The following is a 144179-nucleotide window of genomic DNA, read 5'->3' as shown; positions in this document are numbered from 1 at the left end:
CACTCTACAAAAACGAGCTGTTAGAATAATTACCAACAGTTCAAGGCTAGCACCTTCAAAGCAATTATTTAAACAGCTGAATATTCTACCCCTACCGTGCCTCTTTATACAGAAAAGTATAATTAATGTAAGAAGAAATATTAACAATTTCCAATCCAACTCGGATCTACATACTTACAACACAAGAAAGTGCAATGACATTCATATAAAAAGAATTAACAAGGCTTTGGCGCAGAAACAAACAAACATACAAGGAAGCAGTTTGTATAACAAACTACCGGTAAAGATAAAAGAAATAAAAAAATTGTCTTCATTTCAAGAAGCAGTATTCAAATTTTTAATGACCAACTGCTATTATAGTGTAAAAGAATACCTGGAATAGCTTCATACTAAACAATTATATTTATGTACTCTATGCCAATAGTAATTTTTATGTGACTGTTGCTGTGATCTAAATAAATAATATGTACAAAAGTGCTTTAATTATATGTGTTATATCTAAATATCAACTGTGTATTCTATGTAAAAAGTCTTTCTCATACATCAATGTAAAAAATCAAAGTTGTACGTGCTATTTCAATGTGGTCTGATGTTATGTAGTCTACTATGCACATCTGTATTTTGTATAGTATTGTTCGCCCTATACGAAATCCATGCAATGTACTTTGTCTCTGGATGAATAAACTACTACTACTACTACTACTTTCAGGAGTGCTAGTTCTGCAAGGTTCGCAGGAGAGGTTCTGTAAAGTTTGGAAGATAGGAGATGAGATACTGGCAGAAGTAAAGCTGTGAGTACCAGGCGTGAGTCGTGCTTCGGTGGCTCAGATGGTAGAGCACTTGCCCGCGTAAGGCAAAGGTCCCGAGTTCGAGTCTCGGTCGGGCACACAGTTTTAATCTGCCAGGAAGTTTCAATTCTAGATTCCTTCAGACAGGTCAGTAGCTTGTGCCATCCAAGAATTTTTTTTAATATGTAGGTCAGCACATGTATGTTATCCCCTTATCTGTGTCCTGTGCTCTCAAAATACATGTAATTTCATGTATCACTCCGTGTTTAAAGAAACTGTGAATGTTGGTGAAAAAAAATGGGAACATTTAGCTTTATGTAATGATATGCTGTACAACAGCAAACAACCAGTCTTGCAAACTCTGTTAATTACACAGAATTCAAAAAGAGCTCCCACAGGTAGCATAATACCAAGAACTCTTAATAATAAAACACTGTTTTTTCCGACTTGGAAACTGTCAGTCTAAGCAAAACAAAGAATGACGCACTTAGCAAACAATACCAACATTTCTCTTAGCTTACAACTGCATCACATTGTCTCTAACAGTCAGAAACACACACACACACACACACACACACACACACACACACACACACACGTCCGCAAAAGCTCTTAAAATGCAAAAATGCACAAAAACTCCTAAATTACAAAGACAAAAAAACTGCATCCGGGACATACAAAAGAAAGAGTCCTTGTAACTTTAATAATAAGATGGGGAAAACTGTAATTAACTAAGACATCTATGATCTGAACATTTGTTATGTCTAGACATACTGAACACAACTGCCTTAATATACTATTGCTGGTGGTCATCTTAACAATTTTGAAACTGAGATAATTCCATTCAATTGTGGATCGATTTTTGAGTAGTTATTGTAATTCCAGATGTTTCTTATTGTTAATGACTGATTCTCAAAATGTATAGTGTTAAACTTCTGGTATATTTCCAGTATTATTCATACTATACCATGACTCCCAAGTTTCAATGTTTTTTAATGATTTATGTTTATGTAAGTTGAGGGAATGTGTGAAGGATAAGCTAGGTTAAATAGAATCTACACCATGGTAACTAAATAACTCATTTAATGACATAATTTCACTCCTTAAGTACAGCTAATTTACAACCCATTCACGCTTCATGCAGAACAGTGTTTCTTTTCTGAATGAGCTGATGCTCCTGCTATTTAGCTTAAATGGTAAAAGCATCACAGCAGGAGGCCAAAGGTCAGATGCTGGAGCAGCAAGCCTATAAGAGGTAAAATTATTAAACCTCCCAAATGCCATAGGCCAGTTGGTCCGACAATGTAGCATGATGGCGTCACTGGACACCCCTGGGTCATACATTTCTCTACACTGATAAAGCCCACATTGTGGTCTATCTATGCTCGTGTCACAAATCTGTGTAAGTAACATTCATCTATGTTACCCACTATGTGTGCACAGCTGTTGATTCCCCCACTCAGTTACCATGTGGCACTGACTCACCAGGTGTGAGGCAACAATCACATGGTCAGGGCCACGCAGCTAAGGAAACATAGACTTGGGTAGGATAGGGGGTGGGGGGTCAGGATAGGTGAAGGTAGATGGATAGATATAGATGGAAGTACTTTGGAACCAACAACCCTTTTAAAACCATTAAAGTGGGATAGCTTGGATACAGTGATCCTTGATTGGAAAGCCACTGAACGATACATTTACAAAACATTTATTAACATCATTTAGGGAACATAGATTGGTACTTATTGTATTCAACAGGATTACTTGTACCACGATTTCAAATCATGACTTGTTTTACTAAAAAGCCAGTTAACATTATTGATTGACAGCACTTTAAAAAGCTTTGAAGATTCTCATCAAAACTAGCAAGATTTATTTAATTACTTTGAGGCACCAGCCATGCATATTTTAAAAAACAGAGTAATAACAACAGACAATGTCATCTTGACCTAAAGTCAATGGGTACAGCTTCAGATCTGCAAAGTGGTCACCTGCTGTGTTATCTTAACCTGACACAAAACCAAAACCAACAGCCATTATTCCACACAACTGTATAATAAATATGCACTACAATTGTCATACAGCACCAAGCAGTAGCCCCTTTAAAATTTATTATTTGAGAAAATCTGTGGGCTACAAAACATGGGCACCAGCCCCTTCAGCAAAGCATAGGAAATTTAAAGACAATTTGCTTATGACAAATAAATTTTTTACACAAAAGCTGCATGGACATGGACAGTAGTCCTTGGGAATTAATGACCTAAAATTTAAATCTGAAATTTAGCAAGTTTTCCAAAATGACCTGGGATCCAACCCTTTAAAAATATAACATACATGACTGAAACTGAACCAAGACAAATTACAACACACATTTTAAAATACTAACTATAAATGACAATTTGGGCACTAGCCCTCCTTGAAATTTTCGATAAAGCAGCCCAAATATATGGGACAATGTGGCTATTCAAATTCTGGCACCAACCAGTTTGACCTACAGCATTGATAGGCTGATTTTTCTTAAGCTCTATTAGGTAAATAATAAGAGTAAAGATAATTTCAGTTGGAAATCTACAATCACCTTGAACAACATGACTAATGTTTCTTCCTTTTAAAATTTAACCAATTAAGTTTGAGCTGTATGTACTTGTCATCCAAGAGAATAACCCACAACTTTACTCTTGGAAATAATGAAACAAGAATATGTGATCACTTACCTTACCTTTAGCTGACAGCCACTTTTTCAGCACTCGGGAATCAAAATTATACTACCCATTCCATTGCAGATGGTTTACCAGCGCGTTTTGCTGTTGGCATATAAACTCGTCTTCAATAAACACAAGTCATCAGCTGATAATGCTAACCAAACACTAGACTCAGGACATTTAATTGGTTACATATAAACCTTCCTGCTTCTACAACAGATAACAGAAATAAACATTAATCCACACTGGAGCATGAAAGATAGCTCCTGCCACACTTCTCAAAGAAGAAGCAAACAAAATTTCCAACATGTGGTTAATGTGGTGGATTGAAGCAGAAGACAGTAATAATTCAAACACTCATGGTGCACTGCCAGCTGACATCAGCACCTCACTGGCCACTTTTGCTGCTCTCTGGTACATCAAAACAACCGCTGAAAATCAACTGTTGAGATGAGTCCTCATCCACTGCACGTGATTCCCTCAAACGTCCTTACAGGGAACCTCTCCTGCTGATGCCCCACAGCTCACTGTTCAAGTGCACTGGGAGAGGGCTTTTTCTATGCACAGAGTGAGTACAACCTCCGACTTTGGCCACATCAGTACAAATACCTGGCCAATTGACAGGTCCAATTGATACACATGTATCACACTCTGTACAGGTTCATCACAATGTAATGGCAGTAATCAACTCAAAAAGTGTTCAAATGCATTTAGAAAATAGAATTTCTTTTTAGCTTTCAATTTTCAATTTTTTTATATTTTTTTCGTATGATTATGACTAATGAAAGTGATAATCAAATACTGAGTGCTATTGAAGTATATTGTTTCAACAGTGGAACTGTAAATTTTTGTGATAGAATGGCTGATGAAATAGTGCTTGCTTTTAGTCTGCTACTAAATTCTCATTGGCATAGAGAGATATTTTGGACAGAACAAATTAAAATGATTTAAGCTGAGTGGCATGACAATAGACTGTAATTCTCAACTTTGGTTGTAAAGAACAAAAAACTTTAATCCAGCTGCACCATTGACTTCCAAGAGTAACTTGAAAAAATGAACTAAAAGGACTTGTGACAGTTGATACTATGAACAGTAAGAGAAGGGAAGTGTAAGTTGTAGTGGTAAGCACTTACTTGTTTGTAGTGTATGCACTTATTTGTTTGTAATAGCAAGCACTTACTTCTGAGACTCGGCTCATATGATTGTGCTACGACATAGTCTGACAACATCAGGTGTGACAGGTCGAGGAGTCATCCTGTGTGCTGTCATTGGGAACATCTGTATGCCCTCATTCAGCACTGGGTCAGGGGCTCTTTGCTGCTGTTCTGCTCATGCTAAGGCACTGTCTAATAATGCCTCGTTAGGAGAGCACCCTCTGGGCTACAGCTGCTGTGGTGCTGCAGGGATCATGCATGTAACAATAATAGCGAAAAAATGTAATGAAGCATATATGCATAATAATGATAATAATAATAACAATAGTAATAATAATTAGAGATGGATTGATGTAATACATGCAGTCTTCTTCTTCCCACCTGACCACTGTTGCTGATGTTGATGCTGTTGCTGCTACAGCTGCTGCCACTGCTGGATGCATTTCATGCTGGACAGCAAATGATTATACAGGGTGATTCAAAAAGAATAACACAACTTTAGGAATTTCAAACTCTGCAAAGACAAAAGGCAGAGCTAAGCACTATCTGTCGGCGAATTAAGGGAGCTATAAAGTTTCATTTAGTTGTACATTTGTTCGCTTGAGGCGCTGTTGACTAGGCGTCAGCGTCAGTTGATGCTAAGATGGCGACCGCTCAACAGAAAGCTTTTTGTGTTATTGAGTACGGTAGAAGTGAATCGACGACAGTTGTTCAGTGTGCATTTCGAACGAAGTATGGTGTTGAACCTCCTGATAGGTGGTGTATTAAACGTTGGTATAAACAGTTTACAGAGAATGGGTGTTTCTGCAAAGGGAAAAGTTCTAGAGTGATGAAAATGTAGCACGCATCCAGCAAGCATTTGTTCGCAGCCCAGGAAAATCGACTCGCAGAGCTAGCAGAGAGCTGCAAATTCCACAATCAACTGTATGGAGAGTCCTACGAAAAAGGTTAGTTATGAAACCTTATCGTCTGAAATTGGTTCAAGCACTGTCTGCAGCTGATAAGATTAAAAGAATCGATTTCTGTGATTTTATCCTTGCTCAAATGGAAACAGATGAATCTTTCGTTTCAAAGATTGTGTTTAGTGATGAAGCAACTTTCCACACTAACGGGAAAGTCAACCGTCACAATGTCTGTATATGAGGCACTGAGGATCCGCGTGAAACAACTCAGTATGAACGTGACTCGCCTAAAGTGAACGTTTTCTGTGCCATTTCAGCCAATTAAGTTTTTGGTCCCTTTTTCTTCGAAGGTGCTACTGTAACTGGACTACAGTATCTGGAGACGTTAGAGAATTGGCTGTTCCCTCGGCTCGAACAAGAAGCACAACAATTCATATTTCAGCAGGATGGAGCACCACCACATTGGCACTTATCTGTCCGTAACTACCTGAACATCAACTACCCGAGGCAATGGATCAGCCCCCAGGCAGCCCGTGACAGAGCACTTCATCCCTGGCCTCCAAGAAGCCCTGATCTTACCCCCTGCGATTTTTTCTTATGGGGCTATGTTAAGAATATGGTGTTTCGGCCACCTCTCCCAGCCACCATTGATGATTTGAAACAAGAAATAACAGCAGCTATCCAAACTGTTACGCCTGATATGCTATGGAGAGTGTGGAATGAGTTGGAGTATTGGGTTGATATTGCTCGAGTGTCTGGAGGGGGCCATATTGAATATCTCTGAACTTGTTTTTGAGTGAAAAGAAACCTTTTTAAATACTCTTTGTAATGATGTATAACAGAAGGTTATGTTTCTTTCATTAAATACACATTTTTTAAAGTTGTGGTATTCTTTTTGAATCACCCTGTATTCTTGCAATCAACATATTACAAAGATACGGAGTCTGCTTGCGTTCTACTGGCCATGCATTAGAGGGAGCATGGGGACAGGGATGCTCATGATTGGATGATGATGTCATGATCTTTGGAACATCGTGGCATATGTGTGAACTACAACAGAGTCTGAAACTTCCTGGCAGATTAAAATTGTGTGCCCGACCAAGACTCCAACTCAGGACCTTTGCCTTTCGCGGGCAAGTGCTCTACCAACTGAGCTACCAAAGCACGACTCACGCTCGGTACTCACAGCTTTACTTCTGCCAGTACCTTGTTTCCTACCTTCCAAACTTTACAGAACCTCTCCTGCGAACAATGCAGAACTAGCACTCCTGAAAGAAAGGATATTGCGGAGACATGGCTTAGCCACAGCCTGAGGGATGTTTCCAGAATGAGATTTTCACTCTGCAGCGGAGTGTGCACTGATATGAAACTTCCTGGCAGATTAAAACTGTGTGCCCGACCGAGACTCGAACTCGGGACCTTTGTCCTTTGCGGGCAAGTGCTCTACCAACTGAGCTACCAAAGCACGACTCACGCCCGGTACTCACAGCTTTACTTCTGCCAGTACCTCGTCTCCTACCTTCCAAACTTTGCAGAAGCTCTCCTGCGAAACTTGCAGAACTAGCACTCCTGAAAGAAAGGATATTGCGGAGACATGGCTTAGCCACAGCCTGGGGGATGTTTCCAGAATGAGATTTTCACTCTGCAGCGGAGTGTGCACTGATATGAAACTTCCTGGCAGATTAAAACTGTGTGCCCGACCGAGACTCGAACTCGGGACCTTTGTCCTTTGCGGGCAAGTGCTCTACCAACTGAGCTACCAAAGCACGACTCACGCCCGGTACTCACAGCTTTACTTCTGCCAGTACCTTGTCTCCTACCTTCCAAACTTTACAGAAGCTCTCCTGCGAACTAGCACTCCTGAAAGAAAGGATATTGTGGAGACATGGCTTAGCCACAGCCTGTGAGTACCGGGCGTGAGTCGTGCTTCGATAGCTCAGTTGGTAGCGCACTTGCCTGCGAAAGGCAAAGGTCCCGAGTTCGAATCTCGGTCGGGCACACAGTTTTAATCTGCCAGGAAGTTTCATATCAGCGCACACTCCGCTGCAGAGTGAAAATCTCATTCTACAACAGAGTCTGTTTAGGGCTACCACAGTCACTGCAGTCACATCGGCCCTAAGCCCACTGAATATTTGCTCTCACTTAATAAAGTCTGGTTTCCTATAAAATAAAACAAAATCTTTCAAATTTAAAATGTTAACAGACTCTATTACTGTTGAGAATATCTTCAGTATTGATTCTACTTCTTCTTAAATCAGGCAGCTTTGATTGTTGGGGACAATCTTATAACAACAGGAACAACATAAAGGGCAAGAGGAATGGCAGTCAAGCTCGTATCATCGAAGAAAATTCTAGGGCTAATTGTATCCCTTTCTGTGCTCATAGTCTATAATTGCACTACACTTTTTGGTGTAGTTCAAAGATTGTTCACATTATTTTCTGACTGTTTGAAGTGCTGAGAAGCACTCAATAATCATGTAAAGCTGGCTCTGAAGTCACTGTGTGATGCAAAATGGAAGGCTAGGATTGAAAGTGTTTGGGTTGTAAAATCTGAGCTTTATCTCATAAGACTTATAGTAAAGATTTTAAAGAACACATGCAGAAATGATCCAATGTGTTTCAGTGGGGCATCTAGCCTGTTGAAGTAAATCTCAGAATTTAAGTCTTCCTTGTGTGCTGTGATATGGCATAGTGTCCCTCGCTCTGTCAACAGAGTCAGTAAAGCAGTTCAGCAAGAAGGTATGCAGTTAAACACTACAGTAAAATCAATAAAATCAAGACTTAGTCTTATTAAAGGACATAGAACCAACGGTTCTGAAAAAGCTAAAAAATAAGCAGAGGAATTGGTTGCATCTTTAGGAAATATTACTGAGTTAACATAATTCAGATCTGCAACTATTACAAGGCAGTTTTCTTATGGAAGTAAGAATGAACCCAATCCAGAGGAAGACAGACACTTCAGGGTACACTTTTGCTATGTTGTGGCAGACACTTGTATTATGTCTTTGAAGGAAAGGTTCCAGTTGTTCAGGAGCTGCTGTGACATGTTCATATTTTTGACATTAAGAACTTTGCAACAAAGAAATACAATCTCAGCAGAGGATGTAGGAATCTTGCAGAAGCTTTGAGAGGCCCTAAATGTATTCAGGAGACATAAATTTGCAGGATCTTCCAAACGAATTGGAACTTTTGTCCCCTATGCTCCACAAACTGTGAACACATGTTTAGAAGTAGTTCAGCACATCCCCGAAATGAGCTTTCAAGACCTTTAGCAAATGTAATAATTGCATTAACATTGTTTTTGTGGCCGTCCGTATCTGTAGCTTCTGCAGTGCGTAGCCTTTCCAAGCTAAAGATAATTGAAAACTATCTCATGTCTTCAATGAACAATGAGCAGCTAAGGATCTTACCATGTTAACAGGGGAAATACAAATGGCACATTTGCTCGATATGGAGAAATCAGGAAAGATTGTCACTCTCAAAAAGCAAGAAGAGTGAAGATTTAGGTGTTTTTAAAATAATGTTTTTGTTATTTAATAGGCTTTTACCCATTTTATTTATCATTAGACAGATGAACATGATCATCAGTCATAAAGCATCATGGGAACAAATTTTAAGAATTCATATAAATACAGTTTATTTCTATGAAAGCTCTCACTGGCTGCTTGTCTTGAATGTAAAAACAGATCAACATTTAATGTAATCTGGAAACCCTGCATTGAGCCAGCTAGTATCGCTTCCTAAAAACTAAAAATTATGGTGAAATGCTCAGTCATTACAGCCACTGAAATATCTGTAGTAATCTGTGATTCTCCCAGTTTATATGGAATACTGTCAGGAAGCAATTTAATACATTTTGAAACTGCCATATACTTGCTTGCTCTTAAATTTGTAAGTTAAAGAAAAACATTATATCATGCATTGTGATTCCAGACATACTTTGAGAGGATTATTTTGGAAGTGACATTGTGACAGTGAATTTCTACTTTGTACCATAATGTGATGCAGAGAGGTTTTTCCAAATGTGACAATTATTTTGACAGTTGTAAGGGTGGCCTTTCTGAAATATTCAGAAAAATATTTAGCAATTCACTATAACAGACTTAACTAAAATGATTTCAGAATTGGTCCAGTACTATTGCGAATCGCAGAAATGCCTAATAGATTTTCATATTCCTGTTTCTCCAATTCTTTGGTGTTGGTTTTAGGTGCACATTCGTTTATTTTGTGTTTATTAGTATATTTTTGGTGCATATTTTCCTTGTTTCAGCGTAAATTTTGGATATTTTTGTGCATATTTCAATGCACAAGTGCTAACATTTAACAGGGCAAAGCCAACTGGTAACCTAGTCGGGGCAACAACTCTGTCTATTTACATAAAAAAAAAAAAAAAAAAAAAAAGAGAACAGAGCTGTTGTGATATCTACACTATTCCACATTCTTACAACTTGAGGCTAACACATCATCATCATGAACTAAAGGCTATATCTTCTTTGATGTTATTAAAATACATTGCACTTGGGCTGCCTCAGGGTTTTTTCAATAAAACTTTTCTTTCAAATATATTCTTTAGGAAATGGTTGTCTCTCATTATGTGCCCTATCATTTTTGATTTTGTTCTTCCTTTATAACACATTACACTCCATATAAAAAATAAATGAATGTGTTTTTACCATGAAGTACTAGCTTACCCTTGACTTTGCATGGGCCTACCATGCAAAGTAGTGGATGAGCTAAAACATGATACACTCCTTGCCCATTTGTACATAGATTCAAAGAATCCTCAATCTGTGAATTTCATTGAAATTGTTTGAGTCAATCAGACAAAGTTTAAACAAAATTAGATTCCAGAAAAAGAGTAGGCCCCAAAACTCAACTTCACAGAGGACCCAAAAAGTCCTTAAACCAGCCCTAAACTACAGTCGGCTCTCACACCCATGAAAGCATGACTGCAGCAACTATGCTTGCCGTGCATTAGAGCAGAAGTGCATAAGACAACATGCAGGCAAATTGCACACCATTGGCTGCCAAACAGGGTCTCTTGGGATGGGGTGGGAGTGCTTCATGAAGACAAACTGCATGCCATTGGATATTGGAGGTTGGGGGCATGGATGGGCCTCCTATCCCCTCCCTTCACACATCCTTATCCTTGGCCTTGGTTTGCAATATGGCCTTGGAGATAACAAAGTGCTGATGCTGCTGTTAGCGAAATATAACATGACAAATTGTCTCAGCTGTAATATGACACCACAGATAAAAAATGCTGACAGGTGGTGCATCAGCATTATCGGCTCATATACCCACTGTCCTACTACTGATGTCAGCCCATCAGCTTCAGTTTCTACTGTCAACAAGCCAGAGGAAATAGAGTCATTAGCAGTTAATGTTAATCACAGCTTTGATTTAGGTGAATACATAAACTATTCAATGTCATACTACATCAAATATCAGTTACTATCAAACTTATGTGCTCTAAATTCGCCTCACAATTTCAAAAAGGATATTAATGACAAAAAAAAAACCAACTAAAAAAGGCCTATTCAAAAAACTTTGCTTAGAAAGTACTCGGCTAGCATACTCCCTCAAGTTGAAGGGCAGACTTTGTAAGTTTTGTACTGTTTTCAAGCCAGTTTTAAAAAGAACAATATTTATTGCTTTGTGATAAAGGATCACCAAGATCACAAATACTTCCATGAAGAGGCTTGAGATCGTGAAAGAAGTAGCTGGCTTCTCAAATGTATAAGTAAGGCCAAAAGCTTCAAACAGTTAGACAGTGGGACAATGGCAGATACAGACAAACCTCAAGGTGGGGGCTAAAGATAAAATGAGCTACCTTTACTTTTATCATAATAAAAAACAATCAAGTAACATGCAAAGTTTAAGAAAGTTTTATTTAAACTGATTATACATACATAGAGGTCAATGCCACCTTATGATATAAAAAAGTTCCAATTGTAGTTTCTCTTCCTTAAATGATGAATTATACACACCTATTCTTCCTGGCAAGTTGTTCTTCCTGCAAGTTGGTTAATTACAACATCAATAGGACAGCAAATGTCAGGGTGAGTATTTCCAACATACTAAGCACAACACTGACTGAAGTCCGTGGTAATAGACAGTAATCGCAGTTGCTCACTTTTTATCACTTCCAAGTTAGTGCGATGATTGTAGCTTTCAAACTGACTCCCTGGCAGCGACTCTGCTTTCATTATATATGTGGCTCGGTTGTTTTGAGTACATCTTCTGCCAGAATGGTGGCTTCCAGACTTTTATGGAGTGTGGACAAGTACCCACTGTGAAAGCAACAAGCCAGTATGTACCTTACGACGTATAATATAAGGGTGAGTTTCCAATTATGACATCAACTGGAAATTTATGTATGTGGAACTTTTATTGGCAATTCCGTTCCTTTCAAGTGCATTCGATAGGGGGCCTATATAGTAATAATGCGTTTTTAGGAACCTTCTCGAAAGTCACTATTAGCGGCGATATACGCATCAATAATTTCCCACACCTAACTCATATTACGAATTAGGTATGGGAAACTATTGTTACGTTATTAGTAAAAATGTTGTTATGAGTCCCTAAACAATATTTTTACTGAGAAATTACTATGAATTACTATCATTAATTCTTCACAATCAACTGATCACTCTCACTTTTGACTAATCTTCGCACTTGCTACAACTATAACTTTTTACTTATTCATTCTTCAGTCTTAATATTGCTGCTTCTGAATATAAACTAGCTTTCTATTCGGCGAATAGTCCATATTTATAACGCTATGTATCGAAGGTTCTCTGTACAAGAAACCAGTAGACTATTTGCGACTTTTCTCAAAATAATTCCAGACAGAATAACGTATCGAGATCACTAGAATGGCTATGACTTTTCTCATAAGTATGTGTTAGCTATCTATGTGCCAGCCAGAAATGTATAAAATATGATGACATGGATGTGCATGCTACATAGGAAAGTACAACTACTCGATAACTCGATTCAGTCGAGTCGACTGATGAAAGAAATGAACGAATAGCGTGCGGGTTGATTGACGGGGGCAGTGTGGTTGGCAATGTGAGAGGCCATACTAGGGAGATGGGGGGGGGGGGGGGGGGGAGGGGGCATGCACTCCGCGTGCCCCACCCCCATATGTATCTGCTACTGCAGTGGGATCACAGAGCTTGTAAACACCAACAGAAAAAAACTGAAATCAATTCTTGCTACTTTGTTTTATGGCACTCATAATACATCCATTAGAGAAAAGAATTCGAAAGAAGGAAATTTTCAAGATATACTCTTATTTAAGTGTGGGTGACGAAGTGTTGGTTGGTTCATTTACAAAATCATAGTGGAAAAGCAAAATATAGATCACTCGAAGTTCAGACAATTTAGTAAGAATGTGTGGTTCTGTGTTACAATGATGTTGTTGATGAGATAAAAGGTTCACCAGAATTTTCATTATTGGCTGGTGAAATTGTGAACATTAGTAGCAAATAATAACTCTCAGGGGAGTATGATTTGTAGATAAGTAATTAAATTTTATTGTGAAAGAAGAATTTTTAGGGTTTTCAGAGCTAACTATAGTGAATGCTGAGAGAATTACTTCATGTATTTTAAAATTTATTGAAAATTAGTGCTTGATGTTACAATTAGTGTACACCTGTGCAGACGGCAGTGGATGGCAGTTTTGGTGTAGTGAACGTACAACACACTACATCTTTTGTTCTTATAATATTGTTTCATTTTCAAAAGATGTTTTTCTGTGTGTAAAACTAGTTGGAAACCTTTATTTCATATTTCATGCTACTTGATAGTCCTGTATTCTGAAAACCCATTATAATTTGTTTCTCAAATTAATTGATTACTCATACATAACAAAAATGCAATTATTATTTGATGTAAACTGTTATACATACATGTCATATGTGAACAAGTATTGATATGGATAATATACTATGATCTGTCGAAGTAAGACTTTTTGTGTCTTTCGTTACATGTATTCGCAATTACCAATAAGGACAACCGTCAGCTGTAAAACGGAATGACGACAATGAAAATTTGTGCCAGACTGGGACCTGAACCTGGATTTCCCATTTATCGCGAGTGGTTGCCTTACCATTTGGCTATCTGTGCATGACTCATGGCCAGACACAAACTTCCTTATGTCATCAGCCATGTGTCTACAACCTGGACTTGTACATCCTTTACATATATTTCCATGCAGGTCAGATGTTGTACTTGAAAGTCACTTGCCCAGTGTCACCTGTTAAATATGATATTCCAGTGCCTGTGTTATTTGTCCAAATTATGATGCAGTGTTCCTTCAGATATGCATGTGTCTGGTCCAGCAGAAATTTTCATTGTCGTCATTCCATTCTGCAGCTGGTGGTTGTCGTATTTGCAATTGTGCATGCATGTCCAAAGGCACTTTGTATAGTAATCAGAGTAACACAGGCATTAGAATATCGTATTTTGTGTCTTTGGTTCATGTTACTCTTTTCTGGGAGTATTAGTTGTCAGCTGTGTTGATGATCAGACATGGGGTGGCAAGACTGTAACTTGCCTCCATAGTACCCACATGAAATACATTGTTAGTGTATGAAAAAATGTGCAAAATTGTTCTTTGCTTATTCAGAAGTCAGAGAATATGTACAATTGTGATTTCATTTGAAGGATTTTTCATTCAGACCTGATTACATTATTGTGTTACTGACAAATTTGTTGAATGTTAAGACTTACACCAAAATGCCATGTCCAAGAAGAAGATTAATGTATTGTTCTTAAACATTTTCAAGATCCAGGCAGCCTCTTGGTGAAATCATACACCCTTTTATTTCAGGACACTGAGCTAAAACATACACAATAATTACTACTACTACTACCGCCACTACCAACACAGTAATGAACAGTAAGAAGAGTATTATTTTTAACAACAAGCAGCAGTAACAAAATAGTTCTGCAATTCCTTTTAATCTATGCTATGTCTTGTGTAGGCAGACAGAATTGTGGCCATTCTTTTTTACTATAGTTATTCAACAATGTTTTAATTATACAGCAGGACAGGCTGGCACTAGGATATGGTGGAGGTTAGTGTTTAACATCCCGTCGACAACGAGGTCATTAGAGACGGAGCGCAAGCTCGGGTTAGGGAAGGATTGGGAAGAAAATCAGCCGTGCCCTTTCAAAGGAACCATCCTGGCATTTGCCTGAAACGATTTAGGGAAATCACGGAAAACCTACATCAGGATGGCCGGAGACGGGATTGAACCGTCGTCCTCCCGAATGCGAGACTAGAATATGAATAAGTTGATTTGCTTGGGCTTTGATGACTATTCGACAATGGCAGGCCTTAAACCTTGAGTGCAGGCTAAGATTATAGAAAAGTATCCTTCAGCTGTTTATTTCCATTGTGCATCACACAGATTAAACTTACTTGTCAATGGCTTTATCAGTTTCCAGGAGATTTGTAACACTGTCGGAACAATAAATGAAGTTATTAGGCTGTTTAGGGAAAGTGTATTGTGTAGGAAAGCAAAACCTAACACTTCAGTGTTCTCTAAAACTTGGTGGTCACATAAATATACATCAATCAGGCTATTCACCCCCCTCCCGGAATGTGGAGTAGAGAGTTTTTATTATTTACAGAATTCCCACACAGTTCTGTAAGTGATTTGCCATGATTCTGCTATACTTCATCTATAAAGTGTAGTACTTGCGGCACAACATGTCTCGAAACTGACAAGTTCATTTATATAAAAAATGGTGATTTTAGAGTTGTGCCTCCCACATAAATTTCTGCAGACATCCACGGACCCACGGCAGTGTGTCCCTTGTGTTGTCCATGAGACTCTCATTCATCATTACAGTATTAGTTTGGACCTCCCACACCTTCCCAAATCCTCCTAAAGGCTTTCCATGTATGGACTGGTTTAGTAGAAAGGTGAAAGAAAATCATGAACTGTTGCCATGATCTCTATTTGCTGCCCCTAATATATGATGGCTTTTAGACCTCGCCATCCAAAAGGCTTCAAGGTTCTCATTAAATGGCCTCTGCAAGGCTGTGGATCTGTGCCTAACTGCAGAGTGACATTTGTCATTCCACCTACGCACAAGCAGTCTTTATCATTGTCTGATAACTTCAGCACAAGTGGTCTTTGCCATTGTCTGATAACTTCAGCACAGATGAATCAGTGGCATTCTCACTGTGGATCCCTTTGGTGATATGATCCACCCAATACGGGGTGGGGGGAGTTTTGTTCGCAAAATCAGTCCTGTAACACGTGAGCTGTGTGAACCTGGGTGCAGTAATCTTGGTACACAGTATCGCTATTGGGGAAGAAATATTTTACCATGTAATACACCATCATTTGATGGTATATATCTGCATTTCTTCCTTGCATACAACTTACACTTTGGTTTTCATCCCATTATAGCTAAAAAGCAGGAATATGTGAATAGGCAGACACATAGTAAAAAACTGATATTTTTTACCGTGTATCTTACTGTTTGCATATTCGTGTTGTTTCATTGTACTCAATAATGGCAAGAAAGCCAGAATCTTGACTGTATACAAAAAATACAGAAATATAGTCAAAAGGCAGTCTATTCTTTCAAAAAAATACTGTCTGACTCTGGATCAGCAACACTGAAAACTTTTTATTGTACTGTGGGATGGACCTCATCACCTACAATGGTCACATAATCCTTGGAAGCAGTGCGACATTGCAGAGTAACCATGGGGCTTGGAATACTGTGATAAGGATGCACAAATCATCAGACCACTGCCTCCCTCCCCGCCCTCCCGATGTTTCACTCAAGGGAGTAAACTAGTCCACAAGTTGGAAACATGGTGAAACAAGATTCATCCAACTTTCTTCCATTGCCCCATAATCCAGGTTGTATGGCTTGAGCACCACATTTTTCTTGTTAAGGGCATTTACATTTTTCTTGTTAAGGGCATTTGCCTCAGTGATGAGTGGTTTTGCAGTTCCAGCTTGCCATGCAATCTCCTGCTTACAGAGGTCCCTTCAAGTTATTTTGCTGCTGACTAGGTTCATAATTGCAAAGTTCAGTTCTGCAGTAACTTCTGCTTATGCCACTATCTTATTTTTCCATCACGCTCGCTCAACACACACTTATGTCAGTGTTGTGACTTAGTGGGTGATATTTTGGCTTTCTTCTCCATATGCAATGTAAATCTTCGATAAAGTGTCTCTTAAAACACCAAACACTTCAGCTAACTTGGTTACGGAAGCACCTTGAAATGCCCTACTTAACTTGCAAGACAGGACAGATAGTTAGATAGTGGAAAGGGACCAAAATAAGGGGCTGTCAGTTACACTCAAACAAACAACTTTATTATTTGATCAAACATTACAAGATTCCAAACAAAAAAAAAAAAAAAAAAAAATTAAACACCCAGCTTTAATCTTTGGGACTTAATTACCAGCTGAAAGCCACTTTAATTTAAAAACGGCTGAAAGCCAATAACTTAAAACACAAGCATCATCAGAAATTTAAAACGCAAGCCTTATCTTAAAACAGTTCTTTAGTTAAGATGAAGTAACAAGTTAAATTCAAATTGACTGAAGGCCTAACACTTAAAACTCCATAAATTTAATTTTTTTTAAATACCAAAGGCCTTACGTGAAACCGTACTTTAATTTACGCTGAAAGCTTAGAGCAAACAACTCAAATTCAATTGGCTGAAGGCCCAAGACTTAAAAATTCAACATTTAAATTTTTTAAATGCCAAAGGCCTTACACGACACAGTTCTTTGGACTAGACTGAAGGCCTTAAAAGCAAAACAACTCAAAAAAGCTATAAGCCATACAAGTACAAACAACAAGAAGAAATTAAAAAAGTAGGGCAGTACACACAATGCCTCTCAAATGTTCGAGGGTGAGCCTGTAATTCAAATACTAATGCTCACTTAGGTGAGACAGGAAGTTGGGCCAACAATTCACGATCTGACGGCAACCCAACCGACTGACAGTCAGTGGACCCACCGACAACATAAACTTCCACTTCACTCGATCAGGGCACAACACGGTGTACAACGGAACAGCGTAGAAGATATTGGTGCCCACAACCAATCATACATGGAGCTGTCAAACTACACACCGTGCCACGCAGCAACAACATGAGGAGGAAACTAACTGCCTGAAATTTATGTCAACGGCCAGGGCAGGTAACCGGAACGTTAATGGGCACAAGGCAGAGGATTCCACTGGTGCACTTCAATTCATATAACCAAATACAGTGAAACTAGAATTTTCCAACCTAAAAACCATGTCGTTGCTCGCGGGAATGTCCCAACAGCCGACAACAAACTTCAAATGACACAAAGTGAACAGTCTTGACTTGCTGGTAGGTTAAATCAAAACTCAACATTCGTGTCCAGGGTTGGTGAGCCATGGACCTCATAACAATGGGAACAGTGCTACAAACTCCCGACACGACGTAGAGACCGCCAGTGGGCCCCGGCCAAATTATCCCCTGCTGAGAATTCCTCGCTGCTCCATGCCAACCGATCAACTCAGAGCCAGTACGCCAACAACCTTTAAATAACTTGTCAGTCAAACCACATAAACTACACACAGTTTCATGAACACTTGCACAAAGAACTAGACAATTCTACGCACTCAAATCATGTGTGTTGGTAATCATCGTCAAATGATGGCTATCTGCACCTTCCTGGTGCTGCATGCCCCACTGGTGCAACAATGTGACTGCGACAACTGACCAACTGCCACACATCAGCATGGAGACAGCACTAAAGCAACTGTGCAGTGAACATCACAGGCTACACAAAATTTCACAAACACTTGGACGAAGAACGCGACCAATACTAACAGCAGTGACAGTGCAATCACCGGAATGAACCAAGAGTTGAGACACACACTGCCAACCCATAAGCGATTGGCGAACAAATACACATCGTGCAGGAAGATGACCAACCAACCATCAACCAAACCATCTCCAGCCATGTGTGTCGGCAACAGTCGGGCGAGTCATGGCTATCCAAGCCTCACTGCTGCTCCAACCCGTCTGAACTTCTGCCGTGTCCCATTTGTCCGACTACCAGGTCCGAACTCCACTGCTGGCGCGTTGCAACTGACTTCATTGCTTGGTCTGAACTGCACTGCTGGCATGTTACAATCCATTGGATGGCACACGATGACCAGGAAGTACTAGCAGTCCAGCATAGATAATACACCAGGGCCTATATCGATAAGTGCTGCTGCTGCCGCACACAGGCAGGCAAGGCAGCAACTCAGTGACACCAGTAATTGAAAATTAAGATAACGAGGTGGCAGTATGGTAAAAACAGGGTGTTGAATAACAGATGGCATGAACACGAGCCACGCAAGGCTCAAACCTGTCATATGAACACCAACAATTTTCTCACAAATGAGTTCCTTAGCTTCAACATAATGCATTCACAACCCCACAGAAAACTATTCTGACCACGACTGACAGTTCCAGTGTACTGAGGACATTGCCATTCATGGTCAACTACAAAAGCATGATCTGCATCTTTGGCTAGCATATGCATTTATGTTCAAACATGCATTTCTCATGGTGTTTCCATATTTTTGTCCAACCCCTGCATTTTCTGTCAGCAACAGCTTGACTACAGGAGCATGTGGTGGTGGATGAGCACCATAACGATATTATATGGTGTGCATAGAATTCTCCGCAAAAGAGAGAAGTCATTGAAGGAGCTGTGTGATGAGGTTGCTTAAAGGCTCTAGGGCTGTGTTAGGTGGAAAGTAACGAGAGCATATGGTCATCCTGTGTGGCATGTGCACCACTGCAGCAACTGCTTGGAAGCTGGAGTGTTAGGGGAGAATCGCAGAGAGGTACACATCATCTTCAAAGATGAGTGACTCCTCCTTATGTCTCCCCCTACTAAGGTCATCCTTTCTGTGCAGGCTACAACCTCCTAGCACTGGGAAGACGGATAATTTAAAATGTGTTTTCTGTTAACACAAGCAAAAAAGTCTGCCCTGTTCTAAAAGTGTCATTTCCTCCACATGTACTCTGTATCAGGTTACATTCCACTGTAAAATGGAAGCCATTTTAATGTTGAGGTATTATTTTCTCCCTCCCTCTCCCTATCTGTCAGGCTGCGGATGCTGTGTCCAGAGGGTGATTGGTGAAAGAGCTCCTTTGTTCCCTCTGGCAGATTTCTATGCCCATATCGCCTGTATTTCCATTCTATATATCACATAAGACTAGTGCAGTGCAGTTTGATGGCATTAGGTTGTTTCCTTCTGCTTTCAACTGCTTCACCACGGCTCTTTCCGTCTTTGGAGATGGTGGTGATTTCAGTGGGGACACACTACTGACATTCAGTCCAGATACCTGTAGGGTTGTATTTGTGGCTTGTGGAGTAAGGTTAGTGAGCAACACACTCAACTATTTTTGTGGTGTCTCCACCACTGCAAGAGCAATTGCATGTGGAGATATTTGTGGCACCTTCAGTTGACAGAGTCCATCTTTGAGAGCCTGTTAATTAGTCGTTTTTAGAAATTGAAGCCACAGTCTCGTTGTGTCCAATTGTTAGCTGTCTGCCTGCTGGTCACCCCTCATATAGAGTTACAAAAAAAAAAAAAAAAAAAAAAAAAAACAACCCCTAACAGGTTCATGCTCATCTACCCTGCTCCTTCATCACTCAGTTGTACCAACACAATTAATTAAAACTTGGGATATTGTCTTTTTGGTCAAAATATTAATTGGTTTCATTTACTGGCACATGAGTAAATCCTGCAAACCATTAATTCTTACTGCACAGGAGTTTTTAGTATGTGTAATAGTTTAAGCTTGGGTATATTTGTTCAACAATGTAACTGTTTGTCAACTAAAACTCAAAAAATTGAAATTTCTTTTCAGAAAATATTGGGAGGGGGAAAAATGACACATCCTCCCACCAGTGGCACTCATAACTGAAGCAGACGATGACACAAAGCTTCACAGTTCATGAACAGCATGTATCTTTTTGGCTTCTAATAGGCGATTCTTCTTGTTACTTATCTTGGATCTACCCCACTAGTGTCTTGGCACTCACCTTTAAGGTCCTGTACATCAATATGTATTAAGTTCCCGTGTGACACAACAGCCTTCCTCTAATTAACACTTTCGCTGCTGCATCGGTGCAGGAGCGCAACTCTCCAGTGCGGCCTGGCAACGTGCGAGTGCGGGCCGGTAACACTCTGAAACGGCAGGTACTGCTCGGAGCCGACACTCCTAAGCACACCTGAGCTACAGGCTGACGTCAGGACCTTGTAAGATCTGTAGCATCATGTTCTATACTGACTTAATGGTGACAACTTAGAAGCATTACTTCAAATAAGCTTTGACTGTATTGTGGTCATGTTTTAAAGTTTGTTTGCTGTCTGACACCTATAGGGGTCACAGGCTTCATTCCAATGTTTGTGATTTGTTGATAATGTAACAAAAAATACAATTCAAACAAGCAACAAGTCCATCGCATTCAGGAAAAATTTGGATTCCAAAACGCAAATTCTTATGAGGAAAAAAAAAAAAAAGGAAACTGGATTCATTTGAAATTATATTTACTTCAAATGCGCATTTTTAAGATTGAGGTCGTCAATTTAGTAGCGGAACTGTCACGAAACAGATTCTAAAGCTGTGCTTCCACGCTATCATCACTCAGCAATTCTTCTGCACCCTCTAAACGACAATCTCTGTGGTATGCCTTGTCCTCACTACACACAAAATCACTGTCATTTAGTACACTAACTATTCCTCTGTCAATTTAACACTTTTCCTGCTCCTTTTCACATTGGAAGGACCAGGTGTCAGTTCATTAGTCGTCATTACGAACAATATACGTTTTATAACTGACCACACAAAACAAAAGTTTACACCCTTTGATGCTAGCTTAGACGCTGCAACTACACAGTGAACGCGGTCACTTATAAGCGTCAGCTGCACTGGCTCATGGCTTGTGTGTTAAGTGTGTTACACATTCAGTCACAGATGGGTATTATCAAAGAGTAATTCAAAGCCATATTGACCACTGTTTAGTCCAGTTGATAAGATGCTCCAGTTTCTTCCAGTAGTGCGCCAGTCTTCAAGCACTTGATAGATTTTAGTGTGAATACTGGAAACACATTCTATGGCACATTATTATTATTATTATTATTTCTTTCCTTGCTCAGACGTTATTGCTGGTCAAAAATGGAAAGTGACGTGGACCTCGATCAAGCGTGACTTCCTTTTAACTGTACGGTATGTGTTACATTGCATTTAGGAACTTTCGGGTAATTGAACATGTATCAATAATTACAGATTTCTGTAGTTGTATATATAAGTTTGGATGTAGCTGTATTGCATTGATGTACTGGTGGATATTTTGCGGTATGACTCCTGTAGTTGATAGTATAATTGGTATAATGTCAACTTTATCCTGATGCCACATATCCTTGACTTCCTCAGCCAGTTGGATGTATTTTTCAATTTTTTCTCCTGTTTTCTTTTGTACAATTGTTGTATTGGGTATGGATATTTCGATTAGTTGTGTTAATTTCTTCTTTTTATTGGTGAGTATGATGTAAGGTTCGTTATGTGGTGTTGTTTTATCTGTTATAATGGTTCTGTTCCAGTATAATTTGTATTCATCATTCTCCAGTGCATTTTGTGGTGCATACTTGTATGTGGGAACATGTTGTTTTATAAGTTTATGTTGTAAGGCAAGCTGTTGATGTATTATTTTTGCTACATTGTCATGTCTTCTGGGGTATTCTGTATTTGCTAGTATTGTACATCCACTTGTGATGTGATCTAGTGTTTCTATTTGTTGTTTGCAAAGTCTGCATTTATCTGTTGTGGTATTGGGATCTTTAATAATATGCTTGCTGTAATATCTGGTGTTTATTGTTTGATCCTGTATTGCAATCATGAATCCTTCCGTCTCACTGTATATATTGCCTTTTCTTAACCATGTGTTGGATGCGTCTTGATCGATGTGTGGCTGTGTTAGATGACACGGCTGCTTGCCATGTAGTGTTTTCTTTTTCCAATTTACTTTCTTCATATCTGTTGATGTTATGTGATCTAAAGGGTTGTAGAAGTGGTTATGAAATTGCAGTGGTGTAGCCGATGTATTTATATGAGTGATTGCTTTGTGTATTTTGCTAGTTTCTGGTCGTTCTAGAAAGAATTTTCTTAAATTGCCTACCTGTCCATAATGTAGGTTTTTTATGTCGATAAATCCCCTTCCTCCTTCCTTTCTGCTTAATGTGAATCTTTCTGTTGCTGAATGTATGTGATGTATTCTGTATTTGTGGCATTGTGATCGTGTAAGCGTATTGAGTGCTTCTAGGTCTGTGTTACTTCATTTCACTACTCCAAATGAGTAGGTCAATATAGGTTTAGCATAAGTATTTATAGCTTTTGTTTTGTTTCTTGCTGTCAATTCTGTTTTCAGTATTTTTGTTAGTCTTTGTCTACATTTTTCTTTTAGTTCTTCTTTAATATATGTATTATCTATTCCTATTTTTTGTCTGTATCCTAAATATTTATAGGCATCTGTTTTTTCCATCGCTTCTATGCAGTCGCTGTGGTTATCCAATATGTAATCTTCTTGTTTAGTGTGTTTTCCCTTGACTGTGCTATTTTTCTTACATTTGTCTGTTCCAAAAGCCATATTTATATCATTGCTGAATACTTCTGTTATCTTTAGTAATTGGTTGAGTTGTTGATTTGTTGCTGCCAGTAGTTTTAGATCATCCATGTATAGCAAATGTGTGATTTTGTGTGAGTATGTTCCAGTAATATTGTATCCATCATTTATATTGAAAACAAAGATTCCAAGACTTACCGAGCGGGTAAGCGCCGGTAGATAGGCACAATAAATAAAACAAACAAACACACACACAGAATTTCGAGCTTTCGCAACTGACGGTTGCTTCTTCAGGAAAGAGGGAAGGAGAGGGAAAGACGAAAGGATGTGGGTTTTAAGGGAGCGGGTAAGGAGTCATTCCAATCCCGGGAGCGGAAAGACTTCCCTTAGGGGGAAAAAAGGATAGGTGTACACTCGCACACACACACATATCCATCCGCACATACACAGACACAAGCAGACATTTGTAAAGGCAGAGAGTTCGGGCAGAGATGTCAGTCGATGCGGAAGTACTGAGGCAAAGAAGTTGTTGAAAGACAGGTGAGGTATGAGCGGCGGCAACTTGAAATTAGCGGAGGTTGAGGCCTGGCGGATATCGAGAAGAGAGGATATACTGAAGACTCCTAATGATCCAACTCCCCAAAACACTATCCAAATTGAACCCTGCCTGGAACAGTTCCGTCCTCCATCACAGCGGGACCCACCTCCTCTTCCTCAAAATCACCCTCTCCAAACCTTCCAGGAATTTCTCACTTCCAGCCTTGCCTCTAAATCTTTCTTGAAAAACCTTAATCCTACTCCCAACATCACCACAGCCGAAGCCCAGGCTATCTGTGATCTGAAAGCTGACCGATCCATCATCATTCTTCCGGCTGACAAGGGTTCCACGACCGTGGTACTTGATCGTCGGGAGTATGTGCCTGAGGGACTGCGTCAGCTTTCAGACAACTCTACATACAAAGTTTGCCAAGGTAATCCCATTCCTGATGTCCAGGCGGAGCTTCAAGGAATCCTCAGAACCTTAGGCCCCCTACAAAACCTTTCACCTGACTCCATCAAACTCCTGACCCCACCGACACCTCGCACTCCTACCTTCTACCTACTTCCTAAAATTCACAGACCCAAACATCCCGGCCGCCCCATTGTAGCTGGTTACCAAGCCCCCACAGAACGTATCTCTGCCTACGTAGATCAACACCTTCAACCCATTACATGCAGTCTCCCATCCTTCATCAAAGACATCAACCACTTTCTTGAACGCCTGGAATCCTTACCCAGTCTGTTACCCCCGGAAACCATCCTTGTAACCATTGATGCCACTTCCCTATACACAAATATCCCGCACGTCCAGGGCCTTGCTGCAATGGAGCACTTCCTTTCACGCCGATCACCTGCCACCCTACCTAAAACCTCTTTCCTCGTCACCTTAGCCAGCTTCATCCTGACCCACAACTTCTTCACTTTTGAAGGCCAGACATACCAACAATTAAAGGGAACAGTCATGGGTACCAGGATGGCCCCCTCGTATGCCAACCTATTTATGGGTCACTTAGAGGAAGCCTTCTTGGTTACCCAAGCCTGCCAACCCAAATTTTGGTACAGATTTATTGACGACATCTTCATGATCTGGACTCACAGTGAAGAACAATTCCTGAATTTCCTCTCCAACCTCAACTCCTTGGTTCCATCAGATTCACCTGGTCCTACTCCAAATCCCATGCCACTTTCCTTGGCGTTGACCTCCATCTGTCCAATGGCCAGCTTCACACATCTGTCCACATCAAACCCACCAACAAGCAACAGTACCTCCATTACGACAGCTGCCACCCATTCCATATCAAACAGTACCTTCCCTACAGCCTAGGCCTTCGTGGCAAACGAATCTGCTCCAATCCTGAATCCCTGAACCATTACACCAACAACCTGAAAACAGCTTTCGCATCCGCAACTACCCTCCCTACCTGGTACAGAAGCAAATAACCAGAGCCACTTCCTCATCCCCTCAAACCCAGAACCTCTCACAGAAGAGCCCTAAAAGTGCCCCACTTGTGACAGGATACTTCCCGGGACTGGATCAGACTCTGAATGTGGCTCTCCAGCAGGGATACGACTTCCTAAAATCCTGCCCCAAAATGAGATCAATCCTTCATGAAATCCTCCTCACTCCACCAAGAGTTTCTTTCCGCCGTCCACATAACCTTCGTAACCTCTTGGTTCATCTCATACCTCACCTATCTTTCAACAACTTCTTTGCCTCGGTACTTCCGCCTCGACTGACATCTCTGCCCGAACTCTTTGCCTTTACAAATGTCTAGTGTGTGTGTGTGTGTGTGTGTGTGTGTGTGTGTGTGTGTGTGTGTGTGTGTGTACACCTGTCCTTTCCCCCCCCCCCCCCCCCCCCCTAAGGTAAGTCTTTCCGCTCCCGGGATTCGAATGACTCCTTACCCTCTCCCTTAAAACCCACATCCTTTCATCTTTCCCTCTCCTTCCCTCTTTCCTGAAGAAGCAACCGTCGGTTGCAAAAGCTAGAAATTCTGTGTGTTTTTTACTTATTGTGCCTATCTACCGGCGCTTTCCCGCTTGGTAAGTCTTGGAATCTTTGTTTTTAACATATTTTTCCCATGTGGAAGTTTCTTTCTATTTTATTTGTATCCATAATTTGTATTATTTAACATGTTGGATAGTGGGTTCAGAGCAAGGCAGAACCAGAAAGGACTTAATGAGTCTCCTTGGTATATTCCACGCTTAATCTGTATTGGCTGTGATGTGATATTAGAGGTATTTGAATTTGTTTGGATATTAAGTGTGGTTTTCCAATTTTTCATTACTATGTTTAGGGTCTACTTTGTATATTTCCAATATTTATAGTAACCATGAGTGGGGTACACTATCAAAAGCTTTTCGGTAATCAATGTATGCGTAGTGTAGCGACCTTTGTTTAGTTTTAGCTTGATATGTTACCTCTGCATCTACACTCCTGGAAATGGAAAAAAGAACACATTGACACCGGTGTGTCAGATCCACCATACTTGCTCCGGACACTGCGAGAGGGCTGTACAAGCAATGATCACACGCACGCCACAGCGGACACACCAGGAACCGCGGTGTTGGCCGTCGAATGGCGCTAGCTGCGCAGCATTTGTGCACCGCCGCCGTCAGTGTCAACCAGTTTGCCGTGGCATACGGAGCTCCATCGCAGTCTTTAACACTGGTAGCATGCCGCGACTGCGTGGACGTGAACCGTATGTGCAGTTGACGGACTTTGAGCGAGGGCATATAGTGGGTATGCGGGAGGCCGGGTGGACGTACCGCCGAATTGCTCAACACGTGGGGTGTGAGGTCTCCACAATACATCGATGTTGTCGCCAGTGGTCGGCGGAAGGTGCACGTGCCCGTCGACCTGGGACCGGACCGCAGCGACGCACGGATGCACGCCAAGACCGTAGGATCCTACGCAGTGCCGTAGGGAACCGCACCGCCACTTACCAGCAAATTAGGGACACTGTTGCTCCTGGGGTATTGGCGAGGACCATTCGCAACCGTCTCCATGAAGCTGGGCTACGGTCCCGCACACCGTTAGGCCATCTTCCGCTCACGTCCCAACATCGTGCAGCCCGCCTCCAGTGGTGTCGCGACAGGCGTGAATAGAGGGACGAATTGAGACGTGTCGTCTTCAGCGATGAGAGTCGCTTCTGCCTTGGTGCCAATGATGGTCGTATGCGTGTTTGGCGCCGTGCAGGTGAGCGCCACAATCAGGACTGCATACGACCGAGGCACACAGGGCCAAAACCCGGCATCATGGGGTGGGGAGCGATCTCCTACACTGGCCGTACACCTCTGGTGATCGTCGAGGGGACACTGAATAGTGCACGGTACATCCAAACCGTCATCGAACCCATCGTTCTACCATTCCTAGACCGGAAGGGAACTTGCTGTTCGAACAGGACAATGCACGTCCGCATGTATCCCATGCCACCCAACGTGCTCTAGAAGGTGTAAGTCAACTACCCTGGCCAGCAAAATCTCCGGATCTGTCCCCCATTGAGCATGTTTGGGACTGGATGAAGCGTCGTCTCACGCGGTCTGCACGTCCAGCACGAACGCTGGTCCAACTGAGGCGCCAGGTGGAAATGGCATGGCAAGCCGTTCCACAGGACTACATCCAGCATCTCTACGATCGTCTCCATGGGAGAATAGCAGCCTGCATTGCTGCGAAAGGTGGATATACACTGTACTAGTGCCGACATTGTGCATGCTCTGTTGCCTGTGTCTATGTGCCTGTGGTTCTGTCAGTGTGATCATGTGATGTATCTGACCCCAGGAATGTGTCAATAAAGTTTCCCCTTCCTGGGACAATGAATTCACGGTGTTCTTATTTCAATTTCCAGGAGTGTATTATCAGTTGCTCTTTACATCCTCGTGCTCCTTTGCAACAGCCTTTTTGTTCTTCATTTATAATTTTGTTTTGTGTTTTGTGTGTCATCAATTTCTGTGTAATGACTGAAGTTAATATTTTGTATATTGTTCGTAGACATGTTATGGGGCGGTATTTAGCTGGGTTTGCTGTGTCTACTTGACCTTTAGGTTTCATATAAGTTATTCCATGTGTAAGTGTATCAGGGAATGTGTATGGGTCTGCAATGTAACTGTTAAATAATTTAGGTAGATGTGAATGTGTTGAGATGAACTTCTTTAGCCAGAAATGTGCTATTTTATCTTTTCCAGGGGCTTTCCAATTGTGAGTAGAATTAATTGCTTTGGTGACTTCATGTTGCAAAATTATCACTTCAGGCATTTGTGGTATCATCTTTTATGTGTCTGTTTCTGCTTCTATCCACCGTGCATGCCTGTTATATTGTACCAGGTTTGACGATATGTTGCTCCAGAAGTGTTCCATGTCTGTTATGTTTGGTGGATTGTCTATTTTAATGTGTGTGTTATCTATTGTCTGGTAAAATTTCTTTTGGTTTGTGTTGAATGTTTGGTTTTGTTTCCTTCTATTTTCACTTTTTTTGTATCTTCTAAGTCGTTTGGCCAATGCTTGTAATTTCTGCTTCTTTTCATCTAATTGCTCTATCGCTTCTTGTTGTGAGATTTTACCTAACCTTTTACGTTTTTTTTCTGACATTTGATGTCTTATAAATTGTGTTAGCTGTCCAATGTCTTTTCTCATTTTTTCCTATTCTGATCTGTAGCCTGTGTTGCCATGCTGGTTTTGTGGGTTTCTTCTGTGTGTTGGTTGGTTCTGATCTCTGCCTAGTGTGTATATTTAGTGTAGTGAGTGCTCCTATATAAACCAGTAGTTGTAACTCTTCCATAGTTGTGTTTTCATTTATTTTGTTGTGTATGATTGTGTTGATAGTTTTTATTGTTGTTTAGACTTGTGGGTTATTTGGCAGTCTATGCAAAAATGGTCTAATGTCTGTATTTGTGTCTTTGTATTCTATATATGTCAGCTGAAATTTTTCTTCTATATCTAACATGTGTGTCACTTCGTATTCTATTTGTACTTGTTCTGGTGGCAGTCTTAAGATTTCGTTTTCCTCTGATTGTTTAATTGATGCGTGTTGTTCTTTGTTTGTTTGCTCTGGGATGTGAGAGTCCATTACTGTATTTTCTTCTTCTTCTGATTGCACATTATTTTGTTCCAGTATTTGTTGTACTTGTTGTTTGATGTTTTCTAATTCAGACTGGGGTATCCTGTTATTTTTGATTATTACACGGATCTGATCAGCTAGTCATTGTCCTGCTAAGAATTTTAATTCTGGGTATCTGCTAATAAATTTGTGTATACTTGTGATCTGTATCCAGTTGCGTTGGTTCCTAGGTTTGTTGCTTGGTAAGTACAGAACATGAGGTGTTGATTAATTTCATCTGACCATCTCATCCTCTTTCTGTTTTCCTTCTAGGACGGTTGCAGGAAGCATATCCTGCAAAACACCTTTATTTGGATTTAAATCATTTTCCAGTTGGCTGGCAGTGTCGTTACCATATTGGGCGGGCATAGGGTTCAAGCGTCGTCCCCGACCATGACAGTGCTTGTCCAAGGCTTCTTTAGTTGTGTCCTGAACCAACTAATCACACTACAAGGGGGTTTAGCCCCATTAGTGGTTTGTTCTTTTCGTCGCCTTTTACAACTGGCAGAACATACCGTAGGCCTATTCTTTTCCCGGGTCTTCACAGGGATTACTATTTATTAATTATTATTATTATTATTATTATTATTATTATTATTATTACTATTATTATTATTATTATTCTTTTTATTACTTGTCTTTGAGTAGCCTGTTCATCACTAGCTCCTTGTGAAAGTTAGCATTAATTAAATTCCTGGTATTTGCTGTCCATCAAAGTGTTCTTAATTTCACCAAAGTGTGAAAAAATGTGTGTCCGAACTATAGTTGTTCGTGTTTGGTACCAGATGATAAGCTGCTGTAATGTAATTAAAGGTCACAGATCTATATGTAAATGAATAAAGAATGTTCAGCTACTTAACACTCAGTGAGATATGTACTTGGGCTTATGCTGAGTGTTTGAAGAGAGCACAGCAAAGCAGACATAAGATCAGCAGAATTTTAATGTTAACAGTGAATATGTATTACAAACAAAAGACAGAAGGGATTTACACTGTATCTTTAAACACAAAAAGGCAATAAAAGAATAATCATATTTATTGTATTTTAAACATGCTTCCTTACATATGCAAAAATATCTAATAGTACAAAAATAATAAAAATGATGACAAGAACAGGTAGCCGGATTTAGTACTGTACATTTATATTACATCTAAAACAGTTCAGTCTTCATTATAAGTTGTACACATCTCTTAACAAGAATGAAACACAAGACAAAAAACAGTAGCTCATATAAACTTAGTACAATACCTCCAAAAGTAATGAAGTCAAAGATAAATGTGAAAGCTGGTGTATCAGTTGTAGCACAATCTCTTTAATTTCACTTGACTGCTCTTTTACATTAGCTTCAAACATTGTTGGCAAAAGAGGACTCTTGACCAAGTTGAAAGAATTATAAACCATTTTTGTTATAATAAAGAATAAGACAAAACTGAATCAGACAGGTGAAAATACAGTTTACAATTGACTTGACAGACTTTGCCTTTCACCTGGTTCAGTCATATATGGTGCTGAGAGACAATTAGCAAAGATAATACTTTGTACATTTTGTAAAGTAACACTTAAAATTAATTATCTGATTAAAATGGCACAAAAAATTAAAAATTTTGAACCTTCTCTGTAATTCTTGTGTATGAAAATGATAACTGAATAAATTCCTCTTAATTACTCTTCAGTTTCCTTTTTTCTTCAATCTTCCTCATATCCTTGCAGTTATAGTTTCTCAATTAAAATTGAAGAGGCTCCACCACCTCCATTACATATTGACGCAACTCCTTTTTGACCAGGCTTCAGTGCATGAACTAGATGTAACGTTATGCGAGCTCCAGACATGCTGGAATGTAAGATTAAAATGCAAAATTAAACACTGTGTAGTATGTTTTACAGTGAGTTGATTAATTTCTGTATGTTCCAGTGCAATCTAAAAGTAATTATGTGCTACAATAATTTCCATAATTTCCATGTATTTTCAGAACTACCGACAGTCACAGCTGGGGCACAAGCCTTTAACATTTCATAAACAAGGAAGAAGAGTCAAACTGGCTCATTAAACATTGTTTGAAAAATTTTCAGTACTGATGCAAGACCTCATTATTAACACTCTACGATCCAGCAACACCACAATCATGTCTTGCGTGAAATAGCGGTCGACAGCTGGCAACACCACAGCGGTGTGCGTAATATCACTCAGTGGCTGGCGACACTACAGTGGTGTCATGAGCAGAGTGCACAGTGGCCAGCAACAGCATTTTAGTATCTTTTTTATTCTGTTGGTGTTTTGTTTAGGTAACAATAGGTTACACAACTCAACAAGTTTTTTGCTTTTATAAGTACTTGTGCACTTTCATCATGGCAGATGAGAGAGATGATACGATGAATGCGCGGAGAAAAACTGGGAGGTTGCCACTACATCACTTACATCTCATCATGATCTGGTTGACAGACTTTCCCGTCACATAAAGCTACATCAACTAATAGGCTATGTATTTCCAAAATGAATAAACAAAAATGAAGGAACTGCCATGTACGTTCCAAAAACAAAAGAAAGAACAACAAACTTAATGTGCAAGTCCTGTGGAGTTGTGCTACATCTTGGAGACTGTTTTTCTGCATATCACATGAAAGAGAAATGCTAAGTACCAAAGAAAATGAAAATAAACAAATATATGAAACAAAGAAATTTTGCATTTATTTATGTATGTATATCTTCAAAATTTCATGTAAGTAGGAGAACAGCATTGAGAACTTATAAGAACTAATGATAATATTGGAAAAACTTAACAATTTGTAATCTCCCAATAACGTCAAGAAAGGCTGGTGACAATCCAAGTAATCCGAATTAGCGCTGCCAGTGCCAAGTGAATTAATTTGTATGAGACGTGCGGATGGCAAAGTGTTAATTTTCTGCCATAGAAATAATTGTCGCATTGCCTCTGATAGTGACTAATTGTGTTGCATACATGCAATGAATAGACTGCTTGTTACTTTGGGGGTCATTCTGTGTCAAATAACTAAGTCTGCACTATTCTCCTCTCCCCTCCCCCTCCCATTTTCGAACAAATTTAAATCTGTAAAGAATGTATCTAATGGACCTGAATGAATTTTAGCCAAGTTTCAGCTCCATCTGTCACATGTTGAGAGTACTAGAGCTATTTTAAATTCTTCTAAAATTGAAGTATACAATATAATTCTCAACTTTGCAAGTCATTGTTCCTTACATACAGAGCTAGGATCATCCAAATTAGCATCCTGACAACGTTTTGTGCAGAAATTAGAAATAATCTAAATTAAAATTAGAAAACAATTCTATGGCAATAAAGTTGTGCTGTGAGAAATTTTCCACAAATTGTAACACGTAATGCGCAGTGAGTAAAGAGCACTGGAGATGTGATCATTTGTCAGTGTGTTGTCTGTGGACCAGTCAAAAATTTAATGAATTGTGAGCTTTCTTACAATTGTATTCGCTATGTTATCAGTCTCCAAACTTACCAAACATACCAAATGTACAATATTTAGCTTATACTAGACACCGTATCTTAAAATTGACACCTCTGATTTTATAATCATTTACACCACTGAAAAGTTTATCAGAAACACTGTGGCAAAGCAGTATGCGTTGACGATTAGGATAGCTGTAAGATTTGTCTCAGTGGTTCTGGTGCCCTATTGAATGAGTCCCCATGCTGGGACATGTTACCACCTGTTGTCTTTTATCACTTGTGGTTGCAGGCTGATCCATGCACTTAAACTTTACAGATTGCTTTAATTACTCATTGACCTATGAATTAATGAAGTTATTTACAGTACAAAATTGTTAAGGCTTTTGTGGGTGCTTGTTAACAAACTGCACATTGGCTTCTACCTCGGGTTCTTTAGCCAACGTTTGTCGGATGATTTTTCTGATGTTTCGTAAGCATGAGTGGCTGACATTGTCACAGCTTCAGCTTCCAGTCAGCCGAAGAACTCGAGACAGAAGCCAACAGGCAGTTTGTCATTTACAACACATCAATCAGGATGAAATTTCATACAACCTTTCAAAATGACAATAGTTAACTGTAAAACCAATTTCAGTATCTTACTTAAATTAATATTGGAAATATAATGTAATTGGATAGATAAAAAATTACTCACCAAGTGGTGGCAGGAGAAGGGATAAGGAGGACAGACTGATTGTTGTGAAATACAACATTTGAAAACCTGAGAGGTTAAAGGTGGAAGATAGGGTAATACGTAACACAGAGATTATTGCCAAAACATTGTGCATGAGTTAATAAGAGCGAAAAAGCTAAGTGCATTGTATATGTGAGAGGCGGAAGGGGGTGGGAGGGGAGGGGGGGGGGGGGCAGTGAAAAATAATAGACAGTTTAGAAAATGAAAAATGTAGAAAACTAAAAGGGAGAACAGTTACTGTGAAGAAATGCTGATTCTGAAGAAACTAATGCAAATTAAGGTCAGGTGGATCTCAGCATTTCTTCACAGTAACTATTCTTTTCTTAACTCCTTTTTAGTTTTCTACACCTTTCATTTTATGAACTGTCTATTTTTCAGCCCCCTCCCCCTCCCCTGCCTCTGTCATATACAATGCTCTTAGCTTTTCGCAATTATTAACTCGTGCATGTTGTTTTGGCAGTAATTTCAGTCTTCCACCTTTAGGCTACCAGGTTTTCAAATGCTGTCCCCGACAATCAATGCATACCCTCCAGCAAGCCTCCCCTGACCTGGGATTGTGGACAACTTTTCCAAACTCTACCCCTTTTCCTAAACCATGCGAGTCTTATCTTCAGCCCTCTTCCTTCTACCAGAATAAGGAGCCACTGTCTCCAAAAGCTTGCAAACTTTAATACATTTTACATGTTTGTTCTCCTGCCACCACTTGGTAAATAGATTTTTATCAATACAATTACATTTTCAATAACTGATTATTTTCATTAAAATAATTTTGGATATATTAAAATTACCTGAAAACATAAATTTTATACCTTCCTATTGAAAACAACAAATGGACATCTTAATATATATTGGATGACTTGAAAACACTTTGTAGCTAAATAGTTTATTAAACTGTATTATGTCTAGAACAGTAAATTTCAGTTTCCAAACAGTAATTACTATTTTCAGTTGTATGACAACTACTTTCATTTGTTACACTGACAAAATAAGTGAGGATGTGAATGCAGCACCCCACTATGACTGGGAGGTGGTTTGTCTTCATCATCATCATTAAATCCCCACTATGGTTGGAGGAAGGCAACAGTAAACCACCTCCATTAGGACCTTGCCTATACAGCGGTGCGGATCTTCCACATCATTCCCTACACTCTGTCAAGAAGCATGGGACTTCATTTCCATTCCCTTAATTCTGAATGAGAGAGTGAATCATATAGATCAGTGCGTCATCTACAAGGTAAAATGTGTTGAAAGAAGCCAGTTAGGGATTGCAGAAGCAAAATCTTTACTTGCATTCTGAAGACTAGTGAAGAGTTTATTTTCAGATTGATTTATTTTCAGGAAATATTTTGTTTGGAAACTGATTGAAGTAAATTTGGAGTTGGAGATTGGTTGAAGAGGGAAATAACCACTTTGTCTGTGATAAACTGTGATGCTGATTGGTTACAGTATGTTCCAGCCAGTCATGGCAGAGAATGTGTACACTCATTCTGGAGGGGAAGAGGTTTGCACTCATTCATCTTGAGATCTCTTAATTCAGCTGTAGCAGGGAGCAGAATTACGTTTAGCTGTTAGTCTTAATTCAAAACTTCACATTACTGGTGAAATGTGCAGAACGGGCAAGCATACTATAAATGGTAACCACTTTCAAAGCATTTACTGACTGTTAAAAGTTGCAGTTCTTTAGACAGCAGGCCACAAGTTCTGTACTTATGCTGGGGTTTGTACTGAGAGAATATGTGAATGTGATCATGCCACCTGTAAGCAAATATGTGTTTCTACATCAAGAACTTTGTATCACAGTGGACAAGGCAGCAGCTGGTGTATTGTGTAAATGAGAAAATATGCCACACCCAACAGCAAAGTCACTTGTGGGTGTAAATCTTTATTCCAGGTTCCAAAGCCATAACATGAGCATCTTATAGTTCCTAAGCCACACTTGTGACTGTTTCTAGTTTCCAAACCATATTTCTTTATAATTCAGTTCAGTGTTCAGAATTTGTTGCTGATATTTTTAACATTTGCTGTTGGCAAATCCTAGTTTCACTTTGTGAGTTGGAATTACTGAGATTATCTACTCTTTAATCCACAAACATCCCTTCTTAGAAGGCCACAGGAAGGATTGAGCAGCTCCATAAGCATGCACAAAGTTGGTTAGTGCATCTCTGCCTTCATTTGGAAATACACTGATATTTCTAATCCACCATATTCCCTTGTATACACAAGCAACATACTGATCAGACTGGGATTCAGCAGTGTCAACATACCTGTATGTCATTTGTACACTGGCCTTCATTGCTCACAAAGGAAAAAAGGATCCTCTGTCATTTGGTACACTGCTAATCAGAAACCCTGTCTCATCAGTTGGCAAAAGAAAGTGGAGATTCCTTGTACCAGAAACAGCAGATCCATTTTCACATTACTTTTCCCAATGATGATCTGTTTTTTCACTATTTTTTTACAAATAAATTCAGTGCCAGGCAAATATTCTGTGCAATTTGAATAAATCACTCAGCATTAAAATTTGGTTTTCTACTAGCTTTTGAAGAAGGCTAGCTCTTACTGCTAACTATTAACTGTGCCTCCAATCTCATCATATAGTGCTTCGCTATATATTGTAAAAAAACATCTATTATGCACTGATGTTAAAAATCCCTTTGATGATAGCAAAGATAAAGAAACTTCTCAAAAATGTTTGTATATAGCAGCAGAACCATCACTAAAATAGCAAATGTGCTTTATTCTGAGACGATGCATTTAATTTTATATACCCGAGTAAACAACTGAATGTCAAACTTGAATTTCAACAAATGTCTGATAGTAAAAAAGTATTGTAATATATGTTCAATAGGAAATTATCAAGCAAATTTGAAATGTTGCTGAAAATAATATTACAACCACAACTACAGACAGCAATAATGGTTTAAATCGAAGTTGACATATGTGCATCTACAACATGAAGACATGTTCTGCTTAAGGCAATAAATTTGAAATAAGCTTATATTCTAAAATAATCACAGAAGGAAAGGGAGAAAGGTGGAAGGGGTATATAGAGAATCTATGTAAGAGAGGTGTACTTGAGGGCAATATTATGGAAATGGAAGAGGACATAGATGAAGATGAGAAGGGAGATATGATACTGCGTGAAGAATTTAACAAAGCACTGAAAGACTGAAGTCGAAACAAGACACTGGGAAGAGGCAACATTCCCTTAGAGTTACTTATAGACTTTGGAGAGCCAGCCATGAGAAAACTCATCTGATGAGCAAGATGTATGAGACAGGTGAAATACCCTTAGACTTCTAGAAGAATATAATAATACCAATTCCAAAGAAAATATGTGCTGAAGGTGTGAAAATTACTGAACTATCAGTTTAGTAAGTCACAGTTCTCCTTTACAGAAGAAGAATGGAAAAACTGATAGAAGATCAGTTTGGATTCCGGAGAAATGCAGGAACATGCAAGGCAATACCGAACCTAAAACCTCTAACAGAAGATAGGATAAGGAAAGGCAAACCTACATTTACGGCATTTGTGGACTCAGAGAAAGCTTTTGACAATGTTGACTGGAATATTCTCTTTCAAAATCTAAAGGTGGCAGGGCTAAAATACAGGGACTGAAAGACTATTTACAATTTGTACAGAAACCAGATGGCAGTTACAAGAGTCGAGAGGCACAAAAGGGAAGCAATAGTTGAGGAGGGAGGGAGGGAGACAGGCTTGTAACGTTTCCCTGATGTTATTCAATCTGTATACTGAGCAAGCAGTAAAGGAAACAAAAGAAAAATTAGGAGTAGGCATTAAAGTCCATGGAGAAGAAATGAAAAAACTGAGGTTTGCCAATGACATTGTAATTCTGTCAGAGACAGCAAAGAACTTGAAAGAGAAGTTGAACAGAATGGACAGTGTCCTCAAAATGAGGATAATGGAATGTAGTCAAATTAAATCAGGTGATACTGAGGGAATTAGATTAGGAAATGAGACACTTTAAGTAGTAGATGTGTTTTCTATTTGAGGAGCAAAGTAACTGATGATGGGCGAAGTAGAGAGGATACAAAATGTAAACTGGTTATGGCAAAAAAAGCATTTCTGAAGAACAAAAATTTGTTAACATTCAAGTATAGATGTAAGTCATTTCTGAAAGTATTTGTATGGAGTGTAGCCACAAATGGAAGTGAAACATGGATAATAAACAGTGCAGACAAGAAGGGAATGGAAGCTTTTGAAATTTGGTGCTACAGAAGAATACTAAGGAATGGATGGGTAGATCACATAACTATTGAGGAGGTACTGAATAGAATTGGAGACAAGAGAAATTTGTGGCACAACCTGACTAAAAGAAGGGATCAGCTGGCAGGACAAATTCTGAAGCATCAAGAGATCAACAATTTAGTACTGGAGGGAAGCTTGGGGAGTAAAAATCATAGGAGGAGACCAAGAGATGAATACATTAAGCAGATTCAGAAGGATAAAGGTTGCAGTAGTTTCTCGGAGATGATGAGGCTTCCACAGGATATAGTAGTATGGAGAGCTGCATCAAACCAGTCTTTGGACTGATGAGAACAACAACAACAACAACAACAACAACATTAAAATTTAAAAAAAATCAAGCAGCATATTATTTTACAATTCTCTGCTAATTAGAATGAGATTTTCACTCTGCAGCAGAGTGTGCACAGGTGTGAAAGTTCCTGGCAGATTCAAACTGTATACTGGACTGAGACTCGAACTCGGGACCTTTGCCTTTTGCGGGCAAGTGCTCTACCATCTGAGCTACCCCAGCATGACTCAGTTTCTGTGCTAATTAATTTTATCGGTGTGACCAAAGAGACGCACACCACAACTGTATCATATTGTAAGCAATCACTGATTATGTAGTAATTGATACTTTTTAATATGTAATTATCCGAATAATTAATGAGAGAGGGTGCAGATCTGCTTTGCTAATTTCCCAGTGAAGTATTCTAACTGTATTTTCAGCAATAAAGAAGTAGTTTTCAGCAAAATCCATCAATATAACCGGCTTAACCACTTGCAAATTCTTAGTTTGATGCTTAGTAATGTAGTGATGACTATACTCTGAAGAAAGTGTTTGAACTCGGTTGTTCCAACTCACTGCAATTATGTCCACAAATTATTGTAATTTTCTTAATTATTACATTAATCTGATACACCTTCCACTTTGCATTGCCTTTTTCACTCATGGAGCATTTGGTTGAAATCAGTGGCGACATTCCAGCAACAGTTAACACCATCAGTAATATTGGTCCCATCAATGTCACCTGCAGGATTTTCTTTGAGGAGAAATCTTTTCTAGATGACAGGCAGTCTTCTAGATCTGATTTAGGTTCAGACAGACATAAAAAGTAACTGAAAATAGACATTTTCTTTGTATGATTCTTTTTGCCAAAATGGTTAAAACTTGATCTTTGTAATAATTCATATTTGTCTAAGAGCAATGCTTCATGGTGAATGCAAATATGTGCAAGCTCCATCCAAGTATAAACTACTTTAACAATTAAGCAGCTGCTTTCCTAAAAGCCTTTCACAGTTTTTAGATCTTTACAAACTTGCTACACGGCTAAATATCACGTACATTTTCAAAACTGCAAAGATTTAACTGATCATCTTACATATCCACAGCTGACATAACTAAGACAAGTGGCTACATTACAATGCTGGACAGTAACCTCACTTGGAATGTTGAACGTTTTTAGAATAATTCAGTGTAATAATTTTCGAAACTCACTCAATAAAGGAAACAGGGAACAGAAATATTTGGCCACTAAATTAGCAAATACTATTTAATTAAACATACTGATAAAGTCCCAAAATGTAAGCAATTTTTTCACATTTTAACTGAAATAACACAAAAATGAAAATAGGTGTTTCTGGTACACTGAAATGCACTCTTTTCAGTGATGTAAACAATTATACAATCAGACTTGGCAATTTTATGATATGTGGTATCAAAAACTTGGCACAATTGGTGTTTTTTGTAGCTTCGGAAGCTGATAACATGGTGAATGCAATTGTAATAAACTTCATATTTCACTAAATTACTGACAGGAACACAGCAATGCACTGACAAATGATCATGTTTTCAATGCCCTTTGCTCATTATCTATTCCTTGTTAAAATATGTGGAACATTTTTCACAACAAAATTTTTCGGCAGGTTTGGAGAGATATTGTGCCATGGGGAGTGCTTTCTGATCTTTATTTATCAACACTTATGGAAAAGATAGAATGAAAGATTCTTGCACATTACGCTTTTGATCAAGCCTTCATCAGAAAAGAAAACCACATACAGACATCCACACCAGTAAGCACATCTCACCCACACATCACCACCATCTCTGGCTGCTCAGGCTAGACCTATCTGAGAATCTTGTATCTTTTAGTATAATTCAATACAACAATGCAAGCAGGGCAGCCAGAGGTAGCAGTCGCGTGTGTGTGGTGCACCTGCATCTGTATTTTTCTTTTATGATGAAGACTTTGCCTGAAAGCTTAATGTGTAACAATCTTTTCATTGTCTCATCTTTATGGCGAGCAGCTATTTATCCTTTTGCATAATTGTTGATATTCCAACCAGATTTTCCATTGTTTGATTTTCATTTATTTTATTTATGTGTTTTGAACAAGAAGTTGTGTCGGGATGGTGAGTGGGAGGATTCTTCTATTATGTCACAAAAAGTCGCTTTCAAAACTTCAGGATTGTAGATTGTATTTTATTGGTCCTGTTGTCTACATAGCAGCTTATGCATAAGACATTGGACAAGTCAAGTTATAAATATACAGGCTGAAAGTAATTTCAAGGCATACATATGTAAGCTTACAATAATACACTTTACATGTAAGTAAGTATTTATATAACACATTTCATAAATTTAAATATTCTTCAATGGAGTAAAAGCAGTGATGCTGTAAATATGACTTTAGAGATTTTCCAAATGTATTGACCTCAGTGATAGCTTTTATGTTTTCAGGAAGTTTGTTATAAAGCTTAACTCCCATGTGAAAAGTACCTTTTTGGCACAGTGCTCTGCTGATTTGAGTCATATGTAAGTTTCTGTTTTGTCTGGTAAAGTGCTCATGTATATCACAGTTTTTTTGTAGTCTCCGGTCCTTGCCTATTACATTTAATTTAAACAACAAAAGGGTTTCCATAATGTATACACATGGTAATGGGGGAATACCAGATTTCTTAAACAGGGGTTTACAAGAGTCTCTAGGCTTGCACCCAAACAAGATTCTAATGGCCCTCTTTTGTAGTTTAAAAGTGCTATTAGCTGTTTTAGAGTTTCCCCAGAAGGTGACCCCATATCTAAGACGAGAATGAAAGTACGCATGATATGTATTCAATACTGTTTTCTTACTACAGCATGATTTTAATGAACAAAGAAGATAACATGTTTTGCTCAGTTCAGCATTGAGATATTCAATATGCTTATTCCATCTGATGTTACTCTGCAGCCAAAGTCCTAAGAATTTGGTTTCAGTACTGTTACCAATTAGCTCATCATTGATAGAAACTGATGGGATAAACATGTCCTTGTTAGGAACATTGTGGAATTTTAGAGCAACGGTTTTCTTACTGTTTATTACAAGCCGATTACTCTGTGCCCAGTTACTAAGTTGTTTCGTGACCGTGTTTACTGTCTGCTGTAACTGTTCATCGTCGCCTCCTTTTAGTAGAATCGTGGTGTCATCTGCAAATATGATGGTTTTGTGTGCATCAATATTTAAGCTTAGATCATTTATGTACAGAAGAAACAGAAGGGGTCCCAATACGGATCCTTGGGGTACACCACATTTTATTTGTTTATAGTCAGATAAGTGATTAGATACAGTTTTTAGTTCGATATTTGTGTGCTTGACGCACACTGTCTGCATACGATTTGTCAGGAAGGAACTGATCCACTTGTTGGACAGACCTCGAATACCATATCTTTCTAGCTTTGATATCAGAATTTTATGGTCCACCATGTCAAAAGCTTTTGACAAGTCAATAAAGACTCCTATTGTTTCCTGTTTTTTGTCCATCGGGTTTAGAATGGAACTGATGCACTCATTGATAGCAGTTGTTGTTGACCTCTTATTTCTGAATCCATGTTGTTCATTACATAGGATGCTGTTTTTATTAATAAATTTCATAAGTTTCTCATACATCACTTTTTCCAGTACTTTAGAGATGCAGGAGGAAATTGTGATGGGTCTGTAGTTATTTACATTGTCTTTATTCCCTTTTTTTTTATATACAGGAATAACTTTTGATGTTTTCAACACATCAGGGAAAGTGCCTGCCTGAAGTGAGCAGTTGCATAAATGTGTGAGTACTTCAATCAGGTTTGATGTGCTCTTCTTTAACATTGTTGCAGGTATACCATCAATACCTGCCGATTTGGAATATTTTAGTCCTTTTATTGCTGTAGCTACTTCATCTTGTGAAACAGAACTGATGTACATTGATCCTCTACATGCACTTATTTTATATTCATTTGCCTGGGTGCTCTTAAAGTTTGACTGTAACATATTTTCAGCAACACCTGTGAAAAAGTTGTTAAATGTGTTGGCTACTTCTAAGGGGTTTGTTACTTTTTTATTTTTATGTGATAGTGTTATATTTTTCCAAGGTTGTCTGTATTCTCCGCATTCTTTTTTTATAACACTCCACATAGCCTTTGATTTATTAGCTGAATTATAAATGATTTCATCATTATGCATTATTTTTGCTGCTTTTATTACATTTCTTAATATTTTGGAGTATTTTTTATAGTATGCGCGTACTACAGGTGAAGAATTTTTTGAGTTGCATATTTCATTAAGTAGTCTTTTCTTCTGGCATGAAACTCTTATTCCCTTTGTGATCCAGCTGTTTTCTACAGTTTCCCCGTATGGTTAATGTTTTCAGTGGGAACGCAAGTTCAAAGAAATGGGTTAATACATCAATGAAAGTGTTGAACTTTTCATTTATATCGTTCATTTTGTACACTCCTAGCCATTTTTCTTTCTGTAATAAGTTGTTGAAGTAGTTCACATTATGCTGATTATAACTTCGATAAGCTGTTCTGAAAGACATGTTGTTAATAATACTGTCTTGTACTTTTATGCTTAATATTTGAGCAAGATGATCACTAAAACCTGCATTGAAAATTCTTAGTGAGGTGTTGTGTAAACTCTTCTTGACTAGAAACTGATCAAGAGCTGTTTGGCAAGTTTCTGATACTCGGGTAGCTGCTTTTACTTCAGCCTTTAAATTGTAGGACGTTGCAAGGTTCAAAATGGTCTCCCTATTTTCACTATTCGTGAGGAAGTCAATATTGAAGTCCCCACAGATTATCAATTCATAATCCATTTTATTTACTTTATTTAGTAGTGACTCCATTTTGTTTAAGAAAAGTTCAAAATTCCCGGACAGTGATCGGTAAACTGTAGCAATAACCAGGTTGAACTGAGTAATTTTTATAGCTGCAATTTCATAATCCTTTTCGACATTTGCCCTAGTTAAGTCAGGTAGCGTAATAAAATCTACATTATCCTTTGTGTAAATTGCTACCCCACCCTGCTTGCTGTTTTTCCTGCAGTAGTAAGTAGCCAAGACAAATTTGTTTATTTTCGTATGCTGGATAATTCTGGGTTAAGCCAGTGCTCAGAAATGCATAACACTGAGATATCATTAAGTTCGTGTGTTAATAGAACGTTAATTTCATCGATCTTATTACGCAGGGATTGCACATTATGGTGATAAATTTTTAGTTCGGGCGTATTCACGGTTTGGTAATTGGGAATCATATTTACAGCATCACATACCTCTAGTTTAAATTAGGAAAGTCAGCAGTGTTGCATTTTCGTTCTTCTTTCTTGTTTATTTTGTTTTCCTCACTTTTGGAAGGATGTTTAGGAACCTGATAAATTGTTCTATCCCTTACAAGTCTTTCTTTAATTATTTCACTAACACGATCACAAACAAATCTTTTCCCTTCATAGTTCAAATGCATTCCATGCTTCGTGTGCAGATTTTGATGCAGCTTGCTCATATCCAGTACATCGCACTTAGTGTGTTGAGAACACAATTTCCTTATTTTAATGTTTGTTTTCCGAATTTCTTTGTTTACACACGAACTATAAATCAGATCATGCCTATGAGGAAGTGTGGCAACTACTGCGTTTCTGCATTTATTAGCTTGTAAAAAATTCTGTAGCGTTTTCACGCAAACCTCTGCTTCATTTTTTGCCACATCGTTTGAACCCATTATACAGACGATAAAGTCATTTTCTTGCATTAATTTCATCTGAGAGTTAATGTCTGCAACATTCTTACATCCCGCTCCCGGTTTCACTACACTAGTCACTGCTATGTCGCGATTTTTCTCACGGAGCATGCTGGATAGATTCCTGCCATGACTGTCTGTTAGTAATAGTACATTACTCTTTTTCCCTGATGATCTGTGTTTGTTGTTGACATTATTTGAAAAAACGCTATTCATTTTCAGTTCACAGACTTTTTCAAGTTCACGATCATTTGGAGAGTCGTTATCACAGTCACTGGTTTTCAAAACATGATATTTGTTTTTTTCTGAAAATGTGACAGTTTTAGCAAACTTTGTTGTTCTTTTTGTAGTTGGAACACTATTTTTGTACGGCACTTTTACCCACTCGGACGATATATTACTTTTGTCTTGCATCACTCAGTATTGGCTTCGATCGCAGATCCCGATTTTCTTTCTTCAGTGAGTCAACATCGCTTCTTAAGGAACTGACTATGAATTGTAAGCTAGCAATTCGTTCTTTTAGCATTGTTATTTCAGTGTTACAATTCTTACAAACTCCCTTTTTAACAGCATAACTATAACTATTTCTCAAGTTAGATTCACACACTTCTACACTGGCTGTGCATGTTTCTGGTTCGGGTTAGTGGAAGAAACTGGCCCTTGCTGAGACAGCTCTAGTACTTTTCACCAAGTTACAGAGGTGCGGAGCTGTAAAAAGCTTTTCTAAGATATTTCAATGATCAATTATTTTAATATATCCTTACTTAGTACTAGACAACTATGAGTGGAATACAAATTATTAGATGAGTACAGATAACCACTCACTGGATAGTGGACGCACAGAGTTGTGGTTAGGCACATAGACATTGGAGACACAGTGTTGAGTACTGTAGCCCAGCATGAATGGTTGTGTTGGGTGAATAGGGAGACGAGAGAAAGGTAGTAAAAAATGAAATGGAGGGACAAAGGTTAAGAGAATTTGTGACGGCAAGAGAAGGGGGAAGAGTTGCTTAGGGACCATGTAAGTACATCCTGTACTGACAGAGGTAGTGACATGTTTCACATGGTGCTATAGAGGAAAGAGGGTGGGGGATAGGCAGGTATGAACAGGAGAGAGAGGCTACTGAATGTACTGTGCATATGAGGGTTCCCAGACTCATGGAAATAAAGATCTACACTCCTGGAAATGGAAAAAAGAATACATTGACACCGGTGTGTCAGACCCACCATACTTGCTCCGGACACTGCGAGAGGGCTGTACAAGCAATGATCACATGCACGCCACAGCGGACACACCAGGAACCGCGGTGTTGGCCGTCAAATGGCGCTAGCTGCGCAGCATTTGTGCACCGCTGCCGTCAGTGTCAGCCAGTTTGCCGTGGCATACGGAGCTCCATCGCAGTCTTTAACACTGGTAGCATGCCGCGACTGCGTGGACGTGAACCGTATGTGCAGTTGACGGACTTTGAGCGAGGGCGTATAGTGGGCATGCGGAAGGCCGGGTGGACGTACCGCCGAATTGCTCAACACGTGGGGCGTGAGGTCTCCACAGTACATCGATGTTGTCGCCAGTGGTCGGCGGAAGGTGCACATGCCCGTCGACCTGGGACCGGACCGCAGCGACGCACGGATGCACGGCAAGACCGTAGGATCCTATGCAGTGCTGTAGGGGACCGCACCGCCACTTCCCAGCAAATTAGGGACACTGTTGCTCCTGGGGTATCGGCGAGGACCATTCGCAACCGTCTCCATGAAGCTGGGCTACGGTCCCGCACACCGTTAGGCCGTCTTCCGCTCACGCCCCAACATCGTGCAGCCCGCCTCCAGTGGTATCGTGACAGGCATGAATGGAGGGACGAATGGAGACGTGTCGTCTTCAGCGATGAGAGTCGCTTCTGCCTTGGTGCCAATTATGGTCGTATGCGTGTTTGGCGCCGTGCAGGTGAGCGCCACAATCAGGACTGCATACGACCGAGGCACACAGGGCCAACACTCGGCATCATGGGGTGGGGAGCGATCTCCTACACTGGCCGTACACCTCTGGTGATCGTCGAGGGGACACTGAATAGTGCACGGTACATCCAAACCGTCATCGAACCCATCGTTCTACCATTCCTAGACCGGCAAGCGAACTTTCTGTTCCAACAGGACAATGCACGTCCGCATGTATCCCGTGCCACCCAACGTGCTCTAGAAGGTGTAAGTCAACTACCCTAGCCAGCAAGATCTCCGGATCTGTCCCCCATTGAGCATGTTTGGGACTGGATGAAGCGTCGTCTCACGCGGTCTGCACGTCCAGCACGAACGCTGGTCCAACTGAGGCGCCAGGTGGAAATGGCATGGCAAGCCGTTCCACAGGACTACATCCAGCATCTCTACGATCATCTCCATGGGAGAATAGCAGCCTGCATTGCTGCAAAAGGTGGATATACACTGTACTAGTGCCGACATTGTGCATGCTCTGTTGCCTGTGTCTATGTGCCTGTGGTTCTGTCAGTGTGATCATGTGATGTATCTGACCCCAGGAATGTGTCAATAAAGTTTCCCCTTCCTGGGACAATGAATTCACAGTGTTCTTATTTCAATTTCCATGAGTGTATATCGAACTTCAGTGAAAGGAGTACAACAACTAAATAGTGAAAAACAGAAAATAAAGAGTGCCTGAGGATCCCTCTCTCTCACACACAAACCTAGTCATACAGAAAGTGATTATCATTGCAGAGCCATCTTTTAACTGCCTCTACTCACTCTGCAAGTTACTCCTACTATGTAATCCAGATTTCTTGCATCTTACCTCCCAGATCAGAGACTTCACACTCCACTAAATGCCACCCAGTTACTGCCTCCCAACTCCTACTTCAGAATGCAAATATCCATCAAGACCATTCCAACCAATGAAGGGGACAGGGGGCGAGGGCACCCATCACCCACTAATACCCCTCATAGCACCAGGACTTGGCCTCACTTATTTTACCTTCCACATTTCATAAAACCTCTCCCAACCAACATCTTACAGAACACAGAATCCAAGCAAACAACCACCACCATTATTAATCTGCCCACAAAGAACCTTAAACTTATAACGGTTACAATGTCAGTTGAAAACTTCATGGGTGCCATGGGCCATGGGGAAGGAAAGAAACTACACCATTTGTTATTTGCTGATGACATTAGCATCGTTGACAATTGCCAGGCGATTTAAATAACATGCTAATCACAAAATAAAGTTACCATGTTAAGAACAAAACTTATGACATGAAGCTTTGAATAATAATGAATTAAATTACACAACACTTTTTATACAAACAGTAGATCACCAAATGCTACCTTTAAATGGCTGTTAGCAACTAAATTGATAACTGAATAACAAATATCTTCAAGTGCACCAATTTTTGTGCCAGTTTTACTTTCATCAGCATGTATTTCCCAGACATGTAATGAGGTGAGCTTTGGCAGATGCCGTAATGCAGGCCACTTATGCCCATACGCTAACCTAGCATCTCACCATGGCACCATCCACCTGCTGGTCAGTGCATGGACAATTTACATAACCAGATTTGTTTTGCCACATGTCACACATGACTTTTGCAGCTGCTAAACCACAACAAACTCGGTCTGGCATAGATATATACTGATTGTCTGGTAGACTGGGGATACATGGAAGGAGCAAGACACTAAGTGGTGAATTGTCATAGTGTTGGTCCCTGATATTGGGTCACTGCTCTGTTGTCATCCGAACATTACTGCCTGCCAAGAGGTCTAGTCACTGCCCGATGGTTCAAGTGTCAAAATGAGGTCCTCCTAGCCACCAAGCCGCTAGGGTGCTCACCAGCACCAGATGCCACCAGCCAGGCGCGATAGTCCAGGGTTAGCTTCCCGGACACCGGACACACTTACTCGCCACAACCCGCGAAGCTAAGTTAAGCGCAACAGTGGCCAAGGATCCGTGGGTCGAGGCCCACCTTCCAGTGCTGTAGAAATTACTGGGTTTAATGAAGGGATTATACACCTTCCATGTAGTTCTGACTCATTCTGACCCACCATCCTGCACCAGAGCATACACAGACCCTCCACATATGAGAAGGTAATCTTAATTATTGTCTTAGTCAAATTCTTGCTTACAGGTTTCAAAACTGGACATGCACGAACTGAATGAAACTGAAAAAAAGATCAGAGTGACACAGAGGACAGACACAAGAAGTATATTAAATGTAAGATGGAAAGATAAACTTAACATTAAGGGTAACAAATAATGAGTAAAGTCTACAGCTAGAAACGAAAAAGCAAAGGGCAGAGCATATCATAAATCAAATGTGATTCATCACATATTTCTGTGTTGTGTCACTTATTCATCAAACCGTCTAAAAAAAATCTGTGCTCTGTTGCAGCTCATATGTCTTTTGTTGCAGCCATTTGTAACAAGTTGATTATTCAAACAATGGAAACTCCAGGTTGGAATACCAACACACACACACACACACACACACACACACACGCACACACACACACAAGCATGCACACATGACCACTAACACCTGCAGCTCCAACTGGAATGCAACTGTCACGTGAACAGCAATCTGGAATGTGATGGTGAAGGAGAAGGAGAAGGGGGATGGGGAGGGACAGCAGGGTATGGTTGGGGAAGAGAAGAGCACTGTCTGGAAGCCTGGCACAACTGCCAGGTGCAGGGTTGGGTGGAATGGGTGAGGGGGGGGGGGGGGGGGGGGGGGGAAGGGGGGGGGCAGGGTGGCAGCAAAGGAAAGGAACAGGAAGGGGAAGGATAAGCAGGTACATTGGCAAAGGGTGAGGGGGACAAGAAAAGGGAGGTGATGCAGCAGTGTGAGTGGAAACTGTTGGGTGGTGGGTCTGGGAACAGTAGTTTACCATAGGCTGAGGCTAGGATAATTCCAGGAGCAGAGAATGTGTGCAAGAATAACTTCTATCTGCACAGTTTAGAAAAGCTAGTGGTAGAGGGCTGAGTCAAGATGGCCCGGGTTGTGAAGCAGTCACTAAAGTCAAGCATGTTACAGTCATTTGTAAGTTGTGCCACACTGTGCTCTATTTTGCTTTTCGCCACATTTTGGAGGGGCCATTTAACCTAGTGGACAGCTGGTTGGTGATCATACCAATATAAAAAGCTGTGAAATTGTTGCAACAGAGATGGTATATGACATGGCTGCTTTCACAGGTGGCCCGGCCTTTGATGTGGTAAGATAAGTCTGTGACTGCAATAGGAAGTGCTGGATGGATGGATTGGGCAGGTCTTGCACTTTGGTCTTCTACAGGCATATGATCCCTGTGGCCAGGGGTTGGGATTGGGAGTGGCATAGGGATGGACTAGGATGTTATGGAGGTTGAATGGGCAATGCAACATCTTTGGTAGAATATCTTTCATTTCAGGGTACAATGATAGAAAGCCATGACAAAAGACATGGTTCAGTTATTACAGTCCAAGGTGATACTAGGTGATGGTGGGGGCACACTCTTGTAGCTGGCGCTTGAGGTTGGTGGGAGAATTGGGGGTGTGTGGGGATAGCACAGAAAAACTATCTGTAGACTAGGTTCAGAGTATAGTGCCAATCTGTGAAGGTCTCAGTGAGGCTTTCAGCATAAAGGGAAAGGGAGTACTGGTCACTGCAGATACACTATCCCCAGGCTGTATGAGCGGTATGTGGGTGTGGAAGGAATAGCAGTTGTCAAAATACAGGTACTATTGGTGGTTGATGCGTTTAATGTGGGCGGAGATGAGGATGGAGCCATCAGAAAGGAGGATGTTGGCTTCCAGGAAGGTAACATGTTTGGTTAAGGAGCGTCAGGTAAAGTGGAAGGGAGAGAAAGTGTTGAGGTTGTGAAGGAATGGTGATAGGGTGTGTTGGCTCTGAGTCCAGATCATGAAGATATCATCAATGAACCTGAACCACATCAGGAGTTTGGGAAGCTAGGAATGTTTCCTATAGTTAGCTCACAAACAAAGTGGCATAGTAGGATGTCAGCTAGGTGCCCATGACTGTGCTGCAGATGTGTTTATATATCTTCCCATCAAAGAAGAAGTAGCTGTGGGATAGGATAAATTTAGTTTTGTGTATGAGGAATGAGGTAGTGGATTTGGAGTCTGAAGGATGTTGTGGAAGGTTGTGTTCAATAGTGGCTAGACCATGGGCATGAGGGATGTTGGTGTATAAGTAAATTGCATCAAGAGTGACCAACAGAGAACAAGGAAGTAAAGGGTTAGGATTTATGGAGAGTCGGTGAAGGACGTGGTCGGTATCTTTGACATAGGAGATTAGATTATGGGCAACTGGTTGGAGGTGTCTGTTAATGAGGCTTGAAATCCTTTTAGCAGGGAGCACAATAACCATTTCAGTGGGGCATCCAAGGTTGTTAGGTCTGCCAGTTTTGGGCAGCATGCAGAAGGTGGATGTGCACGGATAAGGCTTTAAGCAGGGATTGGAGGTTATGTTGGATTTCAGGGATGGGATCATTGTGGCAGAGCTTATGGGTGAATGAGTCAGACAATTATCAGAGAATTGGGTCTGGCTCTCCCACAGCTACCAGTAGTTCTAATGGAATGTTGTCTACTCCCGGGGCCTTGTTTCGACTTGCGTCTTTCAGTGCTCTGTCAAATTCTTCAAGCAGTATCATATTTCCCATTTCATCCTTATCTACATCATTTCATCTTTATCTACATCCTCTTACATTTCCATAATATTTCCCTCAAGTACATTGCTTTTGTATAGACCCTCTATATACTCCTTCCACCTTTCCGCTTTCCCTATTTTGCTTAGATCTGGTTTTCCATCTGAGCTCTTGATATTCATAGAAGTGGTTTTCATTTCTCCAATGGTTTCTTTAATTTTCCTGTAATCAGTATCTATCTTACTCCTAGTGATGTATGCCTCTACATCCTTACATTTGACCTCTAACCACCCCTACTAAGCCATTTTACCCTTGCTGTCAATCTCACTTTTGAGGGATTTGTATTCCTTTTTACCTGTTTCATTTACTGCATTTTTATATTTTTTCCTTTCATCAATTAAATTCAAAATCTCTTTTGTTACCCAAGGATTTCTACTAGCCTTTGTCTTTTATCTACTTGATCCTCCGCTGCCTTCACTATTTGATCTCTCAAAGCTACCCACAGTTCTTTCACTGTATTTCTTTCCCCCGTTCTTGTTAATTGTTGCACAATGCTCTCTCTGAAACTCTCCACGACTTCTGGTTCTTTCAGTTTATCCAGGTCCCATCTCCTTAAATTCCCACCTTTTTGCAGTTTCTTGAGTTTTAATCTACAGTTCATGATGAACACATATTAGTCAGAGTCCACATCTGCCCCTAGAAATGTCTTACAATTTAAAATCTGGTTCCTACATCATTGTCTTTTCATTATATAAAATCTATCTGAAACCTTTCAGTGTCTCCAGGTCTCTTCCATGTATATAATCTTCTTTAATGATTCTTAAATCAAGTGTTAACTATGATTAAGCTATGCTCTGTGCAAAATTCTACTAGGGAGATTCCTCTTTCATTCCTTACCCCCACTCCATATTCACCTACTACTTTTCCTTCTCTTCCTTTTCCTACTATCGAATTCCAGTCCCCCGTGACTATTAAAAATTTTGTCTCCATTTCACTATCTGAATAATTTCTTTTATCTCATCACATATTTCTTCAACCTCTTTGTCATTTGTGGAGCTAGTTGGCAGATAAACTTGTTCTACTGTGGTAGGTGTGAGCTTGATATCTATCTTGGCTACAATAGTGCATTCACTATACTGTTCATAGTAGCTCACACATGCTTCTATTTTTTTATTCATTATTAAACCTACTCCTGCATTACCCCTTTTTGATTTTGTATTTGTGACCGTACATTCACTTCACCAGAAGTCTTGTTCCTCCTGCCATCGAACTTCACTTATTCCCACTATATCTAACTTTAATCTATCCATTTCCCTTTTTAATTTTTCTAACCTACCTACCCACTTAAGGGATCTGACATTCCTCGCTTTGATCCATAGAACGCCAGTTTTCTTTGTCCTGATAATGAAGTATTCCTGAGTAGTCCCTGCCTGGAGATCAGAATGGGGGAATATTTTACCTCTGGAATATTTTACACAAGAGGACACTTATCACCATTTAACCACACAGTAAGGCAGCACGCCCTCGGGAAAAATTATGGTTCTAGTTTCCCTTGCTTTCAGCTGTTCACAGTACCAGCGCAGCAAGGCCGTTTTGGTTAATGTTACAAGGCCAGATCTGTCTATCATCCAGACTGTTGCCCCTGCATGTCCGAAAGAACAGATACCATCAGTGACCATGCAGCTCATTAGAATGAAATTACAATGAAATGAACACCCTTAACTGCTTACAGGTGTTGACGTACGTCAACGGGGACAGATGAAAATGTGTGCACCGACTGGGACTCGAACCCAGGATCTCCTGCTTACATGGCAGACGCTCTATCCATCTGAGCCACCGAGGACACAGAGGATAGCGCGACTGCAGGGATTTCTCTCTGGCACGCCTCCCGTGAAACCCATATTGGCAACGTATTGCTTCGCACTACATCTGTAGTGCCCTCGCCCATCATACTCATTACTTGCGGCGCGTTGCATGTCCGAAAGAACAGATACCATCTTAGTATATATATAGTTAAGGCTCACCGGCCACTTGACCATCTTCTGCCTGAACTCTTAGGGGAATTGGCAACGTGCTCCGAGCAGCTGTAAGTCCTCTTTGTTGGATTGAAGGCCACAAATGTTCCATTGGAGGAGAGTCATGACAAGGAAAAAATGAAGGGGTGTCACCTCAGCAGGTCCAAAGTGCCAGCCTTGGGAAATTCACTGCTACAGGGCACAGAGGCAGGGGGATCCTGCTCCATGAGTACTACAGAGATGTCGGCATTTCCATTCTGTCAGTCTGCGAAGTGCAGGGCAGAAAAATGGTTGGGGGTGCGCACGGGCAAGAAAGAGGTCAGTTTGGGGGAGGGTATCACATGGTGACACAGTTGAAGCGGATCTCTGAGTCAGTGAAGGAGAAGACCGTTTCACTCTGTTTGACATCTTGGAGATTTTCTAGTTGGCAGAGAAAGACTCAGATTCTTGTTGGCTGGAGGGACGTAGGAAGTCTTCATGGGAGTATTCCTTCTGTCCTTTCCGGCCTGCTGTTTGTGTAGCAGGTGACTTTGCCTCATGAGGCGAAAGTTTGGTGGCTTGTTGCACAGCTGGGAGGAGGCGGCAGGAGTTCTACCATAACACTGGGTGATTTCAGAACTGCAGTGCTAAATCTGAGGTTGTGTGTCCACATGGCCATGTCCTTTGTGGAGCGAGATGTCGCAAGAACAGTACTGTAGGTGTCAGATGTTAGAACGCAGGGTTTCCGACTATCCAACAACTTGCAAGTGACCAAATAGGCACTATTTCCTCCACCCAGATCTCCTGGACAGCCTGCTAATCAAGATACATGGGTCATTCATGGGACGAGGCAGCATGGGCACCATTACAGTTAACACAGTGGGGAAAAGGAGGCAGAAAATTGCCCTCATGAGGATCCCTACTACAGGTTACACATTTGGTCGGGTATCAACAGGACTCTCGAGTGTAGTTGAAATGATGACACTGGTAGCAGTGCATCGAGTGTTGACTTCATAGCCTGCATTGATCTTTGACAAAAGAATCACTCTATCAAAAGTGAGGAAAAGAGCGCATGTGGGCACTAAGGATTCATCTACTTTTTTCATCAGCCAATGGACTGCATTGACGCCCTGATTAGAGAGGTATGTTTGGATTTGTGCCTCAGTCAGACCATTAAGCAACCTAGTGTAAATAACACCACGGGAAGAATTCAGCATTTGATGGACCTTGACATGAAAAGGACATCCATGGAGGACCGGAGCTGCAACCAGTTGTTGTGCTTGAGAGTCAGAAGTAGTCTTCAAATGCAAAGTGCCATTTTGTAAATGAGAGCAGGATTTCAGAAAGATAGTTATTGAATCAACACCTTTCTGAATAATAAACGGATTTACCACAGCATAGGCCAGACCATCTTCAGTATGTGAAACCATGAGGAACGGTGGTGCAGTAGGGAGGGTCTTTGAATCATTAGCCTCATTATTTTATGTCTGATAGACACTGACAGTGAAAAAGATGATTGCGAGAAAATCCCCCATGGTTGCCAATGTCTCCGATAGTGCACTTCTTCCAACTGCCCCCCCCCCCCCCCAAAATCAGAAGGGGGCGCACCTGCCTTAGGTGATCGCTCACACCTCATGTCACACCTCCCGAACACCTGACAGAGGGACCAATTGGCAATTTAGGACAGCAGCAACTCAGGCAATCAACCCTCCCTGGGCCTACCTTTACCAGGGGATATGTATGAACCCTACCTTTCAACCTGGGACTGGGAATTACCCATTACCCAGTCATCTGTTATGCATCAAGTGTGTGGGCTGGCCTTCAGAAGTGCACAGGGAGAAAGAATAAAAAGAGGAACCTCAAACACCGAAGCAGAACCTCAAACACTGAACCAGAGGAAATATAAGAGAAAAGGAATCAAAAACCAAATAAGACAGAAAGAAAGAAGGAAGGAACGAAAGACAGTGGAGATACTGTTCTGATATCGGCAACTGAATATGCAGAACACATTTGCAACAACATCCCAGACATGTTCCCCAAGGGAAAGGAAAAAAATAGCAAGAGGATAGACACACAGCATGAAAGTGAAAAGATGTTGCAAAGGCTGGGGTCCCATGGTAGCCAAGCATGAACCTATCAAAGGGCAGTGAGCCCCATGAGGAGGGGGAGGGGGGGGGGGGGGCAGGTTGCCATGTTGTCCCTGCATGCCCCACCAGACTGCATCCCCCCCCCCCCCCCCAACGCCCTGCTTTCCCTCTGCCTTCCCCACCCACTCCAGATTGCTATTCACTTGACAGCAGTAACATTCCAGTCAGAGCTGCAGTGGTAGCAGTCATGGGTGCATGAGGTGTGTTTGCTCTTGTGTGTGTGTGTGTGTGTGTGTGTAGGATTTGGCCGAAAGCTATAATGTGTAATTGACTGTTCATCATCACGAGTATTATGAGCAAATGATGTTTATTTATTACATTGAGCTGAGTAAAATACTGCAAATAATTTACAGTACTGGAAATTTAAACAACAGGTTTTCAGAGAGCAGGAACAGTTTCTGTAATGAAAACATTAGTACCACAAAGACGTCCGAGGTACAAACTTCAAGACAGTACACAATGTGTTACTTCTTCACATAATCATTATCTATGCAGAATACAGAACAACAACTATTAATGTCACTTGTGAAAAAAACAGATTAACACATACCCTATAGGATGACCTAAGCTCACTGCTCCACCATGTACATTGACCTTACTTGGATCAAGGTCTAGTATCTTGATGTTAGCTAGGACAACAACACTGAATGCCTCATTTATTTCCCAAAGGGCAATGTCATCTTTTTTCACACCACTGGTCTCCAGCAACTGAAATGGAAACATCTTTTTTAACCAACCATAAGTAAATTCATTAATGTATTACAGTGTGCTCGACATTGAATATGTAACAATCATAAAGCAGAAAATAATTCCTTCATTTATTTCTTCACTACTGTGAAGGAAGATCTTACAGAAACAGAATGAGTAAAAAAATACATCATCAACAAAACCAACTGTAAGAAATGTATAGTCTCTATCATATATATTCTTGTAACTTTAATCTAAACTACAAAAACATTAATTAATTGTGAGCAATGTGGAAAAGTACCTTTGGGATAGCAAAAGCAGGTGCAATTGGAAAATCTATAGGTTCTGTTGCTGCATCCTTAAAAGCAACCACTCTTGCTAGTGGTTTACAGCCAAATTTTTTCAGAGCAGATTCTGTCATGAGGACACATGCTGCTGCTCCGTCATTTAGTGTAGATGCATTTCCAGCAGTTACTGTGCCATTCTCTTTCTGAAAAGTAAAAAATAATAAAATAAATACCAAAATATTTATACCTCCCATACACAGCTATTATTCATATCACAAGTGAAATATGTCTTTTACATTCCATCCACCCTGATACTGAAATATTACTGTGGTAACCATCATCATCATCATCATCATCATCATCATCATCATCATTTAAGACTGATTATGCCTTTCAGCATTCAGTCTGGAGCATAGCCCCCTTATAAAATTCCTCCGTGACCCCCTATTCAGTGCTAACATTGGTGCCTCTTCTGATGTTAAACCTATTACTTCAAAACCATTCTTAACCGAATCCAGGTACCTTCTCCTTGGTCTGCCCCGACTCCTCCTACCCTCTACTGCTGAACCCATTAGTCTCTTGGGTAACCTTGCTTCTCCCATGCGTGTAACATGACCCCACCATCTAAGCCTGTTCATCCTGACTGCTACATCTATACAGTTCATTCCTAGTTTTTCTTTGATTTCCTGATTGTTCCCATCTACTAGTGCCTGCAATCATCCTAGCTACTTTCATATCCATAACCTCAACCTTGTTGATAAGGTAACCTGAATCCACCCACCTTTCGCTCCCATACAACAAAGTTGGCCGAAAGATTGAACGGTGCACAGATAACTTAGTCTTGGTACTGACTTCCTTCCTGCAGAAGAGAGTAGATCGTAGCTGAGCGCTCACTGCATTAGCTTTGCTACATCTCGCTTCCAGTTCTTTCACTATGTTGCCATCCTGTGAGAATATGCATCCTAAGTACTTGAAACTGTCCACCTGTTCTAACTTTGTTCCTCCTATTAGGCACTCAATCCATTTAATTTCTTTCCCACTGACATTACTTTCGTTTTGGAGATGCTAATCTTCATACCATAGTCCTTACATTTCTGATCTAGCTCTGAAATATTACTTTGCAAACTTTCAATCGAATCTGCCATCATAACTAAGTCATCCGCATATGCAAGACTGCTTATTTTGTGTTCACATATCTTGATCTCACCCAGCCAGTCTATTGTTTTCAACATATGATCCATAAATAATATGAACAACAGTGGAGACAGGTTGCAGCCTTGTATTACCCCTGAAACTACTCTGAACCATGAACCCAATTTACCATCAACTCTACCTGCTGCCTGACTATCCATGTAAAGACCTTTAATTGCTTGCAAAAGTTTGCCTCCTATTCCATAATCTCGTAGAACAGACAATAACTTTCTCCTAGGAACCAGGTCATATGCCTTTTCTAGATCTATAAAGCATAGATACAGTTCCCTGTTCCACTCATAACACTTCTCCATTATTTGCCGTAAGCTAAAGATCTGGTCCTGACAACCTCTAAGAGGCCTAAACCCACACTGATTTTCATCCAATTGGTCCTCAACTAATACTCGCACTTTCCTTTCAACAATTCCTGAGAAGATTTTACCCACAACGTTGATTAAAGAGATACCTCTGTAGTTGTTACAATCTTTTCTGTTTCCACGTTTAAAGATTGGTGTGATTGCTGCTTTTGTCCAGTCTGATGGAACCTGTCCCGACTCCCAGGCCATTTCAATTATCCTGTGTAGCCATTTAAGACCCAACGTTCCACTGTACTTGATGAGTTCCGACTTAATTTCATCCACTCCAGCTGCTTTATTGCACTGCAATCTATTGATCATTTTCTTCACTTCCTCAAATGTGATTTTATTTCCATCCTCATTCCTATCCCATTCTACCTCGAAATCTGAAACATTGCTGATCGTATTTTCACCTACATTGAGCAACTCTTCAAAATATTCCCTCCATCTGCCCAAGGCATCCACAGGATTCAACAGCAGTTTTCCTGACCTGTCCAAAATACTTGTCATTTCCTTCTTACCTCCCTTTCGAAGACTGCTAATTACACTCCAGAATGGTTTTCCAGCAGCTTGACCCATAGTCTCCAACCTGTTTCCAAAGTCTTCCCAAGATTTCTTCTTGGATGCTGCAATTATCTGTTTGGCTTTGTTTCTTTCTTCAACATAACTTTCTCTGTCAACCTGAGTTCTAGTATGTAGCCATTTTTGATACGCCTTCTTTTTCCTTTTACAGGCTGCCTTGACTGTGTCATTCCACCAAGCTGTTTGCTTCATCCTACTTTTACACACTACTGTTCCAAGACATTCTTTAGCCACTTCTAGTACTGTGTCCCTGTACCTTGTCCATTCCTTTTCCAATGACTCTAATTGACTACATTCAACTAACTGGTACCTTTCTGAGATCACTTATGTACTTGAGCCTGATTTCCTTATCCTGAAGTTTCTCCACTCTTATCCTCCTACATATGGACCTGACCACCTGCACTTTTGGCCTCACAATCCCAATTTCACTGCAGATTAAATAATGACCAGTGTCATCAAAGAATCCCCTGAATACACGTGTGTCCCTCACAGCCTTCCTGAATTCCTGATCTGTTATTATATAGTCAATGACAGATCTGGTTCCCCTGCCTTCCCAAGTATACTGGTGAATGTTCTTATGTTTAAAAAAGGAATTTGTGATTACTAAGCCCATACTGGCACAGAAATCCAAGAGTTGTTTCCCGTTCCTGTTGGCCTCCATATCCTCTCCAAATTTACCCATAACCTTTTCATACCCTTCTGTTCAATTTCCAATCCTGGAGTTAAAATCACCCATGAGCAGAACACTGTCCTTGTCCTTTACTCTAACAACTACATCACTGAGTACCTCATAAAAACTATCCATCTTATCTTGATCTGTCCCTTCACAATGCGAATATACTGACACAATCCTAATTTTCTTGCTAGACACTGTCAAATCTATCCACATCAATTGTTCGTTTACATACCTTACTGCAACTACGCTGGGTTCCATTTCTTTCCTGATGTAAATCCCTACTCCCCATTGTCTATTCCTGCTTTGACTCCTGACAGGTAGACCTTGTATTCTCCCACTTCCTCTTCTTTCTCACCCCTTACCCGAATGTCACTAACAGCTAAAACGTCCAGCCCCACCTTACTTGCAGCCTCTGCCAGCTCTACCTTCTTCCCAGGGTAGCCTCCATTGATATTAATAGCTCCCCATCTCATTACCATTTGTTTGCCAAGTCGTATCTTAGGAGTTCCTGGATTGTCAGTTAGAGGTAGGACTCCGTCACCTCCAAAGGTCCAAGGCATTTTGCTCTGATTGTTGCCAGCATCATATTTAAAGTATCAGGGAAGCAGGTTCTAGCCTTACTTGCCCCGAGTCCCATTGAGTTTTACCCCTAACGGTTGACGGACTAACCGGTGGATTTAGTAGTCTTTGCCGTATGACCACAAAGGTGACCACGACTCAGAATATGTACGAGATGCCCAGCCTTATTCCAAAGTAACTGGTATCCCGACTGTCGGGACCACTTACTTGGCCACTCATACGTTGCCCGTGGTTCATGAACTAGGACATGACTACAGGAACCCACACCATGAACCACACTGTGGTAACCAGTTAAAGTCAAATCTGAATCAAGACATGTCAAAATCATCCAATTTAGCTTTTGTCACAATGTATATTCCCCACATATAATATAATGGATACAACCACATACTTTTCTTGAATATAATCAGAAAACACACCAGCATAAAAAAGACTTTTAAAAAATATTCAGCATATTCCAGCTCACACAAACTAGACCTTAACTCAACTGATAATATCCACTACATTAATTAATAGTTGTAATAATTCAAACGCTCACAAGCTTTCACAATAAAGAAGAAAAACAAAATAATTAATGTCCACAAACAGGGTGCCGCCTTGTCCGATTGTAATGCCATCTGACATATTTATACAAAGCAGTTACAAACCACTACATTTAAATTAGTATGATGCACAAGGACATTTTAATAAGGAGAAGAGTCCATGATGTCAGTCAGCCATCCAGAGGTCCTTATAAAAGACATATTGAAATCAGAAGGTCAACAATATGAATTTATGTTGGATATCTTTAGCAGAGTTAACTGACATGCATATGTGGTGGTTTATGACCATGAAGCAGTCATTTTTAGTGCTGATGGTAGAAGAAATTTTAACCACAATTGTTTGGATGGCAAGGGGAGGAGAGGTGATGGTGTGAAATTCAAGACTACCAGATTTGGTACCAGTGTCATGGATTCAGTTTCAAACATAGCTGCATTGTCTTAGAAATCATGAAGTGAGAGCACCTGACACTTTAAATAGTGATTCACCTGTTGGATAACGACATTACACCTGACAGTCCCCTTCATGCTATTCAAGAGGAGCTGTTATATGCTAGCATTGGGACTCAACCTTTTCCTGCTATCATAAAAAATAGAAAGAAACTTCCACACGGTCAAAAATATATTAAAAACAATGAATTCAAGACTTACCAAGCTGGAAAGCGCCGGTAGACAGGCACAATGAAATACACACAAACACACACACAAAATTACTATCTTTCGCAACCGGCGGTTGCTTCGTCAGGAAAGAGGGAAGGAAAAGGAAAGATGAAAGGATGTGGGTTTTAAGGGAGAGGGTAAGGAGTCATACCAATCCCGGGAGCGGAAAGACTTAACTTAAGGGGAAAAAAGGATAGGTACATACTCGCACAGGCACGCACGCACGCACACACACACACACACACACACATCCATCCATACATATATGTATGCTTCTGTCTGTATATGTATGGATGGATATGTGTGTGTGTGCGCGAGTATATACCTATCCTTTTTTCCCCGTAAGGTAAGTCTTTCCGCTCCCAGGATTGGAATGACTCCTTACCCTCTCCCTTAAAACCCACATCCTTTCATCTGTCCTTTTCCTTCCCTCTTTCCTGACGAAGCAACCGCCAGTTGCGAAAGCTCGAAATTTTGTGTGGTTGTGTGTGTGTGTTATTTTCTTGTGCCTGTCTACCGACGCTTTACCGCTTGGTAAGTCTTGGAATCTTTGTTTTTAATATATTTTTCCCATGTGGATGTTTTTTTCTATTTTATATATACATAATAGAGGGAAACATTCCATGTGGGAAAAATATATCTAAAAACAAAGATGATGTGACTTACCAAACAAAAGCACTGGCAGGTCTATAGACACACAAACATACACACAAAATTCTAGCTTTCTCAACTAACGGTTGCTTCTTCAGGAAAGAGGGAAGGAGAGGGAAAGACGAAAGGATGTGGGTTTTAAGGGAGAGGGTAAGGAGTCATTCCTGTCCCGGGAGCGCAAAGACTTACCTTAGGGGGGAAAAAGGACACACACACACACACACACACACACACACACACACACACACACACACACACACACACAGACAGACACAAGCAGACATTTGTAAGTTCGGGCAGAGATGTCAGTCGAGGCGGAAGTACAGAGGCAAAGGAGTTGTTGAAAGACAGGTGAGATATGAGCGGCGGAAACTTGAAATTAGCGGAGGTTGAGGCCTGGCGGATATCGACAAGAGAGGATATACTGAAGGTCAAGTTCCCATCTCCGGAGTTCTGACAGGTTGGTGTTAGTGGGAAGTATCCAGATAACTCTGACGGTGTAACACTGTGCCAAGATGTGCTGGCCGTGCACCAAAGCATGTTTAGCCACAGGGTGATCCTCATTACCAACAAACACTGTCTGCCTGTGTCCATTCATGCGAATGGACAGTTTGTTGCTGGTCATTCCCACATAGAAAGCTTCACAGTGTAGGCAGGTCAGTTGGTAAATCACGTGGGTGCTTTCACACATGGCTCTGCCTTTGATCGTGTACACCTTCCGGGTTACAGGACTGGAGTAGGTGGTGGTGGGAGGGTGCATGGGACAAGTTTTACACTGGGGGCGGTTACAAGGGTAGGAGCCAGAGGGTAGGGAAGGTGGTTTGGGGATTTCATAGGAATGAACTAAGAGGTTACGAAGGTTAGGTGGATGGCAGAAAGACACTTTTGGTGGAGTGGGGAGGATTTCCTGAAGGATGGATCTCATTCCAGGGCAGGATTTGAGGAAGTTGTATCCCTGCTGGAGAGCCACATTCAGAGCCTGATCCAGTCCCGGAAAGTATCCTGTCACAAGTGGGGCACTTTTGTGGTTCTTCTGTGGGAGGTTCTGGGTTTGAGGTGATAAGGAAGTGGCTCCGGCTATTTGCTTCTGTACCAGGTCGAGAGGGTAGTTGCGGGACGCGAAAGCTGTTTTCAGGTTGTTGGTGTAATGGTTCAAGGATTCCGGACCGGAGCAGATTCGTTTGCCATGAATACCTAAGCTGTAGGGAAGGGACCGTTTGATGTGGAATGGGTGGCAGCTGTCGTAATGGAGGTACTGTTGCTTGTTGGTGGGTTTGATGTGGACGGACGTGTGAAGCTGGCCGTTGGATAGATGGAGGTCAACATCAAGGAAAGTGGCATGGGTTTTGGAGTAGGACCAGATGAATCTGATGCAACCAAAGGAGTTGAGGTTGGAGAGGAAATTCTGGAGTAGTTCTTCACTGAGAGTCCAGATCATGAAGATGTCGTCAATAAAACTGTACCAAACTTTGGGTTGGCAGGCTTGGTTAACCAAGAAGGTTTCTTCTAAGCGACCCATGAATAGGTTGGCGTACGAGGGGGCCATCCTGTTACCCATGGCTGTTCCCTTTAATTGTTGGTATGTCTGGCCTTCAAAAGTGAAGAAGTTGTGGGTCAGGATGAAGCTGGCTAAGGTAATGAGGAAAGAGGTTTTAGGTAGGGTGGCAGGTGATCGGCATGAAAGGAAGTGCTCCATCGTAGCCAGGCCCTGGACGTGCGGAATATTTGTGTATAAGGAAGTAGCATCAATGGTAACAAGGATGGTTTCCGGGGGTAACAGAATGGGGAAGGATTCCAGGCATTCGAGAAAGTGGTTGGTGTCCATGTGTGCAAGCACCCATGTGATTTACCAACTGACCTGCCTACACTGTGAAGCTTTCTATGTGGGAATGACCAGCAACAAACTGTCCATTCGCATGAATGGACACAGGCAGACAGTGTTTGCTGGTAATGAGGATCACCCTGTGGCTAAACATGTCTTGGTGCACGGCCAGCACATATTGACACAGTGTTACACCGTCAGAGTTATCTGGATACTTCCCCTTCAGTATATCCTCTCTTGTCGATATCTGCCAGGCCTCAACCTCCACTAATTTCAGTTTCCGCCGCTCATACCTCACCTGTCTTTCAACAACTTCTTTGCCTCTGTACTTCCGCCTCGACTGACATCTCTACCCGAAGTCTTTGCCTTTACAAATGTCTCTGTATGTGCGGATGGATATGTGTGTGTGTGTGTGTGTGTGTGTGTGTGTGTGTGTGTGTGTGTGTGTGTGTGGTGTGCGCGAGTGTACACCTGTCCTTTTTTCCCCCTAAGGTAAGTCTTTCCGCTCCCAGGAATAGAATAACTCCTTTCCCTCTCCCTTAAAACCCACATCCTTTCGTCTTTCCCTCCCCTTCCCTCTTTCCTGAAGAAGCAACCGTTGGTTGTAAAAGCTTGAATTTTGTGTGTATGTTTGTGTGTCTATCGACCTGCCAGCGCTTTTGTTTGGTAAGTCACATCATCTTTGTTTTTAGGTATATTTTTCCCATGTGGAATGTTTCCCTATACATGCCGTTGGAATAATAGCCAGGCATGTAGCCCAGTGAGCAACACAAACCACAAACATGTTTCTAGAGCTGGCACTTCCAACAACATAAGAGGGGAAAACCACTTCAGTGGGCAGTTTTAAATTAATAATAGAATGACAACGTTCAATTCCACATGAAGAGGAAATAAGCTATGATTAATAATGCTGAATGGTCCACACTAAAGCAGATGAAGGATTCTCTAATATCATAACACAGCTGAGGGACAGCCCCGAGGAACATAAATTCTTTTTGCTCCTAATCTGATTTTCTTCTAGAAACAAACATGGTTAAATGACAAAAGTGTAAGGAGTAAAGAACTGAAAGTAACCTGGGACTGTTAGGTAACAGAATACCAGCATGTAAGCAACACTTTTTATATATCAAGTGACATTACTACAGGGAGGAAGAAAAAATTTAATGAGTGCCTTACCTGAAATGCTGGTTTAAGTTTTGTAAACTTATCAAAGTCGACCCTTCTGAATTCTTCATCTTCAGAAACAATTAGGTCTGGCTTCCCTGCAAGAGTACAAAAAAACAAAAAACAGTAAAATACAAATGCAATGTCAATACTATACAGGGTGTATGTTTTAACTTGAGACAAGTAAATATCTTTAAATTGACACGACACACAAAAAGAATGTTTAAGGTGGAAAGTTAATATTAGTAACTGGAACATCAGTCAGTGCTACAATTGGCCACCTCCTAACCACCCTTTCTATATGGGGTGCGGTCAACTCTGTATTTTCAAATGGGAAGCCCCCCCCCCCCTCCCCCTTTTTCCCTTTTATTGTATATTTGGTTTCTATGCCAAAAACTATGTATGGTTTATTCAGACCATTGCTTCCGATTCATGCTAGCTGGTGCTGTAATCGACAAATATCAAGTGTGCCTGTTTTTGCAATAAACACATTTGATTCCACATTTCATACAATGTAAATGTCAGCCTTGATGTTCTAATGGTTGATATTTATGTTTGAAATTTACTTTAATGTTGCAAATTTGAGTGTACAGAACAATACAGTTAGCCGTTTCAATGTCTGGTTAGAAACTACATTTAGTGTGGTGCAGGAACAACCTGGATATAATATTTTTCTTTTCCCACTGAGATGCTTGATATCTCTGAGTCCCCTTGCCTCTCGCCACTGAGGTGGTTGATTTCAGTGAGTATCCATGGCAGATGTGCCTGTTACTATAATGTCATGAACACTTTATTCTATTACAATGGTTGTGGTTTGTATTCCACCAATAGCCAAAACAGCCAAGAGTGTTAGGCAATTGGATGGAAAAACACACACACAGGAATTAGTCATCCTGATGGCAGGTTTTGAGGGTAGCCATAAAAATCATGCATTCTGATGGTTTCGGGACTTGCCATAATCAACCTCATAGGGAACAAATAACTATGTTACCATGCAAGTAGCTCATCTGCCAGACGTGTAAATGACTTGCCATATTATTTGTACTGTACAATCATATCTACAACACTTGAAAACCAGTATCAACTATTAGAACACAAAAGATCACATTTACATCATAATGCAAATGAAAGCTCCAAAACTAGCTGCAATGAAGAAGCCTAACATATTTTTAATATTTCACACGACAGGTGTGTTTTGGCTTATTGCCATTATCAATGGATGTCTAGTTGGAATTGACAACCATATTGCACTTATAGTAATTTTTTGTCAAGTAGTGGTAAGTATAATATTTTTTGTAATTACAGAACATAAAAAAAATATGTTTTTGACATACATTCTGACATTCCACATGTGCTACATGTCATACATGTATATAGTATTATGCTAAAGAACTGTCAAAATACTGAAACGCCAAAATATCTGCCAAAAACTTAATTTTTACATTTCATAACTACAAAAAATTTTATGCTTAACAGAGAAAAAAATTACTATAGATGCCATATGGCTGTCACTTCCAACTAGAAGTCTAAATAGGCCTATCCTGCAAAATATTAAAAATATATTACCTTATTGCAGCCAGTTTTGAAGCTTTCGTTTTCATTGTGTCTTATAATGACATGCTATGCTGCAGGCCCTACATAATGTAAAATTTACACTGTAAATGAAATGTTGAACCACATGTGTTGGTTCTTAATTGCAAAAACAGGCACATCTATCAAGAATGGGAAACAATGGTTTGAGTGAACCATACATATTTTTTGGTGTAGAATCCAAATATGCAATAAAAGTGGGGAATTCCAATATGAAAATACAAAGTTAACCTCACCCATGCAGGAGAAGTGGTCAGGAGGATGCCAGTTTTAGCACAGGAAGATAGCCCCTTTACTAATATCAACTTTGACCACAAAACTTTTTTTGTGAGATGTGTCATTTTTGAGATATTGAGTTGTCTCAGGTTCTATTTTCTTCTTTATTCCCTTATTTCACAATTAATATTTAGCTATCATATATTTACAATTCTGTGATAACCTAAAATCTAAAATTTAGAGCAAAAAATAAAACTTTAAATATAACGCAGTCAGGTCTACCAGGACATGCGAGTGAGACAAAAAATGTGTGCATACACATAGGGAGGGGAGGAAGGAGGCAGTACGGAATCTTAAGAAAAACAATGAAAAACTGAAGAGGAATTACTATTTCTGAAAGCCACAAGCTGTAGTAAAATTAGTACTCATCACAGCACACTCAAAAGGCAATGGAGGCAACATGGGACAATGCCAATCAGTCCCTCCAGTCAGAGACTACAGTTGCTTAAAATCAGTGACTGGAAGTTCTTAATAGTTTATATGTTGAATGACTTTACCTTATCTAGTAACAACAAACTTTTACATAGCAGGCCAACATCCAGTGTTTCTTCGGGAATAGCTGACTAAAGAATCACTTGCTCTCGTCATTAGCTCCTTCACAGAAAACTTCAGGCAGTTATATAGAAACTACTTTTTGGTTACAAAATTAAGATTTCACTAATATGATACAGCACAGTTTCTTTAATCTGTGAAATTGCAAGTGATAGGTCTAAGCCTGGCTAATTACTAATGGTAGGTCACATCCTGGCTGAAAACATACAAGAGTAGAACTTGTCTATCTTTCCATGGAACCTAAAACAGAAGAAAAATGACATCCACTGCTTTCCTCTACTCATTTCTTAACCAGCTATTATCAATATCGGTTCTAAATATCCAGCTTAGAACTCCCCCTTATGATTTCTATGGACAGAGCAGTCTGTGAGGTGTACTTTTCCAAATACTATACATTCACAGCCGTCAGTCGCACCTTCACATATTTCCTGTCTATGCTCTTTTAATACCTAAATAATTGGACCATTGTGTCAACTAATTGCAGACATGTGGAAGTTAAATACTCACCTTTCTTCTGTGGTACACTAACAGGTACCAATTCATCTTTGTACGCCCCTATTTTGTATGCCTCTGCACTTTTCTTGTAGCTGTTTAATGCATATTGGTCTTGATCTTCACGAGAAAACCCATAATTCTTAGCTGTATTTTCAGCACAGTTTCCCATGTGGATGTGATGGTAAACATCAAGCAGTCCATCAAAAACAACACCGTCCTGCAAGAGGAGAAAAATGTAACTTTTGAAACAGACTGAAGTATTGACAAAATACAATAGGAATAAACAGATACCACTTAATGCAGTATGATATACTTACAAGAATGATAACATTTGTACCTTACTCCTAATTATTGTTTAGTAAAAGCCTTCAACAAAACAGTCACAATTCCATTAGTTCTACATTTAATTCTTGAATGTTGCACAACTAGGTATACAAAAATAAATATTGCAGTCTTTTTTAAATTACACAGAATACTAGTTGTTGTGGTTGGCACGAGAGCCAACTGTATTGCTAAAGGAGGCCGAAATGTACGCGTTTTAGCTCACGCAGGCTGGCGTGAGGTCTGGAACATGAACAAGGGAATTAGAATTGAGTAAAACGGACATAGCTGGTGGAATACTTAACTTTAATCCATTAATGGAGAACGTCGCTCTTTGTGGTACATGATTCACAATATCAATAGTACGGATACTGGCACCTTGTTAGGTCGTAGCAAATAACGTTGCTGAAGGCTATGCTAACTATTGTCTCGGCAAATGAGAGCGTAGAAGTCAGTGAACCATTGCTAGCAAAGTCGGCTGTACAACTGGAGCGAGTGCTACGAAGTCTATCTAGACCTGACGTGTGGCGGCGCTCGGTCTGCAATCACTGATAGTGGCGACACGCGGGTCCGACGTATACTACCGGACCGCGGCCAATTTAAAGGCTACCACCTAGCAAGTGTGGTGTCTGGCGGTGACACCACACTAGTAATGATCACTTTCAATATTTCTTAAGATCCAGATTGGAACTCTTTCATATATTTTACTTTTTGAAGAATGTGGCATATCCTTATACCTTAAACTCACTAATTCACTATGTTAGAAAACACGAATTTCCCAATCATCTATATCATTTTGATGGTAGTATATTGCTGATTTCTAGTTGACCTCCTGCTAGCTTGAGTATTACGCAATTTTCATCATGAATTTATATTATTTCTTCAAAATATACCAATTATAATAATTGCTAATTGCCAAAATCACCAGCCTATTACTGGCTGAGCCTCCAAAAAGGGGGGAAGGACGGATTAGGTAGCCTGGAACAGGTAGATTTTCCTGACTGATGATTGGCCCTTAACTCTGAAATGGAAGGAAATTTAAATGAATCACAAAGTCCACTTGTTTAAAATGTTTCAAACACACCTGCAGTCAGACCTTTCAGTGATGAATCCTTTGCCGATATGCTTTGAAAATGATGGAAAATGATATATATGATGGTCACGAAAAGCTGAATAATTTGTACCTAATTACAGTACCTCATAAAAGAAATTTTGTTTTGTGGCTACACTACAGGATATAGGACACAGAAGAAAGAAAGATGGAATGAGTGAAAGAACACTGTACTTACAGTGTATGATTAATCAATTGTAGAGGTCACACAGTAATGTTTAAGCACAAACAAGAGATTCTATGCATTTTTGATAAGAAATTCATCAATACTGTAACAAGATTCATCTAAAAGGAACTGCTTCAGATTTTCTTTAAACTTGGGCATGTTTCCAACCAGTTGTTTAATGTGCAGTGGGAGGGCATTAAAAATCTTAGTGCCACTGTATAATACCCCCTTCTGGACCATGGTTTTCGTTTTTAGCTCATAATGGATATCCAGTTTCCTTCGGGTGTTATAACTGTGGTTTGAGCTATTGATTTTGAATAAGTTGATATTTTTGGAAACAAAGCACATCAGGGAATAATATATTGGGCAGGTGTTGTAAGGATTTGTAGAGCTCTAAACAGATCCCTGCACGAGTGCCTAGTATGTACTCCACACATAATTCTTATTGTTCGCTTCTGTGCATGGATCACTTTTTTTGCTATTGGTCGATTTCCCCAAAATAATATACCATAGGCCATAAGTTGGTGAAAATAGCCAAAATATGCAGTTTTTATTGTGCTCGTTTCCCTAGTGTCTGAAATTATTCTTAAGGCAAACGTTGCTGAGCTTAGCCTTTTGCACAGATCTTGAATATGGTGGTGCCACTTCATTTTGCTATCTATATGCAGGCCCAAGAATTTGGAGGACTCAACCTTCAAAATCTCTTGCTCACCCGGTTTTAGGTTCATTTCATTAGCAACATTTGTGTTAGAAGAGAAATGATAGTAATTTGCCTTTTTTAGGTTGACTGTAAGGCCATTGGTTTCAAACAAGTTTGTCAAATCTGCAAAAGCTTTATTTGCAGCCTCATTTGACACATTCCATAAGAGATTATTAACTGATAAAGTGGTGTTGTCAGCAAACATGAGTATTTTCCCATATTCTGTACATAGTGCTAAGTAATTTATAAATATTAGAAAGAGCAGTGGGCCCAATACTGACCCTTGAGGTACTCCTGCAGTAATGGAGCCCCATTCTGAAGATACCTGGCCACCATGCAGTCCTTCCACGATTACTTCTGCTTTCTACTACACTGATAGGATTCAGGCCACGTGCCTACGGTTCCACCCATTCCTAGGGTCTTGGCTTTACTCAAGAGAATATGGTGACTTACACTGTCAAAAGCTTTTGACAGGTCACAAAATATTCCAACCGCCAACACATTATTATTTATGGCTTCCATAACATTGTCAACAAAGGTATGTATTGCATTCACAGTTGATACCCATTTCCAAAAGCCAAACTGGCTACTGCTGAGGATGTAACATTTACTAAGATGCTCAACCATTTTGCTACGCATCAATTTCTCTAGTACCTTGGAGAAAACTGAGAGTAATGAAATTGGTCGATAGTTTGCAGCCTCAGTCTTTTCTCCCTTTTCATAAATTGGTCGTATAAACCCATATTTTAGCCTGTCGGGAAAAACACCTTCTTTCAATGACATATTACTAATATGGCACTTATTTCTTTACAACAGTATTTCAGTAACTTGTTGGAAATGTTGTCAACTCCAGCCGAATTTTTACATTTTAAAGACATAATTATTTTTTACAATCCTATCATCTGTGAGAAGATGGAAGACCCTTTATTGCAATGATTTGTGCAGTTTATTATTAGCAACAAATTTCAAAATTTTTCTAGAAGGTCCTTAACTACAACCTGAATGGGACAGACAGATACTGGAAGATGTTGGAAAAGATGGGACTTTTGTTTGAGAGTTTAGAACATTAATAGCCTAATCCTTGAAAGAAAGAAACAAAAAAGTAGTATCCAACTTGAAAATGGAAAATAGTTTTCATTTGTTGATGGAAATAATTTCTGAAAATAGAATGGAGAAGGGAATTTAGCTTTTTATCATAACACATTAAACAAATTAATTAAACCAAAGACGAAATTACTCTTAATCCAGATTATGAAAGTACCTTTCCCTTAATCGTGGAAAATACATATGCTGAGCATCATCCCTGATATCCAGTCCATCGCATGCATAGTAAGTTTCGAATTAATATAGATCTATCCAACTGAGAAACTATATTTTTTAGATACGGACAAAATTTTAATTTCATATAAAATATAATACGCAAAGAATAATTATGTTGCAGTTATAAACAATAAAAGTATTATCAGTCTGTTATTAAATTACATAAAAATCCATTGAACTTTAGAACCATGATTTACCTGAGTATTATACGATAACCTTTTTCTTTTTTTCTTCAGAAGCTTTTACAAAAATTTTATCTTTCACGTATTCTGAATAATCAAAACTACAAACTATTTACTGACAGAAAGAACCTGCCTACAAAAGTTAATCATCGTCACTGGTTTCAGTATCTCCATTTGTAAGCCCACTGGCATTTCTTTCTTTCCATCACTACTCCCATAGTATATTGTCATCTGAGCCATCCATAGCATTGGATTATACAGCACTCTTTGACTACTTTTCTAACAGATTCACTTGAGATTCTGACTCAGGCAGTAAGGGCCCACTGGCTCAGCATGGATGTTGAGTATTTCTTTAACTTCCCCCTGCAGCATGGGCACTGTCTCCAAGAAGTCACTCAACTGTTACATGTGAGGTTTAAAAGGTCTGTTCACAACAATATCCATTACTTGAAGTTGTAAGGTCATGCTGCACAAAATTATTACCATGAATGTGTGGTACTTTGGTATCAGATCCTTAACTTCCTGGCTGTAGTGTTCCCTGAAAGAAATGAGCACCAATGTTTTCCTTCTGTTTAGGAAAGAGATTGGTATTCTGCTCCAAATAACCTTCAATCAATCTAGCATCAAGTCATTTGTCATCAACCTCTTTGTTGGCTTCTAACTATAAGTCTTGCAGGCAGTTTTTGTTTCAGTATCTTTTTCCTGCAAAGTATGCCATATGGATGGAACCTTCTTCCATCTGCTAGTGCAGCCAGTAATACTGTTATTCTGGACTTTTCACTGCCAGAACTTACAGGAACACTATTAATACCCTTCACATCAACAGTAACATTTGATAACACATATGGCCTAGCAAAGTTCTGTAGATTGATTATACGATACTCAACTTATGGTTCAAATGGCTCTGAGCACTATGGGAGATAACATCCGAGGTCATCAGTCCCCAAGAACTTAGAACTACTTAAACCTAATTAACTTACGGACATCACACACATCCGTGCTCAAGGCAGGATTCGAGCCTGCGACCGTAGCGGTCGCACGGTTCCAGACTGAAGGGCTTAGAACCACTTGGCCACACCAGCTGGCTCTCATGTTATGCCAAGGGAAATTGCTGAGCAAGCATTTTTCTGCATTTTAAAGTAAGATGTAAGCCCAACACTCCTCCTCCTCCTCCTCCTTCTCCTCCTCCTCATTATTATTATTATTCTTCTTCTTATCAAAATTATTCTTCTGTTCCAGTTTGGATCATTGAGTAATTGGGAAGCCTTCACTGCATATCTCTTGCATGTACTGAAAAACATGCAACTCCAATTCATGAAACATTTCCCGTTTTGGTCCCCTCATTATCTACAATTGTTTAATTTGTTCTTCATCCGACACCGCCTACAAAAATTCACTTATGCGGTCTCAGGTTTTCCTTCCTGCTGCAGAGTTGTTTGTAGCCTCTGCCTCATGATTCACCATTAACTTTAAATTAGCATTCTATTTTCTGCATGAACCAGCTGTAAACTCCTAGATCCATGTTTCTCAACAGAGTCACAGCTGTCATCATCAACCATTATCAGTTGCTACAATTTACTATTCTTACTGCATTTACAATATAAGGAAACTGAATGACAACAATACATTGTCCTCTCAGTTCTCTACAGCTGAATCAGCAGAAATCTTACAACCTCTGATTAACACAGCAGCCAGCCTTGAAAAATAACAGTATGGCAGAGCAGTATCAACTTTGGCATCTTCACTGAAGCTCACATTTTATTTCATGTACTGCATTTCAAGTATTCTGTGTGAACATTTTTCCATTAGCATTAATTTGTATGCTGTGCTAAATTCTACATTGGGCCACCATCAGTGACGATGATGTCTAACACTCACAGACTGGCAATGTGACAACTGTGTGTTGTCAAGGACATGACAGTTTCATTTAATCAATGAGAGGTGAGAAAAAGAAGCAATGTATTTCGACATATAAGTAGCAATGAAATTTATAATCTCTGTTGTCACAAATATTTTTCTGTTTCTTCTCAATATGTTGTAATTTCTGGTGTTCTGGTTACTGTGGGTCCTGAGGACACAGCTGTTTTTTTTTCCAAATGTATATGAGCAGATTTAGTATCTATACTGATGTGATAATGTAGCAATATTCCTTTGTCTCTTGGTTGTCTGCTCGTTGCTCTTTCATTTGCTGCAAAGAACCAGAGTATGAAACACCCTCTTTTGTTCGTATCATACCTCATGGCAAGCACTGACATCATTGCTGTGCATAACATGTAAGCATGCCACTAGCTTCTAAATAGACTTTCACTGTCTCTTGCAAAGTCTACACATTATCTGTCCAATTTTGAAGTCAAATCAGTTCAGACTACAAATGAATTCAGGCAGTTTAAATGCCAATGTACATGGTGTACGTTCCGAAGGTTGGCAGTATGATGCAAGCAGCTCACCACTCTTTCTCACATTTGTCTTAGTTCTCAACAACCAGTCTAGTGTCACTGTTCTCCCTCTAAGCCATCCAATATATTCCAAATAAATCTGCATGTCACCCCAGTTGCCAAACATTGTATTAATCTATTATACAACACAAAAACGTTAACCTCACAGCAATAATGTAATCAACAAATGTAAGATGATCCTGCATTTTTCTAATGCCAAATTTGGGGAAAAACTTTATCTTAAAACCAGATAAATCTGGGAATTTAAAAAAGGAACTGATATAATGAAACCGCCAACTGGACTGCCCCAAACTTGCAGTATGTCTAACTACACATGCCTTAGACAATATCCATGCAACCTGGTTTCACTGCAAATATATATATTTTTTATTATATTTATAAAAGCAAGTTTTACCCATCCACTAAGGTTCAAATATCAACATGAACAGCTCTTACAAAAATCTACTTGTAAGTATGTGTGAATTACTTCTATGCTAACCAACTGTGACAAACCACCTCAAGAGCATCTACTATGTGGCCCACTACCAATTACAGCAACAATTACCAAATTAAAATCTCTAACAAAATCCCAAATTTCTTCTCATCTGCCCACGAAAAAGTACTTTGCTACTACTACATCTATGATCCTTTCTGCTCTTCCTGCTCTTCAATCACAAATACTAACTTTAATTTCTAACCTGCATTATCCCAAAGTGCGTTCTGATGTTCACTCTGTATTCCCTTAACTCTCCCTAAACAGACAAGAAACAAAACTAAATGAAATGAAGATGACAGAGTAATGGAATTATGAAATGTGCACTGCACCTCTAGGTACAGCTGACATCTTTGAAGCTAATGAGTGTATGTCCTCATTCCAGCAAACATAAATGGAAAGCTCATTACTTGTTTCAGAAGTTGTATGAGAACTCTAGAACGGATATGAACAAACAAAACAAAATGCAAATTGAAGGTTCAGACAGTTGAAAACATTGAACTGAATCTTCCGATCAGCTCATATGATCTCTTTTCCTCAAGATAAAAGCGAATATCTTTTTCCATGGAGGATATTGAATTAACTGACTGTTTAAAAGAGCAAAGCATAAGGAATTTGTTGTGTCTGATTTATAATATTATAAATGAACATTCTAATTTTAAGCAACAATTAACAATGCCAACTATATTTTGATGATGCTACAACATAAATCTATACAAAACTTGCTCCTTACAAGCATTTCATGAGGCAACTAGCAGCCCAGTCCAGCTTGTCATCAGTATCATTAAGTATCTACAGTCAAATGACTTGACTGCTAACAAATAAAATTCAGAGAACAATGTTAAGTAAGTGAATATAGTCACTTTCATGTAACTTGCACAACACAAGCAGTGCACACCAGGAAAGTTGTGTGGTGGGATGAATGTTGTGCGTTCCACACTGAACTGGTATTTGGAATGACATCTCGTGTCAACGATGGGAGCACGTCATGATGTAAGTTAAATGTTTAAAACTAATGTAGATACTGTATGCAAATATGCAAATCGTGTGTGTGTGTGTGTGTGTGTGTGTGTGTGTGTGTGTGTGTGTGTGTGTGTCAATATGAAACAAAGGCTGGCTGATGTGGCAAAAATAAAAGAAAAAACAGGAAAAAAATATTAATGGTCTACATGTTTAACACACACTACAACACTCTTCTTGTTAAGCTTAGTACGCACTGTGATGCATTGTTGAGACTCACTGCCACAGTTCTTTGTTGTGGACTTTTTGTGGCAGACTTCTTCACTTTGCCATGCAAAGACTCATATCACAAGTAGGTTAGATTCAAGGAAAGCAGAAAGCTGAAACCAAGTCACCTGCTGCACTGCTGGCAGAATGTACAGTATGTAAATGAAGCAAAGTTGCTGAAATGGTATTCCTGATAAGCCTGGCGAGTTCTCTCCACATTGGTGGCAACTTCCTGATGAATATTTGGTGCTGCTATGCCTGCGAGCTGGTAGAGTTTTACAAGTGGTTTAGTTTTCAAACATATTGTAATAATCCTACAGGTTTCATTTAGTGCCTTGTCAACTTAGTTTGCATGGGTAGATTTCTAACTGATTGAGCATGCATATGTAGTATCATTCATTTGATTCTGACTGGATTATGGACACAAACTGTACGGATCACAGTGCCCTACAATCAGAGGATCATGCACCATGATCTTCACATGGTTATCTCTAGACAGGGACAGGTCAATGTAGTACGAAACAGCTTCTGCTATGCACTGTACAGTTGCAGATAAAAAATATATATGTAAATATAAACATATATCTAAGATTCTGTAACTTACCAAACGAAAGCTTTCACAACCCACGGTTGCTTCATCAGGAAAGAGGGGATTCCCACGTGGAATGTTTCCCTCTATTATATAAATATAAACATAGATTAAGCTGATCGCAGGGGTTCACAGGACAAGCACCATACCCACAATCTGTACTAACTACAGTTTAAGTAACAAGGGAGGGGCATTCAATAACAGCTCCTCACAGTCTCTCAAGAACACCAGTTCTTGTATTTTCTACAATCATCAGCATTCTATATAGCTTTCATTTGCAAATTCCATCAATTCACTAAATTGCTCAACCTACAATGTAGCAAATTTTATAAATCACTCTTCATGACAGACTCTGCAAGGACCAGCTAACTGCCATCTGGTAATATGACAACCCTCCATCCTTATTATTGGGTTTGATCAAGAGGCCAAAAACTCTTATAAATAAGATTACGAGAAAGCATTTACTCCAGAGTTTGTATTTGGAGTGATACTGAATAAGTATTGCAATAAAGGTCAACATAAATGGACTGAATTAAATGGACTGACATGAAAATGCATTGAGATGAAATTATGCTAGTGATTAGCAGGAAACAATATGTGGAAACATCAATGACAATGAAAGTCTGTGCCAGGCCTGGAGATGTGCTCAGACAGCCTTAATTGTTAACTAACTCTCCATGATAAACAGGAAATCCAGCTAAGTCCCATCTGGTACAAATTTTAAATTTTTTCTACATATTCAAGGTATATAAATGTTAAGCCATTAGCTATAGAGCCATTTGGTGTCATATTTTCTTTAATCTTTAGCTCTCACAAAAAGCTGGTTTTGTCAAATTGGAATATATTCAGTTGTGGCACACAGATGATTACCGATTTTCATCATGTGTATTCTTTCAAGCTACATATAGTCTGCCTACTGGTCTATTGGTGAAGCACATTGTTGGAAACACAAAATATTGCCAGTTGGTGTATGTAATGTATTAAGTGACTCTGAAATCACACTGTTGATTTCTGCCAGGCTGAACAATTTAAACAATGTACACTTACCACAAGATTGACACCTCCATAACTTGTTTCTCCTCTCTTCATGTAAAATGGTACATTTGACATAGATTCCATGCCACCTGCAAGGGCAACTTCCTGATGGCCACACATCAAACTTTGGCTTGCCAGCATTATAGATTTCATTCCTGATGCACACACCTTATTTACTGTTGTGCATATTGTAGACTTGGGCAGACCTGGAAGTTTAATTACAACGCTCAAACAAATTTTGGTAAAGAGCAATGCGAACTTCATGGTCCAATGAACAGGAAAATGGTTTTCACTAAACAAAGAGTGACATCAGTAGTGAATGCAATTTAGCTCTCATTAAATTATTATTGCTTAAATTTAATCTTGTTCATCCCCAACAACAGTTTCTTCAAACCATGCCACATGAGACATTTCTGAAAAGGTGGCTCATGAGTAACTGCCCGGATAGTTCAGCTGTTATGAGAATTGCCCTTGAAAAATCCCAGCCCCAGGTCGGCATACAGTTTGAAACACTTTTTTTGTTTGTTTGTTATGGTTTTAGGGCGCAAAACTGCTACGGTCATAAGCGCCCGTTCTGTGGCTTAGGGAAGGGTAAAAAATTGAATGGGAAATCAGCACCAATGGGAGTAAATTCAAAAATCGGAGCAACTAAAAACAGAAGGAAAATTATAAAACTACCATAGAAGGGGGGGGAGGGGGTTGTCCCCCCCCTTCAAAAAAAAAAGAGCTTCAAATGACCGATGTCATCTCACTGACACTGATAAACTCGAGGATGCGATCGGCTGAGCACGTGTCATCTGCTAAAAGGGAAGATCTATCAGGTGACAGCTGCAAACGAGTGCATAGCCGAGTAAAATAGGGGCACTGAAGTAAAAGGTGTCTCACCGTCCACAGTTGAGAGCAGTGGGGACAAATCGGGGGAGGATCGCCACTTAAAAGGTGACAATAGCTAAAGACAGTGCCCTATCAAGAGACCAGTTAAAATTACCTCCTCCTGATGACGAAGTCAGGAGGAAGAGGTCCAAACACATGAAAGAGGTTTCACATCCTGCAATTTATTATCGGGAAGTGTAGACCAATGTGTGTGCCACAAAAGAGCAACATAATAACATAAAACACTCTGTAGATCGGTGAAGGGAACCAAGCGAACAGCAGGCTGAAGAGAGTGCCTGCAGCCTTGGCCGCCTCGTTTCCACGGATACCAACGTGTCCTGGGATCCAGAGGAATGCCACGGAGATGCCCCAAGTGGAGCAAGCGGAGGCAGTCCTGAATCCGGTGAACCAGAGGGTGGACAGGATAAAGAGGTTGGAGGCCGAGGAGAGAACTGAGCGAATCCAAGCATATAATATAATGAATCCGCTTATAGCAATGGATGTATTGGACAGGCTGGAGAACAGCGTAAAGATCCGCAGTAAAAACTGAACACTGGTCAGGAAGCCAAAATCAATTAGGAGTGTCGCCAACAATATAGGCACTCCCAACGCCGAATGTTGTTTCTGAGCCATCAGTGTAAATGAATGTGGCATCCTCCATTTGTGCGAATAGAGCAGCAGCAGCAAAGAATAGACGGCTGAGCAGAGGAGTAAACTATGCTTCCATGGTCCAATTTCGAGCACACTAAGGCGCGATGGAGTGGAGAAGGACCACTAGGTCTGCTCCCCAGGAGCTACCATTCAGAACACTGAGGGTGTTGATGGATCACAGACAGTGATCCAAAAGATATAAAACGTGGGAGGACCAGCATAGTTTTCTGTAAAATGTAAGTCTCAAGAATTTAGCTACATCCATGAACGGAAGGTCGACAGAGCCTAGATGTAGAGAAGGCGGAGGAAGCTCCGTACGATGCCAAAAATTTACACAGACGATCTTACTGGGAGAGAAGTGGAAACCAGTTCCGATGCTCCATGGGTGGAGGTGATCAAGACATCCTTGAAGACATCGTTCAAGAAGGCTGGTCTGTTGAGAGCTGTAGTAGATCACAAAATTGTCAACAAAGCGGGAGCCCAAGACATTGAGAAGGAGACAATCCACAATTGGATTTATGGCTATGGAAACACTACAACACTTGGCACGGAGCCCTGGGGCACCCTGTTTTCTTGGGAGAAAGTTACACGAGAGAATAGTGTTCACCCACACCTGAAATGTGTGCTGTCATAAATTCACGAATAAAACGCGGGTAGCCGACCTTGAAAGCCCCAAGAGAACGGTGTGCAGAGGATGTCTGTCCTCCCCAACACATATCGTATGATCTCTCCAGATCAAAAAATATTGCTACCGTTTGGCATTTCCTGAGAAAATGGTTCATGATATAAGTGGAGAGAGCAACAGGATGGTCAACTGCAGAACAATGCTTTCGGAAACCACATTGGGCAAGTGTTAAAAGGTTTCGGGACTCCAGCCACCAGGCTAAATGGCAATTCACCATATGCTCCAAAACCTTACATACACTACTCTTGATAGATATGGGGTGATAGCTAGAGGGGTGATGCTTGTCCTTTCCAGGATTCAGAACAGGAACAATGATAGCTTCCTGCCATTTTCTGGGAAAGGTTCTGTTGGTCCAAATTCGATTACAAAGGCGAAGGAGGTAACACAGACTAAATGCAGCAACATTTGTACATGGACACTATCCAGTCCTGGGGCAGAAGAGCGAGAAGAAGAGAGTGCATGTTGGAGTTACCGCATAGAGAAAACAGTATTATAGCTTTTGCTATTTTGAGAGAAGAAAGCAAGAGGTCACACTTCCACTGCACGTTTCTTCAGGAGAAAGGCTGGTGGGTAATTTGAAGAGCTCAAAATCTCAGCAAAGTGTTGACCCAATGAGTTGCAAATTGTGTCTGGGTCCACTAAGGTATCATATGCGACAGTGAGTCCAGAGATTGGGGAGAAACTACACATGCCGGATAACTGTTGAATTCGACTCCAAACTACCGATGAGGGAGTGAAGGTGTTTAAGAAGCTGGTTAAGAAGTCCCTGCTTGCCTTCTTGCTATTGCGGATGATGCAAAGGCATCGCGCACATAACTGGCCAATGTAGGATGGTGGCAGCAAATGCGAAGAGCACACCTCCGCCTGTGTCTTGCATCATGGCACACCTCATTCCACCAAGCAACTGGGAGGGGGGGGTCTCTGGAGCAAATCAGAGGTGCAAGGTATTGAACATTCCGTGACTGTACGAATAACTTCTATAATATGGGAGACCTGATCGTCGACGCTAGGAAGTGACTGTCATCGAATGTCACTAGAGAGGAGAAAAGTGTCCAATCAGCTTGGGAAAATTTTAAGCGTCTTGGGCGCATAGATGGCAGTTGTGGCTGTAATTGAAGGACACATGGAAAATGGTCACTCAAGTGTGTATCAGCAAGAGCAAACCATTCAAAGTGCCGAGCTAGCTGAACACTACCGACAGATAGGTCCAAAAGAGAGAAAATGTCGTGGAGGCAAACAAAAATGTAGGTTCCCCAGTGCTGAGGCAAAAAAATATCTGCTTGATGGAAGAGGTCAATCAATAGAGAGCCATGCGCACAAGGATGCAGAGATCCCCAAAGCAGATGGTGGGCATTGAAGTCCCCAACCAGCAAATAGGGGGCTGGGAGCTGACCACGGATATGAAGGAGATCAGCTCTTGCCATCACTGTGGACAATGGAATGTATACAATAAAAAGAGAGAAGGTGTATCCCGAAAGGGAAAGACAGACAGCAACAGCTTGGAAGGAACTATTTTAAGGGATTGGGTGACAATGGACAGTATCATGGAGAAGAATCATAAGTCCCCCATATGCCGGAGTACCATCAACAGAGGGGAGATCAAACCGGACTGACTGGAAATGAGGAAAAACATGCCATGGCGGAGGAGGAGAGGAACTTTGTTTCTTATGAGCCTTCTTGGAAACAGAATGTTGAGATGAGGGAGGAATCAATGGTTGTGAAGTCGGGATACATAAAAAATCTTAGCGAGTAGGCTCTTTTTTGGAAGTCTGGGCATCTGCTTTTAGGGGCTCGTGATTTAGCAGGAGCCAATGATGGGTGAGCCATAAAGTGAGCAGGTAATAGTGCGGAGGTTGAATGGGCGGTCTTTGCACTGGCTGATCTGACGACCATGGCACTAAAGGTGAGATCGCAAGTCTGCGTGGCTGCCTCCTTAGTAGGACGAGGAGATGCAAGGACAGTGTTATATTTACCCGCTGTGGGCACAGTGGGCTTTTGACTGGCGAATAACTTACAAGCAGCAAATGCAGACACCTTTTCCTTCACTCAGATTCCCTGAATAATTCGTTCATCTTTGAAAATAGGGCAATCTCTAGAGGAATCAGTGCGATCACCCATACAGTTGACGCAATGAGGGGATGGAGTAGACAATCACCCTCACGGGTATCCCTGCCACATGTAACGCAATTGGCCAGATTGGAACACAGCTGGCTGGTATGATTAAACATTGACACTGATATCAAAACGTAGCGTTGGGAATGTAAGGGCGAAATGAAATTATATCACATCCTGCTTTAATGTTCGATGGAAGTTGACCTCTGTCAAACGTCAAGAATAGAGTACGGGTTGGTACCAATTCCTTGTCAACCCGTTTCATGAATCAATGCACAGCTGTCATGCCCTGATCAGACAGGTAGTTTTGAATTTTCTCATTAGACGATCCATCAAGTGAGAGTGTATAAAGCACCCCGCATGATGAATTTAAAGTGTGGTGTGATTCCACCTGGACAGGGAAGGTGTGTAGCAGTGGAGTTCACAGCAATTTTTGTGCCTGGAGGGCACTGACTGTTTCTAACAACAAGATGCCATTTCTTAATCAGGAAGAAGACTTCAGGACCTGCAATTGTGTCAATACCTTTCTGAATAATGAAAGAGTTGACTGTGGAGAAGTCTTTACCTTCGTCAGACCGAGAAACAACTAGGAAATGTGGCACTGTTGGGAGCATTGTCTCATCTTTCACTTGTAAGCAGAAGTTGTAGATGTAGAGGAAACCATTGCGGAAGTATCCCCCATGATTACTGGCGTCTCTGATGGTGCACTCCTTCCTCGTAGGGAGCCTCTCTGAGGGCACTCCTGGCTTAGGTGATTGTTCACACCTAACGAGAAACGGACAGAGGGACTAATCGGCATGTTCAGAAGGTACGAGCTTGGGTAATCACCCCTCCCTGGATCTGGCCTTTACCAGGGGGGAAAGTACATGTCCTACCTGTCTACCCGGGATGGGGAATTATGCATTACCCCGTCACTGGCTACGTGTGGGAACTTGTGGGTCGGCCTTCAGACAAGGACAGGGAGGAATGGAAGAGACAGGGAGGAACAAATAAAAGGAAAGAAGTGAGGTCTCTAATGCTGCAGTGGAGAAGAGGGTAAAGAGAAGAGGCATAGTAAAGAGTAGGACAAAGGGAGGACAGAGACTGTCCAGTAAAGAGAGCAAAGAAGAGAAACTATGTCTTACAAGCATCCATCTCTGGACGTAGGCACAAAACATACTCCCAAAGAGGGAGACGAGGAAGGGAAGAGATGGGGATGGGGAAGGGTGTGGAAAAGGAAGGTATGGAGCCCACAAAGACAAGAGAGCTGCACTAGCTCGGGGTCCTGTGATCACCATGCATATATCCACAAAAGAGTTGTGGACCCCGTAGGAGGAGGAGGGGCAATTTGAAACTGCCTGCAGTTTTCAGAACAGTGTACTTCATTATTGATGGAAACATCCTCATGGCTGTGACTAAACCATTTTCTGATAGTACTTTTCCTTAATGTAGCACCAGTTCACCAACAAATACAAGAGGACACCTGCGAAGCTTGGAAAATAGGGAGACATACTGACAGAATTTAAACTGTGAGCATGGATTGTGAGCAACAGTTCAAAAGCTCAGTTGGCAGGAGAAGATTGGTCCACATGCCACTCCAGTGCAAAGTTTTAAGTTGCCAGTTAACTTTCATTATCTGCTTAGTTTAAAATATGAAAATGCAAAGGTAACTGCACTACCTTCAATTTTGACAGCTTTTACTTCTATCTATCTATTTTGTGGAGATGGATATGGGATTTGCTGAAGACCCAAATGAGTGTGTATGCAAACCACTCTCGAGGTAGAACAGTGCTCCATCAAAACAAAGCTACAAAAATCCACCAAAACATGGAAGGTATTCCTCTTATTACACGCTCAGTCATTACAACAAAAGATCATAAAAGAGAGGATCTGGACAATTGTTTTAACACCTATTCCATCTGGTACAGCCTAGACTGGTAGCATGTAAGCCATTGTATCAGCTGTCACAATCCAAAAATTGTATATGCCTAGACTGCAATAGGTACATTTCATAACTAACATGGTGAATGTCAAATTGTTGTGATTTTGAGTGAGTCCCACTTCAATGACCATTTATGTGTTAAATTTACAGTAATGACTGTGAAATATTACTGTATCTCATTGCTACCTATCGGAACCCCTCGGAGAGCATTAAAGATAAACACCAGTCCGAATTGTTCAATTGTAAAGTGACCTGTTTCCAAATTACATAAAAAATAACCACTATTTCAGTATACATCTAATTTGAAAACGTTGCTTTGCTGATTAACATTGTTCTTATATGAGAAACATAATATAAATGTGAAATTAATACTGTAACTAATCGAAAGAAATGTAGCACATGGTCAGGATGTACTAGTAAACCTATCAGTATAAAATTACTACAGCAAATTAAATAGAACATATAAATAAAGCATTTTAATTGAATCTCCAATATACATTAGCACTAAAATTCAGACACTAGTTGATTTGTTATAAACAAATTTAGAACTGTAATTGTTACCTGTAACATACTTAGTCAGAAAATGTTATATTAACTCATAACTGAGTTGAAAATAGTTTCACCTTGTTCACCACTGAGATTGTAAATTTTTAGCAATGTGTAGCTCATATTCGGTTTAACTTTTAATTGTGGTTTTACATAAAATTGTAATTTTCATTGTAGGTAACTGTTAACAAAAGTATAAATAGAGGTCATGCAGGCACCTTGGTAGCACTCTTTTTTTGGCTAGGGTTGTGAGCAAATGTATTGTAGGCTTACTCGTTTGTTGATTGTTGTGAACTCTGTGTCATTTGATGTCAACTTTGGGTACATCTGATGTAACCGATACAGTTCACCAGGCTCGGACACCAGAGTCCTGGAAATATATTGGTATTAAAACTGCACTATATTTTGGAATTTATTTGAGAGTCTTCCGCAAACCTTTTCATAGGCTGCACAGTGACAAGACATGAATCCAGGAATTTTTCAAAACCCCGAGAACCAAAAAACTCTCAATGTTGGTAGAATTGTGAAAACAACAGCACATCGACTGGGCATTTCACTTAAAACATTTGCAACGCACAGGTGTGAAAATATAAACATCTCAATTGCAATCTGTCAGACTGTAATGTTGAAAGGCACAGCAGATAAATACAAAATGTGATGACATGCAATGCCATTAGATACAACATGCCACCCTGATAACTATGTATCTTAGGAAATGTGACAGCAATCACCATTTCATAGAGGTTGTACAGTCTGAGACATTACCCCTCTTCACACTATTCCAGACATCAATTCCAGCAGGACAATGCCTGATCAGTGTGGCACAGGTGTGAAGCCTTCTTTGAAGAATGATGTGTACCTCTGTTTGTTTGTTCCACCTCTCCACTTGACACAGCATATCAACGGCGTATGCAGTATCATAGAATAAGAGCTATTTTGTCATAGGTCATCAACATCATCTGCTGATGATGGGCTCTGGGCACAAAGAAAACCACTTTAAGAGTATGAAAGATCCATAGCACTGAATATTTTTCAAACATAATGGAAAAGCTACTGTTTACAAGTAATAAGTCTCTCCAACATAAATTGTAATAACATGTTCAGACCACTACCTAATTAGACTGTACATTTATAATGAATCTGACCAAATGACACTTGTTCTCATTACATGATGGGAGTAGGTTCCAATTCATTCTATCATTTGAATTATAGGGCATGCAGAAATAACAGATGCCCAACATTTCAAGTGCTGTATGTACACAGTCTTGAAACTATGATGTTCATGTTAACATATAAAATGGATTGTATTATGAAGTTATAAAGTTTCACTGAACTGCATTAACTGGATTTTATTAGTATGAGGGTAACCCCAAAAGTAAGGTCTCTTTTTTTTTATAAGTATATAGACATGTTTATTTCCACAATGGTTTACATCAGTTTACAGCTTGAACATTTAACTATTTTCACCATTTCTGTTGATGCATTTTTGTAGACACTGAGGCAGTTTTTCTATGCCCATGTTATACCAGCTCACCGCCATGCTGTTCAGAAAGTTATGAACCTCTTCTTTCACCTCGTCGTCAGAGCTGAATCGCTTTCTGGCCAAATGTTCTTTTAACCTAGGGAACAGGTGATATTCACTGGGTGCCAAGTCAGAACTATAGGGTGGGTAGGTGATTATGTTTCACTGAAACTGCTGCAGCAGAGCAATGGTTTGCTGAGCGATGTGTGGGCAAGCGTTTTCATGGAGAATAAATACGCCCTTGCTCAATATTCCTCTTCTCCAGTTCTGAATTGCCCGTTTGAGTCTTTTCAGAGACTCAGAATACCTGTCAGCATTAACTGTGGTCCCAGCAATTCATCTCCGACGTCGAGGTGAAAGAAGAGGTTCATAACTTTCTGAACAGCATGGCGGCGAGCTGGTATGTCATGGGTATACAAAAACTGTCACAGTGTCTACAAAAATGCATCGACAGAAATGATGATTATGTAGAAAAATAGCTAAATGGTCAAGCTGTAAACTGGTATAAACCATTGTAGAAATAAATAGGTCTATGTACTTATAAAAAATAGGAGACCTTACTTTTGGGATTACCCTCATACTCACAGTTTCAGCTGTAGGCCATCATCTGGTACAAAAATCACTTAAAACATTTAATTTGTCATGAATATTTAAACACAAAGTATTGAATATTTTAATCCACATGAAACACACAATAAAAAACTCATTTAGTATTTACAAGTGCAGCTATCATCCTGTTCATATGAGACAACAATGTGGTTCATGTGGATTAAAATATTAAATGCTTTGTGTTTCAATATTCATGACAAATAAATGTTTTAAGTGAGTTTTATACCAGATGATGGCTTATGACAGAAACCAATAGAACTAACAAAATCGAGCTAATGCAGTTCAGTGTTACGAGTTTTTTGAAACATATATTGACTGCCAAAAATTGCTGGAAAAGAAACATACGTTAAGTTTCAGTCTTCAATTAAAAAAATATTTTGCAGCATACACTACAGTTCTATCTAACACAGCAAAACATTGGTACATAATGTTTGTAGAAATTCCTCACCTATGTTGTGCTTGGCAGTAGAAGTTGGAAACCTCATACTGCAAGAGTTGGCAAGAGAGAAAAAACACAATGGTGTAACTGAATGGGATGAACTTTGAACCATACATGGAAACCAAAAGATGTATTGAAACGTGACAGACAGACATACTGTAAGGGCACACTGTGAATGAACTCAAAATTTGTGAAAGGATTACAATACATGATTGCACATGCAACACTAAATGAGGTAGAATATTCTAGTTGTCCTACTCTCAACTTAGCAGCCTGCACTTTTTGATGCGAGGTTGTATAAAAAAATGTGCTTTTCATGGGCTTTGCTGACAATGTTGGAGCAAACAATTTGTCAACAATACTGTAGTGCAATTTCACAATAATTTGTAATAATGGACCGCAAGTCATAGTGGTATGCAACGTATAAAAAGAAACACTTGTTCTAATTTACAATACATAAAATCAGGTGTAATACACAGAAGTAAGACATGTATTCTTCAAACATTTGAAAACACACACAAATTTATCCACTGACCGATTATGTCCAGTGCTTTAAAACCATTGCACAACCATGTACACACAGGCCTAAACAATATTACTATTTTTAGTTTAAAACTACAAATGATAAATTTTCCCTTGAAAAACTGGGCAGCGTGCCTGTGAGGTCACTGACAGCCTCAGGCTCATAGCATGTGCCCTATGGATGAACTGCCTCCAGGTGCAAATCACATGATGTGAGGTTTATCAGGAATGTGTCGAGTCATCTGCATAATGATATTTAGAGACTGGCTGCAGCATTTGGGGGCTTCAAGTCATCATAAAATCTCCAACAAAGATATCATGTACAGCTCCGCAACTATATTTTTTTGTGTATTGTCATGCACCTAATTTGTGGTACATCTCCTTTAGTGAATGCATAATTCTTCATTAAGTTTCTAGTCCCGAGTGTGATCATCATGCAGCATGTTCCACAATCCTAGTAATTACTTGGAACCAAATAACAGCATCAACATTTTTATTTTTGATCAAAGTCAAAAATATTGAAAATAAAAGAACTACTGATCCTGTTACTCAATTTTTTGTGTTGAACTATTCACAAACATTAGCATTAAGTCAAAACACAGACTATGTCCTGTTCAAGAATTTACACCATACCTGCAAACAAAGCCGCTTGCCTTGCTGGAGCCTGGCCAACTCCCCCTTGGCAAACATTGCCCATGAAAACTTCCTTCACTTCGTCCTTTTGAATTCCAGCTCTCTCTATTGCAGCCTGTAAGATAGCAGAGGTATATAATGAACTGTAAATAAAAGTATTACATTATACAACAACTTCTATAAGAGAAGTAAATTGTTTTTGCAATTAAACTGTGGCCAAATCAATATAGATACAGCTGTAATTTTCAACCACTATGTTATCAACAGCTGTAGATCTACTCCCGCAATTATGAAACAATTGCTTAAACATGTTCTGAGAGTTTTTCACATTTTCTTAATCTTTCATACCCATGCACATTACAACAACCTTAAATAAGACATTAAGTGTAAGTCATATTTTCTCAAAGGGAGCTAACTGTCAAAACATTATAAATGAATGCTGGAAACATGAAACCAAAGTACAGAAGCTACTAAAACATGCTACAAAAATATTTAATATTAGGCCCTTGGGGTCATGCAAAAGAACAACAAAGTTTAAATGACCAGGATATGCAACAGTTTTGAAAGGCCAATTTATGGTACCACATGTGAGAGTAAAGGTAGACACTTGACAAGAACATACTACATACAAGTAGCAGTAGTAAGGGCAATGGAGAGGGACAGTAAATAAGTGAAAAAGGTGACAAAGTTAGGAAATAAGATAAATAAACAGATTAAAATAAATGAAGGTTACTAGAGACGATATTTGACTGGAGGGAAGGTTGAATAAGGTAACGTGACAGAGAAAGGAAATAGAAACAGGAACACTGTGGAAACGGGGAATCTCCTAAACCATAAATGAACAGGGGAATGAACTGAAATGTACAGGAAAAAGAAGAAGACAACAGGTACAGCAATGTATATAGATACGAGAGACATGCAAGAATAAACAGAGCCACAGTACAGTGTCAAGGATATTCATGTAGAAATTACAGTAAAAAACAGAAAGTAGGAAGCAGATGAACATGAAAATAACATAACAAAATAATAGTTTTTGGAAATGGTATTTTCTGATAAGAAAGACGAAAAGGACTGAGTATAAAAGTAACCCAAATCGCTGGGTTGAGTGAGACTACAGAGCAGGCTGATAAGGAACCTAACAACATTATGATGCTCGAAAACTCAACCAGTTGAAAGTGGTAGAGAGTGCATCAAACAAGTCAGAGATGAGGGAGGGACACACATAGTAGAGTAGGGGAACACCAGAGGCTAGCAACACAGAAAAAGGAATGGAAATGTAGACAGTACAAAACCTCTTGTGCGGTTTTTCTAGTTTTCTCCTCCATCAGAAACTTCCCCAAATGGCAGATAGGGGAATGCTTTCCAGATATGGGTGGTACTAAGGAAATGAAATACTTGGGTAAACCTTAAATAAACTAGCCTACAGTCAGGCAATAGCACTAACGATATTGACTACAGGAGAAGACAAAGTACGTGCAGCAACAAAATGAAGACAGACAAGGGAAGACAGCAACCATCAAACTGGCTGCCTTACTGTGGTGTGCAAAGCAAGGAGAAGCTACCTCATAAACAACCTCAATGCAGAAAACCACCTATGTCTGCAATGTAGTCTTCTGGTACTAAAGTTCCTGGAGGTAAAATAGTACTCCATATGTATCTCCAAGTGGAGTGTGTCGCAGAGGTGGGTTAATGACACATAATAACTAAGATAAGAACACAATTAAATCGAAGAAGCTATGTAAAAAAATGACAACATAGCCAACATCTGGATACAATCATGATGAAACACAAGAAGTGAAAGAACAACTTCAATATAGTAAAACATGCTTTTTACACTTTTCTGTAGGATGTCTCAAAAAAGTGTAAAATATAGGAAAGTGTGAAATAAAGGAAAGCATAGGAAACACAACAAGTTGTAGATTTCATGCCTACTGTTCTCTGCTTATGAAGAATTGTGAACTCAAGTGTTTTAGTAAATATTATGTTACAAGTTTTATTTACTTTGATTTTATAATGCTCATCAACACATCCCAAATTGGAAGATGAATATCTTTGTAACATAGTTTCGCAAAAGACTTTTGCTTCCATGTTTTATTTACACCTCTGGACATGATTGGAATGGAGAGGGAATCTTCCTGCGTGCAAGCGTTTGTGTGTGTCAGCACTCAGCCACTGCCTGTGCAATTATCATGAAGGCAGCAGCTGAGTGCTAAAACACACACACACACACACACACACACACACACACACAAACGCATGTTCCTTTCTTCATCACTTTCATCAGATTGTGTTCATCATTAAGGCTGTGACTCAGGATACTTTCCCACCATTCCAAACACTGTGACCCTATATAGTACTGCTGGCTCTGACCCAACACAATGACAGTGAATATCTCTATGCTTCGTTCTAAGGCTGACCGAGCAAGAAGAAAATGCATTTTTGCAGAAATCTACATGAAAATCAATGTTAAAAAATAACTTATAATGCAGGAAATGTTGTAACATGGAATCGTTAATGACAGGAAAGAATTTTATAGAGAGAATAGGACTTTTGTTGAAACCAACAAATATGGACATGAAAAGTTGGAAAACATAAATTGAAGGAGCGTGAAAACAGGATTTTTCTATATGTGCAATACAGAGAGAATCTCATTTAATGGGTGTCTCATAAGAGACATACAAGAAGCCGAAGTGGCAAGAAGGTACAGGAGCCATATATGAGAGAGGACAAAGACAACTTGACTCCTGCACAGAGAAACAGCTGGTGCCCACAAAAACATTATTTTAGAACCATCCAAGGACACATTATACGTCACCAAAACCAGAGGATACAGGGCACTATCAAATTGATTACATTATTGTCAATAAGAAACAAAGAAATTAAATTAAACGGAGTAAATCTTACCCTGCAACTGATATGTGCAGCAACCTTAGCAATGCAGTATAAACTGAAACTGAAAATAAATTGCAGGTTCAAAGTAAAAACTGAGAGAAGGGTAAGTACCAGAGAAAACTACAGAAATTTAGTGAAAGTACTCCTCAAAGAATGACGTAGGTCGAACTACAAACCACTCTTGGAAAAATCTAAAAAAAAAAAAAAAAAAAAAAAAAAGGCAATTAAACTGGCAACAAAGGGCATAATATGTCTCTTGCAAAATGATCCAGGAAACCATGGATAAATAATCACAAAATATGCAGGAAATGTATGAAAACTACAAAAAGGAAATGCGGTCGGTAAAGGAACACAACCAGATAAGAAATCATTTTGGAAAATGAAAACAATAATTCGGTCCTCTCCAAAGAGGAAGGGATTCTTATAGAAAAAGGGGATGTAGCTAACAGATGAGAACAATATATTGAGGTGTACAATGAGCCGCATCCAGAAAATAAGTTTCCTTATTTTTTAAAACAATATAGTTAAATGAAAAACTTCAGGTACACCAATATTGAGCTATTTTTCTATATAGTCACCAAAAGAATTGAGATACTTGTCGTATCATCCTCTGTTGTGTAAGTCATAGAAGTCTACCACCTGTGAATGAAACCAGCATGTGGCAATTGCTTTCAGATCATCACCATTGCGAAAATGCTGGCCAGAGGACTGGAATTTCTTGAAGTGCAAGAAAAGATGAGAATCGCTGGGAGCAACATCAAGATTGTATGCTGGATGATCAAACAGCTCCCAGCCAAACTTCTGCAAAACATTTGATGCAAACCAAGCCGTATGGGGATGAGCATTGTAATGGAGCAGCACAATACCTGCAGTAAGCACTTCACACCTCTTGGCATGCTGCAGTTTATGCATTGTTTCACAGTAACACTCGACATTCACTGTTTCACCTCTGGACAGGAAGTCAATAAGCAGAATGCCCTTCATGTACCATAATACTGTGGACATCACTTTCTGCACTGACACAGTGCATCTTGATCAGAGATCCACTTTCATGCCAATGCATTGACTGCTGTTTGGCTTCCAGGGTCAAGTGAGAAATTCTTGTCTCATTGCTCATGATGATCCTGTCAAGGAATGCAACTGCTGCAGAAATGTCAGTGCTGCTCCAAAGCATTTCGTTTTGTGCTCGGCTGTTAGGTTTTTCGGCATCCAATTTCCTGGACAGCAAGTGCACAGTGGCAGTTTTGTGCAACAAGGATCATGATATCTGCAGAAAATTGCTGCAGAGCTCTGTAGTCATGAAGTGACGTTTCTCTAAGATGTGCCAACACACTAGCTCGACTATGTGATCATTTATGGACAGTCACCCACTGCACTCTTTATCAATGACACTTTGACAACCTTTGGAAAAAAGCCTACACCAGTGATGCAGCATATGTTAGCTCATGATGTAAACCTGACGGAGCTGACAATTTCGATAAGCGCTCTGTTTCATGCATTAGGGAACCTCATCAGCGATTGAACCTGGCAGGTGGCAGGAGAACGAATATGGGACATCATTTCAGAGCACTGCTGCTACAGTACTGGCACCAGGCGGGACCTGCCCGATGGCCATTTGATTATTATATCATAGATCTGCTACACATGCAAAATTTTCCCAGCTAAATACTTCTACTTTATAGGAAACAACATTGGGGAAACTTACTTTCTGGATGTGTCTTGTAAGAGCCAGAACAATTAAGTGAAATAGAAGAAGGAAATAAAGTACAAAAAATGAAAATGGAGCCTGAAATTGCAAAAGAAGAATTTTTTAATAAGTACTAAATAACAGTTGATATAAGGCTCATTCGCTGATATTTATGAAACTAGTATTACCCCAGAAGACTTTAGGAGAAGTATCATAATAAAGACTCCAAAGAAGAACATAATAGCCATATGGAAAGGTCACAGGACTTTGAGCATAACAAGAATAATACACAGCCGTATTAAAAACGATACTGAAGGCAATCTAGCTGGAATTTGGCTTCCAAGAAAGTAGAGTCACAAGAGAAGCTGTCCTGTCTTTGCAGTATAACTGAAGAAAGCTTTAGGGTCAACATAAGAATTTACACAGCTACTCAGAAAAGCATCAAACATTGTAAACTGGAACAAACTAATGGAAATTCTAAATATGATTACACAAGAATGTAGAGGCAGAAGAACAATTAAAATACTATACAAAAAAAATAGCAACAGTAAAGATGATAAGTATACAAAAAGAAGCTAGAATTCTTACAGGCGTTAGACACTGAAGCAATCTGTACTCATCCCTATTCAACATCTACATAGGATACGCAATAAATGGCTGCAAACACTACTGTACAAGCATAAAAAAAGGAGAAAGAATACAAATGCTTAGATTGTAGATGACATAGTTGTGGTAGCTCCAGATGAAAGAAATGCCCAAAATGTATTTTGGGCACAGTACTAAGGAATGAGTACAAAGTGGATTTTTTTTAAAAAAACAGAAATACTCATGTGCTCCAAGGAACTAGAAGAAAGAAACATCAAAATTAGAGAAAATAAAATAATAAACAAACAAGATCACATAAATATTTAATAACTAAGATAAACTCAGATGGAAGAACCATGGAAGACATAAAACAAAGAATTAGGGGAGCAAAACCATCAACCCAATAGTACTGCAAATAACTGGAGAAGAAAGGTAATTTATGAGAACAATATAGCAAAGACAACACAAATGGATTTGCCAAAAAAGGTACAATCAATTCCTTGTAAAAGTTCCAGAAGGAACATTACAAGGGAAGATAGCCTGAGGAAAACCACAACTGGCAGTTTTAAAACAAGTTATGCCTAATGCAGGAGTCTCTAATAATGAAGAAATGTAGAAATTAGCTTCTAATAGCTCTGCAGTGGTTGTGCAGCAGTGTGTAGTAGCGTGCAGAACGTAAAGTATTTACACTTCCGCTGACATTGCTTTATTCTTTGCTTTTTGATAATTTTTCCTTTATTGACATGATCTTACGTGCTAATCGATGGAATCTCAGGTGACAACTGACATCAACTGACGTGATATCTGTTCCATTCTGAACATCAAGAGCAAACCAACCACACCAGCTGTGCCACATGCTGTCCATGTACTACATCACTAACTTGTTTTGAACATCAAGCACCAGTCTACTGTGCCAGCCATGTCATGCACCACATGCCGTCTGCATACTGAGTGGTAGCATTGTCAGACTCAATACTGTCCATCGACATGCCCCCCCCCCCCCCCAAATGCTTTGATTAACTGAGTCTTTATTAATCAAATGCCTTTCTGGCAACAAAACACAGTTCAATGTTTCATGCAGCTCGAGAATCATTTTGTGCTCACCAGTAACACGGTTGATGAAACCAAGTATGGCTATATTGTTACTGTGATAAAATGAAGATATGGCTATCAAGGTGCAAGATATTCTGACCTCACCTATTATCTCTGCCAATATACGACTCTTATGGATGCCCTGATCACTCACTTTTCACAATCTGAGGCAAAGTATCTTGACATGTTGCTGCGAACATATTAGTTATGAGACCTCACTCCCTCACAGCTGTTGTTCTGGTTACGGATAGCAATAAGCAATGCCATTAATGAGGACATCCTGAGAAACATCTGATTGTCATATCTCTCTCCAGACACACAGAATTTTCTCACAGTATGTGCTGGAGATTTACAGGTGCTAGTGCAAACCTCAGATTGCATAACAGAGATGTACCCATCCTCAGTGGTAGTAGCTGTTGGCTCACAGTCAGTCACTGTTATTACACCAATAGAGGCACAGCACAAGTTTCTGCACTACAAACACAGCATTCCAATGGCTGACAGCAGTGACACCACTCATCAACGAAACACAACCGATCACATTTGTCACAAAACGTTTTATGGTACCACAGGTGGTTTGGTTCTCAAGCACAGAAATTCAGTCCTTTGAGTGAAATAAGAAATGCAGTAGAAAGTCAGTAATGACACCAACTGGCTTTCTGATCAGCAGTTTTCAACCGTTAATCACCGACCTTTACACAAAGCTTCAGTCTTGGTAGACACAGCTGTGGATGTGTTGATATACCAATCCTTTCATCTGCCTAACCACAGCAGAGATGATTGTCACCTCTTTGCCGCTAATGGATCTGCAATACAGACATATGGTTGCATGACATGCTCACTGACCTAGGTCTATGTTGGAATGTCAGTTTATCATAAAAAAATGTGACAAATTCTATACTCAGAACTGACTTTGCCATTTTGTGGTCTGCTACCAGACCTTCAATATCGTCATTTCGTTGATACCACCTTTCGTTGATACCACCACCTATCTGGCCAGTCAGGGTCATTTTTACATTATGTGATAATATCAAGTACAGATGACCTGTGGTGACTCTCCTTATGTAGAACTTCTAAAACAGTTCCAAGAGAAAACCCAGCAACTAACTATGCTAGCATCAATATGCCATTCAACATACATTATATCCTGAGGACTCCAAGACCAACCATCCACATTCAACCTCGCCGCTTGACACCACAGAAGCTGAAAGTGGCTAACAAGAATTGTCTTTCATGCTTGTGCAAGGAATCTGCTGACAAGCAAGCTGCAGCTAGGCCTCACCGATACATGTTGTTTCCAAAAAGACAAAAGGATGGCGTTTGTGTGGTGACTACCGGCTGCTCAGTGCCAGGACAATCCCTGATCACTAAAATTCAGCATACTAGAGACATAAAACATCTGCAGCAACCACATCTTCTCCACTTTAGACACTGTGTGTGCATACTAACAGGTACCTGTATCATTACAAGACATAACTAAAACATCGATCACCACTCTGGCCTCTTCAAATGTACAAGAATGCGCCATGGGTTATGCAATGCCGCACAGACATTTCAACATTTTATGGACGAGGTGACAAGATCTAGATTTTTGCTATGTATACACTAATAACATACTAATCATGTTCAGTCCCAATGCCAGACATCTGGAACATCTGTATTAGATATTTACATGCCTTCATTCACATGGACTTATTAATCCCTCGAAATGGGTCTTCAGAGCTTCATAAGTCTGCTTCTTGTGCTTCACAATCAATGCCCATGGAGTTTGGCTGCATAATAGAAATTAGGTGCCATAGTCAACTATCTGCAACCTGTGACTGTTAATGAATTATGACCATTTTTACAGATTACAAATTTCCATCATCACTGTGTGCATAATCACACATTGTTTACTGCTGCGCTGAATGCCATAGCGTGCAGCTCACCTAGACCAAGTGAGAAATTGCTGTGGAATAATGAAACTGAGACAGCTTTCAACAATATGAAGACTGCTATCACTGAGGCTGCTTTGTTATTGCCCTCTGACCCACAAGCACCGCTTGCCTTAATGACTGACACATTGACGAGAGCAATAGGTGCTGTGCTACAATAACACATGGATCAAGAGCAGCAACCCTTGCCGTTATACAGCAAAATATTGTCCCATCACAACAGAGCTGGTCTATGTACAATTGTCAGCTGTATGTGGCACTTCAATTAGGAAATCAGGCACCACTCACTGCCAGGTAATAAGCCATTGTCCTTATGTGCTTCATACCTAACCGGGAAGCTTATGCCTTGAACAGATAGGTCCACAGCTCGTGGCCTCGCAGTCATGTTCTCGCTTCCCAAGCACGGGGTCCCACATTAGATTCCCAGCGGGGTCACGGATTTTCATCTGCCTCGAGATGACTGGGTGTTGGTGTTATCCTCATCATTTCATCATCATTCATGAAAGTGGCGAGATTGGACTAGACAAAGGTTGGGAATTTGTACGAATGCTGATAACCGCGCAGTTGAGCGCCCCACAAACTAATCATCATCATCATTGAACAGATAGGATTCAAACTGTTGGTGGCAGTATGCCAGTACAGGTGATCCATCCCCAAAAGAGAAAGAGCTTGTTGTGACTGTCTCAGCTGTGATGTCCGACATACGAAAGACCTCAGGCCAGTTAATAAATTGGTTGATGGTAGTGGCAAAGCAGGACATCCTTCAGATTAAGCAGCAGTCCAATGTTGTCTATATGGACATAGTCAAATCCCTGGTTAGTTAGAACGAATGTGCCAAGGGGTGAACAATATTGTGAGTGATTTTATTTCACTGACAGACCTTGCATTGGTGAAGAAATGCCTTACTGTCTCTGCTGGTGTTAGGCTACATGTAAGTTTGTTTGAGCAAGTGTGGTGTAGCACGGTCCCCAGAATGATATAGGTTGTGCACAGACGTGATTGCCTACTGTTGAAAGCCAATGGTCACAAAGGGTTATATCTTCAAGTTGGAGATGTCCCAGTGCAACAGCACTTTCATTGGCAACACTTGGATACAATGGGGCAGCAGACTGGATAGCCACGCCAATTAATCTTGATGCTCATTGTCAGACTGTTGCACCCAGGGTAGTGCCTCATAGTAGACAGCACCTGAAATCACATGTATGGAAGAGACAGCATCTGCTGGAACATTAAGTTCTCCCTTCATGTTGACAGAGTGGGTTGTGAACTGTTCAGTGAAATCAAAGTGGTGATGCTTTGTCTGGACATTGACAGGAGGCTTATGTCCAATGGTATGTGGTTTGTGAAAAAGTAAAATTGACCAATGCCAAGAAGGATGGATGTCTCCCGTCAATGATGCACAATCTGGAACACCAAACCCTATTACCGATTTCATTGCCCAGCAGGTGGATTATTCAGAACCATTGAGCTATGACAATAGCCATTAGCATGGAGGTCAGACTGAGTGTCAGAAGTGTTCGCATAACCATGAAGGACCAACCGACATTTCACAAAGTGTGCTCCTAATGGGTGCTTCACAGTATCCAGCCAGCACACGGAGCATGTTGAATGGGTCGGTCGGTCGGTCTCTCTCTCTCCTCTCTCTAACACTTGCAGCATTAAGCCAAGCAAGAGAATGAGTGACAATCACAAGCTGTCACTGCAGATGAGACACTGTGTTACCACTTCGACAATCCCAAATATAAAATAAATTGCAATCTCCACTTGAAGCATGAATGTTTGCTGCTATCCACAGGCAATGGGACAACAGCAAATGCGTAACATTACTCATAAAGTTTGGGCACCCTTTTCAAAGCAATCAAATCAAAACGAGTGGTGCACATCAACCACAGGGTCATTCTGGTCCACAACAACACATAGTCTCATACTGCAAACACAGCCGAGCACCTCTTGCAGACATTCAAATGGAAGGACCTCAGTCAACTTACATAAAAGTTTGGACCTGCCTCCCTGCAATTACGCTATTTTTGCAGAGCCTTTCTCAGAAGCAAACAAGTCACCTCAGACGAGGGCATCAAGCATTATGTTTGGAACTGGTTCACAACACAGCCCCAGAAATATTACGAGATGGCCATTCACTGTGTTATGTCACAGTGGGACAAGTGCCTCAACAGCACTTGGCAGTACTTTTGAAATAAAGGTACAAGTTTCTATTTACAGTCCTTCGGCTTTTTTTAAGTCCCTCATAGACACAATACAGAAGAAAGTGAATGATAACTTCTTTAATTGTGTACTCATGACTGCAGATTTCTTTTAAGATCACCTATGCTCACTATCAGCGTATGTTGGAATATTTCTCTGTAAGAGACATCCTTCCAGTTCAAACAATGAGTGATTATTGCTAAAATACATACTGACATTGTACAATGTTATATACATGAATCCAATATAAAAATGTGCAGTCAAATCTTCCCACAGCCAGTGTAATAATGTTTAGTAGTAATAGTAGTAGTAGTAGTAGTAGTAGTAGTAGTAGTAGTAGTAAAGAACAGGACACGATTTCTTACCCATTAGAAAAACCACCGAGCGAGGTGGCACAGTGGTTAGCGCACTGATCTCACATCTGGGAGAATGGTGGTTCAAACCAATGTCAGGCCATCCTGATTCAGGTTTTTTGTGATTTCCCTAAATTGCTTCAGGCGAATGCCAGGATGGTTTCTCTGAAAAGATGTGACTGACTTCCTTCCCACTCCTTCCCTAATTTGATGGGACCGTTGACCTCGTGATTTGGCTAACTCCCCAAATTGACCAACCAACCAACCAACCATTAGAAAAACTGTGCCCACTACTATACTCATGTTCTTGTCTTTGTTCCAATGACCTGTTTGATGCAGCTCTCCACAAAGTCTATCTCGTGCAAGCCTCTACATTTCTGCAGAAGTACTGCAACCTACAGCAATTTGAACCTGTTTACTGTAGTCACCAGTTGGCATTTTAGATGTTTTAGTGTTTCACAATGATGTGGACCAATACCCAAAATGATTTTATTCAAAATGACACTGGCTATGCAACCCTAAGGTGAGATTTAAGCCTAATTCTACCAATGTACAGACATTTTCAACTTACCAACTAACTGGTCGGACTGATGTGCGAAGATTTATGCTAGTCATTATTTCCAGCCATAGGTTTGTCTTTTAGCATACATTACACCCAATATTTTCTGCTCAATCATCCAGAAATAAAACATCACATGGTTGCAGTTACGAAGGATGTATATGTTTTAAGAATAGCACACAATGCCTGCTGATACAACTGGCTGCTACATAGGATGGCAAAGAATTCAGATTTCAACTTCAACCCTTTATTTGCTGTCAAGTGTCGATCTTTCAGATATTAAATTTCAAAAGTTGTTTTGTTAATTTAGTATGTAGGGGGTAAAAGATGTAATTTATTTATTTTTACCTGTACAGCAATTGAACCAAGTTTTGGAGCAGTCAGTGATGCCATACTTCCTCGAAATGGACCCATCGGTGTTCTTGCTGATGAAACTATGAACACTTCATTCAGCTTTACAGCTGATGAGTAGTGCCGGGTGCTCTCCAGCTGCGCCTATTGGAAACAGTCAAAGAAGTATTATTTTCCTTCCATAGAGAAAGCAACATTTACAAAAGTAAGAATAAGTCATTGGGTATCAACCACAAGCATTACAAACTTATACATTGTTCAAGAGCATTACTATCTAGCAATGCAATATTGTGTCAATATGACATTATGTTCCGACTGGAGACTCGATGTGAATATCATCAATTACTAAGACGGAAAAGCCAATGCACAATCATAAAAGACACAAACAGGGGGGAAAAAAAAAAAAAAAAAAAAAAAAAAAAAAAAAAAAAAAAAAAAAAAAAAAAAAACCACGTTGGTCTTTTAGTCATTTGTCCACACACCTTATCTTGTTCCATAAATCCCATCACAAAGAAAAACCTTCAAAGCATAGTTCTGAGTCATGTCAGTGAGTCATTGCTGCAAGGATGTTTCAAGGAACATTACATACATAGTTACTGAAGACTGGAAATATTTTTAAACATTCTGTAACAGGCTGCATATCTCTGTCTATAAGCAGATTAATATTAAACTAGTAAAAGTTACAGAGTTATCACGTGTTTTTAATTAAGAAATGTCACCGTATAATATCAATGCAGACACAGAAAAAAATTAATAATAATAATAATAATAATAAGAAGAAGAAGAAGAAAAACACAACGATAGCAAGATGAGTGAGGGGAATAGTTATGCTATTAGTCCTAATTCTCACAAAACATACCAATTTCAATGGGTGTTATGACCCATCCAACATAATCCTTACATTGGATGCCAAATGTCCCAACTTTATAGCAACACTCACAGTTCAAAGTACAATATGTATTCACTTAAAAAAAGGATCCATTACACGAAAGGACCAAAATGTGTTCATGAGCGTGTTGATGGCTGCAACCGAGGAAGTTGGAATACAGAGTGCCTGGAGGTCGAGATCAGCTGACGAACTAAGTGGACACCTTAGCACACCTACATCTACATCTATACTCCGCAAGCCACCCAACGGTGCGTGGTGGAGGGCACTTTACGTGCCACTGTCATTACCTCCCTTTTCTGTTCCAGTTGCATATGGTTTGCGGGAAGAACGACTGTCTGAAAGCCTCCGTGCGCACTCGAATCTCTCTAATTTTACATTCATGATCTCCTCGGGAGGTATAAGTAGGGGGAAGCAATATATTCGATACCTCATCCAGAAACACACCCTCTCGAAACCTGGCGAGCAAGCTACAACGTGATGCAGAGTGCCTCTCTTGCCGAGTCTGCCACTTGAGTTTGCTAAACATCTCCGTAACGCTATCACGGTTACCAAATAACCCTGTGATAAAACGCGCCACTCTTCTTTGGATCTTCTCTATCTCCTCCGTCAACCCGATCTGGTATGGATCCCACACTGATGAGCAATATTCAAGTATAGGTTGAACGAGTGTTTTGTAAGCCACCTCCTTTGTTGATGGACTACATTTTCTAAGGACTCTCCCAATGAATCTCAACCTGTACCCACCTTACCAACAATTAATTTTATGTGATCATTCCACTTCAAATCGTTTCGCACGGATACTCCTAGATATTTTACAGAAGTAACTGCTACCAGTGTTTGTTCCGCTATCAAGTAATCATACAATAAAGGATCCTTCTTTCTATGTATTCGCAATACACTACATTTGTCTATGTTGAGGGTCAGTTGCCACTCCCTGCACCAAGTGCCTATCCGCTGCAGATCTTCCTGCATTTCGCTGCAATTTTCTAATGCTGCAACTTCTCTGTGTACTACAGCATTATCCGCGAAAAGCCGCATGGAACTTCCGACATTATCTACTAGGTCATTTATATATACTGTGAAAAGCAATGGTCCCATAACACTCCCCTGTGGCACGCCAGAGGTTACCTTAACGTCTGTAGACGTCTCTCCATTGATAACAACATGCTGTGTTCCGTTTGCTAAAAACTCTCCAATACAGCCATATAGCTAGACTGATATTCCGTAGGCTCTTACTTTGTTTATCAGGTGACAGTGCAGAACATGCCCAAACAGCATGTTTTGAAAACACTCAGGCTAGTGCCTTTCATAGTTCTATTACCACCACCATCCCACTGTTTTCTGTACTACGTTACATATTAGAGCAACGACAAAACAACCATAGCCAAGACAGGATTCGAACCTGTAACATCTGGTAAATTGTCATGGTGCATTAGCCCACTGAGCCATCACAGGCAGGTGATTCCACGATTTCGAGATACACAGTGGTTGATTAAGTGGGCAGGCTAGATGGAGGGGATGGCCTCCCAAGTTGTCTGGCCTTGAGGAGCTTCCAAATCTTGAGGGCTTCGAACCAGACCACTTTTAATCGCCAAAACATGTTCAGCAGATAAGAGCAAATTTGCAGTTCGAGGCCCCATATGCATGCAAGAAATAAACATACCTCTTATCAGGCCATGGTAATTATCAGTGGATGTCTTCAGAATTTTTGTAAACATTGTATGAAACTTGAGACCTGTTGAATGATAATCAGTTGTCTGCTAGACACAGTTATTCTACATGAAACTGTTTTTAATACTATGACATTCATACGAGTGTACTATAAGTACAGTTTAAAAATGTGTATGTAAGTGATTTATTAATTCTTTAACCAAACAATTACACTCTAAAAATTACATTTTCAAAGGTTACATATAATTATTATACAGTTTATTTCGTGATTACGGAAATCAAACTAAATGAACTAGAATAGAGTCAACTAGATTTAAGCAAAGGTTTTTGCCAATTGTAGACATCAAGTTCAATACCAGAGTTATCTAGACCTTACAAGCCGGAACTAACCATTGAAAAAAGTTTTGCAAGGTTTATTTCTGCTTAACATACCCAGTATCGAATAATTTTTATCCAGTTACTCAGCACCTAAAAGGAATGCACTATGATCGTTCTATGGTGACTTCAGTGCGAAACAAATAACAGACCTGTACAACAGGGAAATTATGTGGTAATTTATTTTGTAAATCGAACATCACATGAATTGAAGAATAACAATGAGGGCAATCAATTTGAACTATGTTGTCGTAAGTATATAGTATGTCTCTCCATGTGAAAGATTCCAGAGTTAAAACTTCCCCTCATTCAGATCTCTTGGAGAGGAACACATTGAGAGTAGGCATATTTGAAAGGAAGAAAGGGACAGTGAAAGGAGGAAAGATATGAATTGGAACATGGAATGTGAGGACACTTCTGCAAGCAGGAAAGCTAGAGAATGCAAAACAGAAGATGAAAAGGAACAGATTAGATGCCCTCGGTGGGTGTGAAATGCGATGGGGAGAGAATGAGGAGATAGAAAGTGGAGATTATAAACTCTTTTACTCAGGGTAAATCAAGAGCAGTGAAAACGGATTAGGAATACTGATAGGGAAAAAGTTGAAAAATAAGGTAATGAAGGTACAATATATTGATGGAAGACTGATGATGATACAACTGAAGGGTAGTTCAAAAGATTGGTATTAATACAGGTAAATATGCCAACCAGCCAGCACAGAGGTGAGGAAGTGGAAGAATATTATGAGAAAATACAAGAACTCATCGAGAAAGAAAATAGAAATGCCTGCATTATCATCATGGGGGACTGGAATGCAGTGGTGGGTGAAGAAAGAGATGAAGATTCAGTAGGAAAATTTGGATTAGGAATAAGAAATGAGAGAGGTGAATGACTAATTAGTTTCTGTAAAGAAAATTCATTAGCAGTGGGTAACACATTATTTGAACACCACAAAAGGAGACGTTACACATGGATTCAAATTTGAATAGGGAAAGATATCAGCTGGACTACATCCTGATACAAAAAAGGTTTAGGAACTGTTTGAAGAACGGATAGAAATTCAGACCACAACCTAGTGACGGGAGAAATACAAGTGAAGCTGAAAAAAGTCTGGAGAGGTAAAGCAAAGGAAAGACTAAATATAGAAAGACTCAAAAAGGTAGGAAAGGCATCAGATTTGGAGAACAGATTTATGGAAAATGGCAAAGAGGTAGTGTTGATGAAAGTGTTAATGACAAGTGGATAAAAATGAGGGAAGGACTCATGGACTCTGCCAAAGAAGTACTAGGAATCAGAGTATCCCAAAGCTCCAGGAAAGAATGGATAACAGAAAACATGTTGAAAAAGATGGAAGAGCACAGAAAGTGGAAAAGTGTAGTAACTGAAGAAGGCAAAAAGAGGTACAGGAAACTGAATAATGAATTAAGAAGAGAAAATGAAGAAGCAAGAGAAAAATGGATGAAACAGAAATGTGACGAAATAGAGAAAATGGAGAGAGGTAAAATATGAAATGATGTGTAGACTGGATAGCGAGATAGTTTCTGAATATAAAACAAAGAGGAATAACATGGAAATAGAAAGAGCAGATGGTACTCTAGCAGAAGAACCACAGGAGGTTTTGAACAAATGGCAAGAATATATTGAATGGCTGTATAAGGGGGATAAAATGCAAAGCGAAATTAAGGTTGAAGAGGAGCAATATGTGCTGGAAGATGGAAGGGGATTTACCATCTTGGAAGCAGAAGTAGAAAAGGTGCTAAAGGAGGTGAAGAATAGGAAGGCGTGTGGAATAGATGATTTGCCAGTAGAACCGTTGAAGAGTCTGTGAAACAAGGCAATAAAAAATATAGTCTACCTCTGTAATGAGATATATGACAAAGGGGAATGGCCTGAGGACTTCGCTGCAACAGTTATGATACCAATATAGAAAAAGAGAAATACTAAAAAAAGTGAAGAGCACCGGACCATCAGCCTAATTTCTCCTGCAGCTTAAGTCTTGCTGAGAGTGTTGAATAGAAGGCTATATGGCAAGCTGGCTTGAGGGATTGCAGAGAAGCAGTTCGGATTTAGAAGAGGAAAAGGAACAAGAGATGATATTTGCCTGCTAAGAACTATAGGGGAAAGATATATGGAAAGGGGTAAAGAAATTTTTGCTGTTTTTACAGATTTAGAAAAGGCTTTTGACAGAGTTCAGTGGAACAAGCTGATGGACATCCAGAAGAGGAAAGGAGTAGATTGGAGAGAGAGACGACTTATACAGAATCTACACTCCTGGAAATGGAAAAAAGAACACATTGACACCGGTGTGTCAGACCCACCATACTTGCTCCGGACACTGCGAGAGGGCTGTACAAGCAATGATCACACGCACGGCACAGCGGACACACCAGGAACCGCGGTGTTGGCCGTCGAATGGCGCTAGCTGCGCAACATTTGTGCACCGCCGCCGTCAGTGTCAGCCAGTTTGCCGTGGCATACGGAGCTCCATCGCAGTCTTTAACACTGGTAGCATGCCGTGACAGCGTGGACGTGAACCGTATGTGCAGCTGACGGACTTTGAGCGAGGGCGTATAGTGGGCATGTGGGAGGCCGGGTGGACGTACCGCCGAATTGCTCAACACGTGGGGCGTGAGGTCTCCACAGTACATCGATGTTGTCACCAGTGGTCGGCGGAAGGTGCACGTGCCCGTCGACCTGGGACCGGACCGCAGCGACGCACGCCAAGACCATAGGATCCTACGCAGTGCCGTAGGGGACCGCACCGCCACTTCCCAGCAAATTAGGGACACTGTTGCTCCTGGGGTATCGGCGAGGACCATTCGCCACCGTCTCCATGAAGCTGGGCTACGGTCCCGCACACCGTTAGGCCGTCTTCCGCTCACGCCCCAACATCGTGCAGCCCGCCTCCAGTGGTGTCCGCGACAGGCGTGAATGGAGGGACGAATGGAGACGTGTCGTCTTCAGCGATGAGAGTCGCTTCTGCCTTGGTGCCAATGATGGTCGTATGCGTGTTTGGCGCCGTGCAGATGAGTGCCACAATCAGGACTGCATACGACCGAGGCACACAGGGCCCACACCCGGCATCATGGTGTGGGGAGCGATCTACTACACTGGCCGTACACCTCTGGTGATCGTCGAGGGGACACTGAATAGTGCACGGTACATTCAAACCGTCATCGAACCCATCGTTCTACCATTCCTAGACCGGCAAGGGAACTTGCTGTTCCAACAGGACAATGCACGTCCGCATGTATCCCGTGCCACCCAACGTGCTCTAGAAGGTGTAAGTCAACTACCCTGGCCAGCAAGATCTCCGGATCTGTCCCCCACTGAGCGTGTTTGGGACTGGATGAAGCGTCGTCTCACGCGGTCTGCATGTCCAGCACGAACGCTGGTCCAACTGAGGCGCCAGGTGGAAATGGCATGGCAAGCCGTTCCACAGGACTACATCCAGCATCTCTACGATCGTCTCCATGGGAGAATAGCAGCCTGCATTGCTGCGAACGATGGATATACACTGTACTAGTGCCGACATTGTGCATGCTCTGTTGCCTGTGTCAATGTGCCTGTGGTTCTGTCAGTGTGATCATGTGATGTATCTGACCCCAGGAATGTGCCAATAAAGTTTCCCTTTCCTGGGACAATGAATTCACGGTGTTCTTATTTCAATTTCCAGGAGTGTATATTTACACCAACAAAGTAAGCATAAGGACTGGAAATGAAATGTCAGAAAGAAGCTGCATTGGACGAGGTGTTAGACAAGGTTGTTGCCTTTCCCCACTGCTGTATAACAGAGAGACCCGGAGTGTATGTTGGCAGATCTGCTGTTGCGAAACTGTTTTATCCTAATGATTCACAATACGATAACATTTTAAAGATCTCACCCTTCCCTCGGTTCTGGTCGGGTCGTGTTGGAGTGCAATAATGAAACCAAAAACAAGTCTTATTAGGGACTATTTCGTTGAGGTTATTGATTTGTGTGCCAAATGCAAAATCCGTGAAAATGTATATTCACGAAACGGGCGTAGGACCACCGCGCAGTAGTCATCTTAAATCATTACAAAAATGGCGCTGAGCGCTATGGGACTTACATATGAGGTCATCAGTCCCCTAGAACTATTTAAACCAAACCTAAGGACATCACACACATTCATGCCCGAGGCAGGATTCTAACTTGCGACCGTAGCAGCAGCACGGTTCCGGACTGAAGCGCCCAGAACCGCTCGGCCACTTTGGCCGGTTTAAATCATTACATTCGAGAAATTTGCAGAGTTTGAGAAGTTAGATGAAACTATCAAACTTTCACTGGAGGCGATGAAACAAAAGGTTAGTCACTACGTATATAATGATGTAGTCGGTACTAATAATATAATTCCGACTACATAATTACATAAATATAAAAAATAACATGGTTCCATTACTGCAGGGTGAGCTGTGTCCAATACTGTTACGAAACTGTTTTATCGAAATGATTCACATTACGACAACGTTATTACATAAATATAAAAAATAACATAGTTCGATTATTGCAGGATGAGCTGTGTCCACTGATTTTGCGAAACTGTTTTATCCGAATGATTCACAATACGATAACATTTTAAAGATCTCACCCTTCCCTCGATTCTGGTCGGGTCGTGTTGGTACAAGTCGACAGATAATGTGTCTTTTCTTGTTGCTGCCAGCACTTACCGATTCAAGCATTTAACAATGTGTAGCACGGAATAAATACATCACTGTACTATGTGAGCTGCGCAGGAGTGTGTGTTGGCAGAACTGCACAAAATTTAAACATGTTTTACATCCCTGTCCTCATTCAGTCTGACGTGAGCACTTAAAAAAGTTAACGCACTCCATTAAAAAAAACTTCTCTAAGAATTTCAACTTCCATTTATCTATAGAAGAGTGATGTCACTCACGTAATCAGTCGCCAGTCACGTTGCATTTACTCAGTACGATGTTAATTTATTTATTGCATTTTATGCTCCATATTGCACACCAGGTGTCGGTAAGTTCTTTACCAACATCAGTTCTAAAATAAACACTAATGACCGTAAGTACAGTTATCAAAACCTAGTATCCAATATGGAGAATAAAATCCAATATTTAAAAATGAACACCCTACTGAGAAACTGCAGAGTGATTTATAAGTTGGTTCAGAAGCGTTTCATTTTCAACTGTCTCTATAACTGGGCTCGCTGCGAGTTACTGACGTGTTTCACCTAACAACATTGACCTTTTTTTTTTTACTTTTAACGTATTTAATTTATTGTGGTAGTTCACTATTTTTATTGTGTCGTTATAGGTTTCTTTTACTCCGGCCAAAGATGCTTAACAACAACCACTTACATTGCAACAAAGTCTGCAAGTAAATGATTATTGGGATACCTCACACCTAAGGTGTCAACAAACGGATCGAGTGTTTGCTGAAATGATTGACCTCCAGAACTTCTCGTTTAATTTTGTCGAGGGTGGCTTTCGTAGAGTAATGAATGCTGCTCTTCCAAAGTATAAACTGAAAGGTCGTGATTTTTTTACTTCATATTTGTGCGATAACTTTTACAATAAGCTGGCGACTATGGTCAAAAAATTATTTTAAGAATTTGAAAAAATATCTGTTGCAACCGACATATAGTCTGATCTACATTACGGAATTTCATTACATTGTTTGATTTCTCATGGCATTTCAAACGAATTTTTAAATGTTAAGTCACGACTGGGTGTCTTATAGGTGACGTAATATCGACTAAATTTGAAACGATACTTCAAGAATAAAGCATAAATCATCAAGCAGTGCATTGTATTGTTCGTAATCGTGTATTTAACATGATTGAAGCACTGCAGTTTTCTGGTTTCGATGATGTGAATTGTGCAATACAACAGATACAACTCTGTATTCGAACCACAGAAGTGGTTCCAACCATTTACTGCTAAACTGAAAAAAAAATTCCATCAGTTTAAATCATTCCTTGGTCGCACAAACCGAGCTGGCAAAAATTCAAAGGGAATGCCTTAATCATTGCGCTTCATCTGTCATTCAGAATTGCCCAACACAGTAAATATAGTTAAATATGTATAAATGAATTTTAATTGGTATATGTATTGAGTGTTCTGTTTTTTTACGAAAATCCTGTTAATTTCCTCTATTTCCAGCTGGAACAGCATTTTCGATATGATGCAACGATTTTCAGAGCTCGAGGATTCGTTAATTCTGTACTTATTTTCAAATCAAATCACGACTGGCCAAATATTCAAAAAAAATTTAGAAGTAACGAAACTATTCGAAGGAATTACTAGAAACTCAATTTTCAAGTGAGCTTTTCACGTTAATTCAAGATCTTGTGACGACTTTACAGCAAGAAAAACAAAAACTGATACTACAGAACAATTCCAAAATTTTACAAGAAAATCAGGTGATGAATTGAATTCAACTATGAGATTAGAAGAACAAACCAAAAACGGTAAGTACACCATTACAACGTATTTAGATCTGTGATACAAGTCAGTGGCATCGTCACATACCAAGTTGAGTCCAAAATTTGATGATGATGAAAGACAGAGGTCCAAACTCATCTCAAGTTGACTGCATACCTACTAACTAAAAGGTGGCGATTTGAAATTGAAAAATCAGCCTTCAACAAGTTGTGGCTTAATCACAGAGTCTCAATTAGAAATATCGTTACAAGCATCAGAATTCGTATGAACGAAGGTAAGCAAGACCCGACTACGACTAACGAAACCGACAATCTAATAGGTTTGATTGTAGCATCAAAATCAGAGTACAAAAAAGAAAAAGAGACTTCCTCTAAAGGCTGGTCCGCTAATGTGGTGGAAACCAAAAGGACACAATCACTACCATCTGTTGCCATTATAGGCTATGTCAGCGTCCACTAGTAGGGTACCCAGTGAACAGTTATTCAGTGGGGCTGGCCTCATATACGAAGAACATCGAAATTGATTGCAAGTGAAAAAGCGGTAAAATTACTTTTTGTTACACATAATCTTCCATTGATAAATGTTAAGCATTAATATAATAAAAAACAGTGTCTGGTAAAGAATTGTTAATTTTTCTTAATATATACACTTCCACTAAAATTGGCTTTTGACGTCTGTTACCGCTTCTGCTTGTTATCACACTTACGCCGCGTTACTAGTTATGACAATGCCGAGTCACTGTCAGGTGTACATAGATGAGTACATCGAAAAATTCGAGACGTCGGTCAAAATCTCTCTTTAGTAACTGTGATAATTATTCACAAACTCTATGTGGAGCTCATGGATTCTAATGTTTCCTCTACCGTCAACTATTTTTGAACTGACGAGAAGTTCAATGCTTCTCGTCTTCTACATATAGATGGTAATTACTTGCAGAGAAAACAAAAAGTAAGAAGTTGGAAACGTGTTTCTTCTGATACTCGCTGGAGTGCTCATTACAATTCAGTCAGTCATAAGAGAAAAGTGGAAACAATTGTGAGCACTTTGAAAAATACGTGTATGCGAGATCCATCCAAGGCAAACATTGATACTAATCCGCAGCAAACCTGCTCCTTCCAGTTGTATGTGACTAACTTCTTGGCCTGTCTCAACTTTTTGCACGCGGTATTGGAGAAAGTAGACGTAGTCCAACTATAGCGACTGTCTACAGTCTCCGAAACTGACTTTGGATGAAGCCCTGAATGAGTCTTTGATGATATTACTTTTGGCACTAAAAATCCAGTGATAGTGACATTAACACTTACCGACTAGGAAGACGGAAGGTAATTTTTTTAAAAAAATGCCGGTTGAATTAGCTCATGGCGCTGGATTATCGACTCAAGAAGTCCATCGGTCAGTGTCTGAATACATACACGGATATACACACGAACTGTCACAACGATGCCCGTCGTGAAGTAAATCACCAAAAGTTTCTAGACTGTTTAAACAAGATTTATTCTGATGATCCTCTGGCTGTGGCAGTGGAGAAATTGATAGAAATTGCTGCAAAAAGGTATCTTAGGCATCTACATGCAACCGATACGAGCGAGTCCAATAAATCCTTCAGTTTACAACTAAATGGGATGTCAGTGGATAATTACCATGCATCACTTATAACCCAGTACGTCTTGAGTAAACGTGCCTTGGTCGCATAATGAGAGAGAAGTTTTAAACTAATCTAAAATTATTTTCGCAGCGGGAAAGTTTCAAATGCAATAGATTTCAGCGACATCGTTAAGAATTTCAGAAAAATAAAAGCACAAAAACATTTACTATAACAATATGAATAATAACTGTTATGTGGGTACTATAGGCCTATAGTAACTTGGCACGTGGACTACTAGTTCTTGGTGATAGCAGTATGGAGATTTATGGAATTTATTTCTTAGTGTTCCGTTGATCCAATGTACAACAGATATGGAACCAGTCATGATTATATGTAACAGATGTCAAATGCTAATCGACACAAATTATAATATGTGCATAGGAACAAAATATGCTAGTAATTACCAGCTTCAGCATTTCCTACAGTGAAACGGAGGTATAAAGCAACTAAGTAATGAAATACAATTATTCCATATTACATGTTATAGATTTGCTAGAATTTAAGTACATCATTAGTCTGAGCGAAAATTTCCTGCTGAAATAGGTTATGTTCAGTTAAAATGTGGTAATAGCAAATATTACAAGTACAAGGCATCATATCCAAGTGACATTGCGCAAATATTTACATCTAACAATTCATCAAGAGTGTAAAAAGAGTTTTCCAGAAGATAATTATGCAGTTTAGCTGCTCTTAAATTATGGCATTACACTGGTAAATTTTTTTATGTCCTATGGGAGAGCATTTAAACGCCATTGTGCTACAGCGGTGTACCCCAATTTGTACTACTCTCAAGTCGTATTTTGATCTTGTATCATAGTCATGAAAGATGCTATTGGTTTTGTGCATGGGGAGGTTCTTAATTAAACCACACATATGAAATAGGATATATTTTTAGGTTATTGGTAACACTAGCGTTCCAGCCAGTCCCATGGCCAGATAAAGTCGGAGGGTTAATCTTTGAGTTAACCATCCAACATTGTACAAAAACTGACAGGTTCCTATACGCCCATACCCCACCTTGGATTGGAATTGATATAAAGGAAAACGATGCAAGCTTATGAATAAAGGACTACGAATGGATACATGGAACATAAAAACACTGTGCGCTGCATGACAGACAAAGATATTTGATGAAGAACTGACAGAGTACAAGATGGATATTACAGCCTTTCAAGAGATAAGATGGCCTGGACAAAATATGCACAGAGAGAAAAACTATATGATCATTTACAGTGGTAGCAAGCATGGTCACCATATATTTGGGACAAGATTTGCAGTTCATAACAATATAATGGCCAATGTGATGACACTAGAAAATGTCAATGAAAGAATATATTACATCCGATTCAAAGGCAAATATAGAAATATCTCATTAATAAGTGTTCATGCCCAAACTGAGGAGGAGGACATAAGACACCTTAGATCAGATGTACTCCAGATTACCACAGTACAACATCAGAATTGTGCTGGGAGACTTAAATGCCAAAATAGGGCAAGAACAACAATGGCATGCATATATAGTCATGTTCAGCCTTTACACTGAATCAGATGATAATGGAAACATGAACATAGCAAGTACATCATTCCCCCATAAAGACCTAAATAAAGCAACATGGGCCTCACTGGATGAATTAACTAGGAACCAAAGAGACCATGATTTGATATGAAAAAACATACAAAGGCAATAACAGATGTTAGGACAATGAGAGACGCTGAGATAGGATCAGACCATTCTTTTGTGCTAATAAAGATAAATTTTTAGCGGTTAACTGTGTTTTGTAATCTGAGTACAATAATTTTGATCTGAAAACATGTGAATGTATGCCCTAAATAGTATCTATGACGAAGTAAAAAATGTTACTTTGTTATGTGTATCAGTACATTTATTTGTGATGGCTAAAAAGTTGGTATGCTAGAAGCCAATAAAATAAATAAAATAACTGGTAATACTACGTGCCGTACCGATTTGCAGACCTTATTTGCCAAAGGTGCAGAGTATGCTATTAGCCAGTGTTGACTAGACTATTGTGTGCTTTGTCACAGACCTGTGCTATCGCCATCTATGTCTTGTTTCGCTATTATCAGTATATTTTTATTCACATGCCAATGCCAACAGTGATCTCAGCTTCTGTAACACAAAGCAATCAACTGACGATTACAGCCGTTGTGCACGTTGCTGCTCACCTCATGAAAAGCTACAGTTCGCGAGTGGTACCGGTACTATCCCGTACTAAGTTATGAAACTAGATTACATTATAATAGTATAGGCTTCGTTTCAAGATATATATTTTCGTATTCTGTTCTTTATTGTTTCTTGCTCTCTACCTAATGGTTACTGTGCTAAATGATGATTCGTGTTCCAAGTTTCTCTCTTACGGTATATGTTTTCATAATTATATTACAATTACTAGAGCATACAGCACACACACTACAAATACTTATTCAGCCGTCACATTTATATTATGTAATTTTTTTTACAAAATGTGTACTACAAACACATCAATTTCTAAAGAGACCGGTGCCCTCCTTTAATTTCGCCGCCGCTGGTCCTCTGACGGACTTAGTCTGCAACTAATGGTCCATCCGAAGTATACCAGCGCCAGAATACGTGGCTAACTTCGTGGCTGTAGTCTGGCAAAAACCGGTTTTCGTGTCGCTCAAATACGCGTAACCATTTCGTACCGACAACTGTGCGAGTATAGTCCAATTTCAGTATGCACATTAGAAGATTATTACTAGTGTTTCAATATACTTTGCTTTCTCATGCTGAAATGTGAGAAGTTTTTTTTTCAGCTAAGACAGTACTTTTAATGGAAGAAAGTACATTTGAGTACCGGTACAGTAGTATCAGTTACCAAGTTTGTTCGTTATATATAAGTAAATATTTATTTATTTATTTATCTCCGTGTCATCGTACAAACGATACTGGACTTGTCATACGATACTGGACTTGTCGTACATAGAAATTAACACTATAGAATATACAAAATGAAATTGTCTACAATTGGATTTCTCATATGCAAAAATTAAAATATAGAATGCACAAAATTAAATTGTCTGTAATAAATGACAGCAAACTTAAGTTTCTTTGGTTCAAAATGGCTCTGAGCACTATGGGACTCAACTGCTGTGGTCATCAGTCCCCTAGAACTTAGAACTACTTAAACCTAACTAATCTAAGGACATGACACACATCCATGCCCGAGGCAGGATTGGAACCTGCGACCGCAGCAGTCGCACGGTTCCGGACTGCGCGCCTAGAACCGCGAGACCACCGCGGCCGGCAACAGTTTCTTTCCACATAAATGGTTTATAGTAATTTGATCCTCAGTAACAATATATAACTAGTACTAGCCCCGACGTTTAGGTCCTTGTACAGTCGGATTTTTAATCCACAAGTGCCAGTTCTGAACTTAGAGATGACTCAGTAGTCAGCGGCCAGTATCGGCTTCGTTTTACGCCGTGGAGAGAAACACCGTAGCCTACGATGATATATACAGTTTAGTATACTCAAAAGACGGATACTGTCGCCATGGAAAGCTGCCTGGTTCAGTGTGAAGTGATAACGGAAAACTAAAAACACCACCGCGTCCTTGAACATTAATCTGCCCGACAGGGGGTATGTTTCAAGACCAGTGTCAGCAAAACTGACGATTACCGTCAACTCTCGTATGAACACCAAAACAAATTTCATAAATGTAGAAAATTCTCAGTACTAAAACGACACAGCAAAAGAACAAAAAATGCAATCGTAGTGGAATCTGTTGGTAACTGAACATACGGTATAATGTATCCCATAAATCTGTGCTTTAAAATGTAAAATCAGGTTCAGAAGTAACATGTAATCCAGAGCATAACATCCAAGAAAGACTGTTCAGTGTTGAAATGCGTGCTGTGTTGATAAAAAAATTACACTACGTCAATCTGAAAGAAACGATAGAATTGAAAATTTGGTTCCTTCATGCATTCAGAAATGCTTTAGGGATTAATAAACAAAATATATCTATTTTGTTTTTCAATTCGAGAGACTTGTCTCCACTTTCAGTACTAGTTTTTTACTGCACAATATCTAAGTTGCTTGCATTTCACATGGGTGCTGTACAGCTTTTACCATCGATTAGAACAATACAACAGAATATGAATTTAATAATCACACTGCTGCAAAAATGAGCAACATAAATATCAGTGTCAGCGGGTTTGAGAAACGGATGAAATCGATAAAACTGAACAATCCCTATGAGATTCTACATAGAATTCGCAGTGGGGTTAACTCCTCTTTTAACTAAAATATACTGTAGATCCCTCATATAAAAAAAAAACAGGGCCAGTAGTGGAAAGAAAGAACACCCGCCTACAAGAAGGGCACCAATAGCAGAATGTAATGCGGTATTTTGAACAGAATGGCTTTCTCCATGACAACCAGAAAGGATTCATGGATTAAAACTTCAAACATGTGCACTGTCAACGCACACTTTTCTCACATGACATCCTGAAAGCCATGGACCATGGCAGTCAGGCAGATGCAGTGTGTCTCGACTTCCAAAAGGCGTTTGACTCAGTGCCACAAAAGTATAATCATATGGAATACCAAGCCAAATCTGTGATTTGACTGAGGATTCCCTGGTAGGGAAGATGCAACGTTTTATTTTGGATGAGAATTATCAGCATATGTGACCTCGAGTGCACCACAAGCAAGGGTGTTGGATCCCTTTCTGTTCATGTTTAACATTAATGATGTTTCAGATAATGTTTAGCATAACCCCACACTATTCGCAGAAGATGCAGTTATCTAAAATGAAGAACCATCTGAAAAAAATCCAGTTGGATCCTGGTAAGATTTGAAAGTGTGTGAAGATTGGCAACTTGCTTTAAATGTTTAGAAATGTAAAGTTCTGCATTTCACAAAAAAGATGTATCCTATGGCTACAGCATCATGTCCGTATTAGAAATGGTCAGCTCATACAAATACTTGGGTGGAACACCTTGTAAGGTTCAAAAATGGCTCTGAGCACTATGGGACTCAACTGCTGTGGTCATCAGTCCCCTAGAACTTAGAACTACTTAAACCTAACTAACCTGAGGACATCACACACATCCATGCCCGAGGCAGGATTCGGACTGCGCACCTAGAACCGCGAGGCCACCGCAGCCGGCACCTTGGCACCTTGTAAGGGTATGAAGTGGAACGATTGCATAGGCTCAGCTGAACAGTCTACAAAGGGGATTGCTTATAAACAATTTATTCTAGTGTGTAGTGCCCATGCCAGCTAGGACTGATGGAGGATACTGAATGCATAAAGAGAAGGGCAGCATGAATAGTCACAATTTGTTTGACCCATGGGAGAGCATCATGGAGATGCTGCAGAAACTGAACTGGCAAACACTTGAAGATAGAAACAAACTATCCTGAGAAAGCCTAATTAAAAAAAAAAACAAAAAAAAAAAACAAAAAAAAAACAAAAAAAAACAGCTTTAAAAGATGAATTTAGGAATATACTGCACTTCCTAGGTGTCACTCGAACGGAGTTCGTGAGGACACGAGTAGATTAGTTACAGCACACACAGAGGATTTTAAATCAGTTGTTCTACCTGTGCTCTGTACATGAATGGTACAATGAAAAGTTCCCCCTGACAGAGTATGGATGTGGATGTAGATGTAGATGGTCAATACAAATGTACCATAGGGATCAATATTGGACCCACTCTTCTTTTTGTTATGTATGAATGGTTTGCTGTCATATAAACAAGAAGTAGAAATTGTTGTCTTTGCTGACAGTTCAAGTATTATAGTCAAGCCTAATGGAGAAAATGCAACACTTGAAAATGTAAATCAAACTTTATTGAAAATTAATGCCTGGTTTTCTGCAAATGGGCTTATACTGAACTTAGATAAACGACAATACACGTAATTCTAGTACTGCACAAGGCCCAGTACATTATTAGAAATAATACAAAATGATAAATCAATACATGGAAAAGAATATTCAAAATTCTTAGGTGTTTATATTGATATGAAACTGAAACAGAGAAAGTCATATATTATAGATCTTCTCAAATGTCATAGCTCTTCAAGTTCATATTTGCATTCTTATTTGGGATGACTCATCACTGAGGAATAAAGTGATGGTTGCACAGAAGCCTGAAGCTGAGCATAATGTGTGTTGTCCTCTCTAGAACCTATAGCAGACAGATTTTTGAATAGTAAGGCATAATGACAACATGTACATCTTTATGGAGCTTGTTGTTAACAAACAGTCACAATTTGAAAACAACAGTAAAATTTGTGAACATAATACTAGGAGAAGTATTCAGCAATAAAAAAAAATCTTTGACCATCTACCCAGTGATGTAAAGAAGTTAACAGATAAAAAGGAAATCATATCTGTTTGACAATTCTTACTCTCTATGTTCAAAATCCCTCTGCCCAATCCCCCCACCATGCACACACACAGTCAGATTATATTTACACACTCAGAAATTCTTTCTTCTAGAGAGTAAGAATATACATCATAAGAAAAACTTACAGCATTCATGTAATTGGTCAGCATGTTGCCAAGTGTAAAACTCATTTGTTGCCCACATAAAGAGAGAGTGTACTTATGATCCTTGTGACACACAAATAACTGAACTAAACTGAAGTAGAGAATACATTTAGTTTTACTAAGCAGTAAGAACAAAACATAGCTTGAAATTTAAAGGAAAATGAGTAGTAGTGTTTTTCCCCTCTTTTCAAATAACCTGATAATGGCATTATGATCAAGCATAGAATTTGCTGTTCATTCATCATATTCTATGAATCACTTTTCCAATAAGTCTAGTGTCATTTGTGTCATGTTCATGGATATTCCAAGTTTTTATTTAAAGTGTGTTCTCTCCCTCTCTCTCCTCCTCCAGTGCATCAATTCCTGAGAATGAAAAGCTTGCAAGACAATTTGCCTGAACAGTAAATTTCCTTTATACTTTTTTGAATCAAGAAAATGATCTAGGGATTGTATTAGCCTAGAATACACACCTATACGACGAGTGGTGTTGGTTTAGGAAACCTAAATAATTTGAATGATGTGAAAGCTTCTTGTTGAGAGGTAAATGTAAACAGTATCGGTTTTTATCCAGTAGTTTTGTTCATACGGTACTAAAACAAAATATTACAACCACTTGCTTAATAGCATGTTGGTCAGTTTTGGAATGTAGTGCAACAGCAATTCTGTGGGGCATGGATCTGCCAAGTCCTTCATAGGTTATAGAGATATGCGTCACCATATGTCGACACATCATGAAGTTCCTAAATTCCTGTAAATTACGGGTCAATGGGTGCAGAGCTGGCATCCCATAGCATCCGAGAAGTGATCCATTCTACAGAGTTCATATTGAGCAAATTTGGTGACCCAGACATCAGTTCACTATCATGCTCCTCAAACAAGCTGTAGCACAATCCTTGCCTGGTAACACAAATAGTTATCCTCCTGGAAAATGCCATTTTCACTGGGAAGACATCAGGCTTGAAAGAATGCAGGTGGTCCGCAATAAAGTTGGCACCGTCAACAGCTGTCATGGTACCTTTGATTACTACCACAGGTCCCATGGGAGACCAGATGAAGTGGCTGAGGCATGGTACACATTTCACACAACCATTTTTCTATGAAACAGGATACCTGGAAGGTACCACAGACCTGGGACCACAAGAAACATAATTCATCTGATCAGGAAACAAGGATAACACTAAAAGAAATTGATTTGAAGGACAGGTGGCCCATGCAAGTACTTCATCTCTTGTAGTTACTGTGATCAACATCCCACCTTGGGGACACATGACATCCTGTTGCACACCCACTACATGCAAAAATACGTAACAAAACTATTAATACTTTCTTGCTCTTAACTATTAAATCACTATACTGCTTAACATCATGGTCCTCATTCATTGTCTAGCTAGAAGCTGGGTAACACATCACACTAGCACGTTGATATGTGACACTGCACTGATTATTGGCTCTATTTGGGGAAGTAGTCAGTTGGAAGGAAATGGTGATCACTTTAGCACAAATCAAACTTTTCTCATTGAGCTCTCTCTCTCTCTCTCTCTCTCTCTCTCTCTCTCTCTCTCTCTCTCTCTCTGTCTCTCTCTCTGTCTCTCTCTCTGTCTCCTTCAGTGCTGAAGTATGTGTTATCACACCAATTTAGGAGACATATCTGCTCTGACGACATGAGTTCAACTACCTGTACACTTAGGCCAAAGGCCATAGAAATCATGAGCATGTTACAAGCAGAAATGGCTGAGTAAGTAGTGAAATGAAATTAGTGAGAGCCTTTACATTAAAGGTTTCTTGAATGTATATTTAAAGGAAACAGGCTATAGCCTTAGTTGTAGTTTTCTCTGTTGCATCACCTATTTGAATATATGCATGAGAGGGACAGTTATAGTGTGGTATCCCATCCTTTTGGCCCTGTGACATCATGCCCCCCACCACATTTTATTACTGTTAATATAAAGTGCACCAGGAAATTTAAAATATGTCTCAAGTAGATGTAATTACAATGGTTTGTTCACAATCCAACAATGATTTGCTGAAGAACAAAGTGTACTACTTTGCTTTCCACTATTTGCCAATAGGTGGCGGCAATGGTAAGTAGTGGTCGAAAGAAACATATCACAGAGTCAGGCAGTTATCTTGGACCTTGGTCAACATAACCTCATTCAAATATTACTCGATTTGTGTGTGCATCATAAATTTGTTCTTGATTGAAAAGTCAGTTTACGAACCTAATTCTCATCATTTGTAGGAGGTGTTACTGTAGTTTCAATATGAAGAAAACAGCAGCTGTCTCATCGAATCCTCTCAAGTATGTATGGTAAGGACGCTATTAGTGAAAGAATGTGTTGTGAGTGGTTTCAAGGCTTCTAGAACAGTGATTTTAATATCATAGACCGGCATAATGGTGGAAGAGAGAATGTTTTCGATGATGCAGAATTGGAGATACTGCTGAGTGAAGACTCTTGTCAAACTCAAGAAGAATTGGCACAATTAGTGAGAGTGACACAGCAAGCCATTTCAAAAAGACTCAAGGCTATGGGCATGATTCAGAAAAAGGAACTTGGGTCCTGTTTGAGCTGAAACCAAGAGACACTGAATGGCATTTGTGTGTTTGTGAACAGTTGTTTCAGAGGCAAAAACAGAAGGGATGTCTGCATTACATTGTGAGTGGGGATGAAAAACGGATTCAATTGCAATAATCCTTAATGCAAAAAATCATGGGGATATCCCAGCCATGCTTCCACGTCAACGGCCAAACCGCATATTCACAGCTCCAAAATCATGCTCTGCATTTGGAAGGACCAGCTCGGTGTCGTGTATTATGAGGTGTTAAAAACAAGTGAAACAATCACCAGTGCTCATTATCGAACACAATTAATGCATTTGAGCAGAGCATTAAAAGACAAATGGCCACAATACAGCGAGAGGCATGATAAAGTGACTTTGCAGCATGACAACGCTCGACCCGACGTTGCAAAAGAGGTCAACACGTACTTGGAAACATTAAAATCGGAAATCCTACCCCACCCGCCATATTCTCCAGACATTGCTCTCTCTCTCTATTACCTGTTTAGATCAATGGCACATGGCCTGGCTGATCAACACTTCCAAACTCATGAAGGAGTCACAAATTGGATCAATTCGTGGATCGCTTCAAAAGACGAACAATTTTTTCGACGCTGGATTCGTACACTGCCCAAAAGATGGAAAGATGGGAGAAAGTAGTGGCCAGCAATGGAAAATACTTTGAATGGTACATGTGTAACCAATTTGTTTCGTTAAAGCCTCAAATGTTGGGGAAAAATGGCGAAAGCAAAGTTGTACACCTTGTACATTAGAGTAAACAGCAAGGTTTGTCTCTCTCCCTCCCTCCTCCTATGTTGAGGATATTATTATGGTTGGGGTTTAGATCAAGGTCTAAATGACACTATTGGTAGATTTGAAAATTCATACAACCTGCCAGAAAATTGTCATGTTGTGCATTAAACTTTGTGACTTCAGCACAGTAAATCAACAATCTGCTCAGTTCGCTTGTACATAACTTCCCCATCATACTGTACATAACTTCCCCATCATACTGTAATCATTGGCAGAGACAATTAATTGGAAAAAATACAGATTTGTTAGTGGTGGATATGATAAGACATTCTGCGAAACATTACTACGTGCCTTCTCGGAAAACTACCTTGAACAGATAGTTAGGAACCTGACTCATAATGGAAATATATTGGATATTATAGCAACAAATTGATCTGATTTCTTTAAGGATGCCTACACCAAAACTAGCATCAGTTACCTGACACAGCTGTGGCAACAGTGATTACCAAAGTATAAAAGACAACTAAAACAAGCAGAAAGACTTATATTTTCACCAAACTACATAAATAATCAGTAATGTCATATCTCAGTGAGCAATGTGGAACTTTCAGCACAGGGTAGGAGCATGCACAGGAACTATGGCTTAAGTTTAAAAGAATAGTTCACCATACACTGCAACACATGAAACCAGTACAACAGTTCATAATTGGCTGTAAAGAAACAGATATTAATGTGTAATAGGTGTAAAACAAAGTGTAGGGCTGTAGGTAGAGACACGCTGAATGAAATACGTTTGGCTGTCGAGAGAGAAATGTGCGATGCCTTCAATGACTACCATAGCAGAATACTGTTAAATGATATTTCACAAAACCTAAAGAAATTCTGGTCATATGTAAAGGTTGTTAGTGGCACCAAAGTTAGTGTCAAGCCCCTAACAAATGAGACAGGAACTGGCAGACCCTTACCAAACAGGACTAACAGGAGATAATGAACATTTACAGAGATTGTCAGTACAAATGGTCACACGTTGGTTTGATCTATGGGAGTGCGTCACAGAGATATTGAAGGAAGGTTCATTTCATTTAAAATCACCCAAAATAAAGAAATCTCATTGCCATCATGTCACAGATATTTGTAAAAATTTGGTGTAAGGAAGTACATAAATAGAATGTAATAAAAATTTTTTTCAGGTTTTTTAGATCAAAACTGTAGTCAGGGGGCTACTTTGAAATGTCTAGCATTTTTCTCCATCTGGCATCAGTACGAAAGGTAGGTTGAAAGTTTTGAACTACTGTAACTCCCTTATTTATAAATCAATTTTATTCAATTGGGTGTCATTAGAAACATAAAAGGACCAACTATACCACTAAACTATAAAAATGCTGCAACTTTTCATATAAATATGCGCAAATCCGCAATTAATGTCTTTTTTTTTTTGCAAAATCAGTAATTTTTTTCCTCAAAATTACAAGTTTCACCAATATACATTTTGTCTCAAGGAATTCCTATTGTCATACATTTCAACATAAAAAAATCATTTAAAACAGTAAGAACATAAATAATAATATACGTGTTTCATTTTGTGACTCTTACCTAGTGGTCACAATGATGATCAGTTCTCATAAAACACATTCATAAAATTCCAAAAAGCATTGATTCTGTCAAACAAGTTTTCAATGGACAATATTATGTCTGATTGAAAAGTATATAAACAACCAGTACTTGTGCTTGCACTAGGAGCAGGCAAAGTCATTAAAATGTTTTCATAAGGTATCCGGCAACTTCAGTGTGAAGTGGCCATGAATAACTTGATGAAGGGCCACTTGGACTCATGAACTTGACTTTTGCATCTCTGTGTTCTTCACTTATCTCTAGAATTTTTCCAAGCTACCACTGATTATCATAGATAGTTGTGACAAATGTTTCTTCTTTAATTGTGTTAGAGGCAGTGTTTTGAATTCCATGAGGAACTTAAATGAATTTAGTAGATGTTGAAAAACACTTTATCAGCAACTTGTTTTCATTCAGTGGTTTGAAAAAATGATTCACTCTTGTCCCAGCAATGGTAGAACCAGTCTCATGTCGTTTTTGTAACATGATTGTGAACTTTGTTACCTCCTCTGTTGTAACATAAAATGTTTCTATTCCTGGAACATGAGTTTTGGCAAATGTAAACAGATCTTTTGGACTTAAAATGTGACTGTCATATGGACGCTGTAAACTTGCTCTTGTTGCTAAACATTTAATAGTACCACCAACTCCATCACATGCATTTTTGCCATGACTAGTGGCAAAAAATTCCATTCTGCAGCTACTCCATGATCTTGTTTGTGATGGTACAAACTTAAAAAGTTCTTAAAGTTTTTATATTGTGCAGAACTGCCATCACTGAAGTACATAACATGCTGGATGTGTGGTAATTGTCCAATACATAAGTGAGAGCAGTTTTCTGGAGAAAACATAGAATGTGTTTGTATCATGCTGCAGTCAGTCACTTATACAACACAATAACATTGACTTAATGCAATCATCTGTTTTAAAGTACACCACAAAAGGATGAAGGGTGACTTGAATGTTCTGCCAGTGAAATCCTTGTGCAGCATCCTGAAGCAAACAGGTATAGTTCTCTGCAAAATCCACTATGATAATGCATGTAGTATCAGAGAGGATTTCTTTGCTTGATTTGAAGTAGTGACTCTGAGATTTTGATACTTAATGATGTTGTGTTAAATTTTGAAGTTTTTGCACAAGATACTCAACAAATTCATCGGTCGTCTTCATTAATGTCTCCAGTAAAGGTCAATCAATTTGGATCCATTGTCTGGATACAACATTTTCACAGTCTTAAGGACTCCAGCTCCATTAAAAAACTGCGCAGTTCATATTCGTCAGGACACTGAGAACAGCGATGCACCATGCACTCCTCATTTTCCAGATTGCAAACAAGTTTCTGTAGAAGTTCAGTGTATGGTTCTTTCACATTTGTAGCATGCATTAACAGTTTTACGTTTTAGTGATACATGCATACACATACGCTATGCATTCCATGACTGTTTACAGTAACACATTCTTTTGGCCTAAGTTCACAAAATTTAGTAAAACCAATTTTATCTTCAGGGTATATTTCTCTGGAAGCTAAGTAGTCTTTTTGTCTTATACACTCTTTTGCCAGACAGTCTTTTTTATTAGCAGAAATGCGACTTATATCATATTCACAGTAAAAATTCTGGACACTTTTTTCCACATCTTTACCTATTCTGTTTCCCACTTTATAACTCCCTTTTGACAAAATACCATCTTATTTTAGCAATACCCTCAATTTCTTTACCATGTATTCAGTAGTGTTAAAAACATTTGGATTTTTTTCTTTACTCCATGAAGCTGGTGCTAAGGTAAGTATTTGTAGTTTTTCTTTAACAGAACTTCTGCTGAATTTCTCTTTAAGTTTTTTTTTTATTAAAATATTACAGTCTGTATATCCAGCACTGCCAGTTTCCTCAGACACTTTTTTCACTGGAACATGTAGCACTTCTGATGCCGTTTACTGGAATTTTAAAGCTAAGCAACGAGACTTGGATCGAATGTATTCTGGGTGCCTGTCTTGTGCTCTCTTGGTAACCTTAAATGGTGAAATTTCAAGTAGTTCACAACTTTTGTTAAGTTTCTGAAGAGCTATAGATGGATCTGGTGTATATTCTTGATCTTCAACTTCACATTCATCCATCCCTGGAAGGTTATCCCCCATAGGAGATAAAATGTCCTTGCGGCATGTTATGCACAGCTTGGTACCTAGGATAAGTCCAAGGGTTTTATATTTCCTTGCCATGGTTAAAGAAATAGGTTTCAAAGATTTCTTAGCAGGCTTTTTACCACGCTTCATAAAAGGGTCACAGCAAATTCTTTGTCTGTCTTCAAATGTTCCCTAATATAGCCTTTTGTGCGATGAACAAACATGCTTAATATTTTCACACGTGCTTCTTTGCTTCAATAATTCAGTATCAGCTTCATTCAGACTTGACATATCTATTAAATCAAGCTCTTCACTGCTACCACTTTTCTTCAGCACACAACTGCTGACCCAAAACCTAAGGAACATTTGTTTTCCATTGTGATTTTTAATCAACTGTGTATGTTGCAGAAAAGAACTGGTTGGTTTGAAACTTTTTCTTGTTCTCTAAGTACCAGACAGAATGGCTGCTTATGTAAGAAGGACAAAATCAAGGCAAAGTCCTTCATATATATAAAGTGCACAGACACACAAAAACCTAACACACACAGCCTGTGTTGCATGTGAGTGTTGCTGCTAGACTGAATTTTCCATTGTTGTTTCATGTATTGTCGATTAGCTATTTGAGGCAATTAATTATTACAGCATTACTGAAAAAGTATAAGATCTAACAACAGAGGACAAACACCCTTCTAATTTTTTTTATGTTGAAAAGTATGGCAGTAGGAATTATTTAAAACAACAATTCAGATGGTGAAACTTGTGATTGTGCTGGGGGGGAAAAAAAGTGGGCAATTACATTAATTACAAATTTTCAAACATTTATTGCTTACATACAGCACTTTAATAATTTTTTTTATTATAGCTCTATTCTTTTACTTTCCAAGGACATCAAATTGAATAAAGTTGATTCACAAATAAGAAAGTTATAGTGGTTACAATTTTACAAGGCACTTTGTTTCTCAATGCCAATTGGTAGAAAGGACCCACACTTCAAAATGGTCTCCTAATTACAATTTTGGTCAAAAAATTCCAGAAAAAATATTTTAACCCTAACTCATTATGTACTTTAAAAACAAAGATTCCAAGACTTACCAAGCGGGAAAGCGCCGGCAGACAGGCACATGAACAAAACACACAAACACACACACAGAATTGCTAGCTTTCGCAACCGATGGTTGCTTCTTCAGGAAGGAGAGGGAAGGACGAAAGGATGTGGGTTTTAAGGGAGAGGGTAAGGAGTCATTCCAATCCCGGGAGCGGAAAGACTTCCCTTAGGGGAAAAAAAGAACAGATGTACACTCGCGCACACACACACACACACACACACACACACACACATACATATCCATCCGCATCTGTGTATGTGCGGATGGATATGTATGTGTGTGTGTGTGTGTGTGTGTGTGTGTGTGTGTGTGTGTGTGTGTGTGTGCGCGCGCGAGTGTACATCTGTTCTTTTTTTCCCCTAAGGGAAGTCTTTCCGCTCCCGGGATTGGAATGACTCCTTACCCTCTCCCTTAAAACCCACATCCTTTCGTCCTTCCCTCTCCTTCCTGAAGAAGCAACCATCGGTTGCGAAAGCTAGCAATTCTGTGTGTGTGTTTGTGTGTTTTGTTCATGTGCCTGTCTGCCGGCACTTTCCCGCTTGGTAAGTCTTGGAATCTTTGTTTTTAATATATTTTTCCCATGTGGAAGTTTCTTTCTATTTTATTTACATCATTATGTACTTTCTTACACCAAATTTTCAGAAAAATCTGTGACACAAAGGCAATGGCCACTCAGTGATTTCACATGAAATTACCCAGAACTGAACTGGAAGACTCTAGGAATACACTACAACCCCTATCACTCACATAGGGATTGTGAGGATAAGATTAGAATAACTAATGCATGCTCAGAGCAATTAAAACAATCATTCTTCCCATGTTCCATACATGATAGAATAGGAAGTTACCCTAATGACTGGTATAATAGGACATTTACTCTGCCATACATTTCACGGTGGTTTGGGAAGTATAAATGTAGATGCAGAATCTATGTTTAGCTGATGATACTACTATTATTGCAGGAAGTGAGCGAGAAGTTTGTGATCTGTTTTCTGAGTGAAGATTATTACTTTAATTTCAGTCTAGAGATAAACATGGAAAAGACCTAACTAATGGTTATTAACTGACAGAGTTTAGATTAAATCCAACTTACAGGCTACTTACAAGATCTGTAGGTAGTAAGTGAAATGTATACGTAGAACCTCTAATCAATGACACAGGAAATTGTGATGAAGAAATAAAAAGATTAATTGTTCTTGGCTAAGTCTCAATGGTTAAACCCACTAAGATCTAGCAGAGCAGGCAATATCCGAAACAACAAAAATGCACTTGGTGGACTCATTAGTGTTCCCCCTGTTCTTGTACAGCTACAAGACCTGGACCATGAAAGCTAGCAACAAGAGCCGAATCGATGCCTTCGAGAAGTGGTGTTGGAGGAACATATTTTGGATACCATGGACAAACAGGAGAACAAATTATTTCATTAGATTAGTATCACAAGAAGTTGATCTTCCCATGTCAGTCAAAGCTACTTATATTAAGAAGAGCTGAAGATCACTGCGGAGACATCTAGTCGACTATTCAGGTACCTAAGAAATGATTTGTGAGACATGTCATCACACTTGGCAATGAGTAAACTTCTAATGATAATGAAAACACCTTACAGATTTGGACATGACAGCTAAAATTTCCATACTTGCATGCAGGATTAAGGATTCCCCCTCCCCTTGAGCCTGTGCTCAGTGTCAGAACGAGAACAAAGACCTTTTACACCAAGGATCTTTGCTCTAGTATGTTTGTAGGCTTTCACAACTGGAGTCAGTTTCCATAAACTGTCTTTTTGTTTGTAGACTTTCATATTGTTAATCATCTGGCTTGTAACTCAGAAAAATTATAGAAACAGCAAATGTCTAGCAATTTGCAATAAATAAGTCTTAAATGAAAGGGTAATTTTTCTACTTAGCCCATATTTATTTACACCTCTTCTTAGTTACACACCTAGTTTGAGCTCAAAAAGCCATTTGTGAGTGCTTACTGACATGTGCATGTGAAATACACATGAAAATGGCAGTAAACTCACACAATTAGCGATTGTATTAAATTCAAAAAAGTGAAGACATTTGGTTCAGGTATTCTGACATCAACAGGCACCTGGCACAGTGACAATAGTCGAAACAGTGGAGACACACTTTGAAGGAGCAGGTTAAAATCCCTAACCAGCTATCTAGAATTAATTTTCTGTACTTCCTTAAATCACTTCCTATGAATGTTGGGATGGTTCCTTGAAAAGGACGTGGCTCATTTTCTTCCCCATTGTTCTTCATCTCAAATTTGAGCTCTGTATCTAAATGTGTCTCGTTCTTCTTTAGGATCCCCCCCCCCCCCCCTTTCTCGTTTCACCTCTGGCAACAACATGTGTCTGTGAAAAAAATGCCAGTTTGGGTTTGGAGTTCACATTAAATTATAGGTCATCTATAATTGGTTAGTGCCAGTTCAGAAGTTGGAGGAAGGGAAAATCTTAGCTTGAATAGGACCATGCTTAGTACTGTACTGCAATGTTTAAACAAACCTAGTTACAATGTACATCTTGAAATTTTGTGGTGGTAGCCTGATCAGTAAAGTAACCCAAGAAGACTAACCTACTGAAACTTATTATTGCTACCCATTTATTAGATCAGATTAGATCAGATCAGATCAGATCAGATCAGATCCAGTCTTCATTCCACAGATCCAAAAATGAGATGATTTTTGTGGGTGTGGAGCATGTCAGAAAGTATGATATAAAAGAACACAGAACATTTGAATATAATACTTAACTGATCATTTCACAGGAGGTTGTCAAGATATGTGAATACATTACAGTAAACTGGAACTGCTAATATTTACAGAATTAATACACTATCAGAAGCAGATATGGTCATGCACTTTTAATAATTTTATCATAAACAAAATACCCAATCTTGATTGGTATAACCAAGTGCTGTCAGAACTGAATCTAACAGACATATTTACTTAAGCAGGTCTAACAGTCCCTGTTAAGATATTCATCTATAGAGTTTTTAAGGGACCATTTGCACTCGAGCACAGACAATATTTAATTTACTGAACTTAGATTATATGTATTGATTTTTTAAGAGAAGAGAAAGCAAAACAAAGGAATTAACACCACTCTCTTGTCACAGCCAGTAGGTATCAGCACTCTTATGTCATTCGTTGTCCTAGAAGCATGTAATATTTTGTGTGGCTCCACAGTTAGCCATATTGATACTTATTTGCAGAAAAGAGGCGCAGAATTAATAAGTCGCTCTCATCTGTGAATTATCTGCAATAATTTACCTAGAATTTTACGTAAGTGTCATTCACATCATAATGTATATGTTGAAATGAATACATGTTTTATTTAATCTTATGCTTTTCTCTGTTTTAGTCACCCCAGTGTCATGATTGAAGCTGAGGTCAGATATCAGACTTTGTCTACAAAAAAATATATAATGAGCCCTTGCTACGTTCCGTACATCTTCGGATGTGCAAAGCTCGATAAATTCACAGCGTAAATTGCATTTACTTTATTGTGTGACCTCAATGAACAATGCTATGTACGATTTTATGAAACATTAAGAAATTCGATTCCAATCTTAAAGGCGAAACAAACTTTAATCTCTCAATTACTTATTCAAACAATTATTATTATTATTATTATTATTATTATTATTCTTTCTTTTCTCAGACGTTATGTTTGGTCAAAAATGGAAAGTGACGTGGACCTCGATCAAGCATGACTTCCTTTTAACTGTACAGTATATGTTACATTGCATTTGGGAACTTTCGAGTAATTGAACATGTATCAATAATTACAGATTTCTGTAGTTGAATATATAAGTTTTGAAGTAGCTGTATTGTGTTGATGTACTGGTGGATATTGTGTGGTATGACTCCTGTAGTTGATAGTATAATTGGTATAATGTCAACTTTGTCCTGATGTCACATGTCCTTGACTTCCTCAGCCAGTTGGATATATTTTTCAATATTTTCTCCTGTATATTTGTTGTATTGGGTATGGATATTTCGATTAGTTGTGTTAATTTCTTCTTTTTATTGGTGAGTATGATGTCAGGTTTGTTACGTGGTGGTGTTTTATCTGTTATCTCCAGTACATTTTGTGGTGCATACTTGTATGTGGGAACGTGTTGTTTTATAAGTTTATGTTGTAAGGCAATCTGTTGATGTATTATTTTTGCTACACTGTCATGTCTTCTGGTGTATTCTGTATTTGTTAGTATTGTACATCCGCTTGTGATGTGATCTACTGTTTCTATTTGTTATTTGCAAAGTCTGCATTTATCTGTTGTGGTATTGGGATCTTTAATAATATGCTTGTTGTAATATCTGGTGTTTATTGTTTGATCCTGCATTGCAATCACGAATCCTTCCGTCTCACTGTATACATTGCCTTTTCTTAGCCATGTGTTGGCTACTTCTTGATCAATGTGTGGCTGTGTTAGATGATGCAGGTGCTTGCCATGTAGTGTTTTCTTTTTCCAATTTACTTTCTTCCTATCTGTTGATGTTATGTGATGTAACGGGTTGTAGAAGTGGTTATGAAATTCAGTGGTGTAGCCGATGTATTTATACGAGTGATTGCTTTGTGTATTTTGCTAGTTTCTGCTCGTTCTAGAAGGAATTTTCTTAAATTGTCTACCTGTTCATAATGTAGGTTTTTTGTCAATAAATCCCCTTCCTCCTTCCTTTCTGCTTAATGTGAATCTTTCTGTTGCTGAATGTATGTGATGTATTCTATATTTGTGGCATTGTGATCATGTAAGTGTATTGAGTGCTTCTAGGTCTGAGTTACTCCATTTCACTACTCCAAATGAGTAGGTCAATATTGGTATAGGATAAGTATTTATAGCTTTTGTCTTGTTTCTTGCTGTCAATTCTGTTTTCAGTATTTTTGTTAGTCTTTGTCTATATTTTTCTTTTAGTTCTTCTTTAATATTTGTATTATCTATTCCTATTTTTTGTCTGTATCCTAGATATTTATAGGCAGCTGTTTTTTCCATCGCTTCTATGCAGTCGCTGTGGTTATCCAATATGTGATCTTCTTGTTTAGTGTTTTTTTTCCCTTGACTATACTATTTTTCTTACATTTGTCTGTTCCAAAAGCCATGTTTATATCATTGCTGAATACTTCTGTTATCTTTAGTAATTGGTTGAGTTGTTGATTTGTTGCTGCCAGTAGTTTTAGATCATCCATGTATAGCAAATGTGTGATTTTGTGTAGGTATGTTCCAATAATATTGTATCCATAATTTGTATTATTTAGCATGTTGGATAGTGGGTTCAGAGCAAGGCAGAACCAGAAAGGACTTAATTAGACTCCTTGGTATATTCCACCCTTAATATGTAGTGGCCGTGATGTGATATTTGAATTTGTTCGGATATTAAGAGTGGTTTTCCAATTTTTCATTACTATGTTTAGGAACTGTATCAATTTAGGATCTCCTTTGTATATTTCCAATATTTGTAGTAACCATGAGTGGGGCACACTATCAAAAGCTTTTTGGTAATCAATGTATGCGTAGTGTAGCGACCTTTGTTTAGTTTTAGCTTGATATGTCACCTCTGCATCTATTATCAGTTGCTCTTTACAGCCTCGTGCTCCTTTGCAACAGCCTTTTTGTTCTTAATTTATAATTTTGTTCTGTGTTGTATGTGTCATTAATTTCTATGTAATGACTGAAGTTAATATTTTGTATATTGTTGGTAGGCATGTTATGGGGCAATATTTTGCTGGGTTTTGTGTGTCTGCTTGATCTTTAGGTTTCAGATACGTTATTCCATGTGTATGTGCAACAGGGAATGTGAATGGGTTTGCAATGTAACTGTTAAATAATTTAGTTAGATGTGAATGTGTTGAGATGAACTTCTTTAGCCAGAAATCTGGTATTTTATCTTTTCCAGGGGCTTTCCAATTGTGAGTAGAAGTAATTGCTTGGGTGACTTCATGTTGCAAAATTATCACTTCAGGCATTTGTGGTATCATCTTGTATGTGTCTGTTTCTTCTTGTATCCACTGTGCATGCCTGTTATGCTGTACCGGGTTTGAGGCATATGTTGCTCCAGAAGTGTTCCATGTCTGTTATGTTTGGTGGATTGTCTATTTTAATGTGTGTGTGTTATCTACTGTCTCATAAAATTTCTTTTGGTTTGTGTTGAATGTGTGGTTTTGTTTCCTTCTATTTTCACTTTTTTTGTATCTTCTAAGTCGTTTAGCCAATGCTTGTAATTTCTGCTTCTTTTCATCTAATTGCTCTGTCGCTTCTTGTTGCGAGATTTTACCTAACCTTTTTTGTTTTTTGTCTGATATTTCATTTCTTATCAGCTGTGTTAGCTGTCCGATGTCTTTTCTCAGTTTTTCTATTCTGATCTGTAGCCTGTGTTGCCATGCTGGTTTTGTGGGTTTCTTCAGTGTGTTGGTTTGTTCTGATCTCTGCCTAGTGTGTATATTTAGTGTAGTGAGTGCTCCTATATAAACCAGTAGTTTTAACTCTTCCATAGTTGTATTTTCATTTATTTTGTTGTGTATGATTGTGCTGATAGTTGTTGTTGTTGTTTCGACTTGTGGGTTATTTGGTGGTCTACGCAAGAATGGCGTAATGTCTGTATTTGTGTCTTTGTATTCTATGTATGTTAGCTGAAATTTTTCCTCTATATCTAACATATTATTATTATTATTTGTTAAAAGTAGAAGGAGCTGCCAATCAAAAAAAGTTTTTGAAACTCTTTTTAAACTGTGCTTTATCTGAAAAAGGTTGTTGGCGATTTATTGAAAATGTATGTTCCTGAATATTGAACCTGTTTTGAACTAAGGTTGGTGATTTTAGATCTTAATGTAAATTGTTCTTATTTCTAGTGTTTATAATACTTATTAAGCTATTTGTTGGAAATAGACACACATTATTTGCAACAAATTACTTTAAGGAATAAATATACTAAGAAGGCAGCAATTAAAATACCTTCTTTGAATATGTTCCTACGTGGTGTTCTTGAAATTACACCAAAGTGAGTTTTATTACACAGTTTTACACTGCTAAAACTTTTGCTCAGGTTGATGAGTTACTCAAAACATGATACCATATGACATAACAGAATGAAAGCAAGCAAAGTATGCAAGTTTTTGCATTTATATTTCCTGTACAAGTTTTTGCCTTTATATTTCCTATATCTAACAGCATTCGCATTGCAAATACAGACTTATTTAAGTGCTTCAGCAATTATGTGGTATGCTCTTCCCAACTGAATTTATTACTATCCCAGAAATTTAACACTGTCAACCTCTTCTATCTGCCTGTCTTCACATGTTATATGCAAGCTTGAAGGAAATCTCTTATACAGATTCTGAACTGCATTAGTGGTCTTTTCAAAGTTTAGTCACAGTGAATTAGCTTTACACTATTTATTACTGTCAGTGAAAATTTGATTAGCAAATATTTCTAAATCTATATTTGACTTGCTATTTATTGCTATGTTTGTATCACTTGCAAACAGAATAAACCTAGCACCCAACAGTGTGACAGACGAGAGGTCATTAATGTACACACGAAAAAAAACCAATAGATCCAAGACGGAACCTTGAGAAACACAACATGTAATTAATTCCCAATCAGATGAAGACTGATTGCTTACTCCACAGGTATTTGCTTCTTGTTAGCTGGGTAAGACTCGAACCATTTTGCACCACTACCAGTGACACAATAATATTCTAATTTACTTAAGACAATGCTGTGATTCACACAGTTAAAGGCTTCTGACAAGTCACATAAAATGCCGGTAGCCTGTAATTTGTTACCCAATGACTTAAGTACATTCTCACTGTAAATAGCCTTCTGTATATCAGAACACTTAAGGAATCCAAGCTGTGACTTAAACAATATATTATTAGTGGCCAGATGTTTAAGAAGTGTAATTGGTCAATATTCTGACGGTGCCTCTTTACGGCCCTTCTTGTAAAGAGGCTTAACTTCAGTAGTCTGGAAATGTTCCACTGATAAGAGATTGGTTACATGAATAATTTAAGTCAGAACTCAAAGCAGGTGAACACTAACTTTGTTGGTGTGTTATCATAGCCATTAGAATACTTTGATGTTAATGATTTTATGATGGATGCTACTTCTCTGAAAGAAGTGAGTGTCACTTCCATTTTACTTAAATTATTTGTAGAGATGATCTCAGATATTGCATTGCACTGTTTACTGAATCTCATAATGCCAAGTTGTCAGTAACAGAAAAAGTACTTGTTTAAGAAGTTTGCAATGCTACATGCACTTGTTACCAGTGTCTCATTTATTTTTAGTGCTATATGTTCCCCTTCCATTCTGGCCACATATATCTGTCTCTTCACCATATCCCATATGGTTTTTGTTTTGTTGCCTTATGTAATTACCTTTTTCATATAATAAAACTGCCTAGACTTCTAGATTACTTGCTTCAATGTTTTGCAGTATTCTTTGTAATGCATTACAGTGATAACATCAGAGTTGTCCACAGATGCCTGGGATGTTTATCAAATATTTACATTTTCTTCATTTCACATGTTTAACTTATTTCAATGATGTACCTACAAAATACACCCAAAGAACCAACCTGAGACTGACAAGGTTTTCTACATATTACTTACATTATTCTGATTCCATCTTGTCTGTTACCATATAGTTGAAAAATTCTAATTTATGGATTACTGCTCACACAGTCAAAGCCATTTGTGCGTCACTGTGTTGGAGAACTTCTCAAATACATAACTTCTAGGGTGAAGATTGAAACAAAGACGTGACAAAGCATTCTGTGACTTAAGATATACTAAAAGGATTAGAGCACTGACACTGCAATGACTCCACAGAATAAAGAGCACATAAAAGCTTACAAAAATGTCAAGAATTGCTGCTCATATTATCACATGTTGGTCTTCCATTTACCTACTAGGAAGCAGTGGAAAAAAAAAGAGGCAAAATTCGCCACCATCATATAAACGTTACTGTGCAAGAACTGAAGTAAAGATTCGTGTTAATTTTACTACTTTATTATTACCATAGTCCTTCGATTCGTTATGTTCTTTCGGAACAAACTGGTTTGAACGAAACATCTGACTTCCCAATCTGCTCGAAAGTTCACTTAAAACACAGCACGTAGATAATCTGGAAGGACGTCGTTTACAATTTACAAGTATCACAGAAAGCAATGTCGCTGAGATGCATCCAGTTGGAGAATGTTTTCCCATGTTTCTTACGAAAAAAATACACGATTTCATAATAATTACGAAACAGTCATTGAATCGGATTGTGAATCCCTTTACGAAACTGAGTCAATGAACCAGATTGTGAATCCCTGTACGTGAAATTGAATGATACTGAATACAGACAACTCCCACTGTTTTCTTTTGTAAATACATGAGTTTTCAAGGAGAAGGTACAATACAATTCTTTGACACTGTAAAACGAACAGTATTAATGTTACATTTGGAAGATACTTGTAAACAACGGCATTTTCCACTTCAAGAAACTATAGGCTACGATCATGCGGGAAGGTGCACAAGTCACATTCAGCGTAAAGCCTAATGACAATAATATATTCCCTTCTTTAATGTTGTACTTTAAAACTTCTTTCCTTACCAAACGCGATAACCTTAAAAACACTCCCATGTTTCTCATTGCGGACCGCGACGCTTTCTGAACCCCGACCTCACTGCACAACAGCCAACAGCTGTTATCTGACACGTGTTACTTAACAGCATTCTCACCAACTACGATACTGATACACATTCTGCTGTATCATTAAGTTTACATAATACTATACCGTACTACATTCGCAAATAAACGATGTGAACGAAAATGTTTTCGAAGCAAAATAATATATCATAATAAAAAACCCCCATTTACGTTCGATAAAAGATTGACGTTAAACTAATAATACCACAAGCTCAAGTAATATTTAAAGACTATACCACAAGAATGCGAAAAATACTAGCACTGTGCACATTCATATAGTGTAGCGCTTAGTAAGGACGCCCAAGTGGTTTACCATTTCGGAACAGTACGCTTTTCTCTTTTTTCACAGGTGCCAAATATCTGATTTAAGAATGCTGTGCGTTCTGCCGAGAAACTAATATTCTAATAGAAAAACTAACACGCTTTTCTCGTTGAGAAAACCTCAGGAAGGAGGCGAACGTTTACATGATGATTTCGATTTATGGTCCTCTATATCACTAAAATGTATCACACAGGAGAAATCCTTCTCACTCTATTAGTCAAATACATCAGCAATGTTTAAGAAAAATAAACTATCTGTAATATATAAATAAATGGGTACCGGTGTTGGTAATCATTAATGAAAAGTGACATGTTTTATCCTGGCAATTAGTTCAGAAGTAACCAGAATGGCACATTTAATTATTTTCCAAACAAATATACTATAAAATACAAGGTCAAATTCAAATGTACAAAACAGTCTCCCCGTACACACCACAAATCATTATTTCAAAAGTTATGCACCAGCACTGGCCCTGATTGCTTGGTCATTCATTCACACATACTGTTTCGTAAATCGCCTTATGAAGGAGAATCCAGAATCCCATGGTTCATTTATAATGAATATAGTTTCAAGTACTGATTTTTTTAAGTTTTTGAGATAAATATAAAGTTGTGTAATGTGGTTAACAGTACTTCACACAAAATTACAGATTTCTTATTAATTACTGAATAATTTCCTGTGGAGAACTTTGCAGACTGCGGAATAAGATTACAAGTTTCACATTTCATACAAAATTTTGTTTTCTTAGAATCTATAAAAGGTCATTTGTTTATATCAGAAATTTCTAGAACATGTAATTACAGAATTAACCACAGGCATTTTGAGCCTGGGATCTTTAATAACAAGATTCCCTAAGATCCTTTGTGAGTTTAATTACATCTGATATCATGATACATTTCAAATTGTTAATTTGGGTTTACATGAAATAATTGAATTTTAGTGATTAATTTGCTAATTATTTACATGCTGGAATTTGATGCTAACACTATCATGACATCTTCACTTAATGTTTTAGAAAGCTACATAATTAGTTTTCCTGTGACCATTATCAAATTGCTGATTCCAAAATAATGAATTACCAGTAATTACAGATTCTGTCTGATTAATTTTACCTTGCAGAATGGTAAGTTAATTAGTTATACTAAATTCTGCCCATAATGCATGCATAATATCTAATCATAAATTGTGAAACAAAAGATGTTTCATTATACAGGGAGTACATAAAGTCAGGGAACACTTTCAATTATTTATTGCACAAGAACCAAACATTGTACAGATATCATACATATGTCATTTTGAAGAGAAACTCTGAAGGTTTTTTCATATATACCACCACAGAATAGTTTGGTAATTTGCCGATAGTCAGCGCTAGTTGCAAACATGGCAAGTTCAGGTGCGGAGCAAGCTTTCTTTGTGTTGGAGTTCGACAAAAGCAAGTGTGCTACAGCTGTTTAGCAGATGTTTAGAACCAAGTACAGTAGGAAGACAGTAACAGGGAAGCTCTTTTACCACTGGCACAACAAATTTGATACAACAGGTTTCTTGTGCCCGGCAAAGAGAAGTGGACATCCCAGTGTGAGTGAAGTGAATGTGGAGCACGTACAAGAGACATTCATAAGGAGTCCAAAGAAATCAGTGTGTCATGTATCCTGTGAACTCATAATGGCTGCAATGACTGTGTGGAAATTCCTGCGACAGAAGCCGTCTATGAAACCATTCAAATTGGAGCTAGTGCAGAAGCTCAATGACAATTACAAAGACAAGCATTTTGAGGTTTGTTCGCAGTTGCAATTATATCAATCAACCATTATACCTGTGATGTTATATGGTTGTGAAACATTAATATTTAGAAAGAAAGATGAGGAAAAACTGTTAATATTTGAAAGAAAAGTACTAAGGAAAATTTTTGGACCTGCATACAACGAAAATAACATGGAATGGAGAATAAGAAGAAATGAAGAATTAAGAAGGCTGTACAAACACAGTAACATTGTTGAAATGCTCAGGAGGAGAAGGTTGAATTGGGCAGGCAATATAGCAAGAATGACAGAGTATAGACTACCTAGAATGGCATTCAGCAGAACAATAGGTGGAATGGGAGGAAGAGGGAGACACAGAATCAGATGGCGGGATAACATTCGTGAGGACACAACTAGGATGAACAGCAACAGCAACTGGACAAACAGCGCATTGGACAGGCAGAAGTGGAAGAGGCTCATAGAGCAGGCATATGGTCAATAAGGTCCTTGTCACATGTAAAGTAAAGTAAAGTAAATTAAAGTAAAGTAAGTAAAGTAAGTCATGCCAAAAACTATACGGGCCATTCTTCTTTGCTGAGAGCACTGTCACTGGATGCAGCAATGGCTGATGCCTCAAATGCAATCAGGCTCTCCATTCATCTTTCAGCAGGATGGGGCTCCACCCCATTTTCATCGTGAAGTTCGTGCGTATCTGAACACAGAGCTGCCACATCGATGGATCAGCCATGCTACAGAAGCGGACAGCTGTTTCATGAAATGGCCTCCCCAGTCACCAGATCTCATTCTGTGGGGACACACTAAAGATCTGGAGTATGTACCGCCTCTACCACGTGATGTAGCAGAGCTTCGGGAGAGAAAACCCAAAGCAACTGCCATAGTGGACAATGCCACACTGGAATGGGTATGGCAAGAATTATATTATCCTATTGACATCTGTTGGGTCACTAATGGTTTGCATATCAAATGTTTGTAAAAAAGCTTTTTATACACCCTTTATACCGTGCTCTGTGCATTGTTGGTTGGGTGGTGTATCAAAAATCTATCTTGGGCAGTATTAAACAGTTCATAAAATGTCTTTCACTAAATTCTGTTATGAACTGTGCCCATGATTTCCTGTCACATTACATAGTAATCAATCGAAAATCACAGAGTAAAAGAGAAGTGATATCCAGCATTCCCGACAGAAGTGTTATAAGCCCTCTGCCATTCCCGATCTACATAAATGATTTAGGAGACAATCTGAGCAGCCCACCTAGATTGTTTGCCAGTGATAATGTCATTTACCATCTTATAAAGCCATCAGATAATCCTAACAAACTGCAAAACAATTTAGAGAATATATCTGTATGGTGTGAAAAGTGGCAATTGACTCTAAATAACAAAAAGAGTGATGTCATCTACATGATTGCTGAAATGAATCCACTAAATTTTGGTTACAAGATAAAACACAAAAATCTGAAGGCTGTAAATTCAGCTGAATACTTAGGGATTGCAATTATGAATAACTTAAACTGGAACAATCATATTGCAGGGAGAGCAAACCAAAGATTGCTATTTACTGGCAGAACACTTAGAAAACACAACAGTTCTACTGAAGAGACTGCTTACATTCTACTTGTCCACCCTCTTCTGGGATATTGCTGTGCAATGTGGAATCCACATAAGGTACGACTGATGGAGGACATAAAAAAGTTAAAAAAAAAGGCAGCACATTTTGTATTATCTCAGAATAGGGGCGAGAGTGCCACTGATATGATACATGAATTGGGGTGGCAATCATTAAAACAAAGGCTTTTTCACCATAGCAGGATCTTCTCATAAAGTTTAAATCACTTTCTTTCTCCTCAGAGTGCGAAAATATTTTGTTGGTGCCCACTTACATAGGGAGAAATGATCATCATAATAAAATAAGAGAAAGAAGAACTCACACAGAAAGATTTAAGTGCCTGTTTTTCCCACATGCTGTTCAAGAGTGGAACAGTAGATAAATAGCTTGAAGATGGTTCTGTGAACCCTCTAGCAAGCACTTAATTGTGAATGGCACAATAATCATGTAGATGTAAATGTAGGTCACTGCATCACTGGGACAACATTAGATCTGTTGGTATTTTTACCTGGTTTATCAGTAGGTTTTCCACCTTCCATTTTTATTCTGGTTATAAGATTATTGCTACAGCTTCTATGACTTACTAGGCCATGAACATTCAAATTACTTTGTAAAAACTTTCATTGACTTTCCATTAATCTTACCTCTAAAAATGAAAGTACTGTTCCTGAAACAATTTTCTGAGGAATTTTTCTTGTATTTCAGTCTTACAAAACAGCTTCAGTACTATCAAAGAGGTAAGCATTTTCATTATCAAAATCTCCCAAGACCCAAAATTCAGTGAACACATTCTTTATTTCATCAGTAAAGTTAGGTACTAATGAAACAAAGAATCTTAAGGGACATTTACACATTTCTCCTGTTGCTGCTGCAGGAACAGGATTGCCTGCAGTATAAGTATATACATTACCTTTGTTTCTCCTTTTTTTTAAAATTTTGATGTATTGTACTTATAAGTTGCACCCTATTTCTTGATATATAGTATTCTGGAGTGCTGCTGAATAGCTGTTTTTCAAGAGGTGCCTTTTTCTTGGATAAATAAGGTTGTCATTTTGAAAAAAGAAATATGTATATACATTATAGACACATTATTGTAAACAACCATGGTAATAATCTATTAGATCAGTTGCTTATGCTATTCAAAATATCGGATACATTTCATTAATGTAAATTTCTAATCTTTAAGTTAAGAAAATGCCAAACAACAATTTTAAGTTTGGGCATATTCTGACTTAATGTAACATAGTTAAATATACTTAAGTGTATGAAGTAATGTATACTACAATCACTTTATACAGACAAATAAAAACGTGTAAGAAACATGTTTTTAAACAGAAATCCACACTGTGTACCCATCTTATAAAAGTTAAGAAAAATATTATGCTAAGCAACACTTACCCACACTTCAGTTTCTGATATTAATTCTTTCTCAGGAAAGGGGAAATAATCTGAATGAGGACTGTTATCACTGTCATCATCATCATTTTTCAATATAAAACTTCAGTTTCTTTCTGGAAAGCCATATTCATCAAATTTATTTTGTTGCATGGCATTGATTTGCAGTTAAGGAAGATGCAGGCTTTAGGGCAAGAACATAAAACTGAAAACAGTGTCATTGCTTGAGGTATTGCTGAAGTACTTGACATCATGATCTTCTGTATAATTCTTCTTTCATTTTTCCAATAATATTGTTTGGTTCTTTCTTACCAGGGCCTTCTCAATTATATCTAGTATTTTCTACCTGTTTGTTGAATACAGAAAGAGAATCATTAGACAGACTATTCCCAGGATCATTTGTACCAGTTTGGTATGAAATTATCTGTACCAGATTTCCAGCTACCTGTGTAAATGAAGAATTGTTTGTTATTTCTAAGGGTCAGATATAGGCCTGTATTTGGGTTCTTTGGTTCTCTGGCAAGGCGGAAAGGGCGGGGGGGGGGGGGGGGGGGAGGCGAGCAGCAATGATGGCAAATGCTACATTATTCTGCATTTTTCTTGTCGCTGTTTCGTTACAATATTCTTCATAGATTTCAGCTTTTCTGGGCCATTTTTAGATAATCATCACTTGATACTACCTTTTCTTTTTTTGGCACTTGAGTTAATACAGTCTTACAGATTTTGTAACAAGCCTTGCCAATGATACATAAAATAAGGGAAAGGCCACTACTTACCTATAAAAGACTGATGTTTGGAACATGGATGCACACAACAGAAAACAGTGTTCATTAGGTTTCAAGTTCCATCTTTTCATCTAGTAGAAAATAAACACATTCAAACACACAACCACACAGACATACAAACACACAGTACCACAATCACAGTAACACTGATTATTGATTATTGAGAGTAGTTGCATGGGCTGATGGATGTGAGGTAGGATGTAGGGAGGACACACAAGGTAAGGGGGAAGGTAGAGGGTAGTGTGAGGCAGAAGTAGGAAAGCGGTGGCACAATAAGTCAAAAGATGTTCTGAGGTGATAGAGCAGATAAGATGTATAGAGAGAGGAAGAGGTATGGGAGGGAGGTGGAGAGAAAGAGCAGAAGGTACAGATGGAGAGGGACGCAAGTAGGGAAAGAGAAGCGAAGAGCTGTGGAAAACTGGAAGGAAGGATGCTGCTGATGATAAGGTTTATAAGGTCTTGTGGGCACATGGCAGCAACATCTTTAGTGCCCAAGAGAAGAATGGTGGGTGGTGGAAGAGGCCGTACAGGATCTGGATGCGGGAGGTATGGTGTAGGCAACTATACGGGAAAAGGTAATATGAGGCAGTGAGAAACAGGTTAACACTTATTCTTAAAGTCTAGATAGACATGAAGCTAATACCTACCACAGATTGTAAAGTTACTGACCTGTTATTAAGCCTCTTAAGCATCATGGATGTTCATCTTCACCAATCTTCTTCATCTGAGTAGTAGGTTCTTTCACATGTAAATAATGGCATCACAACACACTTGTTCATTTCATTTGCATTTATTAATTTTAACATTCAGTTATCAGCTATTAATGAGGAACTTTGACAGTTAATATTATACAAATCAGAAACTCACATAGTATGTGAGAGCTCTCACAAGATGTCACAGGCAGCAAAACAATGCCTGACATCTTGACTGCACAAATGTTACTGACTAATAAACTGAGTGACACAGTCTTGCACTGACTGAATGCTTTCCATAGAGTTACTTATAACACGGTGATTGTAATGACTGAATGTCCACTTCTGACTCACACAAAAATTAACATAATAACAACCAGACACAGACTGTCATATACACTTTGCTTGACACAAATGACTTTGACTTTGTGTGGGATGCCTATATAGAGACATGCTTAGTACAGAAATTAAAAATGGGAAAATACATGACTATTATGCTTTAGAGTTAACAAAAAGATGGAATAAGTAAAAATTACAAAAAAAAAAACATGATAGGTACTTAAGTTACGAAGATGGTTCGAAAAGTTCTCAGAATCACCACGAGAGGTCAGCGCTTGCACAACAAGTTGTTCACGTGATATTTATTGGACTGTTGCCTGTAAACACGTACCACATCAGCGTTCTTGGAAGAGAGCTGTGGTGGTGATGTGGCTCTGTTGTTGTTTATGAACGATGGAAAGAATTGAGGTTCGAGCAGTGATTAAGTACTTCGTAAAGAGAAGTATGAAAGCAAAGGACATTCATGACACTTTCCAGAATACACTGGGGGACTCCGCTTCTTCATATTCAATTGTTGCCCAGTGGACAAATGAATTTAAATTTGGCCAGGAGAGCTTAGATGATGAACCGTGAAGTGGTCGGCCAAGATATGTCACTTCACCAGAAATCATGCAAAGGTGCACAAAATGGTCATGGAGGACTGCCGACTGAAAGTGCATGAAATTGCTCACACTTTTCAGATATCCCCTGAAAGGTTACATCACATTTTAACTGAATAATTAGAAATGAAAAAATTATCTGCAAGATGGATGCTGCGACTCTTGATGCTGCATCAAAAACGGATGAGAATGTACGTATTGGAACAATGTTTGGCCCATTTTAGGAGAAACGAACAAGATTTTTTTGCCAGTTTGTGACCATAGACAAAACTTGGGTGCATTACTATTTCCCAGACACAAAAAAATAGTGAAAGCAGTGGAAAAATACTGTTTCTCCACCACCAAAGAAAGCAAAGACAATTCCTTCGGCGAGAAAAGCCATGGCATCAGTGCTCTGCAATGCAAAGGAGATTCTGTTTGTAGATTATCTTTCCACTTGGCAGACAATTACTGGAGAATACTATGCTAACCTCCTGGACAAATTGCAACAAAAGATACGCGAAAAAAGGCCAGGTTTAGCAAGGAAGAAAGTCATCTTCCATCAAGACAATGCACGCCCGCACACATGTGCCATTGCCATTGCAAAATTACATGAACTGAGGTATGAATTGTTGCCACACCCATGTTATTCAGCTGATATGGCTCTGCCAGACTTCCATCTCTTCCCAAAACTGAAATTTTTTCTTGGTCGACAAACATGTACCTCAGATGAAGAATTGATAGCTGGAGCTGACAACTATTTTGCAGGTCTGAAGGAAACTCATTTTCGAGATGGGATCAAGGTACTGGAACATCACTGGACCAAGTTCATTAATCTACAAGGAGACTACATTGAAAAATAAAAAAAGATTCAGTGATGTAAGTACTTTTTTTCTATTCCGTTCCGAGAACTTTTCAAGCCATCCCCGTATCTTGATTAATTGAAAGCTGTATCGTAAAAAAAATGACAGAACTATTGATAATTTATGATGTGGAACTGTTACTGTGCACTTTGATTTCCAAAAACCTCCAAAAATGTTCTGGAATTTGAAATTTTCTAATTTCAACATTTTGTTAACCCATTATTTTTGTAAAACTATACATTTTTGTAATCAATAACACTCTAAGATTCAAACATTCTGGCTTATTTTAAATATAGAATTTTTGGAAAAAGTAATTATTGGAAAGATGGGAATGAGTGTGAGCCTTGCAAGTGTTCATAAAGATTCCTACCACTCACTGAACTTCTCTGGTCTCCATTCCTTAATGACAGATTCCCTGGCATCCTGTGAGGGTGTAACCTTGCAGCCTTTGAAGGAGTATAGCTGCACGCACAGCTCACTGGTAGCTCTTGTCCCTGGTAACAGGGATCACCTGCCGAGGTTGGGTTGGATGTCCAGTCAGTGTGTTGTAGCTGGAGATTATTTACAAGGAAGAGTGTGCCTACACCATTTGAAGAATTATGGCCGTGCTCTGCCTTCATGGTCATGGGTTTCATCTTCTGAGACAGTACAGTTCCCATTTCTGCTGCCTTGGTTGGTAGGTGTTGTTCTGCCAGCATTTCTGATTTCATCAACAGCTGATAAAACAAATTGTAAGTACTGTGTCTCGTGTATGATTAAGAATTGGATGCAGTTCACGAAAACCCCTTTCTTTTACCAAGCCCCTTATCAACAAAAATTTGTTTTTGGCTTCTTGTGTATAGCTCTGTGTAGCTTTCCCTAGTGGCTAGTATTTTTGCCTGTAGATCAACATCTCTGGTAATTGGAACATGCCAGAGATATTTGTAAGGCAGTTGTCAAAAGGCACATATATGCCTTGTTCAAGTCCCATTATTACTTGGTTAAGCATACGTATTCATTCTTTTAAACTGTATGTGTGTTTTGTTCTGAATTCTTAGGTTAAAACTGTCATAAACCTCCAATTGTCCATTAACTTCAAAGCACTCATGTGCTAAAAGGGCACACTCAGAGTTCACTATGCCAACTTTTAAGACTCATGTGCAGTCTGTAATTTATTTCTCTTACATGTCTTTAATTTCTATCCTGCGTATTTAGAGTCTGAGCTGGACCTAGCAACTGGGTGATGCATGTGCCCAAAGTCTCAGTCACATTCATTGTATAAGTGGCCAGGTACAAAGTAATCCTGGGTGACTGTCTCAATGCCTGTGTTTCTAACTACACACAACAAAAATTTTGACATCAAGTGGCTCTTGTTCTGGTCTCCACAACTGTCAGCAAATGCCTCAATGTGTTTTTGTTATAACTTCAAGTTGAACAAGGAAGACGCAATACATGAAAGTCACAGATCAAGTAAACAAAGCAAGACGTGTGTACACTTTAACAGTCAAATCATAACTGAGTTCAAGTCTAGCGGCCGCTGCCTGCCTGGCCGCTTAGATGGCGCTGCTGCTGCATGTCTGGCAGACAGCGCCACATGTAGAGGACATGCGTAACTGCGCGACAGCACCTTGAAAGATCAGTGAGAGACAACATTTTTCCCCCCTTTGAATTTTTTGCACAGGTCTTGATGGAGGTGCCCTGTAGATTGCTAATGTCCATAGGTGTTGTTTGACTGGCCGTAAAGCCTTGAGGAGGAGGCTTCCCGTACTGACGAGAGTGTCCCCAGTGATAACGGTTCGAGATGACAGGAAATGTGGGGGTTGAATCTGCTGGGGCCCCATGCACTAATTTGCCCGTTGCAGCAAGTCCGGTTGTTATAACAGCAGACATGGGCGATGTGTCCGCGTCCATAGGAGAAGGAGGCGAGTAGAGTTGCTCTGACAGATGATAGTCATCTTTTTCCTGCATGGGCACGTCTCCTGGTGGTGTCTGTTCTTGTGCTGGCACCGATATGATGATGAGAGGACTGCGTTGTGAGTAATGAGAGATTCCAGTATCCCGAGTGTCAGGTATAGCCGAAGGTGGTGTAGCGGCATCCGGAACAGGCATTGCCAGCACACGAGGCCGAAGCTGGTCCGAATGATGCACACTGCAACACCAGTGTCCGTCTGGATTTCATACAGGTGTTGGCCACGGTTTCGTAAGATGCGGCCAGGACTCCATTTTGGCCGCCTGCCATATCCCCATACCCATACAAGGTCGTCAGCAGTGAACCAGCCAAGTGAAAGCACCCACTGCTGTGAGGTGGAAGGCCGCAGAAGATGAAGTATCATGTGAGGCTGTCGGCCATGTAAGAGCTCAGCCAGGCTGTGGTCACCCATGGGGGTGAAACGGTAAGAAGCCAGAAATTGGAGAAGCACATCATCAGCAGAAGAAGTCAGGAGTTTCCTCATCTGAGCCTTAAATGTGCGGACCAGTCGTTCAGCCTCACCCTTTGATTGTGGACGGAACAGAGGGGCCGTGACATGCATGATGCCATGACAGGCACAAAAATCCAC

General features: G+C 39.4%; 1 protein-coding gene across 2 annotated transcripts; it reads right to left on the bottom strand.

The window, feature by feature from the left end:
- Positions 1-29850: 29850 nt before the first annotated feature.
- Positions 29851-133536, bottom strand: LOC126336244 (acetyl-CoA acetyltransferase, mitochondrial). 2 transcript variants are annotated; one of them, XM_049999737.1, is made up of 9 exons: positions 133207-133536; positions 97902-98048; positions 86250-86364; positions 75749-75942; positions 66170-66374; positions 63257-63342; positions 55039-55227; positions 54601-54758; positions 29851-30664 (listed from the first exon to the last, which is right to left on the bottom strand). In XM_049999737.1, exons 1-9 carry the CDS (start codon positions 133243-133245, stop codon positions 30544-30546), a joined length of 1254 nt encoding a protein of 417 aa, XP_049855694.1. In that variant the 5' UTR covers positions 133246-133536; the 3' UTR covers positions 29851-30543. The 2 variants fall into 2 exon arrangements, with proteins under 2 accessions (XP_049855694.1, XP_049855695.1); XM_049999738.1 differs by lacking the exon at positions 133207-133536 and adding an exon at positions 105448-105521.
- Positions 133537-144179: the final 10643 nt, after the last annotated feature.

The sequence above is a fragment of the Schistocerca gregaria genome, chromosome 2, assembly GCF_023897955.1.
Source record: "Schistocerca gregaria isolate iqSchGreg1 chromosome 2, iqSchGreg1.2, whole genome shotgun sequence".
Taxonomy (NCBI): Eukaryota; Metazoa; Arthropoda; class Insecta; order Orthoptera; family Acrididae; genus Schistocerca; species Schistocerca gregaria.
The sequence above is the reverse complement of the archived record's forward strand: the minus strand, read 5'-3'. Positions and strand labels throughout refer to the sequence as shown.

What these genes read in the sequence shown, in the direction of transcription:
- LOC126336244 (XM_049999737.1), bottom strand. Translation starts at nt 133,245, where the DNA reads ATGAGAAACATGGGAGTGTTTTTAAGGTTATCGCGTTTG. An exon ending in TTTTAAGGTTATCGCGTTTG is followed by an intron (nt 98,049 to 133,206) that starts GTAAGGAAAGAA and finishes TGTTTCCAATAG; the next exon opens with GCGCAGCTGGAGAGCACCCG. An exon ending in TAGTGTACCACAGAAGAAAG is followed by an intron (nt 63,343 to 66,169) that starts GTGAGTATTTAA and finishes GTACTCTTGCAG; the next exon opens with GGAAGCCAGACCTAATTGTT.